Source organism: Ochotona princeps, chromosome 5 (assembly GCF_030435755.1).
Source record: "Ochotona princeps isolate mOchPri1 chromosome 5, mOchPri1.hap1, whole genome shotgun sequence".
NCBI lineage: Eukaryota > Metazoa > Chordata > Mammalia > Lagomorpha > Ochotonidae > Ochotona > Ochotona princeps.
In genome coordinates, this window is record NC_080836.1 from 77,592,002 (window position 1) to 77,717,366 (window position 125,365).

The 125,365-nt window shown below is 43.4% G+C and overlaps 2 protein-coding genes across 4 annotated transcripts; both read right to left on the bottom strand.

Annotated features, from left to right (window-relative positions):
• Nucleotides 1-11,027: 11,027 nt before the first annotated feature.
• On the bottom strand, nt 11,028-79,033 carry ICA1L (islet cell autoantigen 1 like). Of its 3 annotated transcripts, none has more exons than XM_058664869.1 (12): nt 79,002-79,033; nt 50,031-50,199; nt 47,472-47,544; nt 42,385-42,508; nt 41,059-41,257; nt 37,805-37,930; nt 35,881-35,979; nt 33,739-33,818; nt 30,260-30,303; nt 23,898-24,137; nt 21,591-21,680; nt 11,028-11,340 (listed from the first exon to the last, which is right to left on the bottom strand). In XM_058664869.1, exons 2-12 carry the CDS (start codon nt 50,190-50,192, stop codon nt 11,225-11,227), a joined length of 1,353 nt encoding a protein of 450 aa, XP_058520852.1. In that variant the 5' UTR covers nt 50,193-50,199; nt 79,002-79,033; the 3' UTR covers nt 11,028-11,224. The 3 variants fall into 3 exon arrangements, 2 of the variants coding, with proteins under 2 accessions (XP_058520852.1, XP_058520851.1); XM_058664868.1 differs by lacking the exon at nt 79,002-79,033 and adding an exon at nt 78,026-78,190 and having other exon boundaries at nt 50,031-50,213; XR_009245490.1 differs by lacking the exons at nt 11,028-11,340; nt 21,591-21,680; nt 23,898-24,137; nt 30,260-30,303; nt 79,002-79,033 and adding an exon at nt 78,026-78,191 and having other exon boundaries at nt 33,778-33,818; nt 37,760-37,930; nt 50,031-50,213.
• A 19,664-nt stretch (nt 79,034-98,697) lies between these two features.
• Nucleotides 98,698-125,055, bottom strand: WDR12 (WD repeat domain 12). Its single transcript, XM_058664870.1, has 13 exons — nt 124,979-125,055; nt 120,505-120,599; nt 115,528-115,622; nt 114,694-114,800; nt 113,556-113,671; nt 113,170-113,324; nt 110,743-110,788; nt 105,873-105,958; nt 103,560-103,700; nt 103,339-103,444; nt 103,044-103,176; nt 99,567-99,639; nt 98,698-98,784 (listed from the first exon to the last, which is right to left on the bottom strand). The coding sequence occupies exons 1-13, from the start codon at nt 125,017-125,019 to the stop codon at nt 98,707-98,709; spliced, it is 1,272 nt and encodes a 423-aa protein (XP_058520853.1). The 5' UTR covers nt 125,020-125,055; the 3' UTR covers nt 98,698-98,706.
• Nucleotides 125,056-125,365: the final 310 nt, after the last annotated feature.

Consider the following 125,365-nt stretch of genomic DNA (forward strand, 5'->3'; position numbering starts at 1 on the left):
TTGGATTTGTTCCTCTGAAAAGTGCCCACTTCTCTTCCCCATTTCTTGACTGATTTGTTTGTTTTGTTGTTATGGTTGTTCTGGAGTTCTTTGTATAATCTAAATTATAGAAATTAGCTTCTTGTCTCCCTTGTAGTGTGCAAAGATTTTCTCCCATTCTGTTGGTTGCTGTTTTGCTTTGTTGATTATTTCCTTTGCTGTGCAGAAGCTTCTTAGCCTAATGTAGTTCCGTTTGTATATTTCGGTCTTGATTTCCTATGCTTTTGATAGGAAGTCAGTGCCTACACCTATACCTTGCAGAGTATTTCCAGCTTTTTCTTCCAGAAATTTGATAGCTTCTTGGTGTAGGTTTAAATCTTTTATCCACTTAGATTTGATCTTTGTGCATAGTGAAAGGTGCGGGTCCTGCTTCTTATTTCTGCAGGCTGTTAATCAGTTGTCCCAACAGCATTTATTAAAGAGTCCTTCCTTTGTCCCTGGGTTGTTTTCTGTTTTCTTGTTGAAGATTAGATAGCTGTGCATGTGCGGGTTCCCTTCTGGTGTTTCTGTTCTACTCCATTGGTCTTCCTCTCTGTTTTTGTGCCGGTTTCAGGTTGATTTGATCACTACTGCCCTATAGTATGTCTGAAGGTCTGGGGTTGTGATTCCTCCCGCTATGTTCTTATTCTTCAGGATAGTTCTGGATATTGCTGGTTTTTTGTGTTTTCAGATGAACTTTTTTTTGGTCATTTTTTCCAGCTCTGTGAAGAATGTTCTTATTACTTTGATTGGAATCATGTTGAATGTAGTATATATTGCTTTTGGTAATATGGACATTTTGATTATATTGACTCTGTCCATGCAGGAGCATGATATGTTTTTCCACTTTTTGAGGTCGTCTTCTATTTCTTTTCTTTATGTTTTGTAGTTTTCCTCATAGAGATCTTTCACCTCTTTAGTTAGGTTTACTCCTAGGTATTTCATGTTCTTCTCTGTTACTTTGAAGAGTACCATGCTGGTTAGTTTTTTTTTTCGCCTTGGAATTGTTTGCATTTATTTTGTACCCTGCCAGTTTTTCCAAACGCTCGTGGAAGTTCCAACACTCTCTTCATTGAGATAGCTTGACTTCCTCGTTTCCAATTTGAATTCCTTTGATTTCTTTTTCTTGTCTAATAGCATTTGTGAGAACTTCCAGTAATATGTTAAGAAGTAGTGGCAATAGTGAACAAACTTGTCTGGTTCCAGATCTTAGTGGGAAGGCTTCCAGTCTTTCCCCATTCAATATAATGCTGGCATTATATTGCTTTGATTATCTTGTGGATTGTTCTTGCATGCCTACCTTAGAGTTTTTAGCATGAAGTGATGCTGGATTTTATCAAAAGCTTTTTCTGTATCTATCATATGATTCTTATTCCTCAGATTTTTTACATGATGTATCACATTTATCAATTTACAAATGTTAAGCCATCCCTGCATGCCAGGAATGAATCCCACCTAGTCCGGATGAATAATCTGTCTGATGTGTTTTTGTATTCTGTTGGCTAGTATTAGTATTTTGTTGAGGATCTTACCATCTATTCATCAGAGATATCAGTCCGTAGTTTACTTTCTCTGTTGATTCTCTAGCTGATTTGGTATCAAGGTGATGTTGGCCTCATAGAACAAGTTTGGAAGAATTGCCTCCCCTTCTATTGTGTTGAAGAGTTTATGCAGGATTGGGGTCAGCTCTGCTTGGAATACTTTGTAGAATTCTACCGTGAAACCATCTAGACTCAGGCTTTCTTTGTTGGGAGGGCTTTAATTACTGATTTGATTTCTGTCTCCATTATAGGTTTGTTTAGGTTTTCTGTTGTTTCATGGCTAACCTTTGGTAGATGGTGGGAGTCCTATCCATTTTGTGGAGGTCTTCCAATTTGTTGGCATATAGTTGTTTGCAGTAATTTCTAATTATTTTCTGCATGGCTGCAGCGTATGTTATGTTCCCTTTTTTAAATCTTTGATGCTATTGTTTTCTCTTGCTTTGGCGTGGGTCAGTTGGGCCAGTGGGTGTCTATTTTGTTTATTTTCTCAAAGAGCCAACTTTATGAATCATTGATTTTGTGTATTGTTCTTTTGATCTCTATTTGGTTTATTTCTTATTTTCATTATTTTTTTCTGTGTTTGGCCTTATTCTGCTGTTTTTTCTAGTTCCTTCAGGTGTGTACTTAGCTTGTTTATCTGGTGTCTTGTTTCTTGACGTGAGCACCAATTGCAATAGATTTACCTCCTAGTACTGCCTTGATGGTATCCACAAGTTTTGGTATGTTGTGTTTGAGTTTTCGTTGGTTTAATGAGTATTGTCTCATATTCAAATTGCACTTCTCTTTAGACATTTCTGGATTGAAAATACTTGTAAGTAGCATAAAGTTGAGTGAAATAGTCCATAGAAAATGAAATTTTTAAAATGTTTATTTTTGTGTAAAAAAAACAGACCCATATACAGTTTCTTCTTAGTATGTGTTTTCCTGTGAGCTTTCTGAAGACCCCTCCTATGTTATTTTTCAGAAATACATAGAAAAATCTTTTATGTTAAGCACCAAGCTTCTCGTCCCTTACTTCCTCTGTTATGGAAAATAACTGATCTTTGTGGTTGTGTGATAAATGCTAAGCAAACAGAATCCAAGCAGCACACTGAGCGATCTCTCTGTTTACAAGGAATATATAGTCCTTCACAGCTAGAGATGGTTTGGATGATGTCATCACTTCATTCTAATGTACATAAGAGAATTTTTTTTCTCTTGTTAATTCTTGCTTACAAGCCGTATTCTTCCTCTCTGACACTCAGTCGCTTAGGTGCAAGGCAGTTGTCCACATTGAGGGTTTCATTGGATCCACACCTCAGAGCTGGGTGTGGATCCCAAGGAAATCTGTTTTGTCATTACTTAGAAAGGGAGAGACATATCTGAAGAGATGTAGAAAAGTAACCCCAGTAATTTGGTCCTCAAACTACTTTGTTAAATTAAAAAAAAAATCTGAAGGAAAAGGTTAATGAGAGTTTAAAGATAACTTCTGTGTGTCTGCGTATGTAGATGTTTATGTATTTACAGTTTGACATACCATCAAGCACAGATTGCCACGTAAGATTTTCTCCCTTGCTGCTTCCTTCCTGTCGGGAGGAGCAAGGGAGCAAATACGTGAAATATTTGTGGTGTTCTCTTCATAGTACTTCCCTGCTAATGTATTTCGAATACCAGTTCTCCTTGCTAAGATGAGGAATGCTTTAAAAGATCTTTTTAAAAGTAATAGAACACGATATGATCATACCATTAGTCTTAGTATCTTCTTTATTATTAATTATTCATTTGGAAGTCAGAGTTACATAGGGAGAGGGAGAGACTCGTCCATCTGCTAGTTCACTCCTTAAATGGCCACAACAGCCCAGAATGGGTCAGTTCAAAGCCAGTAGCCTCAAATTTCACCTGGGTCTCTCACATGGGTACAGGGGCCTTTAGTACATTAGAGAGCTGGGCCAGAAGTGAGCCAGCCAGGACTTGAACTGGCACCTCTATGGGATGCTATTGTCACATTGCAGCCTTACCTGCTGCACCGCAGTGCTGCCTGCGCCTCCCTTCCCTCCCACCCCCCATTAAACTTTTGTTTGACAGGCTGAGGTTCAGAGAACAACACGAAGAGTGAGTTCCCATCCACTGGGTAACTTTCAAATGCTGGCCAGTGGCTGGGGTTTGGCCAGGCTGGAGCTGGAGCTGGCACACAGTCTGGATCTCTCCCATGGTAGCAAGAATGGAGTTATTTGAGTCATCAACACTGCCTCCTAGAATCTGCATTAGCAGGATGCTAGAATCAGGAGCCAGAGCTGGAAAGTTTGGCGCCCTGGTTTGGAATGCAAAGTGTTAACCAGTAAGCCAAATACCTGCCCTCTGCTTGTGTAATTTTGTTGTTTCAATATTTTTTCAAACAGTTAGGGTTTTGAATTAATTTGTTGCAACTACTTTCTCATAAAAATTAAGCAGAATAGAAATCATATTCATATATAAACAGATTATTTGTGTGATATCAAGTGTGCAGGTTTTAAGGTAAAAGTATTTCGAAGGACTATAACCAAATAATATGAGAAATTCTATGTTTAGGTTGGGCTGGTATCTTTTTCTTAAAGATGTACTTTACTTAAAGGGCATAGTTCAGAAAAGAGGGAGAGATACTCCATCTACTGATTTACTCCCCAAATAGTAGCAAAAGCCAGGCTTATACCAGCCAAAGCCAGAAGGGTCTCCCACATGGGTACAGGAACCCAAGCACTTGGGCCATCCTCTGCTGCTTTTTCCAGGCTCATTAGCAGGAGCTGGACGAGAAGTTAGGCAGCCAGGACTCCAAGCATTGCCCATATAGGAAGCAAGCATGTCTAATAGCAACTTAACCACGGTACCCCAAAACCAGCACCTGGTCTGATGCCTTTTTTTTAAAAGACTTATTTATTATTTTTTATTACAAAGTCAGATATACATAGAGGAGGAGAGACAGAGAGGAAGATCTTCCGTACGATGATTCACTCACCAAGTGAGCCGCAACGGCCAGTGCTGTGCCGATCCGAAGCCGGGAACCTGGAACTTCTTCTGGGTCTACCACACGGGTGCAGAGTTCCAAGGCTTTCTGCCGTCCTCAACTGCTTTCCCAGGCCACAGGCAGGGAGCTGGATGGGAAGTGGAGCTGCCGGGAATAGAACCGGTGCCCATATGGGATCCCAGTGTGTTCAAGGCGAGGACTTTAACCACGAGGCCACGCCGCTGGGCCCCTGGTCTGATATCTTAATACATAAATAAGACTAGAGTCTTTAAAGAGGGTAGTTTTGCTTCCCTTTAAGAAATATCTGCAGGAAAACCCGGAGAAGTACGTTTCTGGCATTGGAGCCTTTCTCAAACTGAGAATTTCTGCCCATATGTTCTGATTTTATACCCTCATTTGTGTTGTTCCTGCTAACGCGTTTTCTTTTATAGAACACCATCAGGGAAGCTCTAGTGGTTAAAATATAGATTGGAATATAGCAATTCATTTTTATCCCCATGTTTTTTAGATTACTAGGATGATTCAAAGGAGAAACAGTCTTGAGTTAGGGCCATAATTTAGGTGCTAGTTCTGGCTCTGCTGCTGAATGGTCGTGATACCTTGGGCAAAAAGTCGCCTGTTTGAACTTCAAGTTAACTGAATGTGATGAAGAAAGTGCTGATGATAATGCTGTTCTTGAAACGAGGCCACAAGCATGAAAAAAACATTTCTTCCGTTGTGTGTTACCAGGTAAGTTTATTCATTTTGTCAGAAAGCCAAGAGGTTTCAGTCGGGAAATGTGTTCCCATAGCATGTGTTCTGGCCTGTAATCAAGGAGTTAAGCTGAAAGCATAATGAAAACTGATTCTATTTACACAAATGTCAAGTGCTTCACATGTCACTATTTTTTTAATGTTTATTTCTTATTGGAAAGATTTACAGAGCGAGGCAGAGTGAATCGTCCATCTGCTAGTTCATTCTCCAGATGGCCACAGTGCCAGAGCTGAACCAATCTGGAAGCAGGAGCTTCTTCCAGGTCTCCTGTGTGTGTGTGTAGGGCCCAAGGACTTGAGCCATCCCCCACTGCTTCCCCAGCCAGTAAGCTGGATCAGAGTGGAGATCCAGGACTAGAACTGATGTTGATATGGAATGCTGGTGCTGTCAGTGGAGGATTAGCATGTTAAGCCACTGTGCAACCCCAACATGTCACTTTTTTTAAATTTTTATTGGAAAGGCAGATATACAGAGGAGGAGAGACAGAGAGGAAGATCTTCCATCTGATGGTTCACTCCCCAAGCGGCCGCAACGGCTGGAGCTGAGCCAGTCTGAAGCCAGGAGCCTGGAACTCCTCCAAGTCTCCCACATGGGTGCAGGGTTCCAAGGCTTTGGGCCGTCCTCAACTGCTTTCTCAGGCCACAGGCAGGAAGCTGGATGTGAAGCGGGGCTGCCAGGATTAGAACCAGCGGCCAAATGGGATCCCAGTGTGTGCAAGGTGAGGTCCTTAACCACTATGCTACTGCGCTGGGCCCCAACATGTCACTTTTATCCTTGTCTTTACAGTAAATCTAGAATCTAAGTCCTGCTGTTTTAAGATAACAAAATTGGAATTCTGTTGGGAAACATCAAAGTATGGGTTTGAACTACGTCTGACTAGAACTCACACATAACCACTAAGCCTTCCTGCTACTAATCCTGTTCCCATAACACTGCTGAAATGCAGCTGTCAGGGACTGGCATTGTGGCACAGGGATTTGAGTTGCCACTTGTGATGCTGGCATCCCATGTCAGAGTGCTCACTGAGTCTGGCTGCTCTGCTGCTGATTCGCTTCCTGGTGATGCGCCGACCTGGGAAGGGGACAGCACATGACCCAAATGCTTAGGTCCTGCTGCCACCCCGGTGGTAGATCTGGAAGAAAGATTTATTGCCAACTGTCCTCCCTACTCTGCTTTTCAAGTAACCATTTAAAAATTAGGCGTTAGTATAATTACAAATCGTGTCTTTCGGCCACTGTTGCCCTTCCCCTTCTTGGTTCCCTTCATTTCCACAAGGGCTGAAGTTTGGCTTAAAGGGACAGAAGACAGGGAGCTGGTCAGACACCATTCCTCATCAAGAATTCTTGTTTTTAATGTTGCTGTTGCAAAAATTTTAATTTAACTTAATTAAAAATTTAATCTTTAATTTAGCGGGCACATCTTTTAAGAGAAGCTACAGTTAACTTCTTTTGGTGGATTTTTGGGAAGTTTCCTGTTTATATACTTCTGTGAAAGAACAGAAATCTTGCATCTGTCAGCTCATTCCCCAAAAGCCTGCAACAGCCAGGGCTGTGCCAGGTCAAACCCGGGAGTCCAGGAGTCCATCTGGACATTCACATTGGTGACAGGCACCCAAGCAAGCCAGATTAGAAAGGGGAGCAGCCAGGATTCACAGTGGCACTGAGATGGGACACTGATGTCACTACAGTGGCTTGATCCTCTGAACCACAACACCCACTGCTGGATTTTCTTTATTCCCTCCGCACACCAATCCATGTATTGGAGACTTGAACACACGGTCATCTTCTGGTTCAATCCCTAAGTGGCTGCAAAAAACCAGGGCCGAGGTCACAACCTAAGGCAGGAGCTTCAGTGCCATTACCCCCTGGTTCTGCATCAGCCGGAATCTGGAGCCGGCAAACCCAGGAACCCCACTGTGCACCGTGCACATCTCCACCATTAGATGAAGCGCCCAGTCTCCTAGCTGAAATTCCAAGGGAACAACTTAAGGTAATGCTTAGAATTCTCAGTAACTTGGTATGTCCTTGTCAGTAAGAGGACAGTAAAAACTGCCTTGACCACAATCCACATGTGTACCTAAAGAACTATAAGAAATATATAATGTTAGCAGTTCCTGTATGTTAAGGCTGTGGATGATTTTTGCTCTAGAGACTTAACGTGGAGTTGGGGAAAAGACATGGTATTTTGTGGTATTTTTGAATGATGGTCAAGGACATGCAGCCACAAGAGGAGACTCAGAGGCACTGAGGGAAAACATTTATTACACATCCAGGTTCTGAAGAGACGAAAGTCACCGCATGCTAGGGGACAGGGAACAGGAGAGGATTCAGGGGAGAGACCTGAAGGGAGGCCCTGAGCTCAGCAGTGAGCAACATGGAGGAGAGAAGCACATAACGTGTGAGCGGAGTTCAAATGTGCAGTAAAACACTACAGCTCATGGCCGGGACTGTCTGGAGGGAGATTCATGGCCAGGGTCCCTCTGTCACACAGGCCAGGTGCTCACAGCCTTGGGAGTGGGGGGAGTTAGACAACAGAAAGTCTGAAAAGTAAAAGGTATAACACAAATGTAAACACATGCACCAGAATCTTAAAATGGATCAACCAGAACTTTACGTCCTTTTTTGCACTTTTTATACTTGCGCTTCAGCCAATGAGTGGCTTACTTACCCATGTCTTAACTTTAGATGCCAAATTTTTATTGAGCTCTTTAGAGTCTAACGTGATACATAGACGATGGAAGGCATTTTACATGGGATTGCTGGCTGTGACCCACGCTCACCAACTGCTCTTCTGCTGTGGGTTTTGTCTTATGCAAACAGCTGACTGCTGTGTATTTTCAATGAGAATCTTGGAGGATGACTGAAATCATTGTTTAGTATTTCTTCATTTCTAGAGTCCAGCCTTCTGTGGTTGCTTCATTGCACAGGGCAAAGCAGCTCAGTCCTGCCAGCGCTACAGGGCGAGGTGGGTGCTCCTCTTCCTGCTGCTTCCGGAAGATGCAGGTACGTTGATTACTGCTGCCTCAAAACTGTGGTAGCTAATCATTTGTATTAGTTACTGAGAACTATTTACACAGAACACACATGCGGTTATTTGCTGTGTTCTTACGCAGTCCCTTTCTGGGAGGGACAGGAGAACAAGTCAGTCTGAAGAGGACATCAAATGCCCGTTCTGTCTTCATCCTGAGGCATCGTCAGTCAGTCTACCTTCCTGCTACTGTGGCCCTAGGCAAAACACAGGTTTTTGAAAAGTAGAATAATAGATCTGTATTGAACACATTGGAAAGCAAATGTTATGCCCTCTTGCAATGTTTATTAAAAGACTCAAAAATAGAGCACATTGAAATTTCCTTTGGTCTAACACTGTAAGACCTCTACATTTCTAAATGATCTAAGAGGTAAATATCCACAGTTGAAACTCTTCCCAGTGTACAAATACTGAAATCAATTTTTTAGAAATAGTTTAATTGCAGAATGTAGCTCTGATATTAGATTTCAAAAGCCAGTGGTGCACTAATCTTATTCTGCCTTGGTATCCCTGCTATAAGTGGCAGTAGAAAAAGGCGAATTTTAGTTCTTCTGAGGTTTTACTAAGCCTCAGTGCATTCTTCATGAATATGAAGACAATGGTAGTTTTTGTTAAACAAGATGGAACACCTATGTACTTTGAAAGGGTTGTTCTTCCCTCTTCCTTGGTTCAGGACAGTTAATCTACTTCTGACTGAATGGATGATCTCGGTTGAGATGAATTGCAGCTGCTTGTGCCTTTTACATGCTAATTCTGTTCTTCCTCTTTACCCCTCCTGAATGTACGCTTAGCTTCCCGTGTTAGTAGCATGGGCCTAATAGAGAGGATTTTTTTCTGACCACTAAGCTGTCATTGAGCCTCAGATAACTCATTAATAGTGGGGGCAACCATTTATATTTTTAGTTATCAGTATGCTCTTCAGAAATGCTGTTAAACTTGAAGTTATAATTAGACTTGCTGAGGCAGTTAGAATCATTTCTCGGTTACATAGGTAACTACATATTCTGATGAAAGAGAAATGTTAAACTAAGAACTGGATACTCCCCTGTATGTTTCAATTTGGGTAGAACTCCTTCCCATTTGTCGTCCTGTATTCACATCCCTGGCTTGGAACCACCACTGTTGTTCTACCGCCAGGTCCTAGGGACTGCTTTACGTGCATGTGAGGGACACACAAATCTCTTTGCAGTGGTACTCTTTCCAATGCATTAATTCAAAGAAAAAACAGCCTATACTCAATATATAAAGGTAGCAAGCAATTCTGAAACACTTTAAATTAAACACTGGAGTCACTTGTGGTGGGAATTTCAGTCATGACCCATAATCATAATCTTTGATTGAATCTGGGCAGAACAATGGCAGGATTGCATTCTGGGAAACGTCATTAAATAGAAATGAAGATTTTTAAAATGCCTTCTGAGGGGATGATAGCAGTTCGTGAAAACAAAATTTAGAAACTGGAATACTGTAAGAATTAAGAAAAAGTTACTTTTTCTTGAGTCCATACTTCTGGCCTTCACATGAGGTCTTTCTAGCCTATGCAGGACTAGACAGGTTTAGACAGTTCTGAGAAAAATGACTTCTGAGTTTGTGGGCCAGATAATTGTGGATGGGAGATGGACTAGATTTTATCTACTCTGGTCCTTTTTAAAAAGTTTTCTATATGCAATGACTTGGATGTTCCAAGTGATTCTCTCCTAGAAGTTTGTAGAAGTAGGAACACAGGAAACTCCTGTGAACAATTGAGTTGACATGCCATCTTATCACAATAATGGACTGGATAACAAAAGTAAACTTAGAAAACTGGCTCAAACATCAAAGGTGGCTAAGGGCAGGGGGGAACGGGATGATGTCTGTGTGTTACTAACTCCAGTGAACAGCCTTCCCTATGGTCCTTTTTACCATCCTCAATCTTGAAAGGGTAACCAAATAGAGCCCCAGATGCTGTCCCTGAAGCACAGACAGTCCCACTGGTCGATCCAAGTACAGCTTTCTATCTCTACTGCCTAGTGTTCTGAGTACAGTCAACCCAAGGAATATGGAGTATGTATGTAGAACTCTTACCTTAGAAGGGTAAGTTGTTGGCAGCCATCATTCAAAGAGAAGCTGCTAGGTAATTTCAGGAATACTCTTGTCAGCCACTTCAGGAAGAACCCAAGTTGTGCATATGACTAGCAGTCTATGAAAGCCCAGGCGTGAGACAGTCGCACGTAACCTGAATATTACTGGGCATTCCTGTGGCTTATGAGAGCAAGATTTTTTCCCCTTCCATTTCTGCTGAGGCTAGGCTAGAAAATTATCCTGTCTCCCCATACAAATTTAATAATGGAATTGGGGAATGTCCCATGATTTTGCAAGAATGAGAGGTAACATTACAATTAGCCTCCAACTGGAGCAAACTACACAGTTCTTTGTGATTCATCATAGCACTTCGAGTGCTCAAATCTTAACTGTGCTTTGCTAGCTGTAGACAAGCTGGTCTGGTTCTAGTGCTATTTTCAACTACGAAAAATCCTCCCACCCTACTTATTCAAAAAGTAACCCCTAAACTGCATGCTATCATTTATCCACGTATAGAATTCTCACACTAGCAGGACATCCTAAACATAAACTTCAACTCCTTATTGACAGAATTATTCCTAGCTGTGATTTTCACAAACATTTATCTAGGTATTGCACTCAATAATGTCTGATATTTTCCACATATCAACACCTCAAATTTAGGCTATTAGAGAAGCACTTAAACTATTCAACGTGGTCCATACCATCTGTCTAAAGTTAGCTGGAAGGTGTCACATTTACAAACACACTGTGTGTGAGGGAAGTAACAATAGAAATTCCTTTCCACAAAGGCAGTAATGTTGCAAAATTGAATTCTCCAGCCATGGAAATGGCATAATTTCAGTCAAGCATTAAGGAGTTCGTCATCTGAGTGTCCAATAGCATCTGGGTTTGAAAGTGGATCCAAGTCGGCAAACAGACTGAACCAGGCTGACATGTCTTGGTTCCCGTTGTTTGAAGCTATTAGAAAACAACAGAACACAATAAGGAGTCATTTTTAAAATTAGTCATAATTTTGAAGTAGATGTTTTGAATAAAAAAGTAATAACTATTAGTTAACATTCTCTTCAGGATAAAACAATTCCCTTTAAGGATAATTTTGAAAAGCTAATGCACCTACCTTGTGTTTTTGTTACATACAGCTCTGAAAAAGGACCTGGGTTGAAAATGAAGATAGGTAATACAGTCGTCTTAGAAATGTGGGACTGGAGCTGTGGCATAGTAGTCAAAGCCATTGTCTGCAGCACCAGCATCCCATACAAGGATACTGGTTTGAGTTCCAGCTCCCTGCTAATGTGCTTGGGAAAGCAGCAGAGGATGGTCCAAGTGGTCAGATCTCTGCACCCTAGTGGGAGACCTGGAAGAAGCTCCTGGCTCCGGACTGTCCCAGCTCTGACCATTGCAGCCAAGTGGGAAATGAACCAGCGGATGGAAGATCTATCCTTGCCTCTCCGCAATTCTGCCTTTAAAATAAATCTTCAAAAAGAAAAATTAAGGCTTTCAACTAATGTTTAAAAATGAAAAATAACCTTTCTACCAAGTAAGAAATTACATTCCTACATGCAGTGGATAAAATCTGTATTTACTACAATCCCATTTCACTGTTAGTTTGGCTTTTCTCTCATCTTTCCCATATGCTTTTTGTGTTTTTGAACAGAAGTGACAAATCTTCCATCTGGTTTATTTCCCAAATGACTGCATCAGCCAGGACTATGCCATGTCAAAGTTAGGAGCCTGGAACTTGATCTGAGTCACCCACGTGGGTGACAGTGACTCAGGTATGTGCTTTAGCAGGAAACTGAAGTGGAGAAATCAGGACTTGAACAAGGCACCTTGGTGTGGGGTTTCTGTAATCCTGGGCAGCACCTTAACCACTGCACCAAACACCCAACTTCTATTAGCCAGATCCTTATCTCCCTTCTTACCCTTCCCTGGAGGTGGGAAACTTTCAGTAGCAATAGTCCATGTGTTGCTCTGTGACAAGACAAGGACATAGGCTCAGCAGCATCAGCTTGTGCTGTGGCACAGAGTAAGTCATCCCAGAGCCTGGGAAGGCCCCTGGGGGTCTGGGACTAAAACAAGACAACCTGAACTGGAGGGATGGACTTGCCAGGTGGAGCCGAAGGCAGGCCCACCCTGAAGAGTTCAACAACTCACGGTCTCAGAGAGCAAACTCCACTTCCCAGGCTTTCTTGGCTCCAGCCCTCAGCCAGACATCCCTCAACACCAAGGGGCAGGCTGAGGTTTGGGCTCAAGGACCAGGGCAAAGTGAAACGGCAGAGCTGGTGTCTAGTGTTGCTTGTGGGTGCCCGGAAATAGAGGAACCAAAACCCACAAGTTCTGGCCTTGGGTCCTGGGTGATACCAATGGGTGATCCTGGACAAGTCACTGAACGTCAGGGGCTCTTGTTTCCTTGCCTGTAAAGCAATGACCATGTGACTATTAAACCAGGATACCTGAGAATAAAAAGGGAAGTTTGAAGCCAGCTGCATAGAGGTGTCCAGTGTTCACCTCCTCCTCCACAGTGAAAAACACAAAGAACAAAAACAGCTGCATGTTGAGGCAAGTGCCCATGAGAGAACTGTGTAGCCAGCATAGTCCTATAGGACACAGACTGGGGGTGCCAACTCAGGAGCCTAGTGCACAGGCAACCATAACCCAGATCCACAGTGGGGGCATTAATTCCCCGGGGTGAAAATGAGGTCCCTGGAAGCCTATGGGCACAGCCACCTGGTACAGGCCGCAGAGCTGGAGCCTAGTGGGGAAGGCACCTGCAGAGTTTCCAGCAGACCCTAGGGCAGCCCAGCTTCCCATCAGCTTGGGCAGCCAGGATAAAGTGTACAACCATTGGAGAGTAGGGTGCCAAAGTGAATACAGTACTATACTTTGGTTTTCAAGGCCAAAAGACATCACTAAGCAAATCCTTATGGTCCATGCCCTCTGGCTTGTGCCTGTGGATGGAACATCTAGACTTGCTACAATGCCAGGCGGAAACTGGCTCATTGTACATATGGCCACCAGCACTGCCTGTTTGGTTACAGTGGCCTGAGGGTGCAAGTCCATGGCAGCAGCAGGGGGTCCACAGCAAACATGGGGGTCAGCCCTATTGCTTGCAGCCCTGAACTTGGCAGGCTGCATGTTTCCCACTGTTGACCTTTGTCAGATATGTAAGTTGCGAATATTTTCTCAGATCGAGGAAAAATGATTCTAAAGTTACATGGAAACATGAGACCCCATATAGCTGAAGCAATCTTAATAAATTCTGAGGCCAGATTTCAACACATACTACAGGGCTGTTATAATCGAAACAGTGTGGTAGTGGCACAAAAACAGGTGGGTTAAATGGACTAGAGTAGAAACTCCAGAGGGCCCCAGCATGACAAACTCAATTGGCTAATCCTCTCACTAGAAACACCAGGGTCCCATATGGCCTCCAATTTGTGCCCCAACTCTTCTACTTCCTATCCAGCTCCTTGTTTATGTACCTAGGAAAGCATTGGAGGATGGGCCAAAGCCTTGGGACTCTGCAACCACATGGGAGAGCTAGAACAAACTCTAGACTTGGGATCGGCTTAGCTGTGGCCATTGTGGCCTCTTGATGAGTAAACCAGCAGATAGGAGACCTTTCTGACTGCAAATCATCTCTGTAAATCTACCTTTCAATAAAACTAAATAAACCTTAAAAAATAGAAACTCTAGAAATTAATTCTCTCATCTACAACCAGCTAATCTTTGATAGATGAGCTACAGTCACACCCTGGAGAAAGGACAGTCCCTTCAACAAATAGTGTTGGGGAAATTGGATGTCTATATACACAGCATGAAACAAGACCCTACCCTTACTGCTTTTACAACAACCAACTCACAATAGAACAAGAATCTAAACCTGGGCCTCAGGGCTTGGATGGACAGACTTCCCAGCAGTGTGGTAGCTGCTGGGGACATCTGAGACCAGTCAGACTCCATGCTTCACGCCCTAGCCCCAGCCACTGCTGCCAAACGGTGGGTGCTTACCTGGGCCTGAGAGTTTTCTCCCTTCACAGCAAATACAATGAGGGGAACTCAGCAGCCGGAATCCCTGGTCCACCCACTGCCGCCATTTTGAGAGCCAGGTGAGTTTGTCCTCGGGGCTTGGATGTAGGACCTCCTGTCAGTGTGGCGGCTGAGGGGGCATGTGAGCAAGGTTGGACTCAATGCTTGTGGCCCTAGCCCCAGCCGCTGCTGCCAAGTGGTGGACAATTCAGCCCAGCACCAAGCAGCGCTGGGCTCCGCCAGCTGGCTACCCAGCAGCAAGCGCTAGGCTCTTGAGGGGGTAGAATTACTGCCTAGGGACATCCATGGATAAGGCCACTGTACATGGATGTCAGGAATGAATCCTGAGGGACTCCCAATGACAGGGCCACTGTACTTGCAGGTAAGTGGGAATGATACCTGGTGGTTTGGGAGGGAGAGACTGGAAGATCTGTATGGGTCAGACTGATACACCAGCCAACGTGGGAGTCCTGAGTAGGGCTTGTTAGCATGGAACATGCTGACCACCACACTGAACTCCCCTATGGGTCACAGCTCCTGCTGGTGAACATGTGGTCCAGCCCTTGGGGTCAGGCTAGCTGGCCAGGGTAGCTCCAACTGATGGCAAATGAGTGGGTTGGTTTTGGAAGGTGGCAGACCAGGCAGGGCCAAGCAAACTTTAGGTCACTGGCAAGTGCAGAAACCAAACTGAAGTGCAGGTCATGCTGGGCTTGACTGTCACACCTACTGGCTTGCATGAGCCAGGGATGAGCTAAGAGGATGCCCTGGCTGGGTTGTGAGTTCCACTGGTGAATGTGAAGGCCAGAATGTGGGGCTGCTGTCTGGTCTGGACATGGCTGCAGCATCCCTCAGCACAAATGTGAACTGGGTCTATGGTGCGTTGGGCTGAGCTAGACTCCAGCACCAACTTCTGATCCTGAGAATCAAGGTAGGTAAAAGACAGGCTAGGCTAGGTCTCGGCTTCTGCTGAGCCATTTGTGAGCAGTGTCTGGGTGTGGATCACGCTTGGCAGAGCTGTAACACCCAACAGTAAAAAGTGGAATGGGTGAAGGCCAATCAGGAAAGGCTACTGTTCCTGCTAGGAAAGGAAGTGGACTAAGTAGGGCTGGCCCATGAACCCACCAGTATGCACGAGATCTGGCATTGGGAGAGTTTTGATGGAGGAGCTTGGGAAACTCCCCTGTCAGGTCACAGTCCCTGCAGGTAAGTGAAAGAACCACGATTGGGAACCAGACCAGGCCAGGGAATGGTACCCACAAGCATGTATTTGGCACAGGCCGGAGGCCAACCAGGCTGGGCCAGTTCATATCACCCACTGGTGAATCCAAGCACCAGAATGGTGTGTGGGTCAGGACAGGTTGGGTCATAACAACCCAGGTCACATGAGGGCCAGGACTGGAGCTGGCTGGGCTAGGCTAGGCTGCAGCCCCCATCAGTATAAGCTGCAATTGAGGGTGGGCTGGGCTAGGCCCAGTTAGGACCGGCTACAGCACCCAAATGCTGAGGTGAGGCAGGCCATGCTAGGCTGGGCTGCAGCGCCCAACCGACACATGTGAGATCCGGGGGAGAGCAGGACTATGAGGAGAATTCCCTGATGGATTACTACTACTGGAAAGCATGAATTGGAATGGGGGCAAATCAGGCTGGGCAGGGCTACAATACCTGTTGTACTCATGTGAGCTGTATTAGGGAAAAGCTAAGTTGGGTTGACTGTTCCTTCTTGTGTATGCGTAAGTCAGAATGGGTGTGGGTTGGCTGGACTTTGCCGCAGCATCAGCTGGCAAATGCTGGCACAGGGGGTAAATTCTGTCAAACTGCAGAACCACCTGTAGAATACAAGATCTGGGAGTGAGCCCATTAAGGAAATAGTGGGCACCTCCCTCTTGGGTTGCCACTCTGATTGGTGAGCATGAGAACCAGGACTGGGGCAGGCATGGCTAGACAGAGTGATACCCACTGGCACGTGTGTGTGGGCTAGATAATGGGGTTGGTTGGGCTGTACTAGGCATCAGTGCCCACTGACATGAGAGCTGAATGGGATGTGGGGCAGACTGGACCATTCTGCTGTACATACTGGCAAGCACAGGAACCAGGGCAGGGGATGGGCCTGGTTGGGGTTATTGCAGGTCACTGACTAGGCAGCCACTCCCACTGGCGTATGTGAAGACCAAGTGTGTGGTGAGCAGGACTGGGCTGGGCTGCAACACCTATTGGTTGCAGAAAGGGTTGAAGGCAGAATTGACCCAGCAATTGCAACTACCAGCACGTGCATGAGCTGATTGGGGCAACAGACTGTGTCGAACCCTGTATTGCAAGGCACACACAAGAATCAGGTATGGGCCTCTCCCCAGCCCCCCTGCCCCAGCATGGTGGCCTAGCAGTAAACTCCTTGCCTTGCATGCACCGGGATCCCATATGGTGCCAGTTCTAGCTCCCTGCTTGAGGCCTGGTAGAGCAGTCAAGGATGGCCTAAAGCCTTGGGACCAGGCATCCACATGGGAGACCGAATAAACACTGGGTTCCTGGCTTCAGCTCAGCTCCAGCTGTTATGGTCACTTTGGGAGTGAATCAGACGGAAGATCTTCCTCTGTCTCTCCTCCTCCTCTGTATATTTGACTTTCCAATAAAAATCTTTTTAAAAAATCAGGTCTTGGATCACCTCAGATGAGATTTCTTTGGGGATCCCCCCAGCTTAATAGCTTGACTCAGAGCCCCAACCTTGGAGAGAACTGCAGATTCCATGGTCTGATCATGCAGTGCATGTGTCAGAGCTCGGCCTCCACAACAGCTTAGATGGAGCAGTGGACAACATACCCAGATGTAGAGGGAGGATATGGCAGTACACTGGAGTCTGCAAAGAACACCTAGTATCACAAGAGAAGACTGAACAAATTGATCAACTACCCCAGCCAAGTGTTGGCAGTGAATATCTGGGCAAATGGAGACTAAGTTGGACTATGTCAATCAGTGGATTGTGGGGAGATTTCATTGTGCTTGGAGTGGCGAGATCAGCAGTAAGTCAGAACTATCGAACTATTAAAACTTCTTGAGCAGGCCGCTCAGAGCATGTCCCACATCAGGACCCTGGGGTGGTGTCAGGTAGCTGGACCCAGGGTGCAGAGGCGTTTGGGAGGCTGGGTGTGGCTTTTCCCCTTTCTCCCTCTTCCCCCAGATACAGGAAGAAAACAAAGAATGTGGAAATACTGATCTCACCCACCTTCCTATAGTCCTTGACCCTTACCATCCTAATCAACTATATTAAAAATCACCAAAAAAACTGTTTTAAAATTAAAAAATGTATAAACCTATACTCCCAATACTATCAAGACAATGGTTTAGATAAGAACCCACAGGCAAAAAAAAGCACAAATCGTCAAATGGGATTACATCCAACTAAGAAGCTTCTGCACTGTGAAGGCTACAGTGAAGAGATAACTGACAGAATGAAAGAAAACAGCTTCAAAGTACACATCTGATTAAGTATTACTGTCCAGATTATAAGAAGCTCAAGAAATTCAACAACAAAACAATCCAGTTAAGAAATGGGCTGGGCCCAGCGCGACAGTGCAGTAGTTAAAGTCCTCGCCTTGTACACGCTGGGATCCCATATGGGCACCGGTTCTAATCCTGGAGGCCCTGCCTCCCATCCAGCTCCCTGCTTGTGGCCTGGGAAAGCGGTCGAGGACGGCCCAGAGCCTTGGGACCCTGCATCTGTGTGGGAGACCCGGAAGAAACTCCTGGCTCCTAGCTTCAGATCAGCTCAGCTCCGGCTGTTGCAGCCACTTGGAGAGTGAGCCATCGGACGGAAGATCTTCCTCTCTCTCTCTCTTCTTCTCTGTATATCCTCCTTTCCAATAAAAATAATAAATATTAAAAAAAAGAAATGGGCCAAGAATACCTACAGGCATTTCTCAAAATACGACATTTAAGTGGCCAGCAGACGTGAGAAAATGCTCAGGATGGATGCAAATAAAACCACAATGAAATTTCACTTCATTCCCAGTAGGATGGCTATCACCCAAAAATAAAACAATGTGAGGAACTAGGTACTCCAATCCACTGCTGAGGGGAATATAAACTAGTACATCCGTAAGGGAGGATAGTATGGGCTCAGAGACCTGGACATAGATCTACCATATGACTCAGTTATCTCACTCCTGGGAATTTACCCAGAGTAAATGAAGTCAATGTAAAAGTTATCTGTACCCCCATGCCTCTAGCAATGAAGTCACATTAGCTAATTATGGAATCGGCCCAGATGCCTACCAGCTGATGATTGGATAAGGAAGCTGGTATTTACATGATAGAATATTACTCAGCCACCAAAAAAAAAGAATAAAATTCTTCCTTTTACAACGAAATGGATACAAGTGGAGCCCATTGGGCTCCATGAGATAATCCAGACCCCAAAAGAAACTGTGTGATCTGATTCATGGTAGCTAATATATAGACTATAAACAAAAAGTTACCATATGGGCCCAGCGGCATGGCCTAGCGGCTAAAGTCCTCGCCTTGAAAGCCCCGGGATCCCATATGGGCGCCGGTTCTAATCCAGGCAGCTCCACTTCCCATCCAGCTCCCTGCTTGTGGCCTGGGGAAGCAGTCGAGGACGGCCCAAGGCTTTGGGACCCTGCACCCGCGTGGGAGACCTGGAAGAGGTTTCAGGTTCCCGGCATCGGATCGGCGCATACCGGCCCATTGTGGCTCACTTGGGGAGTGAAACATCGGATGGAAGATCTTCCTCTCTGTCTCTCCTCCTCTCTGTATATCCGGCTTTCCAATAACAATAAAATCTTTAAAAAAAAAAAAGTTACCATATGATCAAAATTGACAACTTATGATTTGGTTATTTATAACCCTTTTACATATTCCTGTGGAACAGTAGTTTTGGTGTCTTATTTGTAGAACTCTTAAGTAGTGAAGTTGTGTTTATAAAGTATCACAGGACTGGCACGGTGGCATGGCAAAGTAAGGTGCTGCCTGTAACACTGGCGACATGAGCCCCAAATTACATAAATGCTGGGGCCTTGCCACCCATATGGCAGACCCAGAGGAAGCTCCTGGCTCCTGGCTTCAGCTTGGTCCAGCCCTGGCTGTTGCAGTCATTTGTGGAGTGAACCAACTATATCTTCCTTTCTAACTCTGCCTCTCAAATAAATAAACCTTTTTAGAAAACAAACTTAATATAAAGCAAATAGATTTCATAGGTCAATTCTAGGAACATAACAATACTTTCCTTTTAAAATATATATTCACTTGAAGGCAGAGTTAGAGCAGCAGAGCATGCTTTCATTAGCTCATTCACTCCCCAAATGACTACAACAGCCAGGTTAAAGCCAGGGGCTTCATCTGTGTCTTGCCTGTGAGTGTTGTGGCCCAAATACCCACTGAGCCACAATACCAGCCTAGTAAATTTAAAGAATGTTTCATAGGGGGAGGGTTTGGGGAGGGGTGGGGGGAATCCCAGTACCTATAAAACTGTCACATAAGGTAATGTAATTAATTAAAAAAAAAAAGTTAAAGTAATCTACCTGCCACAGACTAGGCCAGCAGTTACAAAGGACTTTCAAACAGGTTGAAGAACCCTCAGATGAGTTGCTGTGGGAACTGCTTTCAAAACAAGAACCTTTCTTTGAATAGCAGCTCATTAAAAGTCGAGCTTTGTAATATATATAAAAAAGAATGTTTCATAAATGTGGTCTATGTATGGATAGCAAAAAGTGGTATCCCCATTCAGTGCAATATCATTCACTCTTAAGAAAAACCTGTCATACTCTATACGGTGGCCCTGGCGGACACTATGCCAGATGAAAGAAGCCACAGACAAAAAAGCAGATGCTGCATCCCTTCATTATTATGAGGCATCTAAAGTAATCAAGATCATGGGAAGGTAGAATAGTGGCTACATGGGCTGAGAGGAGGGGGTAAGAGGAAGTGGGTTAATGGGTACAGAAGTTCAGATTTACAAGATGAAAAGGTTCTGAAGATGTGTGTTGTAGCAGTGTGAACATACTAACCACTACTGAACGGTACACTTAAAATAGTAACCATCCTTAAGTGTCTGACTGTACTCTAACAGGTACACTACCCTGAAAAAACATCTTCCATCTCAAATGGTACCCATCACCAACGGACCTTAACACAAAATAACAAAGAAGATTGCAGCGTAGAATTTAGTATACTAAGACAAGCTCATAATTTCTATCCAGTGCTTTCCATGGTGAGAAATAGCCAGACATAACTTCTTTTTAATAGAGAGAAACCTTGTACCTGATGATTCAAGCAAGCAGCTGAGCCATCCTCTGGTGCTTTCACAAGTGTATTAGCTGGGAGCTAGGTCCTGGACTGGTACCCATAAGGAATGTTGGCACTGCAGGTGGTAGCTTTTACCCACTACATCACAGTTCTGGCACCTAGGTATTGTTTTAGTAAAAACCCATTTTTAAAATACTTCTGGACAATATAAGTGAACATTATAAAGTGATCCTCTTCTGAATTAACTTTAAATGACTTTTATAAAGAAATATGGGAGCTGGCATTGTGACATACTAGGTCAAGCCACCGCCTATGGTGCTGGCATCCCAGTTCAAGTCCCAGTTGCTCCACTTTATGATCTAGTTCCCTGTTAATGTACCTGGGAAATCAGAAGATGGCCCAAGTGCTTGAGCCCCTGAACCCACTTGGGAAGCCCAGAAGAAGCTCTCTACTGTTGGCCACATCCTGGCCCAGCCCTGGCAGTTAGGGCCATCTGGGAAGGGAACCAGTAGGTGGAAGATAGACCTTTTTTCCTCTCTCTCCCTCCTTTTCTCTAACTTTCAAATAAGTAAATATTAGAAGAACAAACATGGGGGCCAGTGCTGTGGTACAGCTAGTTAAGCCACAGCTTGCAATGCCAGAAACCCATATAGTATCATTCGCAATCCTGGCTGGTCTACTTCTGATCCAGCTCCCTAACATGCCTGTGAAAGCAGTGGAAGATGGCCCAAGTACCTGGGCCTCTACTACCCATGTGGGAGACCCAGATGGAATTCCAGACCTGACTTTGGCCTGGCCTAGCCCTGCTGTTGCAGACATTTGGATGCAGCAAATTGGAGATCTTTATTTCTTTCTCTGTTGCTCTGCCTTTCAAATAAATTCTTAGATATATACATACATATATGCAGTAAACAAATACTTACACTTTGTTGATTTCTTTGGACTCTGTGAAGGCACGGGCTGGTTATCCATGTGCAGAGGAGGAAGTTCTGATTCCCCTTGGGAGAGCCAGCCTTGGTGGAGGGAGGAAGATTATCCATTGTTAAGTAAGAAGCAGCACCAGGAAAACAAGAAAATGTAAAAATATCTAAGTCCTTTGGTCTCTGTGCCAAGTTGAGTCTCTATAGTATTCAGATATAAAACAATGTAAACTTGTCTCCATTTATGTATCTTATCCCAGCGAGAGATTAGACATACATTGGTGCAGTCCCGCCTTTGCTGCTAAGTTAGCTTCCTCCAACGTGAACCCTGAGAAAGCAGATGAGGGCTCAAGTATTTGGGTCACTGCCACCCATGTGGGAGACCTTGAATGAGTCTCAGGCATTTGGCTATGGCATGGCTCAGCCCTGGCTATTGCTGGCAACTGGGGATGAACCAGAAGACAGGTCTCTTCCTCCAAGTTTTGGCCTTTCAAACAAAATGAAACTTCAACCATCTTGGAAAACAAAACAATTACAAATGGAAACATAGAAGGAAACGGTCTAAAGCTGAGAATTAAAGTGTGGAGACCTGTAAGCATGTGCAATCCTAGATCTGGAAATTTATCTCAAGGAAATAATTCAACCAAGTAAAAACGCCAATGCATGATTACGATTAAAGCAGCATTTTCCAGGGCCCTGCTTGATGGTTCCGTGGCTAAACCCTGCCTTGTATGTGCCAGCATCCCATATGGACGCCAGTTCATGTCCCGCCTGCTCTACTTCCCTTCCAGCTCCCTGCTTGTGGCCTCGGAAAAGCAGTGGGGGAGAGCCCAAAGCCATGGGGCCCTACACCTGCATGGGATACCCAGAAGAAGCTCCTATCTTCTGGCTTCAGACTGGCTCAACTCTGGCTATTACAGCCACCTGGGGAGTCACTTAGAATGAGTTAGCAAATGGGAGATTTCTGTCTCTCCTCTCTGTAATCTGTCTTTCCAATAAAAATAATTTAAAAGCAGCTAACAATGAACAAATAGAAATAACAAAGAAGGAAGAGTTGGGTGTGCGCATGATGAAACAGCCAAACTCTCAAGGGCAGCTCACCTCCGCCCATATCCAGGACAAAAGAAGATGGTCCTACGGCAGGAGACGGGGCTCAGGTTGCAGTTTCTGCTGCTGGGCTGTCCGGCAGCCTTCAGCAAACCACTGCAACACTGCCTTGCAACCTGCCTCAGCAGTTAGCAAGAAATATCCTTCAGGCAGGGACCCAAGTGGTGACAGAATGCTCTCGATACTATACTGCCAAAAAGTAAGAAGAGCCCAGTGCTACTGGACATGTGGCAAATTAAGAAAAAAGTGGACAGTGAATCCATTTGTAAACCTTTTTAGCCATGGCATCATTGATATGCCATCTGAGAATAAATGTTTTCAGGGCCAGGGCTGTGGTTCAGCACACTAAGCCACTGTCTGCAACATCAGCATCCCATGTGGGCACCAGTTCAAGCTCCAGCTGCTCTGACTCAGTTGGCTTCTGACCCAGCTCATGCTAATGTCCTGAGGAAACAGCTGAAAGTGGCTCAAGCACTTGGATTCCTGTCCGTGGACGGGAGAGCTCTCTCTTCCTTCCTCCCTCCCTTTCTCTGTAACTCTGTCATATAATTTTTTTTTTAAAAAGTAAGTTTTCTAAAATTTCACTTATAGCACAACACTTGCATGATCCTAACTGGAGTACCTCTTTATTAAATAATACTGTCCATTATTTTAAATTGTCCAGCAAATCTGGCTGGTGGTTTAAGTGAGATCTTTGTACAGAGCTAGCCATGTGCCGCTGTGACGGAAGCCAAGCATGACCGCTGGCACGCTCACAGAAAAGGTCTGCAATCAACTCGGTATCTTGGTAAGCAAGGATGTGAGAGCCGAGAGACTCCCACCCCGGTGTCCTCCCACAGTCCTCGCCCACAGGCTTCCCTGGAGCCAGCCACGGCAGATGGTCTCTCCAACTCTGAACACACAGGAAGGGAACACAGATTCGCTTGCTCGAGGCAGGGTGATCAGGCGGGCGGACATGTTCTGCCCCTGACACTCGGGAGAAAAACATGGGTGTCGTGAGAGGTGGCAGCAGCAGGCAGCTCTTATTTCAGGCTGAGTCATTGCATTTGATTTTTTTCTCCCCGTCAATTGATGTAACAGCAATTTTATCTAGTAGTACTGAAGCTAAAATTGACCTTGTTGATCCCAGCACTAACAAGCACACATTTCTGCCCCACAAGGGTAAGTAACGCTCGTACATCCCAGTGTCTCATAGGTACTTACTGCTCAACGCCCCAGCAGCATGAAGGCCCAGGTCGAAGAGCTGTGAGGGAAGGAACTGCGCTGAGCGGGCAAGCGGCTCAGACCCCACAGAGGACTCCGGGGCGGCAAGAGAGGCAGCCTGGCACTCCGGGCCGAGTTCCCCCAGGCTCAGAGAACCAGGACTCGGGAGGCTGTTCAGAAAGGAGAATTCCTTCTCAAAATCTTCTCCTTCCATGGAATCCGTGGGTAAATCTTTTGCAGCTGTTGAGTAAAATTAAAACCAGAAAGGGTTTTTGATTTTTAAAGGAACAAGAGTAGAATGTAGGACAAATGTTTGTTTTTGTACTCTATTAACATACTTGTTAATGAACTGATTAGAAACTTATGTGCACATTATTGCTAGCTGGACAGGATTTAGGTCAAAATGGTGTATTTCACAGTGAAGATACAGTATTTGTGAAGATCTGCTTACAAAACAGTGAACAGAAATGACAGAGATGCCATATAACTCAGAAAAAAAAAGAGTCCAAGAGAAGCAAAGGTGTAAAAGATTTAAACAGCCTAAACAATAAGTAGCTATTTGGAACAGTCACAAAACCTGACAGCAGAAACCAAACCTTCTCAAGCATTCATTGAGAATTTACTAAAAATCAGCAATTCAAAGGCACCAAAAAATCTGAGTTCTTTAAATAGAATTATCAACATGACCCGATTACAGTGTAAGAAACTAGTAACAAGAATGAAGTAAAAATCTACAAAGGCTTTGTACTCAAATTCTTAGTGGAAAAGTGAACAGGTATTCTGAAATGTAATATTATGTTTCATATTGCCATTTCATATCATAATTCCTGGGATACTTAAATAGCAATGACTGGAGAGAAAAATATGATGCTAGAATGCCATCAACAATAAAAAGACATGGGCTTCTGGCAAGACAGGACAGGAAGCTCCATGAACCTGTACCCTTAAGTAACAGATGAAATTTACATTTTTTTAAAATTAATTACATTATATTATGTGACACAGTTTTATAGGTACTGGGATTCCCCCCACCCCTCTCCAAACACTACCCCCCATGGTGGATTCCTCCACCTTGTTGCATAACCACAGTTCAAGTTCAGTTGAGATTCTTTCATTGCAAGCATATACAAAGCATAGAGTCCAGCATCTTATTGTCCAGATAAGTTCAGCGGCTTCTTGGGGAGACCATCTCAGAGTATCATCCCGATCAATTAAAAGCCCCAACATAACAACAGCAACAATTTATAACGTTATGGAATTAATTGACATAGTATTGAGTAACCAATAATCCCAAAAGGTTAGATACCACATGTTTGCCTTAATTTAAGATCAAATAATGTCAATATGAAAAATAGTACCTGTAAAATGTAATATTATCTCAACCTCAAACAGCTTATCTCACATGCAATAAGATATTGTGAAGTAACCAATGAACCATCAATGTGAGTCAGACTGCTTATGATCTACATCAAAGAAATCTACATTTTAAAGTAAACATTTGAAATCTCTGGAAGTGGCCCCAGTGACATATAGTGTAAGAAGAAACATTTACCACAGAATCTACTGGAATTCGGTAGAAATGGTGAGAGTCTGTGATATTTGGACTGAACATCTCCTTTCATTCCCCGACTCCCCGAGCTGGGGCAGTCAGGGACAAGGGGCTCCCTCTCCAGTTTGCACGGAGCCCAGGAGCGGCTCCCCACCAGGGTCTCACATCCTTTCCCCAGCAACCCCAGTGACTGCAGTGAAAGAGGCTCTAAGAAGGGTTGAGCGCTACTCCTCAGGATACCTGCTCCCTGAGGCAGAGTGTCTCAGCCCAGCTTCCTGCTAATGCACCTGTGAGGCAGTAGGTGAGGACCATGACCCAAGTGCTTTGGGCCCTGACACCCATGCGGGAGAGCTGGACTGCATTCCTGGCTTCATGCCCAGCTCTAGCTGTTGTGAGCATATGGAGAGTGAAACAGCAAATGGGAGATTGAAATATTTATTCAATTTTTTGACACACAAAGTTTAAAAACAGACTTGGCCTAGCGGCCAAAGTCCCCACCTTGAATGCACCAGGATCCCATATGGGTGCCGGTTCTAATCCCGGAACAGCCCCACTTGCCATCCAGCTCCCTGCTTGTAGCCTGGGAAAGCAATTGAGGATGTCCCAAAGCCTTGAGACCCTGCACCTGTGTGGGAGTCCTGGGAAGAGGCTCCTGGCTTTGGATTGGCACAGCTCCGGCCATTGCAGTCACTTGAGGAATGAATCAGCAGACAGAAGAGCTTCCTCTGTTTCTCCTCCTCTCTGTATATCTTATTGCACCAAAAATAAATAAATCTTTAAAAAAGGAGAGACTCCCTGACCTCCCATCACCATGGGATGGAATGTGGGTATGGTAAACTGAGGATTCTAGGCCCCAATCATGTGACCCTGCCTGTAAAGTGTAGTTTCAAGGAAATGAGGCAAGAAGGCGTAAGTACACTGTCACCTGTCTTCATCGAGGACTCGGCTCCTGGGGCAAAAACACCACTCTTAGAAAAGCATGCCACTGCCTCTGCTCCCAGCTCACATCCTGATTCAGAGACTGCGGAGAACATCAGACCACAGACAAACAGCTCCTGATCTCCCCGGGGAAGTGACCTCAGTTGTAACTGCATGTGGAGAACCTCTAGCCTAAGGAATGGTGATGGCGGAGAGAGGGCGGGTGTTTGGCCTCGTGGTTAAGGTGCATGTTGGGATGCCAGCATTCTGAATTAGAACATTTAGTTAGTCCTGGCTGTAGCTCTCAGCTCTTTCATAGGTAAGACGATTAGAAAGCACTGGAGGAAATGTCAGCACAGCCCTTCTGCCCCGGGATGCCGCTGAAACTCCCCCCGCTGCCATAGATTACATGCCAAATAATGACTTACAGACTATTACAATATCACAATAGTAAAATTCCCACGACTCACACTCCCAATCCCATCACATACCTGAAGCCACAAAACTTCCAAGAATTCCTACAAAGGCCAGAAATGGAGTAGTCAGCAAATTCCTGTAAATCCCACTCCTTTTGTGGATAACTCCACCCAAAGCACCATGGAAACCAAAAAGCAGCCTCCAGACTCTGTCTCCTTTAGTCTAAGGTGTCAAAAGGAATTCATAGTACTGACAGAATGGTACAGCAGGCCCAACAAGGCTCTCATCTCCAGATTTGAGAAGTCATTTCATGGCCAGTGTTTCCTCAGGGGAATTCCACGACTGGAGCAGAAGTAACCTGCACAGAACCCTGGGCCAACTGGAGCCCACCTGACCTACATAAATTCCTTAAAGAGCACAGCCTCACTGACTCACCAGGAACCCGAGCACAAGCTGATCATACACCTCTCAGCCCCAGTTTTCAATCTGTAAGAATTTTGCAGGCATTTAACCACTCAAACTTAATTTTTTTTAAAATATCAGGTTGTGGTGAGAAACAGTGAGGACATTCGGAGTTCCATTGGATATGTAGGTTAAACTATAGGCCAGCTAGTTTGGAAGAACCTGGGGGGGCTGTGGGAATCCAGCTGTGGGTCAGAACAATGTTCAGTGACCTTAGGATCTGTTCCTCCAAAAGAGTAAAACGTGAATCGCTTAAGTCCCAGAAACAATCTATGCTCCAGGGCAATGTGGAAAACAAGAGATGGATCAGCCAGAACCGAGTGTAGCTTAATGCTGGGTGTGGTCAGGAAAGACCTGTCGGGCAACCCTGCTAAGGCCACTCCCCTCCCAGGGGGACCCTGTGCAGATCCAAGCCTGGCTCCTGTTAGGAGTCCCCCAGACCAGGAGAGAGGGGAGCAAGATGAAGAAAAGCCAGCTCACATGTATGAAGAGATAAGTAAACCTTGGAAATCAGCACTGCTCAGTGGTGGGACGACTAGTACTCAAGGTACCGAAACAGATTATCTAAAATGAGGCAGGGAAACAAATATACATAACCCATATACTACAAAGAGAGCAGGCCACAAGAAGTCTAGGTGAGAGGCCAGCTGCCATATGTATCAGTTGAAGGCCTCACAGCAACCCTCACGAGGACCAACGACAGGTGACCAGCAGGTGCTGCCTCTTCCACAGACAGAAGCCAAACCAACCCAGAAATAGCTATACTTCTTCCAGGTGAGTGTGCAAGGAAGAACTCTGGATCCCAGCAAGAGGGATGCAGGAACCTGCAGGACACAGAAACCTGGCATGATACAAAGAAAAGAACAGAGAGCCAAATGGCAAACTCAATTCCCAGCCCCATGACAAAGGAAAATCCGTAAGGCAAGAGCCAGGGCAAAGTGGGAAAGCCTCAGCGGAGGATGGCCCAAGTCCTTGGATCCCTTGCAACCCATGTGGGAGACCCTGAAGAACCTCCTGGATCCTGGCTCTGGCTTGGTTCTTCTCTGGCCATAATGGCCACCTGGGGAGTAAGCCACCAAATAGAAGACCTGTCTCTGTATCCTCTGCTCTATGTAACTCTTTCAAATAAAAATTTTTGCATTAAAAAAACAGTCCCCTCTCCTACACTGTCCCACCTTACATAACAACCACCTTAAAATGGATCATTGAGGAGATCCACATTGTGGTCCAGTGAGTTAAACTGCTGTGTCTGACACTGGCATCCAGTACAGGTACTGCTACATGTCCCTGGCTGCTCTACTTCTGTTTTCCTGCAAAGGCACCTGAAAAAGCAGAAGGCGGCCCAAGTATCTGGGCCTATGCAACACACATGGGAGGCCCAGACAGCATGCCAGATTCCTGGCTTCTGCCTGGCCCCAGCCCCAACATGGGGGCCCTTTGGAGGAAGATTCTCGCTCTCTGAATCTTGTCTGTTTCACACTTGCTCTGACTTTCAAAAATATACATAAGGAATGCTCCAGACATATTTATAAGCAATGATTTTACAGATAATTCTCCAAAAGAACAGAGAACAGAAACCAAAAAACAGATAAGGTTATGGAAAAAGTTTCTTCACAGCAAAAGAAACAATTAACAGTGAAAATACAAGCTACTGAATGGAAAAAAAAACTGTAAACTGTTTATTGGGTTCACATCAAGAATTATATAGAAACTCAAAAAACTTAGTAACAGCACATCAAATAATCTAATATGGGCAGATGATATGAATAAATAATTCTCTAAGGTAGAAATTCAAATGGTTGAAAAATTTATGGGAAGAAAGCTCAATATCATTAGCTTTCAGGGAGATGCAACTCAAAATCACATTAAAATATTTCATTCCTGTTAGAATGGCTAGTATTCTTATACACTGATGCTTAGAATATAAATGATGTTTCCTGAAAAAACCAAGAAAGACCTAACACATATGATTAATTATCTTACCTCAGGGTAGAATCCAAAGGGAAAAATAAGCGTATCAAGAGGTGCCTGCAATCCCTACATTATTCACAGGAGCTAAGATATGAAATTAACACAGCTCTCTATTGACAGATGGATAAGCTAAATGTGGTAGGTATGCACAGTGGAATATTATTCATCCATTACAAATGAAATCTTATTTGTAGTACAAACGGATAGAACTGGAAGACAATGTGTTAAATGAGTTGGGCACAGCAAGGCAAATGTTGCATGCTCTCTCCCACATGCAGAGGTTAAAGACTGTTGATCTGAGTAAGGACAGTGACCGGTGGAGCAGACACAACTAGCCTGAGCTCTGTGCTCTGTCACTGCCCTCTGTGTCACACAGCACTACACATAACTTATCAGCTAATAGAAGAAAGGACCTCGACATTTCCATACATAAGGCAATGATAAATCCAGGGAAACATTAACTACCCCTGACTGATGTAGACATGTTGGCTAATGCAAATGTTCTTTTAGTGAAACATGAAACTACTCTGTAAACATACATAGTTACTAAGTATGAATAAAAAAACTTTTTAAATGTTGAGATGAAAATGTTGACCAATCTTACTTTATCATTGTGTGAGGGGATTTCAAAAAGTTTGTGGAATATGCAACTAAAGAGTAAGTTCATTCTAGTGCACAGGTTTTGAGACCCAGGCATTGTTTTATATAATATACATTTCCATGAGCATTTTTTTCAGTGACTTATTTGAAAGTCAGAATGACTAAGAGATGGAGAGAAAAAAATTTCCAGTAAAGATAAACTTAAAAAAACAGCCAGATTCAGGCTCAGATTTTTCTGTGTTTTAGCCACAATGATTTAAAGACATGTAGACTGCATGTACAAGTATATTTGGCAAAATAAGAACACTAAATATAAGGAAAAAAATCAAAATAATCATGCTGTCAAGACTCCCAGGCCCTCTAATTGTTTTCTCTCACAAAGATAGCTCAACACCTATTAGTGTAACAGAAGCCCATAAAGTGATGAGTTGTTCTGCCATCTTACCTGGTTCATTCCCTAAGCTCACATCCTCATCTGACAATGCTAACCTGAAGGAGAAAACAGACAAAAAATAGATTTTTGGGGGTAAAAACATTTCAGATTCATCTTCCCTACAGTTTTTAAACTTTTTTAATCAAGAGACTTAAAAAAATAGTTGTCTGGTAGATCTCCTAAAGTCTAATACTATTTCTTAACCTTTGTCTCTAGTTCTTTACAGAATGCAAGAATCTTGCACCCATATTCTTCCAACAAGCACTTACTGGGCACCGACCTCATGCCATCAGTGCTGGTGTGCCCTGTGCTAAGCAGAGATTGGGCATTACTTAACCAAAATGCAGAATATCCCAAGATGTGAAACCGAGTGTTCACATGACAGGACAGTGGAAAGTTCCACACCACAAAATTTTGCTTCATGCACAGAATCATGCCCAACACTGTAAAAAGTTACCATCACAGTATGTATGTAAGGTGTAGATGAAAGTGGAGCCCTATCCCCAGGATATCTCATTTCAGATTTTGCATATTTATCTACAAAATCTCAAACCTTCTGGTCCCATGCACTCTGGGTAAAGGATGCTCAATACGCACTACATCTTAGGAAGCCTGTCAGTTATAGCAAATGAAGTTTTCTTTTTTCAGGAACCCATGAGAAGCAAGCAGAGGGAATGAGAGCTGCCCAAGAACTGGAGGCTACTTGGAAAAAGAAAAAAGTAATGTTTGGCAGGGGGTGGGAGTGTGGAGGAGTAGACACACCAGCCTAACAACATCCTCAAAACAATCCTAATTTTTAACATTTATGTAGTGATCCATTCAATATAACGATCAAAAAGTGAGACAAAGAAATCAAAGACAGGGGTGGTTGTTGCAGTGCTAAGGCGGCCACCACTAGGGTCATGCGCATCCCGTATCAGGAGTGCTGGGTTTGAGTCTGATGACTCCATGCTTCTGACCAAGCTTCCGCTAAGGCACCTGGGAGACAGCTGACGACAGCCAGGCACTTGGGTTGCTGCCACCCACATGGGAGTTGGAGTTCCTGGTTATGGCCCTACCTCGTCCCAACTGCTGTGAGCATTTAGGGAGTGGTTAAACCAGTAGGTGGGACATCTGTCTCTGTCACTTTGCCTTTCAAAAAGTAAATCTTTGTATTAAAAATATCTAATAAAGATCATGGGACATAACTGCACTATTACTGATGATTGTGAGAGACAAGGATCAAGGAGAAAGAGAGCACACTGCCAGCCAGCGGTCCAATCCCCAAATACTTGCAACATCTGGGGTTTGGCAGGGCTGAAGCCCAGAACACAATCACAGTGTCCCAAAGTCATCCCTGCTGCTTTCCAGGATCTGTATAGCAGGAAGCTCAAGTCAGGAGCTGGAACTGGGACACTGAACCCAAGTACTCCCAAGTGGGTGTTTAACTGGTATCTTAACTGCTAAACTAAATGCTGCTCTTAGAGGTTGTTTTGTATTGTAAAAAAATCATTAACTTATTTATCTGAAAGAATTATAGATACATAAAGGAGATAAACAGATCTTCCATCTGCTGTTAACCCTCCTTCCCACCCTGCCCCAGCCCCAAATGCCTGCAATAGCCAAAGCTGGGCCAGGCTGAAGCTAGGAGCTTAATCCAGGTCTCCCACTCGGGCCATCTTCTGCTGTTTTCCCAGGCACATTAGCAGGGAGCTGGATCAGAAGCGAAGTACCTGGGACATGAACCAGCACCCATAAGGATGATGGTAGGTGGCAGAATAACCTCTGCCATTGCTGGGTCCTTTATTGTTTTGTAAAGATTTACTGGGAATGACACTGATGACAGGTTAAACCACTACCTGTCACTCCAGCATCCTGTATAGCTGCTCCATTTTCAGTCCAGCTCCCTGCTCATGCACTTGGGAAAGCAGAAGATGGCCCAAGTGCTTGAGAACCGGGATGGAGTTCCAGGCTTCTGTTTTTGGCCTGACCATGCACCCACGTGGAAGACCGAGAAGCAGCTCCTGGTTTCTGGCTTTGGATCAGCTCATCCCTGGCTATTGCAGCCATTTGGGGAGCAAACCAGTGGATGGAAGACCTGTTTTCTCCGCTTTTTGCAAATCTACCTCTCAGATAAAAACAAATAAAATATTTTTCTTTTTTAAAAAAGGAAAGAAAAATAAAGCCACCTACGCTTGACTTTGTAATTTTGATTTGGAATGCCAGTGTCACAAGCCATGGGCAGCAGCTTACTCCACTGTGCCACAATGCCAATCCCTGGAGGTTGCTTTTAAATTTTGTAAAGCCACTTTAAAAACAGTGATTTTCTGTAAATAACACAAATAGATACTTATGAACTGGAATGAAATCTCCAATGATGGTATACATACATGCTTTTTTTTTTTAAAAGATTTATTTTATTTTTATTACAAAGTCAGATATACTGAGAGGAGGAGAGATAGAGAGGAAGTGGAGCTGCCGGGATTAGAACCAGCAGCCATATGGGATCAAGGCAAGGACCTTAGCCACTAGGCCACGCTGCCGAGCCCCATACATGCTTTTTAAAAATAAGTTGATGAGAAGACAAAGTGCTTGGCACTTTGTGTATTAACACACTTTGTGTATTAACACAAAGTAACTTTCACAATGATACAGATGCATAAGATTTGGAATAAAAATTTCATAAGAGTGAGCATGTAGAGGCTAGCACCATGGCACAGGCAGTTAAACCACCACTCGGGATGCTGGCATCCCATAGGAATGCTTGTTGGAGTCCCAGCTGCCCACTTCCGACCCAGTTTCTTTTAATCCCTGGGAGAGCAGCAGAAATGACTTGGGTTTAGAATTAATTTCTCTTCAACAATAAAGAGTGTCACTGTGTGGTCTCATTTTTTTGTGTTTGTTATTACACTTAGTCCAATCTGGATAAAATGAGAATTAAGTGGCAGCTCTGAGAGGAAACAAGGTAACAAAAGGAAGATAAATGATGTGCTAGGTTGGTGTGCAGTAATTTTGGCATTCCTTCATTATATGCATTTTTGTGGACCTGTTGAAGATCAGAGGCTGAGAAGACAGGACCAGAACTGGCACTGAATGGGTTCCAGCATTGCAGGCAGAAGCTTGCCTCACTTCACCAGAGAGCTGGCTCCTGAGACATCTTTGAGCTCCTTCACACCTGTCACATGGCCCTTTTCAGATAGGCCACCAGTCCCTCCTGTACTGTTTTGCAGGTGGGTGATACAAAGGTTTGTCTGTCCCTTTCTGGAAGTCACTAGTGGAGTTCGGGCTTGTAATAAAAGGCTTAAGCTCTACCATAATTACTAGTCTGATACACTGGTCACCTCTTTTGCCTGCCATGGAGAAAAATAAAGCTCCATAAGAAATGTCCAATGTTGTTTGGAACAATTACTTAGGTATTCAGTAACCCTTCAGAGAAGCAACAATTCCCTCGGCATGTATCCGTGAGGGTATCTCGGATCTCCTATAATTCCAGAGAACTTCTACCCACTTACTCGTGGAGGTTTTCGGTAAGAAAGCTGCCTCCCGTCTGTTCTTTGTGGTCTTCCATAAGCTTTCTTGGAATGTCTTGTTGCTATGGTTAAAAAAAATAAGTCAGCGATAAGTAGATATGAAGAATCAGTTTCTCTCTGCAGACAAAATGAAAACAGGAAAATGCAAAAATCCAGCTAAAGTAGAAGAGTTCTGAAGCACAGAGATGCAGGCAACGAGAGCTGATGTCATCTGACTGGAGCCGTATTTCCACATGTGTCTATCCTGGCTCCCCGTGGCAACTGCACACACGCAGTGCCATGGGCTCAACCACAGGTCTGCATCACTGCCTGCTGACAGGCCTAAAACTGAGCAAAACTTTGTTCCTAGCCTGCACTGCAATTTTGAAATATGAAGTAGCTTTTAAAAGTTCACAAAAAATGAGAATTATGAAACACTCAGATCTCCAAAACTTGTTCCAAAATAAACTTTTAATTCCATTTTCCCATACACTTAGATTTACAACTTCAATTTTGACCAGAAATTGGCTATAAGATTTGCCTAAATACACAGTGTTACTCAGTGGTACAAGTCACCGAAAAAGACCAGAACCACAACAATATGATTGAAACACACCTTTGGACTGGATGATGCCAACTCAGGCTGTGTCTGAAGGAACCATCAGAAGCCCCAGGAACGTATGGGTGTAGGTTATGAGCCCATCAGAGCCAGCAACTCCAGCTTTAGTGAACCCAGCAGCAATGCTTACAAGCCCTACTGAAAATAAAGCTGACCAGTGAGGCCCAAGGAGCCGACACCTGGCCAGGACTGCAGACGTTATTCTCATGGTGAGACTGTTGGATGAGTCACAGGTGATGGGGACAGGAAGACACACAGGTGTTCAAAGCATTATAATCCTAGCCACAGTGGCCCACTGACAGGTACCTGTTCCAGAAAGATGACCTGATGGCTCAGGTTCTTCAGCTGCAATGAGACCTATTTAACGACCATGACTGGCATGGTTTTGGTGCCTTGAACCACACCTGTGACATCGATATAAAAAAGAGGAAATTTTTCTTCTGAAATTGTCGAGCAGAAAATCTGGTCGGTTTCTGAAGACATGACCATTTTCAATCTCTTGTTCCTCTTAAATTCTTATCTATTTTGCGTTTTAAATTTTTCTTTTGGAGGCCTGGTGAAGTGACATAGCACGCTAATCCACTGCCTATGCACTGGCATTCCGTATGGGCAATAGTTTGTGTCCTGGCTGTTCCACTTCTTGCCCAGCTCTGTGCTGATGGCCTGGGAAAACAGCAGCGGGTGGCTCTGGTCCGTGGGACCCTGCATTCATGGGGGAGACTCAGAAGCAGCTCCTGACTTCAGAGTAGTCCACCTGCAAGCCATGGCAGCCATTTGGGGAGTGAACCAGCAGATGGAAGATCACTCTGTCGCTTCCTCTAACTCTTTCAAGTAAAATAAGTAAATGCTTAAACTATTTTTTAAGAGATACTGCTGATGAAAAAGCATCAAAAATGAGAAACACACACACAACCTTTCTTTCGTCTTTCCCCTTTTCCCCGTCTATCTCTGCTAATATCTTGAGCCTGCTAGCATGTGCTTTGGTGTTGTGAGCAGCATTCAGAATCAAGGGAGTGGGGCCCGGCGGCGTGGCCTAGCGGCTAAAGTCCTCACCTTGAACGCCCCGGGATCCCATATGGGCGCCGGTTCTAATCCCAGCAGCTCCACTTCTCATCCAGCTCCCTGCTTGTGGCCTGGGAAAGCAGTCGAGGACGGCCCAATGCATTGGGACACTGCACCCACGTGGGAGACCCGGAAGAGGTTCCAGGTTCCCGGCATTGGATTGGTGCGCACCGGCCCGTTGCAGCTCACTTGGGGAGTGAATCATCGGATGGAAGATCTTCCTCTCTGTCTCTCCTCCTCTCTGTATATCTGGCTGTAATAAAATGAATAAATCTTTAAAAAAAAAAAGAATCAAGGGAGTGCTGATCCTTGGCTGAAGGAGAGTGGGAAAGTATCTGGATACTTTGTAAATCTGAAATAAGATTAGCAAACAAAAAACCAAACAAACAAAAAAACTGGTTTCAGTGTTATCAGTCAAACGAAGTGTAACATGTCCATGCCTGAGCACATGGAAAGAACGGTACCTGGAGCGCCACCAACTCATATGGGTGGAGCACAGCGCACGTCCCGTGGATCTGGGCCATGACTCCAGCAGTTTTCTCCCAGAACCCCAGCAGCATCCTCTGCGGAGACAGAGAAGGTGAGGTTGTACTCCAGTGTCCTCCCTGGTTTCCATCGTCAATATTCTGTTTCCTCTTTAGGATAGCAGGTGAGCAGTTACCAAATAATAATGAACTAAATTCACTTTTTGGGGCACCAGAAATCACTGTAGGCACCATTTTCTCCCACCAAACCTGGCGTGTTTGTGTGGTTGTGTGCCTGCTGGTGTCCAGTGCTGGGATATGCACCTGCGTGGAAATCACCTCGAAGGTTTCACAGCAGCTCAGTGAGAGGACAAGAACAAAGAGGGCTTGCAACAGTAAGGGCCTGAGGGATGTCAAAGACCCATCTCTCCACAAACGAGACACAAGTGTCATCTTCATGGTGGTGGGCAAATGGATACTACTAGCTTTGGCTTTTGATATGGGGTTCAGACTTGTCCCAGAGATGTTCTCAAGTAGCTGGGAATCTCCTTGCTGCCTCAGAGATGGTTGTTCAGAGTGAGGGAGATGAGTGCAGAGAACAAAGAACTGATGAGCTGCTGCTGGGGCCCATGTCAGGCTGCACAGGCCTCTGAGGGCAGCCGCGGAGTCCTGCGTTCCTCAGCACTGCACTGCGTTGGCAGGTGTCCTAGAAGCAGCAGTCAACAGCCCATTCCCTTTAGCTTGTTTTTTCTTAAGTACACTAGTTTGGTCTGTTTTGTCACTTACGCATGTAAATATGAGTAACTGCAACTTATTAATATCCCATTTATGCATTCTGTGCTATTTGTGCATCATTTGGGGTAAGACAAGCACCAGTTGGACTTGAGATTCAAAGGTTTGGAGCAGCAACTCGACAGAACAAAAAGAACACATGACCAAAAATTAGAAAACAGTTCTTTATGCCCAATGTTGTCATTTCTGTTAATTCTTAAAGATTCCTGTTTCAGCTAAATATAAAAATGAAAATAGACACGAGACAGCTGAATAGTACCCTATAACCATTTTAAGGTGTATAGCAGACAGTTGTATATAAATTTAAAATGAAATGTCAATGAAGTAGTCACAGGATGTGGTTAAGAACTTGCATTTTCTAACATATTGGTCACTCAATAGCATGTTAATTAACTCGCTAACGTTGCAAATTGTTGTTGATTTTATGTGGTGACTTTTCATTGGATGGGATGATATTCTGCCAGCTCTACTTTCAGACCAGAGATGGCCTCCCCAAGAACCTGTTGAATTTATCTGGACATGAAGATGTTGGACTCTATGCATGGTACATGCTTGCAATGAAGGAACCATGACTGGATTTGAACTGTAATACTGCAACAATGTGGAGGAATCCATCATGGGGGGAGGGCATGGGGAGGGATTGGGGGAATCCCAGAGTCTATGAAACTGCGTCATAAAACGAAATCAAATGAAAAAAATAAATAAAATATTCAAAAGGAAAAAAAGATTCCTGTTTCTTCACCCATCAAATAGAAAAGTGTCCAATTTCTTAAGTCACAGCGTCTCTGTTTCCAATAAAACTGTCTAGATATTCAAACCCAGAAGTGGAGCAGCTCTGGGGGAACCAGGGCTGATGGGCCTTGAATTTGGCCTCCGTAGCACTTCCTTCTCCTGTCTCAGATGGTCCCCAGAGTTCACTCTCCAAGGACACCCAGAACAGTGTGACGCTCTGGAAGCAGGCCATCTCCAAGGTCTTTTCCAAGTTTGAAATACTGTAAGACTCTGCTATAACGTCAGAATCAGAACAGAGTCAGAGCAATGTGATCAATTTTGCACCCTTTAGACAACTTTTAAAACGAAATCTCACCACACGTCTTTACTGCAAGGCCATGCTGACCACGGAGGTGGGTACCTGGTAGGTAGTGAGCGAGTGAGATAACATGTTGCAGCGACTAGCTCCAAGTAAGTCCACCTTCTGACAAACATCCATCTTTAACTTATCAAAAGAAGCTTTGCTATTTCTCACTTGGATCTGGACCTGCAATCACAAAATGTTTATTATTACCAATAACACTGATGTAAATACAGCATATAGATTCATAATACTTTGACATGTAAAACATGAAGCTATACTTGAAACTATATTCCCTTTTCCTGTCTCATTAGTATTCATGATTGATAATGAAGACTTTTAAATAACTATAGGGGATTCTTTCCAGTAAATATCTAAGTTGAGAAATTAAGAGATGATAGAAAATACAGTTAAGCACGCCAAAATCCATTCCAAATACAGAAAAACATCTGAAATGACTTATGGATAATATTTAGCTAGGAATAGAATAAATGGAAATGAAACAAAACTACAAAGTTAAGAAGCATTAATATATTTATGCAGATATTTATACATTAAAGATTTGCATATTTCTTGGATATGGAGTTAATTATGTCAGAAGGCAGGGTGAATATTCAACTTTCAGAGGGAGGGAGGGGGTTGGAAAGTATCACTATGCTCTTAGAACTATGTGTGAAACACAGGATATCTGCTCCCTTGACATAAATAAAAAATTCACCCAGCAAATATCTAAGATATCTTATGTGCAAGATACTGTTCTAGGCATTGGGATATTGTGATAAATACAGGGTTTTGCCCCACCATCCTTGGCTAATGGGTCACAAGAATAAAGTGAAATGTATGATAATCTCAGGTTAGTAAGAGTACACAAATCAACAGAAATGGGAGGCCACTTATAATTAATCCCTGGAGTTTCACGCATGACGTTTGAAGTGGGACCGAAGGATGATGAGCAGGCCTTACTAGGACCCAGGGGGATGTGGCCTGGGCCCAGGGAGAAGGGCAAAGGTCCTGGCAGCAGGAAGGGAGTGAGGAGCCTGTGTGCATAACAGGAAAGAGGCAGGCTGAGCGCATCTGCCCCTAGCATAGGAAGCAAGCTCAAGATGGCCTGGGGGTGGACCAGCAGTCAGACCCCGCTGGGCTTCTCCAGAGGGACCCGGAGGGTGTAGAAGCTTTTCGCTTTACTCAGAATGAGAAGTTACATAACATGTAATTAGTCATTTTAAAGTGTGCAACTCAGTGGCATGTAGTACATTCATGCTATCATCCAACCATGATACTGGATTCTTTTTTCTAACATTTTTAAGCTGCCGATTCGAAGCTAGGATCCAGGAGCCTTTTCCATGTGGGTGCAAGGCTTTGGGTAATCCTCTACTACTTTCCCAGACCACAATCAGGGAGCTGGATGGGAAGTGGGACACCCGGAAAACAAACTAGCGTCCATTGGGGATGCTGGCGCAGACAAGGTGAGGATTTGGCCACTAGGCTACCGTACCAGGCCTCTAGTGGTCAGGGACTGTGAAGGGGATGGAACGTGAGGCTGCCGGGGCCTCATGTCCACCTGCCTCCCAGGACTGCAGGGAGTCACTTACAAGCAAGACCCAACAGCGGCATGGTGGAACAGCTCCAGCGCAGTAAGCAGCAGGACTTTTACTATGGGATCTCTCAATATTTTATTATTCATATGCTACATTTAGGGCATATAATTTATAATAAGCAATTTATTTGGCAAAATGGTATGTCCACACACAGTTGCTTACAAAATCTGTGGTCAAAGTATGTATTGTGGCAGGATGAAATCTTGGTAATCTTCATGTTTTCTTATAATTATCACTTTTACATGAATTTCTTTCCTTAAATTATGTATGGTTCCCTCAGAAATAAACAGTTTTCTTCCTGTAAGCAAATCCCCAAAGTACAAGTAAGCAATGGTTACATCTATTATGAAGGAGATTTAGACAATTTAAAAAGTTAACAAGGAACCAGATGTGTAGCCTAGTGGTTGAGGTGCCTGTGTCCCACAGTGGAGTGCCTTGGGTTTGATTCCTGCCAACAGACACTGGAGGCAGGCCCCTGGAAGCCCTAGCTCCAGGCTTCAGCTCTAAGCCAGACCTGACGTTGGAAGCATTTGGAGAGGAAGCAATCGATACTCGCTCTTTGAACCGCTCTGTTCACAGCCTTTCAAATTAGAAAAAAGGGGGGGGGGGCGGAGTGCAGACATTACAGCTCAGAGGGTTAAGCTGTTGTCTGGGATGTCCATTACAGAGCAACAGCTGGAGTCTGATGTAGCCTCCTAACACATCCTAGAAGGTGACACATGATGACTCAAGTATTTGGGGCCTGCCACCCACATGGGAGACCTGGATGGAGTGGATTCCTGGCTTTGGCCTCGCTGAGCCACAGCTCTCTTGCTCTTCTTTTCAAGCAGGTGAAAAATAAAAAAAGCTTGATACTGTAGAGATGCCAAGTAGTAAAAAAAAAAAAAAAAAAAGTAGAAAACCAGGCCCTGCGTGGTAGCCCAGTGGCTAAATCCTCACCTTGTACGCACCATAATCCTGGTAGCCCTGCTTCCCAACCAGCATCCTGCTTGTGGCCTGGGAAGGCAGTCAAAGATGGCCCAAAGCCTTGGGATCCTGCACCCACATGGAAGACCCAAAAGACTCCTGGCTTCAGATCAACTCAGGTCTAGCCATTGTAGCCAGTTAGGAAGTGAATCATTGGACGGAAGATCTTCCTCGGTCTCTCCTCTTTTTTGTATATCTGACTTTCCAATAAAATAAAATAAATGTTTAAAAAAAAAAAACTAGAGGGCCTGGTACAGCAGCCTAGCAGCTGGGGTCCTCGCTTTGTGTATGCAGGGCACCATTTCTGGTCCTGGCAGCACCACTTCTCACCCAGCTCCCTGCTTGTGGCCTGGGAAGGCAGTCAAAGATGACCTGAAGCCTTGGAATCCCGCACCCATGTGGGAGACCTGGGGGAGGCTCCTGGCTCCAGATTGGCTCAGCTCTGGCCATTGCGGTCACTTGGGGAGTGAATCATTGGACGGGGGATCTTTCTCCCTGTTTCTCCTCCTCTCTGTATATCTGACTTTGCAATAAAAATAAATAAATCTTTTAAAAGAAGTTATAATGAGTAACTTTATAAACAAAAACAAAGTAGAAAACCTTTTACACTTAAACCAAAATTTCCAAGCAACCTAGCATTTATAATCAAGCTTGTGTTTTATGAAAAATATTCTGCCATTTTATAATCTCAATCATTCTGCTTTGCTTCCATAGGTCATGCAAAGAAAGGAAAAGGATAGGTTTCCATACTTTCCGGAACTTTTCCATTTGCTTTGAGGTGTCCGGGTCCAGCTCTTGCGACACATCTTTCATCCACAGGAGGGCGCCCCTGTACTCAGTGCGTGCCTGCTCCATTCGGTTAATCGTCAGCAGGGTGTCAGACACTGCTCTTTGACTGAACGTGGCTACTTCTTGCTTCAGACGTGACAGGGGAGTACACAGCGCCAATCTAACAGCACAGAGGTCAGAATCAGAAAGCTGGGATCCCACAAGCAAAACCATGGTCTAAACCAATCATAAACCCTTTTTGCGATCTCATTTACAAACAGGAAATTAGGAAGATGCCTACTTAGAAAGCAGATAAGGATCTTAATAGTTAATTTCAACTTATTCATAAAGATGTTATCAGTACTTCCCTCTAACTTTAGGAAATCTGAACACTTTGGATGTTAACCAACGTTAACAGCCAGTCAGCCATTTCCAAGAATTCCGAGGCTAACAGATAACCTGCATTCATAATGCTCAGTTCACAGGGTTCCTTCCCATGCACAAACTGAGAAAACTTGGGTCCATAAGAGCCCATAAAATGCAAGAATAGTTCATGAGTATGACGTTCTCAGCAGATGTGGAGCAGAATAAAAACAATCCCTGAAGAAACAGATCAGTGCCTCTGCTCTGCTTTCTCCTGGAGGAGGAGGGCCTAGTCTGAGTCACTGTTCCTTCCGGCTTCAGCTGCACACCTGTGACACTGCACCACAGTCCCCCTTGGTTGGACATTGTCCCTGCAGCTCTGGTAAGGCCTCTTTTCATGTGTCGTCCACAAACATTTGCCCTATATCTGGCAATTTCAGTATCATTTGCAGTGGATATTCTACAAAAAATGAAACAATGTTGGATATGTAATTAAACAAAAATTTCCTTCAATGTACTCAGAATATCAAAAAGGAGAAAAACCTAGAAATTCACGTATATAAAGCCGTTAGTCTCTCTGTGACTGTTACATTAGATCACTTAAATACAAAGACTAGACTAGACGTTATTTCTGGAAATTAAGCAAATGACAGCAATGATTTTTAAAGGATTAAATACAAATAATTGGGTATCAAAACAACAACATAATGCAATATACAAGGTTACTTCAAAAAGTTCCTGGAAAATAGTTCAGCTTATTTTTGGTGTTAAAAAAAGACTCATACATTTCTTTTTTCTTATAATATACATTTTCCATGAAGTTTTTGAAGACATTTCATGTTTAACTCTTTATTATTGGAATGATCAGCGATCTTTCCAAATTAAGTTTGTAAGCCACCACCGCCCACACTGACACAGGTTTAAAGATGAGGAATCATGGTAAACCTCTGCTTGGCTGAGGAGCACAGTGCTTGGCCAGTGGCGTCCATCATTTTGCCAGCTTGAGTCGCATCCCGTTCTGCTTGAAACTTTAGAAAGACACCTAGCTCATTTTCTTCTTCTGATATAACTAGGAAGAAAAATTTCAGCGTAGTTAAGTATTTCATTTCATTACTTGTTTAAAACATACACACACAAAAATTCTCACAGCAGAAACTGGATGTTAAGAATTATTTGTAGGAGGAAAAGCAGAGATATTTTGTTGTTTAATTTTTGTTGATCTGAAAGAGGAAGAGAGCAAGAGAAGCCAGCAAGCTCTGCTGTGCCGCAGTAGCTGGGGCTGGGCCGGAGCTGGTGCGTGGAGCTGGGTACACAGCTCAGGTCCTCCACGTGAGCTGTGCAAACCCAAACACTTGAGCCATCACCTGCTGCTCCTAGGGTCTTACACAGCAGGGAAGTAGAGCTGGGAGCCAGGCACTGGGATGTGGGGCACAGGCCTCTGAGCAGTGGTCTTAACCGCTCAGTTAAACAAGTGCTCTGAGAGACGTTTTAAAAACGTCAACCCCAGGGGTCTATTCCCAAGAATTTTGATTGATAGCTCTGGGGACCTGGTTTTCACTCATACTCTACATGCTTTTGATGCAGTGAACCTATTTGAATATGCTTGGGGAAAATAAACCCTTAGTAACAACAAAAACCCTCCCAAACAAGACAGTCAAGGGTGGAGCATTTTCTTACACAGCAGCACTTCAGGGTTACTGGCCCTTACCTGGGCTTGTTTCCTATTTCAGGCTGCTCATCGCTCTTGACTCCTGTCCTGGCCTCCGCTCCCCATAGTCAGCCTCTACCAGACTTACAGTTCTGCTGCACAAACCCTGACGCTGCTCTCCAAGCACAGGCTGCAGAGTAGTGCAGTCCAGAACCATCCAACGCCAGCCCGTGACGATGCCAAGATCACCGCAGAGAGCCTCCCGTCAGGTTAACTGAGCAGTTTATGTCTACCATATCTAACTAAAAAGGGGCTCACATTTTTGCATGTTTTTAATTTTTATAAAAATTCATTTTTCACTGCATTCCATGAACATCTCAGTTTACAATAAATTGGAACTAAAAAAATAAAGAAACTGGTCTTTCATCCACAGAGTTTGGAAACCCAGCTCTTATGTTAGGTATCCCTCAAAGATTAACAAAGTGGGAAGCCCAAAGTATGTTCAAATTGTGACCATAAAGGGCACAAAATGACAACAAATGTGCCTGCTTTCACCCCAGAACACTGATGTATAGTGATATATTTCCTTTTGGATTAGAACTTAATAAAAATACACTTCAATGAAAACTACCAGGAAAAAAATAATCATTTTGTATGATTAGTCAGAAAACACTCTGACAACCAATAACTCAGTTATCAAGTAACAGCTGAACGAGGGTCACCGATTTATGTTGTAAGCCAATGCAGCAACTATGGAATTCAGTATGGAGAGTGCTAAGACAACTGAAAACTGATACACTGTAACCCAGCTATTACACTCCTGACAATATACCCAAAGGAAACAAAATCCACATAGGAGACAGTGCCCTGCAACCCTGTATTTATAACAGTACAATCCACAATAGCAAAGACAAAGAAACAACCCAGATGCCCTTCAAAGAAGGAATGGACAAAGAAACTGTGGTGCATCTACTCATGGAATACTACTCAATCATTAAAAAAACAAACTACCATTTGCAACAGAATGCTCCCAACTGGAGACCATTATGTTCAGAGAAAAAAACCAATCCCCAAAAGATAAATATCCTGTGTTCTGAAATAAGGCAACATTCATGCAAAATACAAGATATATAAATATGTATATACATATATTTCCATAAATGAGCTGTATAATGTCAACTATAATGTATAATGGAGACTAGCATACCAGGAAATGAAGATTTATTCAGAGATGCATACTGCAATATAAGGAAGATCCCCAATGAAACTGTTAAATATACCCTGACAATGGGATGCTAGATTTTCTACCACTACCAATACCTACAAGGCCATGATACAGTTAAATAGCAGAATGTTGGACTTGTGATTGCTGCTAAAGGACTACATTCTTGCAATAATAGGAGGGAAAAGAGGGAGGGAGAGGAGGGAAGGAGGAGAGGTGGAAGGGGAATCCCTATTCCTACAAAAACGTATCATGGAAAGTAATTTTTAAATTTTCAATAAATAAAAAGACAAGTAACATCTGAACATGAGTGCTCAAGAACCTTCGAAGAGAGAATGCAGGCAGATGAGGCTAAACCCCAGTGGCTTCTGTGTTGAGGACCTGTCTGCCACAAATCTAGATTTCCTACCCTACTGTTCGTCCCGCAGCCACATGATTACCCTAAACATCTGTCACCCTGCACACTCTGCATTGGGCTGATGTTATTCCCAATTTGAGATGAACAGTCTCCAAGAAGTCATCAAGAAATAACAGACCTCGGGCCCGGCGGCATGGCCTAGCAGCTAAAGTCCTTGCCTTGAACGCCCCGGGATCCCATATGGGTGCCGGTTCTAGTCCCAGAAGCTCCACTTCCCATCCAGCTCCCTGCTTGTGGCCTGGGAAAGCAGTCGAGCTTTGGGATCCTGCACCCTTGTGGAGACCTGGAGGAAGTTCCTGGCTCCTGGCTTTGGATCGGCACAGCACCAGCCCATTGCGGCTCACTTGGGGAGTGAATCATCGGACGGAAGATCTTCCTCTCTATCTCTCCTACTCTCTGTATATCTGACTTTGTAATAAAAATAAATAAATCTTTAAAAAAAAGAAATAACAGTCCTCAAGAGATCACAGATATATACAATCGAGAAGAGAAACATGGCGTTTTCCTTATCTATGCTTCTTTGCCTCACTAAACTGGCAATGGTCCTTGCTAATCTGACCCCAAAATTCCTGGGCTACTTTATCCATCTAGTTCCAATTATAAACTTGGCTGCCTACTCAGGCTGTTGTCATTCCTTAAACTAATTCCCTCAACCCCAGATCTGTTCTTTTCTCCCCATATTCAACTTCTAGAAATCATTTCGGCTATACTTCAGTTCTTATCTGTGGAGTTACCTTTTGATTACTCTATTTCCTATTTTCCACACCTAGGAATTCAGAATTACAACTTTATAATACTCTGAACTCCGTTACCTAACAGAAGCCTTTTAGAAGACTATAGGATAGAATCTAAAAATGAACTAAATTGGGCCTGGCACAGTAACCTAGTGGCTAAAGTCCTTGCCTTGCATGGACTTTATGGGCGCCAATTCAATCCCAGCTGTTCCACTTCCCTTCCAGCTCTCTGCTTGTGGTCTGGGAAAGTGGTGGAAGACAGCCCAAAGCCTTGGGACCCTGCACCCATGTGGGATTCCTGGAGGAAGCTCCTGACTCCTGGCTCCTGCAGGAAGCTCCTTCAGATCGGCTCAGCTCAGGCCATTGCGGCCACTTGGGAAATAAACCAGCAGATGGAAGTTTTCTGTCTCTCCTCTCTGTAAATCTGACTTTCCAAATGAAAATATGTCTTTAGAAATGAGTTAAATTATGAAATATGTTAATTTTTTCATAACATGTCTTTTCCATACGCTTTTTGAAGATCTGTACCAATTTTTATTTTGTTACAGCAAAGTTGTTGCTCAAACTATTTGTATTTCCTTGGGGAAAGCACATAACCCTGCACATGGCAGGTGCTCCAAAAAAGCACTTTGAGTCATCATGTCATACCAGATTTCTTTCTGTACTGGGACAATATACAAGCGTTGATTATAAAGTAATGAAATTAATTTGCAGAACTTCACAAGAAAATCATTTGTTCATTGAGCAAAGCTTTGCCGAGAACTGACTATATAACAGACATTGTTTCTAACTTTTGGAGACTCAAAAATAAACAGACAGAATCTTGTCCTTAAGGAGAGCATACTCTAGAAAAATAATATATACTGAATAGTATTAAGTTATAAGGGAGAGCGGTATTGCATTTCAGACAGAGTTCAGGCAAGGACTCATTCTTAAGATGACATTTGACCAACTACCTAAGCAAACCTCAGGAGCCTACTACGCAGACACCCCTACTGTGAAGACAGACCATGATGGCCGAAGCGTAAAAGGTTCATGAAATGCAGTCAGAAAGGTTACTAGTATCAGAGAAATTGCCTCTCCCAGCAGGACACGTTAAAGCTGAAAAAGAGATTCACAGATTGAGTTCCAACCTGGAGAAGTCAAGAAGGAAAAATCCAGCAAAGGAAGGATGCAAAGAGAAGGAAGAGATGAAGAAAACCAGGGAAATGTGATGCCTGCAAACCCAGTGAGGAAGATTCATCTAGAAGGCAGCAGTAACCAATTGTTCCTAAAAAACATGATGACCCAAATAAGGACGTGGCTGTAAACAAAGTGAAGTTGGACAGAGTAGTGGGCATGAGAACTTGACTAGATTGAAGGGAAAGGAAAGGAGACCCTATAAACCAGACAGGGCACAGCAGAGCTGAGCAATGGAGTGTCAAGCTCAGTGCAAACAGGGGTCGACAGTTTTCTGGTTGTGACAGCAAGTCCACCCAAGACTGGGCAACAAAATGAGTATGAACTGGGGCCCGGCAGCGTGGCCTAGCGGCTAAAGTCCTCGCCTTGAACGCCCTGGGATCCCATATGGGCACTGGTGCTAACCCCGGCAGCTCCACTTCCCATCCAGCTCCCTGCTTGTGGCCTGGGAAAGCAGTTGAGGACGGCCCAATGCATTGGGACCCTGCACCCTTGTGGGAGACCTGGAAGAGGTTCCTGGTTCCCGGCATCGGATCGGCACACACCGGCCATTGCGGCTCACTTGGGGAGTGAATCATCGGACGGAAGATCTTCCTCTCTGTCTCTCCTCCTCTCTGTATATCTGACTTTGTAATAAAAAATAAATCTTTAAAAAAAAATGAGTATGAACTGATGAAGGAAGAGAAAGATACTGGGGATTTCAACTAGAGTTTGCTACAAATACTCCTATTTTACCACAAAACCTACTTTAACTACTGTGCTTCAATTTAACTTTCATTTTCAAAAATTCATATCTCTTTGAAATGGTAATTATGATATCTGATTTCATACCATTGAGTCTTAGCTGATATTTCTCGACTATCTTCAGAAGTTCAGTGCATGTCTCTTGAATGGAGTGAAAAACCTTGAAATATAAATTGCATTAGGACAATTTAAAGAACCATAACAAATATAATTGTTACAAACACTTCAAAAGCAGAACCATTTCTTGGAAGTAGGTATTATGTCTATTTTATGAATATTATGTCTTTCTCCCTTGGCTGTGACTGTTCAGTTTTTGTTTTGTTTTTTTTTTTTTATAAAAAGCACATTTAGATTTCCCCTGCAAGGTTTGGAAAAGTGATAAACACAGGAGCAATAAAAAGCTGAACCTGGAGTTTATCTTACCCTCAGCTCCAAACGGTCTAAATGGCAAAAAGGTAAATCCAATATAGATTGTCAAATATTGCCAATCACACAGCAGTGGAAATAACCTTAAAGTGTTTGGTCTAAGCAAAATATTCAGTGAATTTGCTACAAAAAATAATGAATCACAACAAATACAATTACTTCTAGAGGATTTGACAGTTTCAATGAATTTTAATCCCCTGGTTACAACTATTACTATTTTCTAGCCAAAAAGCAAAAACGGTACACTTTCATTTTCAAGATGAAAATCTGAAAACTAGAGATGAGAAAAAATTATATACCTAACTCCACCTACATGTGTACACTCTGGCTTTCCCAGATAAACCAGCACACATGGGCTTTCGAGTACAGTCTCCTGTTCACCAAGTCCTATAATCAGAAGAATTTGACTGAGACTTAGTTCAAGTATGATATTAAGCCTCAGGCCATTAACTTTAGTTATCAAATAAGTTCCCCAAATCATCAAGAAATCTGAATATTCTATCTCTGCCAATTTCACTGTTACTTTGATGCTGATCAAACCTAAGGAATATTGCTATTATACCCTGAATTCTTGGTTAACAACCATCAGTTCCCAGGTGTGTCTGAATTGGATTATCTATATTTGTACATTTAAAAATCTATCTTAACATATACAAAGTTTAGAAAAGCATACCAAAAAGACAGTTCTGTTAGAATGAAGTGACTATGGCCGATTTTTCCCCCAATAGTACTTTATAAGACTTATCCATGGCTTTTCATTCTTGTAATGAAAATATTTACTGCTGTTTTAAAAAATGTACAAATGTGGAAATTCTTAGTTAATTCCAAAGATTTTATCCAGTTTACAGTTTACATTGATTGTAAAGTAAGTCACAGCATTGCCCAACAATGTAAAGAATACAAAAATACTGACTTATGTGGGAGCACATGTGGAAACAATGACATGTTCCATTAGCATTAAAAGATGCACTACTTACCATAATAAAATCCTTTAGTTTTCCACACATTATTGTATCATAGGAGAAATGCTTTTCAACACAAATAGTTAAAGCTGGTTACCTTGCTGTCCTTTTCCATATTTCTTATGATAATGCCTTAAGGTTACTCTTCACAGAGTGAAAGTACTTACATCAAGGCCTATTTAACTAGATATGTGTTTAGAATTCCAACCTCACAGCTATATTCTAAAAATTACAAAAGACTACGCATAAACATTTTTAAGAGTATTTTAAATTAGTATATATGCACATGGAATTAGTAAATTTACATTTGAAATTCCAGACTTTTTCATTAATTTACATGTCACTCCTCTAATTACCTAAATTATTCACAAGCATAAAACATTTCTAGGTTTCAAGTTGTTTTATGGTAGTCATTCCTTTTGTTTAAAATGAAAACCAAAGGCAAAAAAGGCATTATGAAACACTCCAATAACCTTATTACTCAATAACAGAAACAATAGGTCTTATTTTATCCTCAGTCATTATCTGATTTCAATTAGTTTATTCCAATGAGGTATAGGACTCCAACTTGCAGTATTAAAAAATAGCACAACATAATTTAAATGAGTATATTGTCACACTAACAATTAAGATTACAGTATATCTCCCACAGGATCCATACCTGGACATGGCTCTCTCATGTGCTGGTTAGACAGTATATCTGTCAGAGGAATTATCTAATTCATAATTTATATAATTTAGCTTATAATTCTTCAAATTCTCAACTTTTGAGATTTATGACTTTTTATCCAGGCGCTGTGATTAACAGTAAGATACAAACAAACACTGGGCCCGGCAGCGTGGCCTAGCGGCTAAAGTCCTTGCCTTGAACGCCCCGTGATCCCATATGGGCGCCGGTTCTAATCCCGGCAGCCCCACTTCCCATCCAGCTCCCTGCCTGTGGCCTGGGAAAGCAGTCGAGAATGGCCCAATGCTTTGGGACCCTGCACCCAAATGGGAGACCAGGAAGAGGTTCCCGATTCCCGGCTATTGCGGCTCACTTGGGGAGTGAATCATCGGACAGAAGATCTTCCTTTCTGTCTCTCCTCCTCTCTGTATATCTGACTTTGTCAAAATCAATAAATAAATCTTTAAAAAAAAAAAACAAAAAAACAAGCAAACACTGAGTTCTCAAATTTGCCTTTCTCTCTAAAGTTCTTCAGTGCAAATGCTTGTCATTGTCCCCTAAACAATAACTCATTAGGATCTTGAGACTTACCTCCAGTTTAGCATCCAAGTCAGCATCAGATGCCACCAAATGCTCGTCTTCTTTCTTGCCTGTTGCTTTGATAAAGACCTGTTTAGTTTTCCAGTATTTCTTTTGCATTCTGCTGACCACCGACTGATGATCTTCGGGTCTGGGTGGCCCAAAGGAATCCATGGAGTGACTAAAAGACAAAGGCTCGGGTTACACTTCTTAGAAAAACCTTTCATAATAAATATCTATAGGTGATCTATAGGTCATCAGCATTTAACTGAAAGGCTGAAAAAAGTCAAACTATGAATAACTAACTAAGTGTGCTGATGCTTACTTTAAATAATCCAAACTTCTAATTGTACATTTACAAAAAAACCCAGCAAAAATACTAATATTATGTAATTCCAGTCAGGTGACAAAGCTAATAAAACCATGCTTGGCAATTAAAAAAAGAATGATTTCCATCTTAAGATTTATTTGTTTTTACTGGAAAACTCGATTTACTGAGAGAAAGAGACAGAAAGATCCTCCCTCTGCTGGTTCACTCCCCAAATGGCCTCAACGACCAGAGCTGAGCCGATCCGAAGCCAGGAGCTTCTGCTGGGTCTCCCATGTGGGTGCAGGCTCCCAAGGCCTTGGGTCATCCTCCATTGCTTTCCCAGGGCATAAGCTGGGAGCTGCATGGGAAGTGGACCAACTGGGACACGAACTAGCACCTATATGGGATCCTGGCGCATGCAAAGTGAGGACTTTAGCCAATAGGCTAACGTACCAGACCTGAAATCATTCTATTTTATTTTCAGATGTTGCTTCTTTTGTTTGATTTTGTAGTAATACGACCAAATAAAGAAACATACACACATACTTCTACAAATTACAATGATACCCTTAGGAAAATGTTCATAGTTTTCATTGCTAAGCCAGATGAACACATACGTAAGGGATGCAAAAATTCAGATACAAACCCTTCCTCAAAAATCATTCTATGTAGGGTCAGCACTGTGGTACGATGGGCAAGTGGCTGCCTGCAACGCCAGCATCCCATACTGGCGACTGGTTTGTGTCCTGGGTGCTCTGTCTCTGACCCAGATCCTTCTTCATGATCTGGGAAAGGTAACAGAAGATAACCCACGTGTCTGGGCTCCAGCCACCCATGTCAAAGACCCAGATGGAGTTCTCGGCTTCTGACTTTGGTCTGGCCTAGCCTGGCTGTTTCAGCCATTTGGGAACTGAACCAGCAGATGTATTCTCTCTAACCCTGCCTTTCAATTAAATCAATCTTTTTCTGAAAAGCCGACATAATAACTAATATTAACCAAGATAACAGAATAAAAACAATTATTTAGTATAATAAATGGAACCTTCCTTTAAAATACAAAGAAACTCAAATCATAAAAACCAAAAAGTAAATACAACCACATGGTATTTGATATTTACCTAAAGAAACATGACTAAGAATAAAAAAGTATGTGTGTATATATATATATCAAATACAAATATGAATACTATTCTGATTCTTTCACATCAAAGTAGCTTTAAATAAAAAGCATAAAAGAGAATAAATATCAACTGTACAACAGTGGCCACCTTCCCAGATAGCCTCTGGATGCCCTCCTGTATTCCTGGGCAATATAATACAATTAGTGACCCTTTAATTATGGATTTGCTCATATACTACCTTGGATACTTTAGGTGGATGTGATTTGGAAAACAAATTATTCACTTGCTAGTCAGAGAAACAGAAACAGAATATTCATCAAGTAGCTCTCTGCCCAAATGCCTGCCGTTAATAGGCCTGGGCCAGGCTGATGCCCGGTGAGAGGAACTCCATCCTGAGTTCCTGTATGGGGGACAGGACGCGAGTACTTGAGCCATCCATCATCTGCTGCCTCCCACGGGGCACAGTAGCACCCTCAGGCACGTGGATATGGAAAGTGGTGGCTTAACTGCTGTGCCAAATGTCTGCCCCAAAGAAAACTGGAGCTTGATGTAAGTATGATATTGTTTTGACACTTAGATCGGAAGGAGAATCTGTCTCTTTACTATCCACTTTATGCTGGCTTTTGGTTGCTTTCAGCTTCTCCGAACTGCTTCCTTCCCCACCCCAATTTTATAATTGTGACTGGCTCGAAGGTCCATCCAACTGCACAACAAACTGATATTTTCTACTAAGTTTATTGCAAGGCTCAGGCCCACATCCAATTAGGAGAACAATCTGCTAACGGAGTATAATGATGGAACACTTTCTCCTTATCCAACTTCTACACTGACGTACACTTAAGTGACATACTTCTGGTTTCTCATCGTGTTTCCATGATCATGGCAGAGAGTAACTAGGAGATGAGATATTTGAAGGAATAAACATCAACGCTACCTTTCCTCTTGGAAAGCTATTGTGCCTGAAGAGAGCACTTGCGAACTGGTGTGCTGATAGAGCAGACCAAGCCTCTGCCTGCAGTAGAGGCATCCCATATGGGCACTGGTTTGTGTTCCAGCTGTTCCACTTCTAATCCATATCCCTGCTGATGGCCTGGGAGAGCAGCAGATGATGTTTCAAGTCCTTGGGCTGCTGCACCCACGTGGGAGACAACAGGAGGCAGGCTCCTGGCTCCCAGCTTAACTGGCTCAGCTCTGGTCAGCGCAGCAATTTGGGAAGGAACCAGTGGGTAGATCTCTGTGTGTGACTCTTCTCGGTATCTATGCCTTTCCCATGAAAACAAATCTATACATAAATTCTTGAGGAAGCATTAGCATGGGAGAATGCATACATTTACTGGCAAAGGGAGGAGTAGGTCTGCACAAGCCAAGAGTTGCATCCTTGTGAGCTTTTACATCAAGGACACTGCTGAACCTGCTTGCCATTGGACGAAGGCTGGGCAGGGAGCAATGTCTGACTGGATGGAAACCATCAGATAACAAAATCCAAGGCTCTTAGAACATGCAGAAATTTAGGACAGATATCTTGGGAGACAGGAAGCCAAACAGGAATTGATCCAAAAAATTCAGATAACGAAGCTCTCCCTGAAGACCTCAGCCAAATGAAACCAGTCCCGAGTTGAGGAAAGCCCATGAGAATGGGGAGAAGAGCTGTGCCCAGAGGGAATGATCACCTTGGCTGCTACCCTGAAGAGAGATAGCTGGGGGTAGGTATCAGCCAGGCTAACTGGCTTCCAAAAGAAAAATTCTTCAGAAAAGTGTAATAGAATCTAGGATTTTGGCCATTCTTATCTCTTTCCTTGTGTTACAGGAGAGCTTTCAACCATGGTCTTGTTATATGTAGTCATTATTTTGCCAAAGCACATTCCTCCTAATTTGTTGATAGGTTTCTTTTAATCCTCAAAGTGCTGAATCTTGCCAAATTTGAAAAGATATGTTTATTTTTATTGTAAAGGCAGATTTACATAGAAAAGGAGAAACAGAAAAATCTCCCATCTGCTGATTTAGTCCCGAAATGGCTGCAATAGCCAGAGCTAGGCGCTTCCTCTGGGTCTCCCACAGGATTACAGGGTCCCAAGGCCTGGACCATCTTCTTGCTCTCCCAGACCACAAGCAGGGAACTGGATGGAAGTGGAACAGCTGAGACACGTACCAGCTGAGAGGCCAGAGCTTGGAGGTTGAGGATTAGCCAATTGAACCAACATGCTGGCTCTGTCAAATGCCTTTTCAAAGGGAGAGACAGACATCTTCTGTCCCACTGACCCACTCCCCAGATGGCCACAATGGTCAGGGCTGGGCCAGACCACGTGAGACACCAGCAGCACCACCCACACGGGTGGCAGGGGACCAAGTAATGAAACCATCGCTTTCCCAGGCACATTAGCAGGGAGTTGGACAGGAAGTAGATTTGCAAGAATAAAAACAGGCCCTCCAAAACAGGATGTAGCATCAGGTGAGAGATTAACCTGCCTTTGTTGAAGCCCAGAACTTGATTGGCTGTATTTCCATATTTGTTTATCTCAAGATATGTATTTTTAATTTGCTTATTTTTTATGTGAAAGGCAGGATTATAGAAAGGAGAGACACAGACAAAGATCTTCCATCCTTTCTGGTTCATTCCCCACATGACTGCCATAGCCAGAAATGGATCAGACTGAAGCCAGGAGCCTGGAACTTCTTCCAGGCTTCCCACGTGGGTGCAGGAGTCCAAGGATTTGGGTCATCCTCTGCTGCTTTCTCAGGCCCGTTAGTAGGGAGCTAGATCAGACACAGAGCAGGTAGGACTTGAGTCGGTGCCCAGAGAGAATGCCAGTGCTGCAGGCAAAGGCTTAACATACTATGTCATGGCACCAACCCCTTGAGATACTTTTAGTTTTAATACAGCCTCTGATTGTTCAATTTCTACGTAATTTTGAATTGCTCAAAATTTCTTCCATTATTCATTTCCAGTTTCATATTATTCTGGTTCTGAAAGCACTTAAGATAACTTTAAAAAAAAGTTTAACGGGGCTAAAATTAAAGATTTATTTTTATTGCAAAGTCAGATATACAGAGAGGAGGAGAGAGAGGAAGATCTTCTGTCTGATGATTCAGTCCTCAAGAGGCTGCAATGACCAGAGCTGCACCGATCCAGAGCCTCCTCCAGGTCTCCCACACAGGTCCAAGGTCCCAAGGCTTTGGGCCGTTCTGGACTGCCCTCCCAGGCCACACACAGGAAGCTGGATGGGAAGCAGGGCAGCCCAGCTTAGAACCGGCAACCATATGAGATCCCGGAGTGTGCAAGGCAAGGACTTTAGCCACTAGGCTGCTGTACCAGGCCCACCTTGTTAAATTATTTAAAACTTGTTTTGTGGACTGTGCTCTATCCTGGAGAATATCTCATGTACTCTTCAGAAGAATCTGTATTTTGTTGTGTTGGATAACATGTTCTACGTATTTCAGGAAGGACAGCCACAAAGGAAGCCGGATTCCTGTAACAAATCCAACTCCTGACCCCACCCACCCTTCCAATGCGGATCCTGGAGGTCGCAGCAATGGCTTAACTAATCAGCTTCTTGCCACCCACATGAGATGTGCCCAAGTTCCTGACTCTCAACTGCAACGTCAGCCAGAGACCAATCGTGTATTTGGGGGTAAAGAGGAAGGATGTGTGTCTTAAACTGTTTCTAAAAATGCATAAAAATTGTGAAGGTCAGCATTGTGGCATAGTCGGTGAAAGCCATTGCCTGTAGTGCTGACTTGCTGAATGGGCACCTACTGAAGTTCTGGCTGCTTTGCATCCAATCCCACAACCTGCTAATACACCTGGGAAAGCAGCGAAAGAAGTTCCCAGTGCTTTGGCCCCTGCACTTATATGGGGGAACTGGATGAAGTTCCTACCTCCTGGCTTTGGCCTGGGCAAGCCCTGCCTATTGTGGCCATTTGGAGGGTGAACCAGCAGATGGAAGATCTCTCTTGTTCTCAATTTTTCCCTCTCCCTGTCTATAATTCTTTCAAATAAATCCTTCCAAATTAAAAATTATAGAGAATTATGTCATGCCTTTTGTAATATATGGATGGAACTGGAAGTCATTATGTTAAGTGAAATAAGGACTGAAAAACAAATATCACATGACCTGTCTCATGTGGAGCATAAAAAAGGTGATCTTGTTGAAATTAACATGCAATCATGTTTACTAGCGGGGGGGGGGAGCAAGTGAGACAAAGATGTGAAACAATGTGCACTAAGTTATAGTTGGTCAGGAGTAAGGAGTGTTAGGGTTCATTGCATAGGAAGATGACTATAGAAAAATGTTATTATATTACACATTGCTGGATTTAAAAGCAAAGCTGGAAGACCTTAAATGTTTTTAACCATAAGGAAATACCAAGTGTTTGAGAAGAGAGGTTTACCAGGCTGGCTATTACATAATATATCCAAGTAGAGAATTCACATGGGGAGTAAGTATAAAACCAGAGCGGACAAGGCGCTTCAATGGGTGAATTTTCTAGGTCAGTAGTAGTAGTAACCTCAGCACCCAGCAGACAAATGGCAGTGAGAAGTGAGTCAACTGTGTGATGGAATGGGGGAAAGTGATAAAGAACGATGACTCAAAGTCTATACACAACGTGACTGGACTCAGGCTCCTCTTGAATCTGTGCCACTCTGCAGTTGAAGAAATGGGAGCAGGAACGCTCTGGCCCTGGGCCAAGCCTTCACAGCAGAGGACTAGGCGTAAAACGTGATGTTTTGGGGGAGTTGGAGGAAGATGGCCGACCATAGAGAGCTGGTGTAGGGCAGTGTGGGGACAGAGGGGAACCGATCCAGCAGAGAAACAAACCAGGAGTCACAGAATTGAGGGGATAGGTGTAGGAAGGTCACTGGAGTTCGCTGAAGTAAGAAGATCTACACAGTGTGGAGAGACAACCATAAAAAGGAAAAAAGAGGAGACAGCACGCCGTGAGAATCTTGGTGAGTCGCAATCCCAGCCAGGGGGAAGGCGGCGGAATCGCAGCCGTTCCTGGGAGGACAAAGGTGGTTGGAAGGACAGGCGTCCACACCCACAGGGGCACAGACCACTGGAGTGCAGGAGACCCTAAAGGAGGCTACTGGATTGAACAAAGGGGGCATCATCCCACGAAGATAAGCAGGGGGGGTTGCCCAGAAACTTGCCTCCCAGCAGGTCAGCAACTTTGAGAGAGTGCAGAGGAGACTGTAGCTGCGCTCTGGGTTCGGGTTACAGTAATCCCCAACTCGGCTCTGAAAGGTTGACTAACTGCAAAAGTCTCCAGTGGAAACTGCTGCTGAGCTCAGCCTGAGCATTAGGAGCGGGGCAACACTCGGCATAGCCTCCCTGGACAGAGGTGCAGGCTGGTGGGAGCACAGCTGCATGACTCCCACGGCTTGGCTCCCAACGGCAGAACACCTTTGAGAAAGTGCAAAAAAAAAGAGAAAGGGAAGCCTTGTAAAGGGGGCAGGGCAGGACTGTGAACTTGAACAGATCCCCTGCTGTGCTCAGCTCAGCAGGAGACCCCGAAGCAAAGCCGGTTCTGCAGGACCGCAGGGCAAGTTCTCCCAGCGGACCTGTGGCCTGAGGTGGCGCAAAGGCCCCAGCTACACTCGGCTCCCGCCCCAGTCCAAGAGGCGGGACACGGCTCTGTAGACCTGTGGCCTGAGGTGGCGCAGAGGCCCCTACTACCCGCCCCAGCCCAAGGGGTGGGACCGGCTCTGTAGCCCTGTGGCCTGAGGTGGCGCAGAGGCCCCTACTACATGTGGCCAGGGCCCCAGCCCCCGCCTCGAGCCCAAGAGGCAAGAAGAGACTCTGTGGACCTGTGGCCTGAGGTGGCGCAGAGGCTCTGAGCCCAAGAGGCAAAACACAGCTCAGCAGAGTCAACGAACCCAGACGGAGGCGTGGAACAGTGTGGCTTCCAGTGAGGCAACGACTTTGAGTGGGAGCTGCAGGGGGAAGGCCTGGCACTAGGGCTGGGACATAGAGTCTCCTGACCCAGCTCGGGGCTGTGGTCCGCAAACTCCAAACAAGCAGCTGGAACCCCCTGCTGTGCTTAGCTATACTTAGGCCAACACTCCATACAGCAGTTGCTGGGTCACACTTCCTACAAGCTACAGCACCGGGGCAACGGCTCCGGACAAGCAAATCAGAGGCTAAAATCCCAAAATGGCAAGAAACACAATGAGGAGAAGTATCAGAAAAGGTAATGACTCAGAAGAAAGATCAAGCATTTCCCCCCAAAACAACCAAAAACTAATCTCAATACCTGAGATGCAAGATGATGACATAGAGGAATTACCAGAGAAGGAATTTAAGAAACTAGTGATGAGATTCATCAGAGACAGCGAGAAGCGCTGGGAAGAGTCCAAGGAATTAGAAAACCATGTCATTGCAAAAATAAATCAAGTCAAAAAGGGAATCCTCGATATAGAACACAAAATTGAAAGCCTAACCAACAGAATGAACACAGCAGAGGACAGAATATCAGAATTGGAAGACATTCAGAATGAAAGGCAGCAGTTCATCAAACAGTTGGAGACAAATCTGGAGAAAGCTAATAGGTCCATACAGGAAATGAAAGACAACCTCAAAAAATCAAATATTAGAATAATAGGCCTTCCAGAGGGAGTGAAAAAGGAGATAGGCTTGCAACGGGTATTCAATGAAATAATACAGGAGAACTTCCAGAACACTGGAAATATAAATCCAGCACAAATCCAGGAAGGTCAGAGAACCCCCAATAGAGTCGACTCAAAGCGATCCTCACCCAGACATGTGGTCCTCAAACTGCCTTCAAGCGAATACAAAGAAACAATTCTAAGACAAGAAAGAAAAAAGGACAAGATTACTTTCAGAGGAAGGCCAATCAGAATCACAGCAGATCTCTCAGAAGAAACACTCCAGGCAAGAAGAGAGTGGGGTAAAACCTTTCAAATCCTGAAACTAAACAACTGCCAACCGAGAATAATGTACCCGGCAAAACTCTCATTTGTATTTGAGAATGAAATTAAATATTTCAACAGCAAAGAGAAACTAGAAGAATACACTAGCACGAAACCGGCCCTAGACAACCTTCTCAGGAAGGTGCTAAACCCTGAGAGAAAAAATGAAAACCAAAATCAAAGATGGCAAATGGGAAGACCTCCCCACTAATATCCATAAGAGGACAGTCAACCAGGCACAGACGCTAATAGTCGCAAATACACACTTGCACACTTACACACTCATGGCAGCTCAAAATCAATTTCTCTCAATATTATCTCTAAACACAAATGGCCTAAACTCACCAGTCAAAAGACACAGATTAACAGAATGGATCCTGAAACAGAACCCATCAATCTGTTGCCTACAAGAGACACATCTAACCAGAAAAGCCTCTAAGAAACTGAAAGTAAAGGGATGGAAAAAGATATTTCATGATAATGGACGAGAAAAAAAGGCTGGGATAGCTATTCTAATTTCAGATGATATAGACTTCAAGCTGACAGACATCAAAAAAGACAGGAAAGGTCACTATATATTGGTGAGGGGACTGATACATCAGGAAGTAATCACCATTGTGAATATATATGCACCAAATTCCAACGCGCCTAGATACGTGAAGCAATTACTTACAGACTTAAGAGGAGACATTGATATGCACACAATAGTGGGTGACCTTAACACCCCGCTAATAACAGACAGATCAACAAAACAAAAACTCAAAGAAACAACAGAGCTCGTACAAACAATAGAACAACTGGACTTGGTAGACATTTATAGAACTTTTTACCCCAAGGCCACAGATTATACATTTTTTTCAGCAGTACATGGCACCTTCTCCAGGATTGACCACATGATAGGACACAAAGCAAACCTAAATAACTTCAAAAAGATAGGAATCATACCATGTACCCTCTCAGATCACCATGGAATGAAATTGGAAATCAGCGATTCAAAATGCCCCAGGAAATACAGAAACTCTTGGAGGCTAAACAATATGCTATTAAACGAACAACGGATCAGAGAAGAAATTAAAGATGAGATCAAAAAATTTATGGAAATCAGTGAAAACTCTGACACAACATTCCAAATCTTATGGGACATGGCCAAAGCAGTGCTGCGGGGTAAATTCATCGCAATTGGAGCCCATGTCAAGGCCCAAGAGAGGCGTCAAATACAGGAACTAAGCACACACCTCCAGGATTTGGAAAAACAGCAGAAGAGCCCCACATACAACAGGAAACAAGAAATAATCAAAACAAGGGAGGAAATTAATCAGATAGAAACAAAAAAAACTATACACAAAATCAATGAATCAAAAAGCTGGTTTTTTGAAAAGATAAACAAAATAGACACCCCACTGGCCCGACTGACAAAGAAAAAACAAGAGAAAGCAAGAATTAACAACTGAACTTGAGCTGTGGTTATGCAACAAGGTGGAGGAATCCACCATGGTGGGAGGGTTTGGGGAGGGGTGGGGAGAACCCAAGTATCTATGTAACTGTGTCACATAATACAATGTAATTACTGAAGTTTAAAAAAAAAATTTATCTGTAAAAATAAAAAATTTAGTAATTAAAAAAAATAATAAAAAAATAAAAAAAAAATTAAAAAAAAAAGAAAAAAAAAAGAATTAACAGCATCAAAGATGAAAAAGGCAACATAACAACAGACACTGCAACCATTAAGAACATAATCAGAAATTACTACAAAGCACTGTACTCCAACAAATCAGAAGACCACCAAGAAATGGAAAAGTTCTTAGACTTATACAACTTGCCAAAACTTAGCCCAGAGGCAACAAACAACCTGAACAAACCCATAACTGAAGCAGAGATTGAATCAGTGATTAAAGACCTCCCAACAAAGAAAAACCCAGGCCCAGACGGTTTCACTGCAGAATTCTACAAAACATTCCAAACAGAACTGACCCCAATCCTCTACAAAATCTTCAATACAATAGAAAAAGAGGCAACTCTTCCAAACTCATTCTATGAAGCCAGTATCACCTTAATCCCAAAACCCGACAGAGACCCAACTGAGAAGGAAAACTACAGACCTATTTCTCTGATGAACATCGACGCTAAGATTCTCAACAAAATCCTAGCCAATAGAATTCAAAAAATCATCCGACAGATCATTCATCCAGATCAAGTAGGATTCATCCCTGGAATGCAGGAATGGTTCAACATCCGGAAATCCATAAATGTGATACACCACATCCAAACATTGCAAAACAAGAACCACATGATAGTATCAATAGACGCAGAAAAAGCTTTCGAGAAAATCCAACACAATTTTCTGCTAAAAACCCTAACCAAGGTAGGAATAGATGGAAAAATCCACAACATAATCAAAGCAATATATGAAAAGCCCAACGCCAGCATCATACTGAATGGAGAAAAACTGGAACCTTTCCCACTGATATCTGGAACAAGACAAGGATGTCCGCTTTCTCCGCTGCTGTTCAACATAGTCCTCGAGGTACTTGCTAAGGCCATAAGACAAGAAAAAGAAATCAAAGGAATCCAAATGGGAAACGAAGAAGTCAAGCTTTCACTATACGCAGATGACATGATTCTCTATATACAAGACCCAAGAGACTCAATACAGAGACTGCTAGATCTTATACGAGAGTTTGGAAGAGTGTCAGGGTACAAAATTAATGAACAAAAATCAACAGCCATAGTGTATGCAAATAGCCCAAAGATGGAAAAAGACCTAACCAGCAAGATACCATTCAAAATAACTGAGAAAAGTATGAAGTATCTGGGAATAAACCTAACCAAAAATGTAGGAGACCTATTTGAAGAAAACTACAAACTGCTTAAAAAGGAAATTAAACAAGACCTCGAAAGATGGAGTAACATCCCATGCTCCTGGATAGGTAAAATCAGTATCATTAAAATGTCTATACTGCCAAAAGCAATATATACATTCAACGCAATCCCAATCAAATTGCCCAAAACATTCTTCACAGATCTGGAAACAATGATTCAAAGGTTCATCTGGAAACACAAAAAACCACGAATAGCTAGAACCATTCTCAAGAACAGGAAGTTAGCAGGGGGAATCACAGTCCCAGACCTCTGGACATACTATAGGGCAGTGGTTATCAAAACAGCCTGGTACTGGCAAAAAAATAGAGAAGCAGATCAATGGAGCAGAATAGAAACACCAGGTGGGAACCCACACAAATACAGCCAAATAATCTTTGACAAAAAGACAAACGACAATCCAGGCAAATGGGAAGGTCTGTTCAATAAATGCTGTTGGGACAACTGGTTGATAGCCTGCAGAAACAAAAAGATCCACATCTCTCACCATACACTAAGATCAGATCTAAATGGATAACAGATCTAAACCTACATCCAGAAACCTTCAAACTTTTGGAAGAAAATGTTGGAAACACACTGCAACACTTAGGGGTAGGCCCTCACTTCCTAAAAAAGACTCCAAAAGCAGTAGAAATCGAGACCAAAATAAACAATTGGGACTTCATCAAACTAAGAAGCTTCTGTACAGCTAGAGAAACAATCAACAAAGTAAAAAGGCAACCCACAGAATGGGAGAAGATCTTCGCACACGACATAGGTGATAGAGGGCTAATCTCCAGAATATACAAAGAGCTACAAAACAACCAAAATATCAAAACAAGCCACTCAAGAAATGGGCACGGGAAATGGGCAAACACCTCACAAAGGAACAAACCCAAATGGCAAATAAACATGAAAAAATGCTCAAGTTCCCTGGCAATAAGGGAAATCCAAATTAAAACATCAATGAGGTACCACCTAACGCCAGTAAGACTGGCCCACATGAATAAAAGCACCAACAACACTTGTTGGCGAGGTTGCAGGGAAAAGGGAACCCTACTCCACTGCTGGTGGGGCTGCAGGCTGGTACAGCCTCTATGGAAATCAGTATGGAGAACATTCAAACAACTCAAATTCAACATACCGTATGATCCGGCAATAGCACTCCTAGGAATATATCCAGAACACTTGTCTTATGAGAAACCAACATGCACTCCTATGTTCATAGCAGCACAATTGGTAATTGCAAAAACATGGAAGCAGCCAAAATGCCCATCAGCAGACGATTGGATAAGAAAGCTATGGTTCGGGCTTGGCGGCGTGGCCTAGTGGCTAAGGTCCTCGCCTTGATCCCATATGGTTGCTGGTTCTAATCCCGGCAGCTCCACTTCCTCTCTCTCTTCCTCTCAGTATATCTGACTTTGTAATAAAAATAAAAATAAATCTTTAAAAAAAAAAAAAAAAAAAAAAAAAAAGAAAGCTATGGTTCATCTACTCCATGGAATACTACTCAGCTATTAAAAAAAACAAAATGCAGTTCTTTGTGGCCAAATGGGCCAAACTGGAAACCATAATCCTAAGGGAAATGAGCCAATCCCAAAAGGTTAAATACCACATGTTTGCCTTAATTTAAGATGACACGATGTTATGTATAACATGTTATGTTAGGTTTGTTATATGTTGTGTATAAACTAAAATTGAAATGTCAATGAGATGGTCACAGAAGGTGGTTAAGAACTCGCATTTACTTTCACCATATTGGTTACTCATTGCTATGTCAATTCCATAATGATGTAAATTTTTGCTGATAGTATGTTGGAGCTTTTATTTGATTGGGATGATACTCTGCTGGCTCTGTCTTCAGACCAGACAGGGTATACCTAAGAAGCCATTGAACTTGACTGGACAATAAGATGATGGACTCTATGTTTGGTATATGCTTGCAATGGGGGAATCACAACTGAACTTGAACTGTGGTTATGCAACAAGGTGGAGGAATCCACCATGGTGGGAGGGTTTGGGGAGGGGTGGGGAGAATCCAAGTATCTATGAAACTGTGTTACATAATACAATGTAATCAATGAATTAAAAAAAAAACGTGATGTTTCGGTGAAAATCTACATCCTAAAGCACTAAATAGCAATCTCCTTGTTCATTGACATCAAGCATCTATTCTTACTCTGCCTATACAATAAGCAAACTTTAAAAACAAAGATATTTGCTGCAAAATGCATCATTATGAACTTGCAGGAAGCCAAGGACAGAAGGATCGTTAAGGTTCTAAGAGGAAAAGCAGATCAGACGCAAAGTTGCAGGATTCGGTAAGAGCTGATGTCTGCAAAGAAGCGATGTAAGCTGAAGGACCAGAACCCAAACTGGAAAAGTGGCAAAGGAAGGCTCAAGACCACAACCACAGAGCAGACAGCGCACATTCCAGAAGGGAGAGGAAGGACTCTGGAAACAAAGTCTCCAGGGAGAAAGGGGTAACTGATGATTCAGCACATCATTCACAGTCACAGGGCAAAAAGTGTTAGAATATCGGGGGGGGGGGCGGTTATGACAAATATTCAGAAAATTAGGTGATTATTTTTAAAGTCATTACTAACATGATAAAGAAAAGGAAACAATTCAAAAGAGAAGGCACAGTCACAGACCCTTAGTCAATGGGTTCCATATGTCACGGTTCATCCTCGTGAGAACATGACCTTGATTTAACAGCAATTCTAACTATGGGGAGAAGAGAAGGTGCAATTAAGAGCAACTAAGTCTTCAGGGAAAACAAGGATACAGGAGCTGAAAGTGTGTCAAAAAAGTAATAACTACCTGATTTAGGATTAGACAGGAAATAGCAGAGGAACCAGAAGCCGGGGTGCCCCTGGAGTCTGAAGGTGCGAGGTGCACTGTTATGCAGGATCCTTTAATGCCACTTGCCTTCTAAAAAGTCCCATGTGCACATACAATCTGAATGAGACAACAAATTTGGGGAAGCGAACCCGAACAAGCACCTTAGTCACTACAACTGAATGGTTAACACTGGCACCAGAACAGACAGATCAATGGAACAAATGGAAAAAAGCAAAAACTCCAGAAAGACCAAAAAAGAATTTACATATTTAATATGTGATCAATATAAATTTCCTGTGGCTCCCATAAAGATGACCACAAACTGGGGGGCTTCAAATAGCATGCCCTTTCTGTTGTAGTTCTGGGGGCTGCACTGCCCGAAGCCTCTCTTGAAGATGGTATTTCCCGGCTTCTTCAGCTCCCAGGAGTTGCTGTCATTGTCCCAATTCTGTCATTTCTGCCTGTCTTTATACTGCCCTGCCTTCTGTGAGCGTGTTGAATTTCTCTGTTTCTCTTAAAAAGTCACTTAAGATGACATTTAGGGGCCTCACAGATCATCTAGGAAAAATCTCCAGATTCTTACCTAAGAATCATATCTGCAAAAGCTGCCAAGTATAAAGGATGCCTGTCTCCAGCAAGGCAATGTTGAGGGACAGGGGAAGCTTGAAGAGGTCAAGACTGGAAACCAGCCCTGTGGCCACTGAGGTAAAGCAGTGCTGGCATCCCATATGGACACTGGTTTGAATCCTGGCTGCTCCACTTCTGATCCAGCTTCCTGTTATATGCTAACAATTGCTTGGACCCCTGCACCCATGAGGGAGACTGCTAAACATTTCCCAGCTCCTGATTCCTGGCTCCAGTTCATGCAGTCATTTGGGAAGTGAGCCAGCAGATGCAAGAACTTTGCCTTTCAAATAAATAAATCTTATAAAAAAAAAAAAGTGGAAGAGCAAGACAGCACAGAGTCCCACAGTTCCTCTTCCCACAGAAACATCCATCTGAACAGCCATTCATGTGCAAAGGCACCTTCCGAGAGCTAAGGAAATCTGATGACAGATCATCAGCATGTCAGCATAGCAAGAAAGGTGTATGGAAGAAAGCCTCCCCCTTCCCTAGCAGCACGGAGAGAGATGTCCTCTGAGGAGAGGAGGAGGAATTAAAGGTGGGTTTTAGCGTTGAACAATACTAGGCCTTGCCAGTACCAGGCAGGGTCTATGGACCAAAGGTCAGGACCTGGGTAAGCCTGGTGACTAAGACACTGCCTCCAGCACGCTTCCCTCAACTTCCAGCAGCAGAGTGCAGAGCAGGTCTCCACCTGCTGGGCACACAGCAGTAGAGCAAGAAGAGGACTTTGCTGTGGAATTCAGTGCCAGGCTGGTGAAACCCAACGTGAAGACCCCAGTGGCTTGTCCCTAGTCTACAGTCCCATGGTGGAGCCTCTGGACCCACACGCTACAGCCAGGCGGAGCCCTCATTGCTGGAGCCCAGCAGGATGGACTTTTTTCTAAGAGTTACTTATTTTTATTACAAAGTCAGATATACAGAGACGAGGAGAGAGAGAGGAATATCTTTCGTCCAATGATTCACTCCCCAAGTGACTGCAATGGTCGGTGTTGCGCCGATCCAAAGCCAGGAGTCAGGAACTTCCTCTAGGTCTCCCACACAGGTGCAAGGTCCCAAGGTTTTGGGCCGTGCTTGACTGCTTTCCCAGGCCACGAGCAGAGAAGTGGATGGGAAGCGGGGCTGCTGGCATTAGAACCAGCGCCCATATGGGAGACCAGCAAGTTCAAGGCAAGGATTTTAGCCCCTAGGCCATTGCACTGGGCCCCAGGATAACTTGTATGTGGCCAGCATCACCTGCAGCTAGCTGCGGCAGCCTGTGAAGCACAGCACAGCAACACGCAGGCCATCCTAGGCCTGTGCTGCACTGGTCTCTAAGAACTCTGAGCCAGGACTGCCACCTTATACCTCTCCTTCCTCCCCCTCTGCCAACACAACATGAAAAGTGAAGAGAGAGGGAGGTCCCACGTCATTGCTTAGGAACCTAGATTTGTCCCTTTCTGTGAGGGATTCTACCAGGCAAGCACTAAGCACAGGCAAATGACTGTGGGCGAGGTACCTGGGCCTGCATGGGCACCAGGTGCAGAGTTGCAGGGAGAGTGTATCCTCTTTATGCACTTTCTAGTCCATTCTGAACAATACAACACCTGTGGATTTGTAACCAACTTGAGCTTAAGCCGAATTCAAGTGTAAAAGTAACATGCAACTGCAGGCTTGTGCAACACCTGAACTTGGGGTTCTGTCTAGCCTGAAGCAGCAACAGTAATACCAGCCTTAGAGAAAAGGAGCATACTTAAAAACTTCCTGAAGGACAGGTGTAAACCAGATTACAATGGCTGGAATCACCATCTCATCCTCACTGTGCAGTTGTTAACTCCACGAAGGATCAACAACTTTCAGGAAGCCACCGCCTCGCCTAACGGACAAAATAAGGTGCCAGATTATCAAACACACAGCAGCAAATACATGCAAATTTTCAGAATTCCTTTTTTAGGAAAGCTCAGTGAGCCGCAAGAAATCACAGATGCAACTCATTACTTAGTGAGATGCTTAACAAGTCTGAAGTGATTTTTTAAAAATCCAACAGTCTAAGGGCATAGTGAGGCATGTTGAGCTGCCACCTGTGAGGACAGCATCCCACATTAGAGCGCTGGTTCGAGTCCCCAACTGCTCTAGTTGCACATTTAGAGTAATGTGTGTAGGAAAGCAGAGGAATGTAGCTAAAGTCCTGGGGCCTCTGCCACGCACACGGGAGACCTCAGTGGAGCGCCCAGCTCCTGATCTCTGCCTGATCAACCCTGGCCTTTTGGGAAACAAATACAACAGATGGGGAGATCATCTGTCTTTGCTCTCTGCCTTCCTCCACCCTTCCTGATCTGTAACTCTGCCTTTAAAATAAATGCATCTTTTTAAGGATTTATTTTTGGGTTCTCTCTCTCCCTCTTTCGAGAGGCACCCTACCTCCCGGCTTTCTCTCCAGAGGTGCTTTCCCCTTCCCTCCCCCTTCCCTGCTCACCTGGACTCTTTGCAAATAAACCTTTCTATCTGCAACAGGAAAAAAATGGTTTTTTTTAGCTTTTATTAGAAAGTAGGATTTATAGAAAGATCTTCCATCCACTGGTTCACTCCAAGTGCCGCAATAGCCAGAGCTGACCCAGTGCACAGCCAGGAGTCAGGAGCTTCTGGGTTTACCACACAAGTGCAGGGTTCCAAGGCTTTGGGCCATCCTTGGCTGCTTTCCCAGGCCACAGGCTGGATGGGAAGTGGAGCAGCTGGGACACAGACCGGCACCCATATGGGATCCTGGTGCATTCAATGCAAAGATTTAGCCACCAGACTATCACGCCAGGCCCTAAAATAAATGCATCTACTAAAAAATTCAAATAGAAGACCTCAAGCTGAAAAGCAATACAAGATTGAAAAATGTAACAGAAGGCACAGACAGCGAAACAAGTAGAATTAGTGAGTTTGAAGTCCAGCTTTTTGAAAATACATCACCAGAGGAGTAAAAGAACAAGGAGAAATGAAGTATTTACTGGGCCCAGTACCACAGCCTAGTGGCTAAAGTCCTCGCTTTGCACACACTGGGATCCCATACAGGCATCGGTTCTAATCCCGGAAGCCCTACTCCCCATCCAGCTCCCTGCTTGTGGCCTGGGAAAGGAGCAGAGGACGACCGAAAGCCTATGGACCCTGCACCCACATGGGAGACCCAGAAGAAGCTCCTGGCTCCTGGCTTCAGGTCAGTGCAGCACCGACCATTGCAATTACTTGGGGAGTGAATCACCACATGGAAGATCTGTCTTTGTCTCTCCTATCTGTACATTTGCCTTTCCAATAAAAATAAAAATAAATCTTTTTTTAAAGGAAATGTTTACTGATCTTATTAATCTGAAAGGTCTAAAGACAGGAGTGAGGGTGGGGACACAAAAGGGGCGGGGAAGGGAAAGAAGGACTTCTCACCTATGGAACAAATTTCCACAGGAGCCAGATCTGGGCCAGGCCAAAGCCATGAGCCTGGAACTCAGTTCAGGTCCCCATGTGGGTGGCAGATATTCAGTTAGTTGCACCATCATCCGCTGCCTTCCAGAATGTACATTACCAGGAAGCAGGGCCAGAAACAGCAGCCAGTGAGTCCAATATGGGATGCAAGCATTCCAAATGGCAGCTTAATGTGCCAGATGCCTGCCCCCAGAGTTGAAGAAATATTAAAGGAACTGTGTGACAGGGTTAAAAGGGCAACTAACTGAGATATTGGGGGTTCAAGAGATAGAATGATATTCAAAGAGACTTAAAGAAAACCTCAAACCTAGAAAAGGATACAAATATATAGACAAAGAAGATCAAAAATCAGCATTCAATTTGAACTCAACGAAGCCTGTTCCCAGCTATGTGACAGGCTCTCAGTGGTCAACATCAAATAGACAATTCTCAAATAAGTCAGAAAAGAAACAACATAGGCACGTTCTAATTCACCTGACAGACTTTCCTGCTGAATTCTTAGGAAGGTCAAGGTCAGGGGCAGGTGTGGTGGGGCAGAGGGTAGGGCTTGCATGAGCTATTCCAATGCCGACAGAAAAACAATGCCAACCAGGAACACTGTACTCAGCAAAGCCACCCCTTCAGTGTGCTGAGCAGGTAAAGACACTTCCACACACACAAAAGCTGAGGAAATGCATTGCTGCCTGATCAGCCCTTAAAGAACCGAGAGAGATAAGAAGAAAACATTACTTACAGGTACAGATAAATTTAAAGTGCTCTAATAGCATACAAATGGTATAGAACCACCTATGTTTGCACTATGCAGATCTGCAGGCAATGTAAATAGTGAAGTGGGACAACAAAAGTTTGAAATGTGGGAAGGAATGGAGTGCAAGTGTGTACTTTTGCTAGTAACTTTTCTTCGTTTATAGGTAGCCTTTATTTTGTCTTCTATGCTTTGGATACGGTCTGACTGACCACCAAGGCTGCTGATGTTGAAACTAGCACCGTTAGGGCCCGGTGGCGTGGCCTAGCAGCTGAAGTCCTCGCCTTGAACGCCCCGGGATCCCATATGGGCGCCGGTTCTAATCCCGGCAGCTCCACTTCCCATCCAGCTCCCTGCTTGTGGCCTGGGAAAGCAGTCGAGGACAACCCAATGCATTGGGACCCTGCACCCGTGTGGGAGACCTGGAAGAGGTTCCTGGTTCCCGGCTTCGGATTGGCACGCACCGGCCCATTGCGGCTCACTTGGGGAGTGAATCATCGGATGGAAGATCTTCCTCTCTTTCTCTCCTCCTCTCTGTGTATATCTGACTTTGTAATAAAAATAAATCTTAAAAAAAAAAAAAAAAAAGAAAGAAACTAGCACCGTTAAACATCAACAGAGTTAAAACCCTTCAAAGGTGGAGACTTTGGGACATGATTAAGTTAGAAAATGTTATTACCCTGGGGGCCTCATCACTATCTCCTGCTGGCTTCATAAAGAGGAGAGAAACCTTACACACACACACACACACTTTTCTGTCTGTCATGTGATGCTGTCTGTCATGTGACGCTGTGTCACTTTGTGATTCTGTCAGCAAGAAGACATCACCAAGGCTGGTGCTGTGACATAGCAAGCTAAGCCCCTGCCTGCAGAAAGAACTAAATGGATCTTTCCTCTATGAGCATGGGTTCAAGCCCCAGACGTTCTCCTGCTCCAGCTCCTTGCTGACGTGTCTGGAAGCACATAGCAGAAGATGGACTAAGTGCTTGAACTCCTACACCCACGCGGGACACCTGGGAGGAGCTCCTTCCTGGCTTTGGACCAGCCCAGCTCCTATTGTTGTGGTAATTTGGAGAGTGAACACACAGATGGACACTCTAATTTGGCTATTCAAATAAATTAACAAGACCTTCACAAGAGGCGGCCAATGAACCCTGCACCTTTAGAACCAGAGTCAAAAAAATTTTTTTAAAAGATTTACTTATTTTGATTGGAATAAATATGGAGAGAAGTAGAAAAAAATCTTTCACCCACAGGAACTTCCTCCAAGTCTCCCACACGGGTGCAGGGTCCAAAGGCTTTGGGCCGTCCTCAACTGCTTTCCCAGGCCACAAGGGAGCTGGATGGGAAGTGGGGCTGCCAGGAATAGAACCAGTGCCAATAGGATCCTGGTGCTTGCGAAGTAAGGACTTAGCCATTGAGCCACTGCATTGAACCCAAATCTCTTCTTTTTATAGTACTTGTGCCTCAATTATTTCATTATAGAAATAAAAGTAAACATAAAAATAAATATACTATCTTTATGATCAAGCTAAGTTGTCATGGTTTTAAAACAATTTATTATATTCAAACTATATTTTTGTAAACCTAATGAAAATGCAAGGTAAAAATCTATTATAGACACAAACTAATAAATATACTATTAAAATACAATTCCAGAGGAAATCACTTAACCACATAGGAATACTTTGAGAGGAAAGAAGAAAGGAACTGCACTCACTTAGAAAACAACTAAGAAAGTAGCAATACTGGGCCCAGTGCGGTAGCCTAGCAGCTAAAGTCCCTGCCTTGAACTGCCGGGATACTATATGGGTGCTGGTTCTAATCCTGGCAGCCCTGCTTCCCACCCAGCTTCCTGCTTGTGGCCTGGGAAAGCAGTCAGGGACAGTCGGAAGCCTTGGGATCCTGCACCTGTGTGGGAGACCTAGAAAAGGCTCTGGGCTCCTGGCTTTGGATTGGCGCAGCACCGACCATTGAAGTCGCTTGGGGAGTGAATCAATGGATGGAAGATCTTCCTATCTGCCTCTCTTCCTCTCTGTATATCTGGCTTCCAGTAAAAAAATAAATTAATTAAAAAAAAATTTAAAAAACTAAAAAAGACGTACAACTATACAAATAAAAAAGAATAGCAATACTCAGACTTTACCCATTGGGCTCAGCTCTCAGCTAATGGACTTAGGAAATTAGAGAAGATGGCTCAAATACTTGGCCCCGACCTCCATGTGGGAGACCCACAGAGTGCAGGGTGCTAGCTGTGGCCTGTTGCAGTGCTGACCATTGCTGCCATCTGGGGAGTGAACCAGTGCATGAAGATCTCTTGGTCTCATGTTCTAACTCGATCTTCAAATACTTCGTCTTTAGGAAGTCTCTTACCAAAGAAAATCCTATAATCTAGCTATCATTGATTTCCTTGAAACATCTAAGAAAACAAATACCAATTCTTTTGGAATACCCACATCCCATATCAGAATATGAGTTATTATCATATTATATAGGTGAACATTTTATAAATCTTGGGTCAGAAATTGTAGTTTTAATAATTGTTTTTATTTTAAAGGCAGAGTTGGAGAGAGAGAGAGGGAAATTTTTCATCATTTGATTCAGTCCCCAAATGGTTTTAGTAGGCAGAGCTGGGCTGGTTCAAAGCCAAGAGCTAGAAGCTTCTCCTGGTCTTCCCACATGGGTGCAGAAGCCTACCTACTTGGGATATCTTCCACTGCTTACACAGGCACATTAGCAGGGAGCTGGATTGGAAGTGGAGCAGACCAGGCTCAAACCTGTACCCATATAGGATGCCTGTGTCGCAGGCGAAGGCCTAACCTGCTACACCATGGTGCCAAGTCCCAGAAATTGTTTAAGCATGATATCCAGCATGGAAATCATGTAGGAAAGCTTACTTCTAAGCATCATAAAAACTTAAGCTTTTATATAACAAATGGGTTGAAAATAAATTGGGTAAAAATTCATGAAGAAAAGGCTAATATTTTTAATATTTTTAAGAATTTATGATTTTTCTATTGGAAAGTCAAACTTACAGAAAGGAAAGACAGAACGATCTTCCATCCACTCGTTCACTCCCCAAGTGGCCACAATGGCCAGAATTGAGCCAATCTAAAGCCAGGAGCTTCTTCTGAGTCTCCCACACAGGCTAAGGGTCCCAAGACTTTAGTTATTGATTTTTTAAATTGTAAGGTCCACATACAGAGAGAAAAGACAGAAGATCTCCCATTCTCTCCCAAGTGACTATAATGGCTGGAGCTGAGCCAATCCAAAGCCAGGAGCCAGGAGCTTCTTCCAGGTTTTCCATGCAGGTGCAGGATCCCAAGGCTTTGGGCCATCCTCCACTGCTCTCCCAGGCCACAAGCAGGGAGCTGGAAGGAAAGCGGAGTAGCCAGGATACTATCTGGTGCCCATATGCGATCCTGGTGAGCACGAGGCATGGACTTAAGCCAATAGGCTACCGCGCTGGGCCATAGTATTTCTAAAATAAAGAACTCTTATGACTCAAGGTGAATACAAATAAACTTGAAAATTGAAAAAATCAAAACAAAAAGGTAATCCATAAAACTTTCAATTTCTTAAAAAATATGAACACACTGGGCCTGGCACAATGGCAGTGTCTAAGTCCTCACTTCACATGTACCAGGATCTCATGTGGGTGCAAGTTTGTGTCCCAGCTGTTCTACTTTCCCCTCAGCTCCCTGCTAGTAGCCTGGGAGGGCAGTGGAGGATGGGCCAAAGCCTTGGGAACCTGCACCCACATGGGAGACCCAAGAGTCTCCTGGTTTCTGGCTTCGGATCAGCTCAACTTTGGCCATTGCAGCCACTGGAGGAGTGAACCAGCAGGTGGAAGATTTGTGTCTCTCCTTCTCTCTGTAAATCTGCCATTCCAATAAAACTAACTTTAAAAGCCTTTTTAAAAAAGGACACACGAAGAGGTCACTTGATCTCTTTCCCAACTAAAGAAGCACATCTAAAATAAAAAACATATACTCATCTATCAAATGAGCAATGACTGAAACAGCTCAGAAGGGTTAGGTGTTTGGCAGATTAAGTAATTGCTTGGGAAGCCCACACTACACACTGGAGTGCCTGGAGTACAGGCTAATGTGCTTCTAGTCCAACTGCCTGCAAATATATCCCCTCGGAGGCACTGGATGAGGTCTCCACTCTGGTTCCTGCCATTCACGTAGGAGACTCAGATGGAATTCCAGCCTCCGAACACAGACCAGCCCTTGGATACTGGGACATTTGAGAGTGAACCAGTGGCTGGAAGACTCAGCATCTGTCCCTGGAGGTATCACAATACTTGATTTCAAGGCAAACTACAAGCTACAGTAACCCAAACAGCATGATATTGGCATAAAAGACACACAAATGGAACAGAATAGATGCCAGAAATAATGACACTCATCTACAGTCAACAGCTTCTTGGCAAAGGCACCAAAAATATACAAAAGGGCAGTCTCTTCAGTAGAGAGTTTGAATCTAAACACCCCTCCCCTTTCTATCATTCAAAAATCAATTCAAAATGGATGAAACACTTAAACGGAAGGATGAAAACTATGAAACTATTGGAGAAAATGCCTCAGACATCAGTACAGCCTTTGGCAGAAGGTCAGGCAATGGAAGCAAAATGAGATACAAACTAAGTTCTGCACAGCAAAGAAAATACAGTGAAACACATGGAAGAGCTATCCGACAGAAAGAGAAGAAATATGTACATACATGGAGTACTTAAATAAACACAAACTATTTCTCAAAAGAAGTACAATGAGGCCTGGCATAACGGCTCACTAGCTAAATCCTGACCCAGCGAGCACCAGGATCCCAGGTGGGCACTGGTTCATGTCCCTGCTTCTGGCCTGGGAAAGCAGCAGGAATGGCCTGAAGCCTTGAGACCCTGCACCGGCATGGGAGACCCAGAAAAAGCTCCTGGCTTCGTGTCTCACCGTTGTGGCCATTAAGGGAATGAAACATTCGGGGATGATCTTTCTCTGTCTTTCCTTCTGTCAAATCTGATCTGCCTCTCCAATAAAAATAAATCATAAAAATAAACACAAATTGTCTACAAATGCAAGAAAAAGGCTCAATATCAACAAGCATCAGGGAAATGCATATCAATACCATTATATATCATTCTGCTCCAGGTAGGTTATCAAAAAGGCCAAGTACAAAATAAATGCTGGTAGGGGAAAAAAAAAAGGAACGCTTTACATACTAGTTTTGGAATGTAAATCAGTACCACCATTTTGAAGATCGGCATAATTCCACGTGAAATAAAAATGATGGGCCCGACGCAGTAGCCTAGTGGGTATAAGCCCTAGCTTTGCTTGCACTAGGATCCCATATGGGCTCAAGTTCTAATCATGACTGCTCCACTTCCATCCAGCTCTCTGCTTGTGGCTTGGAAAAGGAGTAGAGGATGGACAAAGCCTTGGGACCTTACACTTTCATGTGAGATCTGGAGGAAGCCCCTGGCTCCTGGCTCCAGACTGTCTCAGCTCTGGCCATTGCAGCCACTTGGGAAGTGAACCAGCAGATGGAAGATCTTCCCCACTGCCTCTCCTGCTAAGGATTTATTTTTATTGTAAAGGGAGATCCTCAGAAAGGAGACAGAGGAGACATGTTCCATGCATTGGTTTCACTCCCCAAATGGCCACAGTAGTTGGGGCTAGAGCAAGGCAAAGCCAGGAGCTTCTTCTGGGTCTCTCATGTGGGCACAGGAGCCCAAGCACTTGGGCCATCCGCCACTGCTTTCCCAACACATTAGCAGGAAACTGGATCAAAAGCAGAATAGTCAGGACATGCACTGAAGCCATATGGGATGCCAGCATTGCAGCTGGCAGCTTTACCTGGTACACCACAGTGCCAGCCCCCACAAGCAGTTTTAAAAATATATACATAGGGGTCAGCATGGTGGCACAGCGTACTAATCCTCCATTTTGTGGCACAAGCATCCTGTAATGGCACCAGTTCATGTCCAGCTGCTCCCCTTCTGATCCTGCTCTCTGCTTATGGGCTGGCTCAAATCCTTGAGCCCCACCACGCATGTGGGAGACCCAGAGGGAAGCTCCTGGCTTCCATCTTTGGATAAGTTCAGCTCTGCCTATTGCGGCCAGTTGGTGAGTAAACTAGCAGATGGAAGACCTTTCTCTGTAAAATCTGCCTTTAAACACAAAAATATCTTTTTAAAAAAATACTTGAAAATAAGGAGAAGAGGGAAAGGGGGAGTAGCTGGAAAAGGAAGAGGGCAGGGACAGCCTCCATCCACCCACCGGCTCATCCACGCCAGGGCTGAGGCAGGCAGAAGTCAGAAGCCTTCGGCGCCTCCCATGTGGACCATCCTCTGCAGCTTCACCACGCGCATGAGCAGGCATCTGGTTCTGAAGTGCAGCAGCCAGGATTTGCACTGGGGCCCTTGTGAAATTCAGGTGTCACAATGCTGGCTCCCACACAGTAATTATTTTTTCAAAGAATCAACTCAGTGATGATGATGATGATTATGGAGAGAGTATCTTTAGAGGTAGTAAAGTTCAAGATAGAGCAAACTGCTAGTTTCAGAACATTGTGACAACACTAAGGAGCACAGAATTGTACACTTTGAAATGGTTCATTATACATTAAGTGAATTCTCCCTCAAAAAAAAACTACTTCCATTAGAAGTTTGTAAGGGCAGACATGAAATCTCAGCTCGTAAATATCAAACTCTAACTATAACGGTTTAAATAATACAGACTGACACCATATTTTGCAAGGATGTGGGCAAGTGTAACTCTTGCATATTGCTGATAAAAAATGATAAAATAGGGCCCAGCACAGTAGCATCGTGGCCAAAGTCCTCACCTTGCATATGCCCAGATCCTATATGGGCGCCGGTTCCTATCCTAGCTGCTCCACTTCTCATCTAGCTCCCTGCTTGTGGCCTGGCAATGAAGTCGAGGACGGCCTAAAGCCTTGGGACCCTGCACCCATGTGGGAGACCCAGAAGAAGCTCTTGGCTTCAGATCAGCTTAGCTCCAGCCATTGCAGCCACTTGAGGAGTGAAGCAGCGGATGGAAGATCTTTCTCTGTGTCTCTCCTCTCTGTAAATGACTTTTCAATTAGTTAAAAAAAAAAAAACGATTAGGGAAAAAAACACTACTAAAAAAAGACAATATATTGGGCCCAGAATAGTAGCCTAATGGCTAAAGTCCTCGCCTTGCACGTGCTGGGATCCCATATAGGTGCCAGTTCCAGTCCAGGCAGCCCCACTTCCCATCTAGTTCCCTGCCTGTGGCCTGGAAAAGCAGCTGAGAACAGCCCAAAGCCTTGGGACCCTTGCACCTGCCTGGGAGACCTGGAAGAAGCTCATGGCTTCGGATCGGCTCAGTTCTGGCCATTGTGTCCACTTGCAGAATCAATCATCGGACCGAAGATCTTTCTCTGTCTCTCCTCCTCCATATATCTGCCTTTCCAATAAAAATAAATTAAAAAAATATATATAAAATAGTATAACCTTTTGGGGAAAAGTGCATAGTTTCTGGAAAAACTAAGCATGTTCTTACCCCATGACATGGAAAATCTATGAAGAAATTAAAGCTTTCCATGGGAAGAGGTTCTCATTTGTTAGTGAAATATAGTACAGTACATGTAGAAAACACATGGAAGATAATTTACAAAATGCCTATCAATGTATCTATTTAAGCATCAAAATAAAAATTGAAATAATCTGGGCCCAGCACGGTAGCCTAGCAGTTTAAGTCCTCGCATTGAACTGGCCAGGATCCCATATGGTTGCCAATTCTAATCCCAATGGCCCCACTTGCCATCCAGCTCCTTGCTAGTGGCCTGGGAAAGCAGTCGAGGACGGCCCAGAGCCTTGGGATCCTGCACCCGTGTGGGAGACCTGGAAGAAGCTCCTGGATCCTGGCTTCACATCGGCTCACTTCCAGCTGTTGCAGCCACTTGGAGAGTGAATCAAATGGAAGATCTTCCTCTGTCTCTCCTCCTCTCTGTATATCTGACTTCGCAATAAAAAGTCTTCTAAAAAATGAAATAATCTTCAGGAGAGGACTGGTAAAAAATTTAAAAATGAAATAATCTAAGTATGTTCATCAGTAGTCATAAATAAAAAGGTGGTGACAGAATGCCATGTAAAATAAAAATGAGTACACTGACAAAATTGTATCCAAATAAAATTTTAAAGTACTGAAATACAGTATATCCAACATTATATAATTAAAATTTCAAAGCACATGTCATGTTAATTAACACTCAAATTTTTAAAAAAAATACAAAAGACTTTCAAATACATAAAGAACTATGACGACATGTTCACCTTGGATGTTGTAGACAGTGATATCATTACTTTAATCTTTACTTTTTCTCATCTTGTCAATTAAGTGAACAAACGTTAACAACCTTAACAATGGCAAAATAGTAATGAGATCTATACAAGTGACTAACTTAAGTGTGAATACTGGATCCGAACAAAAGTCTGGAATTTGACTTCAGAAAAAAAAAGCTAAATTTAAGGGAGAAATGAAAGAACTAGGAAGAGGAAAATGCAGGTATTGATAGCCAAAGGCAGTTCACAGCAGGTGCAGAGACGCTGAAGAGTTGAAGAGTATTATACAACTCTTCTTCGTTGCTCACACATTGTGAAACAAAGTTTTAAAAGAGGCACAGCTAGGGAAAGAAGCAAAGCATTCAAGAGAACCAATTCACAACATGGGATGCGTCACAAAATGAAGCGGAAGTATTACCAGTGGAGTAGGACAGTTTATCATCCACTCCATGTCTAATGCTTAGAGGTCTGCTGCTAGTCCAGCTACTTGTATAAACTTGAACTGCTTTATGATAAACTCACACTTATTAAGATGTGCCATCCAACCTTTCCCACCCCTCTCCTGTGTTCCTTTTTGGACTGCTCGATGGCTGAGCACCCTTCTAGCTTGAAAACAATGATGTGCCTGGTAGTTGGAATGACCGGTAATGAAAACGATGCCTTCCCATGGCTATTTCAATAACTAAATGTACTATCACGTTACACTGAACACGGAGTTCAGAGACTGTAAGGCACATTAGGCACAGAAAACAAATAATAGGGTTAAAATTTTGATCATATAAAAAGCATATACATACGATTAGGAGATTTACTTTGGGCCAACAAATATATAATTAACTTCCACTTAAAGATGAGGCACCTGTGGCTACTCCATAAATATTGAAGTAATATCGCTTTCCAGTATGTTATCTGAGTCGGAACCAAATAAAATCAATATATAAGCAAAAAAAAAAAAAGTTATCTTCCCGGCCAGGTATTTCAGTGAACCATGCTTTCCAAAAGCTTTTGTGCGTCAAGATGAGCTATGAAACGAAACATATTTACTCCTCTCCAGCTGGCAAAGCTAGGCTTTTCACCTCGCAGTTGAGTGGCCAGGATGGATTCCCCTTGCTTCTCCATCCTTACTAAAGCATCGGGTATCTGACCAGTGACATCACCTGACCACCTGACCAGATGGTCAGTGTGGGGCTGGGTTCACCGGGCCAGGCTGGCAAGGTCTGTGGGCCGAACCCCTGGGCAGCGCGCGTATTCAGCATTTTGCCCTAACCGCACTGAACTCGTTTTTTGTTTTTACCAATATGTAGCCAATTAACATCGTCCTCATAATTAAAACATAAGGAAATAAAAATGAACACAACATGAAAAGGTGGTCTGACAAAAAACACCTGATCCTAACAGAATCGGTCTCCACCTGGGAGAGAAACCGCCCCACATGAGCCCCACGTCTCTGCACTGTCACTCAACCCGGGCGAGCATGGGTGAAGCCCCAGCCGACCCGAGAGGAACCAGCCACGCCAGAGCCCACAACTCCTCGCCGGTTCCGCCCGGAGGCGGGTAGAGCTGCCTGGGCCACCAAGCCCTCGCCCAAGGTGGAGGAAATAAAGAAGGCCGCAGGATCCCAGGTCCCTGAGGGAGCCAGCCAGGCCCGGGCAGACCCGCGTGCGCGCGCGGCCAGCGCCTCCAGAAGCGCCCCCACCTCCCGGCGTCGCCATGGGAACCCAGGCTTTGGCCTCCGGGCCGGACCGCCGCCCACCAGGGAGGAGCGGACGGCAGGCCGCAGACGCTCACCGCGACGCCGGAGCCGCGACGCGCCCGTCCTCCTCCGCCGCCTCCGGTGGCGCTCGGCCGCGCGGAGCTCCGTCCCGACACGCGTTCCGGCAGCGCCCGCTAGCCCCGCGACGCCGCCGGGCCGCTCCCGCAGCCCGCGCCCCTCCGCGCCAGGGCGCGTGGGGAGGTGTCGGGCTCTGCTGCGGTAGGCGCGAGATTTAAACCCTGCGGCCTGGTGCGCACGGGAGGCCCGTGCAAATGCTAGGCTAATTAGGCTAGCTAATGCTCTAGTCTAGCCCCACCTGGGGCCGGGATCCCCGCCGCACTCTCCTCTGCCTAAGGCCAGACCACGGTACAGAGCTGATGGTGAGCACTCCGAGGCAAGGGGTAGGTGGTGGGCTTCCTCTCAGAGCCTTTAGCCCGAGTCCCTCCCGGTTTCCTCCGAACCCCCTCGGCACCTGCCGAGCCCTGGGGGCGCCGCCCTGCCGTGCTCTCCGCACCTGAGCCTTTGGTCATTATTCACTACTGGGGCGCTCGCCAAGCGGGGAGTGTTCACGCGCAGAGTTTAACTCTGGGTTTGTCAAGCTTTAAGGAGACCAAGTTAGCAGTTCTTACCGACTTCACCTTCAGGGGCGCACCATGAGAGCCAGTCATTTCGTGATAAAGGGGTCCTCGAGAGTGAGAGGAAACTGCCACAAAGTGTCAGAACACGAATGAAAATGAGAATAAGGCAAAGGTGACGCTGTTGTCGGAGATATTAAATTCCAGGTGCCTTATTTCAAAAGATGACTCCACAGTTGACATCAGCTTTCCTAAAACTTTGTGAAAATGTCAGTTAATTTCAGCTGTGACACGTAAGCTGTAAGCAAAAACCTTTGGGTAGTAGCAATTCAGTCAATGGTACAAGAATTAAAGATGGGGGCAAAACTCTATAATATTAATTTTACAAAGTACTCACCTTAAAAACCCGAGGAAAGTCATTTTAGAATACAAAAAGGGGTAAGCTACTTATGCAACCAAAGGATGATCTAAGCTGAAAATATTAACAAATCTTTATATTCTTCAGTTGAGGTATTAGGGCTTGAAGGAAGTGATTACTTGAGAAAGTATACCCCAGATTTTTCTTTTTTAAAAAACTTTCCTCATTCTTTGAAAATCTAAACCCTTGGAAGGATAAGAATCAGCCTTTGGCAAACATGGATTACTGCTGTATCCCGTCAGGATTTTTCCTGATGCCACGAAATGTGGCCTCATTCCTGAGTCAACACTTGAGAGCAATCACCTGCTTGCCTGTCCACCATTAGATTGTTGAGCTGCTCCTCAAAGCTGCTCCCACCTGAGGCAATTCCAAAGCCGTATCACCCAGCCAGGTGCCAGCCAAGGTCCTGAACGTTTGTTCCACCTATGATTGGATTCAAATAAGTGTTGGATGATGACCACCGACTGCTCACCCACTGGTGGAATAATATCAGCAAGTTGTTCAAAAATGTAATAGAAGCTTTATTGAAAAATCCGCTCCTGGGCCCCCTTGACACAGAGGGGAAGGAAGAGGGAGGTGAAAAGGGCAGCTGAGATTCGTGTTGAGTTTTACACTCCTATAGACATGTGGGCTGGCAAAGGGGCTGTCTATGCCCTCAACTATATAAGTAATGTCCGTTCAGGTGTGCCATTGGTTGGCTGAATCCCACCAGGCCGGTGACAAAACTGGCTCCAGTGGCCCCTCCTGTTCCAGGCTGATGCCTGGGAGACATGCCAGGTCCGCAGCAGACCAGCCCCTCGTCTCCAGTGCCCTGGGCAGCCATCAATAAGCAGCCAGTTTGAAAGCCCTACAGTATGTACCTTGAGATACGTTTGGTAATGCAGGTTCCAAAAGAGTGAAGTCTAATTCAAAATTAATCCTAATCAGAAAGATCCTCCTGGGGACACAGGAGGAAGTCAGAATGGCCACTAGGGGAGAGGCCTGCAGGCTTTGTTCACTTAATAGGGAATTATTAGAGGGAAAAAAAATCCACAATGTTTCCAAACCATGGTAAAAATGTGGCATTTGCACATAATCAGTCTTTTCCCCCACTAGGATAACTTTCTTGGGGAGTCAATAAGAGACTCCTGCAGGTGGTGGAAGGTGTAGGAGTCCTACAGATGGTCCTCCTGTAAGGATCAGGTGACACTCAAGATAGCTGATAAACATGGAATGAATTATATTCTCTCAGCTGTTGGATTGATGAGATCTTCAAGTGGTTTGAACTAGCTGCTTAACAAATGTGGTTTCATGTACTTAAATTATAGGATTTCGTCAGATTTTTAAATGAAAATTTAATGCTTAAAATACTTCTAGATGGCAGGATTTAGTTTTATTCAGAAGCACACAAAGGAATAGAATTGAAGTCTCACTATCAACAGAGCACTTAGAATGAGTGGTGTTTTTCTGCAAACTGCAAAAGAATGCTAGATGAATTGGAAATGTGGGAGCTCTACAGTCATACCCAGGGCTGCATTTATCAAGAGTGGTGATCTTTCGTTTTTTGCATTAGGAGGCAAATATCTGGTTACTATCCCAGATCGATATTAGAAAATGTTTTAAAAGTTGCACCTTTTTGCAGCATTTTACTGAAGAACTGGCGATCTGTTACACCTGATGTCAGGGAGTTAGCTCTATTTCTTCAACATGTTCCACTTCATTTTTTTCTAGTTATTGTTATTTTGATGACTTTTACATAGTTGCTTAAGGTGATAAGGGTCAAGGTCTATAGGAAGGTGGTGATAGCACCATTTCCACATTCTCTTTTATTATTATTATTATTTATTTATTTATTATTAATTATTTTGCATTATGTGGCAGTTTCATAGGCTCTGGGGTTCCCCCCCACCCCTCCCCATACCCTTCCCCCACGGTGGACCCCCCCCCCACCCCGTTGCAGCTTTACAGTTCAACTTAGATCAAGATTCTTCCCTTGCAAACAGATGCTAGGCACATAGTCCGGCTGCTCATTGACATATTTTGGCAGCGAAAACCGGGCGAATGAAGACTCTATGATGGACAGTGTCAACCAGTGAACTCTACAACGACCTCATCAAAATGGGAGTGGCAAGACTGGTAGTAATTCATATCTAGAGAAACATTAAAACCACTTGAGGTGGATCGCAGCTAAATAGTCTACCCAAGAAGCTGTACATTCTATCCACATTCTCTTGTTTTTCCTTCCTGTATCTGGGGGAAAGCGGGAGACAAGGGGAGAAGCCACACCCAGCCTGCCAAATGCCTCAGCATCCTGGGATGGAGGACAGCCACCCTACTGTGGGACATGCTCTGAGAGCCCTGCTCATGGGGTTTTGATAGTTCAGTAGTTCCGAATTACTGCCAGTCTCGCCATTCCAAGCACAATGAATCCACTGGTTGACATGGCCCACCTTAGAGATACTCACTGCCAATGCTCGGTTGGAGTAGTTGATCAATTTGTTCTGTCGTCAGCCTTCTGTTGTGGTAACAGGTGTCCTCGGCAGACTCCATGCACTGCCATATCCTCTATGTGCACCTGGATATACTGTCCACTGCTCCATCTAAGCCACTGAGGCGGCTCAGCTCTGACACATCCACTCCAAGGTCAGACCATAGAACCTGCAATTCTCTCCATGGTTGGAGTTCTGAGTCCAGCAATTCAGTTGGGGGGATCCTCACAGAAATTTAGCATCTGAGGTGATCCCAGACCTGATTTTTTTCTTTTTTTTAGTATAAATTTTATTTTTTATATTTTTTATATAATTGGTTAGGATACAAAGGGTTAAGGGCTAGAGGAAAGTGGGTGAGACAATTGTTTTCACATTCTCCTCTTTTCTTACTGTATCTGGGGGAAGGAGAGAGATAAAGAAAGAAGCCACACCCAGCCTCCCAACCATCCCATGGTCCCCAAATTAGGGCATGCTCTGAGGGTCCTGCTCAAGTGGTTTTGACAGTTCAACAGTTCTGTATTGTTGCCCATCTTGCCATTCCAATCACGATGAAATCTCTCCAGATTCCTTGGCTGACAGTCCACCTTTGAGACTTCACCTGCCCAGGTATTCACTGGGGTAGTTGATTTGTTCTATCCTCCATCCTGTTATGGTACCAGGTGTCCTCTGTAGGCTCCAGTGTACTGTCATATCCTCCATGTTTCCACTGCTCTGGCTAAGCTACTGAGGCGGCCCAGTTCTGACACATGCATTCCACGGTCAGATCATGGAACCGGCAATTTCTCAATGGTTGGAGTTCTAAGTCCAATGATTCACTTGGAGGGATTCCCAAAGAAATTTCATCTGAGATGATTCCTGACTTGATTCTTGTGTGTGCATGCCAATACAGGGTCTGGGACAGTCTGTTGCCCAAATCAGCCTTCATATACATTGTTAGTTGCAATTGCTGGGTCAATTTGTCTCCAACCCTGTCTTCTATGCAAACTAATAGGTGTTGCAGTCCAACCCAATCCTGCCCACCAAACACTGGGCACCCACACAAACCAGTGGGAGTTGTAGCCTAGTAGGAGTGACCTGCAATAACACCCACTAGGCCCACCCCCTGCACTGGTTCATGTGCTTGCCAGAATGTACAGAATGGTCCAGTCTGTCCCACATCCCATTCAGCTCGAACGTGTAAATGGGCATTGAAGCCTAGTTCAACCCAACAGCTCCACTATCCAGCCCACACATGTGTCAGAGGGTATCACTATCTAGTCATATCTGTCCCATTCCTGGTTCTCATGGTTACCAGTCAGAATGGCAACCCAAGAGGGAGGTGCTCACTGTTTCCCTAATAGGCACACTTCCACTCCTGAATCTTGCACTCTCCGGGTGGTACTGCATTTGAGCTTGATAGAGTTTGCCCCCTGTGCCAGCATCTGCCAGCTGATGCTGCGGCAAAGCCCAATCAACCCACACCAACTCTGGCTTACGCATGCACCAGAAGAAACAGTCAACCCAGCTTGACTTGCAAAGACTTACATGCAAGCCAACAGGTGTTGTATCCCTGCCTGGTCTGGTCTGCCCCCATCCCAGCTCTCATGCTCACCAGTGGGAGTAGTGGTCCAGCAGGGGAGCTCCCTGCAAACCCCTGCCAGGTTTGCCTGCTCTCATGATTTGGTTGGGCACTGTAGTCCAGTCTGGTATGGCCTGCCTCACTTTAGCATTTGCCAGTGGGTGCTGTAGCCCGGCCCAGCCTGGCCCGGCCCCAGTTCCAGCTCACACTGGTGGCGAACACAGCCTAGCCAGCCCCCAGTCCTGGCCCTAATGTGAACTGACTGGTATTGCAGCCCTATCTGGCATGACCCACACACCTTTCTGGCTCTCAGATTTGCCAGTGGGTATGAACGGGCCTAGCCTGTCTTGCCTCCGACCTGTACCAAGGTAAGCTGCTGGTGGGTACCATTCCATGGCCTGGTTTGGGCAGCTCTCTATTGTGGTTTTTGTACTCACCTGCAGGGACTGTGTCCTGACAGAGGAGTTGCCCAGGCTCTTCCATCAGGACCTCTCCCAATACCAGATCTTACACCCATTGGTGGGTCCATGGGCCAGCTCTACTTAGTCCACCTCCTGTCCTAGCAGGAATAGTAGCCTTTCCTGACAGGCCTTCACCCATTCCACTTTTTACTGTTGGGTATTACAGCCCAGCCAAGCTTAGTCCACGCCCAGATACAGCTCACACATTGCTCAGTAGGGACAGAGACCTAGTTAACCTAGCCCATGCTACACCTACTGTGGTTCTCATGATCACCAGTTGGTGCTGGAGTCTAGCCCAGCCTGGCACACCCCAGACCCAGTCACACTTGTGCTGAGGGATGCTGCAGCCATGTCTGGACCACACTGCAGCCTGCACTCCAGCCCCACACTCACCAGTGGGACCCACAACCAAGCCAGGGTGTCTCCTTAGCTCCCCAACCAGGCCCTGATCCCAGCCAGATTATGAGTGTGCCAGTGGTTGCTCTGACCCAGCTTGGCACAGCCCCTCCCCAGTCTTGGAAGGTGTTCCACTTTGTAATCTGCAGGTGCTTAGCTAGGAAGTCAGGAGCATAATAGGTCAGCGGCAGTGAGGACAAAGGTGTGGACCAACTGTCTTCCTAGGTGCTAGTCCCAGCTGTTATTTTGAGGCAACCGAAACATGATTTTCCTGTATTCATTTTTTTTTTTAAGATTTTATTATTATTGGAAAGCCGGATATACAGAGAGAAGGAGAGACAGGGAGGAAGATCTTCCATCTGATGTTTCACTCCTCAAGTGAGCCGCAATGGGCCGGTGCGCGCCAATCCGATGCCGGGACCAGGAACCTCTTCCTGGTCTCCCACGCGGGTGCAGGGTCCCAAAGCTTTGGGCCGTCCTCGACTGCTTTCCCAGGCCACAAGCAGGGAGCTGGATGGGAAGGTGAGGACTTTAGCTGCTAGGCCACGCCGCCGGGCTGTATTCATTTTTGCTTACTAGAATTAGACAAAGATGAATTTTTAAAAATAGATGTGAGGGCCCGGCACAGTGGCCTAGCGGTTAAAATCCGCGCCTTGAACACGCCGGGATCCCATATGGGTGCCGGTTCTAATCCCGGCAGCTCCACTTCCCATCCAGCTCCCTGCTTGTGGCCTGGGAAAGCAGTCGAGGACGGCCCAAGACTTTGGGACCCTGTACCCGCGTAGGAGACCTGGAAGAGGTTCCTGGTTCCCAGCTTCGGATCAGCGCAACACTGGCCGTTGTGGTCATTTGGGGAGTGAATCATCAGACAGAAGATCTTCCTCTGTGTCTCTCCACCTCTCTGTATATCTGAATTTGTAATAAAAATAAATCTTAAAAAAAAAAACAAATGTGAAACAACCATTGAATTTCATAGAGTATTGATAAGTTCGAGGCATGTTATTAAGACACAGAATTGTTTGTCGGGCTGTATCTAACAAGTCATTTCTCTACAGCTTTTACTGCTTGGCAGCAGCAGTTCTCTTAGCATCATTATTAACTGGCTGAGTACCTTCACAGTGACTCTCTCACCTGCCTGGACTGTAGTTTCCTTTTACAACACAAATAAGTTTATATGAATGCATAACGTTCCTTTATGCTTAAACATAATTCCTTTATGAAACTAATAATTCTTTATAGTACAGACTTATGAATTATAATAACGATGTTAGTAGGTATTATAAGTAATTGTGGGGAGCCGTGCAGTTGGATCGGATGGATGGGTGTGTGATGAGCATCGCTCCTCGGTTAGCAAGGCTATGAGTTTCTAGCAGCGAGGCAAGGCCCAGCAGAATCTCTGGTCACCTGATTGCTGCCTCACCCCATTGTATGGACACTCAACCACCTCTCTGATGTTTCATAGAATTCTCCTGAGGGTGTTGTTGTTGCTTTTCTGCTAATGTGAAGTGATTCCTGTAACTGGTATGACACCTCAAATTGATCAATCATGTTATGATAAAAACATCTTTAGCGATGCAAGGCTATGACACACAGCTAAAAGTATACAATAGTACAATTGAGCCGACAATGTCTCCGAACATCCTGTTATGTGCCCACTTTTGTCATGGAGTTTGCCCTAGTATAAGTAATGTTTTCCTTAAGAAATGGCTTGATGATATCTTGGAACTGATGGCAAACATGGAGGCACAAATGGTTTGTTTACCATGTGCCTCAAACTATTACAGTGCATGATCTGATGCATTTTAGCTTCTCACCACAGAAAGCAAAAGTATATGGGGCATCTTCTAAAGGGAAACATATGTGAACCCCCTCAAAATGGCTTAAAATCTCAATTTTATACTGGCATTTATGTTTAGGGAAAGAAAACAGTTTATAAGATAAAAGGAAGTTTCTTGTAAAGGCCCTCTGTTTGCAGACTGACTGAGCTGCCTTGATCCCTTCCACTGCCCTTTAAGAAAAGAACAAAAAACAATTGAATCAGCACTAGGTGAAGGTGACTGTAATTAATGCATGATCTGATGTAGGAGGACATTGTGACCGTAGAAGGTCAGTGAGCACAGGATTACAGTTGGTTGGACCTTATTGGATATCATTTGCATAAGAACAGTTGAGTGGACAGTATGTATATGAGATCACCTGGTGGAATATACAAGACAAAAGAGTTCCAAACAAAAGCATTGATGGTTTTGTTGATGTGCTCAATACTTCCTCCCTAATCCTGTATGAACCTCAGTGTATAAAGTCTGATGCTACTAATAAACTACGGCTTTTGACCATCAGTCAGGGGTCCACGCGTGTTATTATCGGCTCCGTGCACCAAGTCCATCGCTGCGGGACAGCGACAACTGGCGCCTGAACGGGGACTTGAAAGAAGAAGAGAAAGTGCAGCGGAGACCCCCACAGAAAGTGGTGAGTGGGACAATGGGCCAGAACCAGTGTAGGGCACAGTCTTTTATCTCTCTTATGCAGAATTTTTTAGTGAAAAGTGGAACGAAGATAACTAGGCAGCAATTGCATTCTTATTTAGAGCTTGTTAGTGAATATAATCCTTGGTCTCCAGATGAATGGACACTAGAAACTGGACTTAAGAATTTTGCTCAGAAAAATGGTGAAAAGGCCGGAAGGATAGAAGATATTCAAGTTAGTTTTTGGATTATATCGGCTTTAATTAGAGCTATTATTATAATTTTAGAAGGGGAATCTGCAAGAAATTCCTCTAAGGGGAGACACCCCCAAAATGTAGCTAAAAAAGAAGTGTTTCATAGTACGAACAAGGAAGAAAGAGAAAGGGAATCCTTAAGAGGCCCACCTAACAGGAAAGGACGCTGTAATATGGCTAAAAAAGAAACGCCTCATAGTACAGATGAGGAGGACAGCAAAGAGGAGCCCGTGAGAGATTTCCCTAATGGGAGACGCCACCGTAATGTGGCTAGGAAAGAAATGGCTTATACTACAGATGAAGATGAGAAAGAATGTGTGAGAGACCCTCCCACGAGGAGATGCCACTGTAATGCAGCTAAAAGAGAAAGGCCTTATACTTCAGATGTGGAAATTAGGAAAAGAAAACTTGGAAGATGTAACCATAATGTGACTGAAAATGAAATCAGAACTAAGAAAAAGAAAATTTTCAGTGTTAAACCACAGGATTTTTCTAGTGAGGTAAATGAGGCTGGGATAAAGCAACAGTTAAATATCAGCCCATGCCGTCTTGCTCTTAAATCTGATCAAAAATGTTTCCAAATGACTGATGTTCCCCGGAGACCTCATGAACTCCGATTGCTTTTTCCAATCATACTTAGTCAAGAAAATAACCAACCTACCTATGAAAGCCTAGATGTTAATGCCATCATAGCTTTTAAAAAGGCTTGTGTGTCCTATGGACCTACTTCTTCTTATGTGTGGGAATATTTAAATGGCTGGAGCCAGGGAGCAAACTGGATTCCTTATGATTTTGAAGTAATAGCAAAAATAGGGTTTTCTCCTTCTCAATATTTACAATGGAAAATGTGGAGAAGCGATATGGCTAAAGAAAAACTGCGAACCTTAGGAGCATCAGGTCGGCAACTCCCTGGTGGAGGACAACTGACTTATGATATGTTGGTTGGAGATGGACAGTGGGTTACTACAGAGCAGCAGATACAGCTACCTCAAGCTGCGCTCATGCATATACGAGACGTAGCATTGTGGGCATGGGAGAAAATTGAGACTGGGTCTGAATTTGCAGGCAGTTATACAAAAGTCATTCAAGGAGCCAAAGAATCTTATGCTGATTTTGTAAGACGTTTGACAGACTCTATAGAAAAACAAGTTAAGGGAGAAGGCACTAGGAAATTGTTGTTAAAGCAACTGGCCTTTGATAATGCGAATGAGGACTGCCAGGCTGTTATTCGTCCTATAAAAGAAAGAGAGGATCTTCTGGGTTACCTGAAAGCCTGTCGCAACATAGGGACATTTAAGCACCGTGCCCGCCTAGCAGCACTTGAAACTTTTGCTATTCAAAAACAAATGAAGGCTAAATGTTTTAATTGTGGCAAGCCAGGACACCTTAGAAAAGATTGCCGAATGCTTCCTTCAACTCAAAAATACCCTGCGGATGCTTTTAACAGTCACTCCCCTGGAATATGTCCTAAGTGCCGAAGAGGCCAACACTGGAAAAAAGAATGTAAATCCAAATTTGACCGTGATGGCAGATGCCTGTGGCCAGAAGACTCTGGGAGGGGTCAGCCCCAGGTCCCAAACATTCACAGGTTTACAAAATGGGAATCTGCAGAGAAGCTACAAACTTAAAACTGCCACTGTCTCATTGCCCCACCTGTGCTCCTCACCCTGCAAGTATAAATCCTGGAGGCTGAAATTCCAATCAGTTGTGGTGTATGCATGTTATTCATATAGTGCTCTTTCCTATACAGCATTGCTTAATCATGTATACTAATTTTTAAGTACAAGTCTTTATATTAAGTTAATTTTTATGTTCACTGCCTCATTACGTTCTCATTGTTTAAAATTAACAAAAGCGATGTTCTTGCTTTAAGGAGTGTTTGGGTGATGTCATTATATCATTATAAAGTGAATGTTTGCTGTTTTGTTTGTTAATGTACCCGAGTTGTAACCGCATGTCTTTTGGAATATTTTATAATGCTGAGGAAGCTGGCCTTCAGTTTAGTGGCTAGCTTTCACAATAATCACCAATTTCAAGGTCTTTTGTTGTGGTAGATGTTTAGCAAACTGACTTCATCTGTATATCCATTGCAACTTTTGGGAGCTTGGAATTCAAAGAAGATACTAGGCTTTTGTAAATCCTGAGGGTTTTTTGGGGGGACATTTAATAAAAATGTGAAATTTTATCATAAATAATTTGGTATAAGTTAATGTGATATTCATTGTCTACAAAGTGTTTGCATGTATTAATTGCATGTATTAGTGTAATTCTTGTTTTTGGCTGGTTATCAAATCTCTCACTGCCTTTAATGTGTCAAGGTTTTGTATTTGTTTTAAAGATATTTGAGTGATGATCTCGCATCAATAACCAATTGTAATCTATCATATGTTATGCTAATGTCAACAACAAATCTTGTTTCAGATATTTTTAGCTATCCTTAAAAAAGCATTTAAGAATTCAAAGGTTTCAAATCCTAGGGATTCCCTTGGTATTCTTACGAGGCCTCAAGAATGCCAACGGATCTATCTCCCGTTTTGTGGAGACAGTTGACCAGGCTATTGGATTATACTAAGATTATTGCCAAATAACAAATGGAGTAAAATTTTATTGTGTCAAAACGTTGTATACATCCATGGAGTTGTGAAGGTTTAATTTTAGTTTGCGTTGCTAATTATGTATTCTTAGCATGGCTGTATTGCTGGGAAGACTGAAATTTGCAATTTTAGATTGATGGAGGGATTTCATAGCATGATCAATGTTTTTGTCTGAGTTTCTCAGTTCAAAACTATTGACTTAATGGTTTCACTTACTGGTTTTTGGTGAACACTACTACTAAGCTTGGTTGAGAATAATATTTTCAAGTCTCCAAAAGTGTGTGTGTGTGTCTGTGTGTGTGCGCGCATACATGTGTGTCTTAACATTTTGTCCTTTGTAAAAAGTTGTTTCAAATTGTTATCATGTGTTGCTGTTTGTTTATCAAGAGCAGGTTGCCTTGGGGCTGTGGCAACCTGCAGCCACGCCCAGAGCTTTCTGATAGGATTGTAAAATCACAAAGATGTTAAAGTTATGCTTTAAAAGCAAAGGGGGGAATATGCTACCCCTGCAAATGCATTAATTTGGTCTTACTCACCTTAAATTTTGTTCAGATTTTGTCTCCTGGTGAGCACCAGCTCTGCGTCACTAGAGGCTGCTTGCAGGCCCAACACAGATGCCTTTGGTTTGATGGAGGAACCCAGCCACTCACAAGTGGAGAGGTCCTGACCCCTTGCTAACTGTGGGAAGAGGGTTTGTTTGTGTTTTTCCAGAAACTGAGCTGCAGCCTGTGTGGGTGCCAGCTGGTAATGTAAAGCCCTGGACTCCATTCACCGGAGGAAGCGCCTGCAGTAAGACAAATTCGCGATTTCATTCTGAAAGATCCATCTCCATCAAGGAGACATTGGAGGAGGAGGAGGAGGCCAGACCCCTTCCAACACCGGGTGACGTGAGGGATCCTAAGAGATTGGTGCATCAAGCGCAACTGTCCTTGACATTATGATGCATTTGATAAACACTAATAATCCGTGGGAAAGGTTATGCTCTTGTCCCTAGAATTTCCTGATGGATCCTCAAAACTGGCTCATCTGACCTCGAAAGTGCTGCAACTCCCTTGAACTCAACGCTGCCCCTGGAGAAGATGGAACCCCCAGTGGAGCTGCCTCTAAGAACTGAAAAGCTAAATTTGTTTAATATTCCTCTGGTTCTACTACAGGTCAGGAGTGCAGAGAAATTCTCCACCTTCTTAGAATGTTTGAGGAAGACTTTAAGTGTAACTTGTTATTTATAGATTTTAATGACCTTAGACATTAGAAAAGCCATAGAAATTTGTGGTGGCATCCAAGGACGACTCTGACACCCTCTTAAAGGAGGTTGTGTGTATAGAGCAAGGGGGATCTCAGGGTGGAGCAGGAGGATAAGAGGAGCCCTCTATCCTAGTCCCGGAGACCCCCGGAGGCCTCCCATGTGCTTTCGCTGCAGAAGCAGTGGATATCTGCCTCATCAAGGACATCGAGAACCGTATCCCGACTGCCAAGGAGATCACAAGGAAGATGAGTGCCCTTGGAGGCCGAGAACTCTGAGGTCAGTCCTTTCCTATTGGATTTCTCACAAGGGATTGAAGCAGCCCAGTACCCTGCTCATAGGGTCTGGTGACCTGGGAACTTAAGCCAGGAGCCCCGGGAGGCACTCAGAGACAAAAGGATTGTAGGAGGAGCTTCCTCTAGTTCTTAACTAGTTCCAGCCTTGGCTCCCAGCCCTCTCTTACACCAACCATCAGGGTTGCTTGTGAGCCCCATGTAGAGTTAAATTCTTCCTCACTCACTAAGTTGTTGGGGATTTCCCTGCTCACCTGCCTAAGACTTTTCTATTCTTCAACTGTTAAATGCAAAGTTCTGTAAAAACAGTGCTTAATCACTACAAACTGCAAAGTTTAAATTGGGTTAAGAATCTCCCTGAAAAGCTTTTATCAATTTAAAACTGTTAATGCTAAACAAGATGTAACTGTAAAGAACTTTGATATTATGTTTGAACTCAGCTGCTATGTATGTCAATGTTGGTCTTTACACTGTTCCTGTGCCACTCTGATTTCGGTTAAACACAAAAGCATGTTACCTCGGCAGAAATTATATAATATGTAATATTGTTTCTCCCCATTTTTCTGCTCTTCCAAGAGCATGTTCCCCCTACATACATCTTTTAGGCCTAATTTTACAAAACACAGAAGGGGGATTTGTAGGAGGACATTGTGACCGTAGAAGGTCAGTGAGCACAGGATTACAGTTGGTTGGACCTTATTGGATATCATTTGCATAAGAACAGTTGAGTGGACAGTATGTATATGAGATCACCTGGTGGAATATACAAGACAAAAGAGTTCCAAACAAAAGCATTGATGGTTTTGTTGATGTGCTCAATACTTCCTCCCTAATCCTGTATGAACCTCAGTGTATAAAGTCTGATGCTACTAATAAACTACGGCTTTTGACCATCAGTCAGGGGTCCACGCGTGTTATTATCGGCTCCGTGCACCAAGTCCATCGCTGCGGGACAGCGACAATCTGATTATAAGATTTAGCAAAGAATCTGTTATATGCTTCTATAAAATCCTTTCATTTATGATCTTTTAATTCTGTACTCTTAATATTTTAAGCAATATTAGTTTGTGTTTAGTAAAAATTGATTTTGAGTATAAGTAAACTACTTGTCACTATGTAACTGCATGCGCTGCCAACCGTGGAGTTCCTGGCTTCAGCCAGGTGACTGCAGGTTTCAATGAGTGATGGTTTGCCGAAAATGTTTTCTTTAAAGTAAATAACATTTTTTAGGATTGTTTTTTGTATTTTCTTAACCATGATGTAAAAATGAAACAATTGGATATTGTGCAAAAGCTTATGATTTGTGTATAAATAAAGAAGGCAACTTTTCTGAGTTGTCCATTATGAGCATCAAGCCATAGTGGTCCGCGTCTTATCTCTTCTTCTTACCGTCTCGCCGATCCACGCATCCTTTGCAAGCTCGCAGTCAGCCGGAGCTGGTCTCCGGCAAGTAATTATTTAAAAACTGATTTATTTTTATTGGAAAGAGAGTTTTTACAGAGAGAAAGAGACACAAAGATCTTCCATCTGCTGAGTCATTTCCCTATTGGTCACAATGGGCGGAGCCGAGCTGATCCAAAGCCAGGAGCCAGGAGCTCTGGATCTCCCACTTGGGTGCAGGGTCCCAAGGCTTTGGGCCATCCTCCACTGCTTTCCCAGGTCACAAGCAGGGAGCTAGGTAGGGAGTGGAGCAGTCAGAACATGAACTGGCACCCACCTGAGATCCTGGCAGTGCTTGAACGGTGAGGATTAACTAATTGAGTCACTGTGCCAGCCCCGATAAGTAACATTTTTTTAATGGTTCATTTCCCAAATGTCTAATGTTCACAATAGCTGTGGCTATGCCAGGCTATTAAAAAAGCAGAAAAATAGCCAGAAATCAGCAATTTCAGCTGGGTCTCCCACGTAGATGCCAGGGTACCAAACACTTCAGCCACCATCATCTTTTAGGATGCACATTATTGGACTGGAAGCCGAATAGCCTAGACTCAAACAGGCACTCCTACATAACTCCACAGTGCCCACTCCCAGTATAAAGTATGAAACGACTTAAAGGATTCAGGATATACATTGGTTATATGTAAATATTATGATGGTGGTATAAGGGATTCAGCCTATGAAGATTTTGGTATTTGTGGGGTACCAGTGATGATTGTACTAGTTATATTTAAGAGGCAGGGGCCAGGCAGTACCCGGTACGGTAGCCTGGCAGCCAAAATCCTCACTTTGAAAGCACCAGGATCCCATATGGGTGCCAGTTCTAATCCCGGGAGTCCCATGTCACATCCATCTCCCTGTTGTGGCCTGGGAAGGCAGTTGAGGACAGCCCAAAAGCCTTGAAAGCCTGCACCCATGTGGGAGACCTGGAAGAGGCTCCTGGCTTCAATAGGTGCAGTTCTGGTCACTGCGGGAGTGAATAATTGGACCGAAGATCTTCCTGTCTCTCCTCCTCTCTGTATATCTAACTTTCCAATAAAAACACAATAAATCTTCAATGGGCCCGGCATGGAGGCCTAGTAGCTAAAGTCCTCACTTTGAATGTGCCAGAATCCCATACGGGTGCCGGTTCTAATCCCAGTGGCCCCACTTCCCATCCAGCTCCCTGCTGTGGCCTGGGAAAGCACTCGAGGATGGCCCAATGCCTTGGAACCCTGCAACCGTGTAGTAGACCCGGAAGAAGCTCCTGGCTCCTGGGTTCAGATTGGCACAGCACCGGCCATTGCAGTCAGTTGGGGAGTGAATCATCGGACGGAAGATCTTCCTCTGTCTCTCCACCTCTGTTTATCTGACTTTGCAATAAAAATAAAATAAAATAAATCTTTAAAAAAACAATTTCCTCATCCTTGGATTGGTAAGATTGACAGCATTTCAGAACTATAGAAACACCTGAGCAGAATCCTTGGTGCATGCTCCACATCAGGGACGCTGGGGTAACATCGAGTGGCCATTCCCCAGCCCTGGGTACTGAAGCAGCTGGGAGGCTGGGTGTGCATCTTCTCCACATCTTTCCTCTTCCCCCTGGTAGAGGAAGAAAAAGAAAATTGCAAACAATGGTCTTACCCATTTTCCCGTAATCTTTGACCCTTCACACCCTAATCGACTATGTAAAAGTCATCACAAATAAAAAATCTGAAAGTATATGAACAGGGCTCAGCAGCGTGGCCTAGTGGCTAAGGTCCTCGCCTTGATCCCATATGGCCGCTGGTTCTAATCCCCGCAGCTCCACTTCCTCTCTCTCTCTCCTCCTCTCAGTATATTTGACTTTGTAATAAAAATAAATCTTTAAAAAAAAAAAAAAAGTATATGAATAGCTTTCAGCATTTCTATCAGAAATCCCTAGATGGTATCTATTTTGTAGGGTTGTTTATTCAGTCAGGCAATTATGTATGTTTTAAAATCAATTTAAACTATTATTTGTACTTTGACTTCAGTAATTCTAAGAAGCATTCCATGTTATTATTATGCTTTGAGAATAGTTCCAAATTTATAATTCTAAATGCGAAGGAACCTGCAAAGAATATACAGGTCAAATACAGAAAAACTGTTTTTCTACCTTATATATAGAATGGAAATTTCCTGAATACTTATTTTCGTTTTATTAAAAAGCAGACAAAAATTTTTCTACCCGGTGTGCTTCCCAAATGCTTGCAATAATCAGGAAGCAGTCAGAATCTATAAGGTTCCCTTGAGTGGCAGGGATAGCAAGGATTGGAACAATAGCCTGCTGCCTTCTAGGGTGCCAACAGCAGAAAGCCAAAATCAGGAGCTGGAGTTAGAACATGAACTCATACACACCAGGAGGGAATAATGGCAGCTTAACTACTGTGCCAAACACCCATTCCAGGTGTCACTGCATTGAGATTTTCATGTTCTCTGATGATTATCTGTATGACTTAGAAGGAAGCATTAGGAGAAAAACAAAATTATACTGCATGAATGAAAATTATCACCACATCCTGCCTCTTAGTATTTCTAAACTCAGATTTCTGTGCTCTCTGAACAGCTGGTCTTCACCCTTCCCCCAGTGAGCTACCCGAATCTGGCTGGAATGTCTCCCTGGCAGCATGCCCTCCTAGACAGCATTGCTCCTCCCACCTAACTGCTCCCTTCTCTATGCTTCACTGAGGTCTTTTACACTTAGGACAAGGTTGTAGCTCAGGTTTTTGTTTGTTTTCTTAAGATTACTTACGTTTATTTGAAAGGCAAACTTAGGAGATACAAAAAGATCTTCTGTCTGCTGTTCAACTCCCCAAATGGCCACAACAAACAGAGGTGAGCTGATCCAATGCCAGGAGCCAGGAGCTTCTTTGGGTATCTCCTGTTGGTGCTGGGTCCCAAGGCTTTGGGCCATCTTCCACTTCTTTCCCAGGCCACAAGCAGGGAGCTGGATGGGAAGCGGGGCTGCTGAGATTAGAACCAGCACCTATATGGCATCCCGGCACATGCAAGGCAAGAACTTTAGCCACTAGGCTACTGCGCTGGGTCCCAGCAAACAACTTTCTTATAAGTATGTGGCAAGACATCATAAATAACCCTACGCTACCCAGCAGGCTTTGAAGAAAACACTATTGGGTAGCTTCTCCCAGCACATTTATTTCTCTTTAGTCTTAGAGGTACACAAGCAGGTAACGCATCCAAATTTAACTCCAACCTCTGGGGAAAAAAAAAATCAAGAAAAAGGAGGGGCAATATTCCAAGGACACTGAATCTTTTAAACTTTTGCTTTGAAAGGCAGAGAAAGGTCGCTCTGACTGGGTTGCAAATCCCCCTGCAGTATGTGAGGGCCAAGCATGTGCTGTACACAGCTGGGCTAGGTCACAGCACCCATTGGTTTGCTGAGGACGTAAGGCAGAACAAATTGATCAACTACCACAGTGAAACTTGGCAGCAAATTTCTGGGCCGATGGAGACTGAGGCAGACGAAGACAGCCAATCAACCTCAGAAAGATTTCCTCAACCGTGCAGTGGTGATACCAGCAGCATCTCACAACTTTTGAAAACGCATGAACAAAACCTCCAGAAAATGCTCCATAATAGGGAACTTGGGACGACATTGCGTGGCAGTTCCCCAATCCCTGGGGAAATGCAGCGATTGGGAAGCTGGGCATGGTTATTCCTCTTGTATTCCTCCCACCCCCACATATATACGGGAAGAAAAAAAAAAGGTGTAAACAGGACCCAATGCAGTAGCCTAGTGGCTAAAATCTTCACCTTGAACACGCTGGGATCCCATGGGTGCTGGTTCTAATCACAGTGGCCCCCATTTCCCACCCAGCTCCTTTGCTTGTGACCTGGGAAAGCAGTAAAGGATGGCCCAAAACCTTGGAACCCTGCAGAAGCGAGGGAGACCTAGAAGAAGCTCCTGGCTTCTGGCTTCGGATTGGCTCACTTTCTCCACTGTGGCTGCTTGGGGAGTGAATCATCAGATGGAAGATCTTCCTCTCTGTCTCTCCTCTTCTCTGTATATTTGACTTTCCAATTAAAAATAAATAAATCTTTATTAAAAAAAATGTGTAAACAAGGGTCTCACCTACTACCCCTAATCAACTATGTAATCCACCCTAATCACCTATGTAAACATTATCACTAATGAAGTGCTAAAAGGCAGAAAAAGAGACTCCATTTGCTAGTTCACACCTCCAAATGGCTGTGACCCCTGGGACTGAGTCAGGAGCTTGCAGCTCCTTTGGGGCTTTCAATATGGGTGACAGAAGCTCAAGGGGCTGGACCATCATCTGCTGCCCTCCAGCCACATTAGCAGGAGCTAGATGAGAAATGCAGTAACCATGAGGTCAACCTGTACTCCAGTATGGTATGCAAGCACAGCAGAGGGTGACTCACCTGCTGTGGCACAACACCCACTCCACTTTCAGGCTACTATTGGCCTCTCCTCTTCCTCCTGATCAGGAAGTAAGATCTATCAACCTGAATTACCCATGGAGACAAAACTGGCAGAGGCTGATCACACACTTGTCCAACAGACTTGGTCACTGATGTTACAAAGGTTGAATCGCAAGCGTACCTATCAGTTTTAGGAGCTGCTTCCTGTCTATTGTATCTGAAAAACAGTCTTTTAACCTTTACTTTAACCACTCAATGTAATGTGTACCATATTTTATAACTCCACGTTGAGTTAAAAAGGACAAAACAACTGCCTCAGAGAACACCCAGAATAGGACTATGAATTATTTTTATTTTTTTTAAAGACCTTTTAAAAACCAGACGTATGAATTGACATCAACCAGCATCAAATGAGAAAAGCAAGGACTTTGTGAATATTCTGGCTGTCTTTATTTCATTTTCTTTTTTAAACATTAAAATACACTTTAAGGAATGATGTGGTAGTTGGAGCCCTAGCTCTTAGGCTATCTGAATAGGGCTGGAGAGAACTGGGGTCCCTAAGGGATGTTGAAGGAAGTCACTCTGCCAGGCCTGGCGTGCCTCTGTATTTCCACAGTTGTAAGAACTAAACTCCTAACTGGTTCAAACCACTATGCATTTGGCTTTGAACTTCACCCAAACAAGACCAGATATGTATTACAGTTGGGGAGCAAATGGATCTACCATTAATAAAAGGCTGTTAAGACTGTAAATATGCCACTTGAGTGTCAATAAAATAAGGATGGAAGTCACATTTTAAAAATATGCTTATTTTAAAGCACATTTTAAAGCTAATGATAAAATTCTGAGGGATGTTTATATAACTAAAAGGGTTCATGTAAAGAACTTGATTTTCACATTTACATTTCAAAAGTAAACCTGAATTCAAACCAATCCTTTTAAGAGTTTAATTTCAATGATTTGTATAAGGTAGAGAATGAAGGCCACACTTTACATTTTATAAATATAAGCTATTATAAATACAAAATGAAAAAGACTGATATATTAGCTGTTGCTAAGGATGAAAACGTCGTATAAATGTTTACATACTATACGCATCTGCATCAATGTAATCTGACAATTCTCTACCAGTTTCATTTACAGACGGAAACTCTAAACAAGTCATCATTCATGGTCATGCTCCCACATGCGAAGTGGTAGGTGAATATCTGTAGGAATACAATTTATTGTCTGCTCCACCACTCAGAAGTAGCTGTATAAAAAAGAGAAAAAATACAAAAATATAAATAAACAAGATACATAACAGATAAATCTACTTAAATATGACAACTTTAGTTATAAAGGGAATTTATGGACAAGCAGGTAAAAGTTAAAAACCAGTACTTAAAATAGATCGATTAGATCAAGTACCACTGCTTAATATAATGACACAGCATAAAGCATTAAAATGATCATTTAAATTTGGTCTCACTACAATATACAGCTATACTTTCCATGAAGCATTTACTGAGATACATACTGAAAGTTTGAAAGACAGTTTAAGAAAATTAAGTTTGAAAATTAAGTTAATTAGTATGCTCTCAGGAGATAGCATACTAATTGCATTTTACAAATTATTCAAGCAGCCCTTCAACTTGTTTTTGGAAAGAATTATTAGGGAATGAGAGCTTAAATATATACATAAAAATAAATTTTAATGTTTTAAATACTTATTATAATCTACAATTCTTATGTAAAGATTTTCTATTTAGGAAATACTTCATTCAATTAAAGTCTACAGCAAGTAGTTCATGGAATCAAAATACTTCATAAAAATCCTGAGGAAAAAAATGGACTCAAAATTTCTAATTTTATTTCTAATTTTATTGCTCCTGATGCTAAAGGAAAAATGTATGTCTTCCCTGAATAAAATATGAGACCTTATGAATAACATCAAAGGAAATAGAACACAGAATTATAAAAACCAAATATATTGAAATTAATCTTATAAAGACAGTCTAATATATTTTCTCCCAAATAATAAAAAATTCTTACTCCTGTGTCTGTCCAGTCAACACTCAACACTTTGTCTTCATGAGCAGCCAGGTCATAAAGAGAAGCCTTACAACTGAAAGACAGAAACAATAGCCTGTCAACATGCTTTCACAGTACTGCAAAATGCATCTACAAATAACCATGCTGCTGTAACATCCTGGCCCCAATAATCAATTGAGATTCTAAGTATTTACTTGACTACCTCCTGGTTTTCCTGTAACATGAACATCCTGTATAGATTTACTGTAACAAATATATCCAAGAAAAGTGTTACTGAGCTATAAGTTTATTTTGTAACCAAACCTATTCTCAGTTTCTTGACTACCTTATTTTACCCCAAGGTCATGGGGCTTTTTTCTAGACATCTGTATTAGTAATTTGTAAATTTCTTTTTAAAAAAAGATTTACTTATTTTTATTGGGAAGGTATATTTACAGAGGAAGGAGAGACAGGAAGATCTTCCTGAAACGGTTCATTCCCCAGGTGCCCGCAACAGCCAGAACTGAACTGAACTGAAGCCAGCTCTTCCCAGCTCTCCTATGCGGTTGCCAGGTCTCCATATGAGCCCCTGATGCTTGTAAGCAGAGGAATACCAAATTGAGCCATTATGCTGGCCCTGGTAAACTTTTAACATCAGCCTAAACTTCCCTGAGCGTGGCAAGAGGGACCACAAAAAGTGACTGGAAATTTGAATTAAAAGACAATGTGAATTTTTCACTTGAAGCCCCACCCCGTATGCTTATGTGCAATTGCCTAAGAGCTGATATCATATGGGCACCTAAAATTTAAAACAATCAAAACAAAACTCTTTTTTTCTTTAAAAAAAGATTTTCTTATTATTGGAAAGCAGGATATACAGAGAGGAGGAGACAGAGAGGAAGATCTTCCATCCGATGTTTCACTCCCCAAGTGAGCCGCAACAGGCTGATGCTACGCCGATCCAAAGCCGGGAACCAGGAACCTCTTCCGGGTCTCCCACGCGGGTACAGGGTCCCAATGCATTGGGCCGTCCTCGACTGCTTTCCCAGGCCACAAGCAGGGAGCTGGATGGGAAGTGGAGCTGCCGGGATTAGAACCGGCGCCCATATGGGATCCCGGGGCGTTCAAGGTGAGGACTTTAGCCGCTAGGCCATGCCGCCGGGCCCCAAAACAAAACTCTTAATCTTTCCCTCACAAACCTATTTTACTGTTCAATTACAGTAAATGGCACTACTAATTACCCGACTGCTCAGGTACAACATGTGGGCACAATCCTTGATCTTTATCTCAGCATTCAATCTATAAACCAGAGCTGTCTTCAAAAATACATTCATAATGCAATTCTCTATCTTTTTAATGGTACCACCATAGTCCAAGCCATCATTATCTGTCTCGTGAATTAAAAGACTATGCTGGGCCAAGCACAGTTGCCCAGTGGCTAAAGTCCTGGCCTTGCATGCACCGTGATCCCACATGAACTGCCAGGATAAGAAATTTTTTTTAAAGATTTATTTAGTTTTATAGCAAAGGTGGATATATATACAGAGATGAGGAAAGACAGAGAGGAGTATCTTCTATGTGATGATTCACACCCTAGGTGACTGCAACGGGTAGAGCTGTGCCGAGCCAAAACCAGGAGCAAGGAGCTTCCTCTGTGTCTCCCACATGGGTGCAGGGTCCCAAGGCTTTGGGCCGTCCTCTAGGGCTCTCCCAGGCCACAAGCAGGGAGGTAAATTGGAAGCTAGGCGATACCGTGATTATAACCTGCGCCCATAGGGGACCCCAGCACATGTAAGGACGAAGATTTTAGCCGCTAGACTATGGGCCAGTCCCATCATGCCAGATTTTTATACCTTATCTCTTTCTCCTCTACCATGGTATGTGCATGGCTCATACTTTCACATTTTTAATTTGTTTTTTTAGATTTATTTATTTTTATTGGAAAGTCAGATCCACAGACAAAGAGGGACAGAGATAAAGATTTTCCAACCACTGGTTGATTCCCCAAGTGGCCACAAATGCTGGAGCTGAGTCAATCTGAAGTTAGGGGCTTTTTTCGCATCTTCCATGTAGGTGCAGAGTCCCGAGGCTTTATGGTCATCCTCAACTGCCCCCCGGGCCACCAGTAGGAAATTGGATGGGAAGTGGAGCAGCTAGGACACAAACCGGCACCCATATGGGATCCCAGCGCTTACAAGGTGAGGATTTAACCACATCGTGCTCTGCCCCTAATTCACTTCTTTACTATCATTTTCAAAGAGGTACTTTCCTCAAAGAAGTATCCCTTTACTATGCTTTACTTTCTTCATAACTAGTACTACTGCAATGGCAAAATATGTTAATTGCTATAGAAATTGTACAATTGAAATGCACATATTGAGACAGGTTTTTGATTTAGCAGCTAAGATGCCTGCATCCTGTGCTGCAGTACATAGGTTTGCTGCTTAGCGTCTAACTCCAACTTCCAGTTCATGTTGACCACGGCAGCACAAGTGATTGGGCCTGCACCTATATGGGAGACATGGATTGCACTCCCTGCTCTCAGCTTCCACCCAGTAGGGACCTACAAGCTGCAATGGGTGGAAGCCCCCACATACTCATTTTCCTCTCAAATGAATAAGTCGGTAGTATAAGGATGCTGGAAAACAAATTTAAGCTGAACATTACATAAATAAGAATGTGTTTAGTGCATTCCTGTTTTATATATATATGTAAATTTATGTACATTTTATTGGAGTATTAACATACATATTGTTCAAGCACTAGCCAGTAAGTCACTTTTATCTTTAAAAATATGGCTGTTGATTTAATATTCTACTTACATATTAGAAGATTTGTTTTGTCTTTAAAGAAATTACTTATATTTGAGTAAGAGACAGAAATAGAAGAAAGCTCCCATTTGCTGGTTCACTGAGGCTGGTCCAAGGTCCAAAGCCAGGAGCCAAGAACTCAACCTAGCTCCCACAAGGTAGTTGACATGAAACTACTTCAACCATCACTGCTGATCCCCAGGGTTGGCAGCAGTAAGCTGAAGCTGGGAACTGCAGAGAGGTATCAAACCCAAGCACTCTAACATGGGACGGAGGCATCCTGACCAAGTTCTTAGCCACCACCCTAAGCTCACTCCCAGAAGAATTTTCTGAATTCTATTTCTTCTGATGTTTCATAACAAAGTTGCAAAGATGAAATGAATAAGCTTATACATTGTTTTTGAGTTAAAGATGAAATAACATTATGGGAAAAATCAGTGGGGGGGGGGTTGGGAGTATAAGAAAATTCAAAATTTAAAATAATAAAAAAGATAAAGTAACATAAAACTAGATCCAGAATGCACAAAATAACATATAAACATGCATAAAAATTCCTTTGATCATGGCTTTTCTTTTCAATACTGGTATTTATTCCATCAGGTAGCATAGCCAAAGCATGTTTTTCACTTTTCTGACTTTATGTAAGAACAAATGGTACCTTTTCTTACTGATCATAAGTAGGATTTACCTTCTTATATCCCATAGCTTGACAATATTATCTAAAGAACCGGAAATCAGCTGCTGCTCGTGAGTGGGAGACCACTTTACTGATGTGACCCATCCAGTATGTGAAGTTAGGGACAGTGACACCAAAGAACCATCTGAACAAAAACAATACAAAAAAAAATAACAACCATTGAATTTTTAGAAAAGTAAGCAGAATCTCCCCCCAAATTTGTAGAAATGTATTTTACACATCTCTGGTGAGAAGAGAAATTCACATTCTTTACACCTGCCTTTCTCCAGTAGTTTCTATGACTCACCTTTAGTTCGGGGATCCCATAGTCTTATATGCCTATCTGTGCTTCCAGATGCTAAACGTTTACAAAGTGGAGAATAGGAAATACAGTTAAATACTTTATTTCCTGTCTGAAAAAGAAAAGAAAGCACATTTAATCATTGTGGGCTAAAAGTAAACACCTCAGAAGTTTACCATTTAAAAAGCCAAAGTTAATCACAGGATCACTGAATTTGTAAGTCTTACCAAAGTTGACTTAAGACTGCCAGACTCAACATCCCATACTCTAATTGTATGATCCCAAGAAGCACTGCAGATTTCTTCAGTATCTGACCACAGAACTGAGGATATTGCTTCTTTGTGGCCGGAGAGAGTCACTATGGGAGTCTAGAAACAAACAAAAAGATCCCCAAAGGAAGATGCATATTTATTTCAGAGTAACTCAGTTTATCAGTAGCTACTATTTTTGAAACCCATATGCCAGATATTTTGTGAAGTGTTTAAAACTTTCATATTCTCTTTATTTTTTCCTTAAACAATCCTCCAAACTTTTTATTTTATACATGTAGACATTCAAGATGACAAAGAACAAGAATCATTTGTTCAAGATCATAAAGTAGTAAACTCAAGTCTGAACCCAAAAGTTACAAACAGCAAGTGACAGAAGAAAAATCTTGCCTACGCTGGTTCACTCTCCAAATGGCCACAAAGGCTAGGGCTGGACCAGGACAAAGCAGAAGCTTCATCTAAGTCTACCACATGTATGGCAGGTGCTCAAATACTGGGGCCATCTTGTGTTTTTCCCAGGCATACAAGCAGGGAGCCAGATCACAAGTGGAGCAGCTGAGACATGGGATACTGGTGTAGCAGGTGGCATATTCACCTGTACACCACAATACCAGCCCTAAAGTCTGTCTTTCTACCTTTCTGCTGCTTTATCATTTGTTCTACCTTCCACTGTAGGCACTATTATTACTAACAATTCTGCCAGCTGACACATATCTGATGCTAGAGCGGTCCTAGAAGGCCCTAAATTGACCCAGTCTCTCCCCTCTATTCTTTTTTAAAGATTTATTTTTGTTCTGCCTTTCACATAAATAAAGAAAAGTTTAAAGAAAAAAACAACCTGGATGAAAAGTAGAACATCAGAACAGTGGAGGCCAGGAGGTGAGGTGAGGTGTTACAGAAATGCTGGTTAGAACATACAGTTATAAGATGAACAAATTCTGGGGATCTGATGTATATACAGCATATATATAGGATATAGTGATGAATGTTAAGTGAATGCTCATTGATTATAGTAACCACTACACAACATATAAACTTAACTGTTACATACCCTTACTATATTCAATCTGCTGCCTTCCCAGACCATTAACAAGGAGCTGGCTGGAATTTAAGCAGCTGGAGCTTGAATCAGCACATACATTAGATGCCAGCCTCACAGATGGCACCCTGACTTACTATGCCACAAAGCTAGCTCCAGTTACCTTTTAACAAATACATATGAATGAACTTTCTATCTTTATGGACCTCACAGATAAATTATAAAATCAATTGTTGGTTTCTAGTTGGTTAAGGAAATATAACTAGAATCCCTAATAACCTGTTCTCACTGTATGTATGAAATATATACTTTTTTTTTAAGATTTATTTATTTTTATTGCAAAGTCAGATATATAGAAAGGAGGAGAGACAGAGAGGAAGAATATCCGTCCAATGATTCACTCCCCAAGTGACCAAAATGACCGGTGCTGGCCCAATCCGAAGTCAGAAGCTCCTCCGGGTCTCCCACATGAGTGCGAGTGCAGGATCCCAATGCATTGGGCCGTCCTCGACTGCTTTCCCAGGCCACAAGCAGGGAGCTGGATGGGAAGTGGGGCTGCCAGGATTAGAACAAGCACCCATATGGGATTTTGGTGTGTTCAAGGCGAGGACTTTAGCCGATAGGCCATCGCACTGGGCCCAAAACATATACTATTAAACAAGTAATTGGATATTTCACTTAACTGTAGTGTAAACCAATGTTAAAAGATATAATATCCCGATATTCTACCGACTCTACCTTCAGACCAGAAATGGTCTCCCCAAGAAACTGTTCAATTCATCTGGACAATAAGTTGCTGGACTCTATGCTTGGTATATGATTGCAAAGAAAGAATCTTGATTAAATTTGAACTGTAATACTGCAACAAGGTGGAGGAATCCACCATAGGGGAAGGGCATGGGGAGGGGTGGGGGGACTCCCAGAGCCTATGAAACTGTCACATAATGCAAAATGATTAATAATAATAATAAAAAAGATATAATATCCTACTCCAGAATCCAATCTTAATTAATCACCCTACAAATCTACAAACTTGCCTCAATGCTGGAACATTTGAAGATTAAGATAAATGAACCATTAAGTCAGTGCTTAATAACAGAAATTTACAAATGAAAGGAAAGAAAACAGAATCATGGTAGAAGAAAGGTAACACAAAAGGGAAGATAGAGCAAAAAAGCCTGTAATTATCAATGTCGACCTAGGCCAAGTGACATCAGTTCTCAGATACTTACCCTTGTTAATCCCAACTGCTCTGTTTTCTGCTTTTTTCTTGGTCGATTAGTAGATTCCTCCACTTCATCTTCTTCATCTGTTGGGACTGTATCACAGAGATTTAGATTGGTATTTTAGAAACCCTGTAAATATTAATTGCAAAAAACCTGAAACAATTCTTTATATTTCTGGGTATACGATTTCTCCATGTGATCTCAACTAATTAGGGAATGGATATTCCTAACAGTTCTGATGAATAGAAAGCTGTATTATATAAGACAAATAACTGAACTACCAAGTTTCAAAAATGAGAGAGCACAAATAAAGTACATTTAAAACTAAAACCTGGTGGGTTAGGCACGCGGAACGGAACTCTGCTTCATCAGCCCATCAACATGTATGAGGGCTGAATGGAATGTGGGACAGAGGGACCAGTCTGCTGCACATACTGGCAAGCACGAGCACCAGCGCAGGAGCGGGCCTGGGGGGAGGGGGGTTTGTGGGTCACTCCGACTAGACTGCAGCTCCCACTGATAAAACTGAAGGCCGAGCATGGGGTGGGAAGGATTGGGCTGGACTCCAGCACCCATTGGGCTTTTTTTTTTTAAAGATTTATCTATTTTTATTACAAAGCCAGATATACAGAGAGGAGGAGAGACAGAAAGGAAGATCTTCCGTCCGATGATTCACTCTCCAAGTGAGCCGCAACGGGCCAGTGCGCGCCGATCCGATGCCGGAAACCAGGAACCTCTTCCGGGTCTCCCACACGGCTGCAGTGTCCCAATGCATTGGGCTGTCCTCAACTGCTTGCCTAGGCCACAAGCAGGGAGCTGGATGGGAAGTGGAGCTGCCAGGATTAGAACCGGCGCCCATATGGGATCCTGGGGCATTCAAGGCGAGGACTCTAGCCGCTAGGCCACGCCGCCGGGCCCACCCATTGGGTTTTGTAAAACACATGGCTGGAGACAGAACTGACCCAGCAATTGCAACTACCAGTATGTGTAGGCTGATTTGGGTGACAGACTGTGCTGTACCCTGCAGTGGCAAACATACACAAGAATCAGATCTGGGATGGCCTCAGATGAGGTTTCTTGGGTGATTCCCTACCAACTGAACCACTGGACTCAGAACCCTAACCATGGAGAGAAATGCAGATTCCAGGGGCTGACTGTGGGAGTGGATATGTCAGAGCTGAGCCTCCTCAGTGGCTTAGATGAAGCAGTGGACACCATATCCAAATGTACACGGAGGATATGGCAATACATTGGCGTCTCCAGAGGACACCAGGTACCATGGCAGAGGACAGAAGACAGAACAAATTGATCAACTATCCCAGCCAAGCACTGGCAGTGAAGATATGGGCAGACGGAGACACCAAGGTGGACTATAGCAACCAGTGGATTCAGGAGAAAGTTCACTGTGATTGTAGTGGCAGGATTACCAGCAATTCAGGACTGCTGAACTATCAAAACCTCTTGAGAAATCATGGCAATGTAAATTTCTATTTTTCTTCCCGTTGTTGCTTTTGTATTGTGGCTTTTCGTTTAAGAGGAATGTGTGGTGACTGTGTAATGGAGACTATCACGTCCAGAGGTGAGGATGCAGTGCAGTGTGCATCGCTACTTCCAGGTCAAAGATGGACTACAAATGAAACTATTAGCTGTATTTTGACAACAGGAAGCTGGACTCTCTGCCACTGCCCATGCCTGCAGTGATGAACATGTGACTGTTTATGAAGAGCTATGCTATAGTAATAATACAGGAGAATTCAGTTGGGGGGGAAGGGGGAAGGGAATTTGGGGAGGGGGCAGGGGAAATCCCAGGGCCTATGGAACTGTATCATAGAATGATGACAATAATTTAAATAATTTAAAAAGAAGTTAAATTAAATTTTTGAAATTAATTAATTAATTAATTAAAAAAAAACTAAAACCCAGGACTGGTATTGTGGTATGGTAAGTTAAACTGTGATGCCAGCATCTCATATGGATATTGGTTCAAGTAACTGCTACTCTACTTCTGATCCAGCTCCCTGCTAACACATCTGGAAAAGCAGCAGCAGGTGTCCCAAGTGCTTGGGCTTCTACATCCACATGGCAGACCCAGAATGAGCTCTTGATTCCTGACTGTTGTGATCATTTGGTAAGTAAACCAGTGCCTCACTCTCTCCTTCCTCTCTGTAATGCCACCTTTCCAACAAACAAACAAATCATTTAAAGAAAAAAAAAAGCTAATGTGAAATCTTGCTGTTTTTATTACTATGAGTATTTATCATCACCATGAAAACTGTTTACTGTTAGGAGAGTTGTTGGGAGCACTGCACGAGTGCCCTGCCCTAAAATAATGACTGGTTCAAGGCCAGAAGGCAGCAGGAAGACAGGAGGTCACAGGTGAGGCAGATCTGCCTCCTTTCCAGGGCCTGGCCAGTCAGGTAGCACCCAGTGGACCCACGGGAATGCAAGTGATGGGAGTGAGAGCTGAAATTGCTATGGCAATAAGTATAGTTATTGTTATTTTATAGGCTAGCCTGATTTTGCAATATTTTGGAGCATAGAAAATGTAGCTGTTTTAGCCGCTTTTATAATTTTTAGCTAGAGGAATTAAGGATGCTTTTATTAAAGAAAAATGTTTTTGATTATTGTTTTATTTATGGGGTTGTAGAGGGATTTAATATTTGTAATTTTTGTTTTTAGATTTATATTTTTTCCCTTGTAAACTATTTTCCCATTGAATAATGAGCAAATTGTGGAAATAGAAATGTGGTAGGAATGTACTACTGATTAGCAGGTAATCGCATGTGCCTTGGCCTTGGAGTCCTGGCTGCCGCTCCATGGCTACTGTTGAAGAATGAATAATGGCTTGCTTTGAAGAATATGAATACAGTGTTTTAAAGAATTATCTGTGGGGACACCTGCTTAGCCTTGAAGTGCGGACAGAGTGACCGAATGTCTGTACATGCCCCCTTAGTCATGAAGTAAAAAAATAGAACAATTAGTTGCTTGTGCAGAAGCTTGTGAGGTTTTGAGTAAATAAAAAGGACAGTTTTTTCTTGGGCTGTTGTGAAAACGCACCAAGTGTCAGTGTCTGTGTCTTTCTTTATCGCCGACTCCAAGCACCCTTCCCAAGCTCCGAACTCTCGGCTGGAGCTGGACTCCGGCAGAGAGTTATGACCCAACTACATTTATATTATGAAGGAAAGTATGATAAACACATCCTAAAGGAGATACATGGGCCTAGCGCAGTATCCTAGTGGCCAAAGTCCTTGCCTTGCATCTGCCAGGATCCCATATGGGTGCCTGTTCGCGTCCCAGCTACTCTACTTCCTATCCAGCTAGCTCCCTGCTTGTGGCCTGGGAAAACAGTTGAGGACCATCCAAAGCCTTGGGACCCTGCATTCACCTGGGAGACCTGGAAGAAGCTCCTGATTGGCTCAGTACCAGCCACTGCAGCCACTTGGAGAGCGAATTGGCAGACGGAAGATCTTTCTGTTTCTCCTCCTCTCTATACATCTGACTTTTCAATAAAAATAAATAAATCTCAAAAAAAAAAAAAGGGACACGTTTTAGCCATGTTTATCCTTCTTGACTTTTCCACTTTTCTAATAAAGAAATAAGTCATACTTATTTTGGCTAGGTGGCATTTTCACGTTCAAAACTGCAGAGTTTAACATTTTATAATTATGATGAATATTAATCTGCTTTCCATACTAGATTATAAACCCCTCAAGTGTAGGTTATATCTCATTTACTCAGCATGGTAAAAAAAAAATGACCACACAAAATGAAATATTTCTAAACCACTTTTAACTCCAAATCGTCTGCTTTAATCATCCTGTAAACCCTATTAATAAACAGATTATATATTTCCAGAAATTCATCATTGAGTAAAAATGGCTAAGCCTGGGTCTGCCTCCAGTCTATCCTGTGATCCTCTGGGGCATTATCCTGTATTCTAATGGTTTGCTCAACATTAACAGAGCTGTCCTGGTCTCTTCACTATGCAGCAAAGGTTCCCAATACTAGGTTTTAAAGTTCACTTAAGTGAGTATGTTTTCCCTCTTTTTTCTCCCCATCTGTCTAGCTTCTACTATCACAACTTACAGTTCTTCCTACTCTTCCTCCTCAATTTAACCATTCCTTTAAATCTATTTTCAAAGTAAGATTATGAATTGAGCCAAAACTACATTTTTTCTATGTAATCCAATTTAAATAAATTCCTTTAACAGTAAAAGAACTCAAAAGTAAATTTTAAACATGACTTTCAAAAAATATGAATCAGAATGACTCAAAAGGTTTCACCCCCCCCCCCCCTCCTTTTTATTTTGAGGTTCCTGAATATGGAAACTCAGAATTTATATGACTTTGGTCCCACTGCATCAAACATGTTGTTGATACTGGCAGCAGTGCAGTGGCACTGTACATTAATGGAACACTACAGCAGCACAAAGAAATACATTCATTTATCACCATACTGTGCTGTTTTATGTGTATCCTAAAACTCTCGGGTTCAATTTTTTTAAATGGAAAACAAAACAAAACAATACCAAAAAACCCCAAAAACTATTTACTTATTTGAAAGTCAGAGCTGCAGAAGAGACACACAAAGAGACGGTGATCTTCTGTCCTCTAGTTCACACGGCTGCAACCACTAGGCTATTAGCAGGGAGCTGGCCAATAAAAGATCAGCCAGGACAAGAACTGGTACCCATATGGAATGATGGCATCCACAGGTGGAAGCTTTAACCACTTTGCCACAACATCTGTTTTTATTGTAAAATGTAGTTTAAAAAAAAAAAAACCAAAAAACACTTTCATTGAAACTTTAAACACTTTCACTGAAATTTCATTTTTCATTGAAAAATCTTTAAGTCAAAGTAAAGAGCTTATTTACCTGTCGACCAGATCTTTAGCATCTTATCCCAGGAACCACTGCAAAACTAAACAGATACATATGAAGGGAAAAGGCATACAAAATGTAATATCACATCTCATTTTTTTTCTATTTAAAAAATCTTTACTAAGTTTGCTTAATCTCTGTAGTGCATAGGCCCTGCAAGCCTTCACTACTGTAGCATCACCTGCCTCGCTTCCTCATCTCCTGGAAGTTGTACACTCAGTCTGCATGGCAATCAAGGGGGCTGCCATTCCTGTGGCTCTGTGCCCAGGCCAGTTATAGGAAGGACAAATTACCTACACTGCACCAGTAGGTCTCTTTCTCATTCAAAACTTTTTTAAAGAAAGTTTTAATTCATTTGAGACAGAGAGAGAGACATTGAGGGCTTTCATCATTAGGTTCACTTTCACAATACCTATAATGACCAACGCTGAAATTCGAAGCAAAGAACAGGATCCAGGTCCTCCAATACCAGTGGGAGGAACCCAATTACCTGAGCCACCTCCACTACATGAAGTCAGGAGCTAGAGCCAAGCATGAAACTCAAGTCGAGGCATCCTGACTAATGTCATAACTGCCCCTTCCGAATTCTAAAAACCAGAAAGCTGAAATTAGTCTTTTTCTATGTATACTTTAGGTTGTAAAATCTGAGTAACATTAAAGGCCAAGTTTATGGCCATGAGGAAAAGCCAGCGTGGGTAAGAGTAAGGGCAACCTGGGGTACCAAACAGTAAACACTGCGCAGGACACTTTGGAGGCTCCACCCATTGGTTTCTGAGACCCAAATACATCATCATCCCCCTACTGTGATTTGGCCATATGTGTCTCGCTTGGATCTCACAATCTGATAAATTTTCTTTTAAGCTTAAACAAGTTCACAGTGCGTTTCTTTTGTGCTTTACAGACAAAGGATAGGGTTTTAACCTGAAACGTGAACCTTTTTGGCTCAGAATGAAAAAATCAGAAATCTTACTTTTGAATGCATCAACTATCCTTTAACAGCAAAGAAATACTGAAGAAACACTCTCAAGTACAGAATGCTTCAACACGGATTAGGGAACTTCCAAAATGTTAAGTGGGCTTGTGAGCCCTCCTAAGTCACTAAACTATTGCCCTCAAGGCTTTGTTTTGTTATTGTTTTTACCTGAAAGGCAGAGTGACTGGTGGGTGGGGGATGCCACATCTGACTGACTCACCAAACACACCCAACAGTTGATGCTGTGCCAGACCAGAGCCAGGAGCTCGGAATTCTATCCAGGGCTCCCACATGGGTGGCAGAAACCCAAGCACTTGGGCCACAGTCTGTTGCCTCTCAAGCACATAAGCAGAAAGCTATACAGAAGCAGAGGTGGCACTGATGCCAGGTACTCGAGCTGGATACAGATACCCAAAACAGCAGCCCATTGGCTAGCCCGGCCCCAAGTTGATTTTCTTTTAATTTAATTTTTTTATCATAAAGAATAGAAGCAGGTGGATCCAGCATAGTACCCTAGCAGCTAAAATCTTCGCCTTGCACACACCAGGATCCCATATGGGTGCTGGTTCTAATCCCAGTGGCCCTGCCTCCCACCCAGCTTCCTGCTTGTGGCCTAGGAAGGCAGTCAAGGGCGGTCCAAAACCTTAAGACCCTGCACCTGCATGGGAGAACTGGAAGAGGCTCTGGGCTCTTGGTTTCAGACCAGTGCAGCTCTAGCTATTGTAGCCGCTTGGGGAGTGAATCAACAGCAGACAAAAAAAATCTTCCCCCTCTCTCCCTCCTCTTAGTAAACCTGACTTTCCAACAAAAAAAAAAAAAAAAAAAAAAAAAAGAATAAAGACAGGTATTGTGATGCAGCATGTTGTACCCCTGCTTGAGATGTTTACATCTCCTGTGGAAGTGCCAGTTCCAGTCCCTGCTTCTGATCCAGTTTCCTGCTATTGCACCTGGGAAGCACTGGTTGCTGGCTCAGTCATCTGAGTTTCTGCAACCCAAAGGGAGACATGGCTGTTGTAGGTATTTTGGGAATGAACCAGTGGCTAGAAGATCACTCTCCTATCTCTACATTTTAAATAAGTAAAATTTTAGCAAAGGAGATTATCACTGAGAGTGAAACAAACTATATTAACACCAACCCACAGATGTTCAAGTGATGAAAGCATTTAGAGTAGTTTATTCGTTAAAAATATGGCAAATACAATGATTGGATGTTAAGGAGACTGCTTGTTTACTTAATTTCTTAAAACTTTCCCAGTTTATATAAGGTTCTAAGCCAGAAAGCACAGATTAAGGAAGTATACCTGTAATGTTATGAGCATTTACTTTCAATTTGAAATCAGTCACCAATTGTCATGAGAGCAGTCCAAGCACAATGAATAAATGTAGGGAACAGGTTAGTAAGAAGCGCAGAATCTAATTTAACACAGAACTAACAATACACTACTCACTTTAGTGCCTGAGCTGTCCACAGCGATGGACTCCACACTTCCAGCGTGACCCCTGCAGCAGTGCAGGGCTTTCACTTTGTTTCTCTCCACATTCCACTCCCATAGGAGAATGGTCTGATCCATAGAAGCACTCAGTAATAAGCATGACAAACCATCTGCACAGGGGAAAACATAAGAAACAAATCAGTGTAAAATTTTACATATCATGTTCTGAAAGCTAAGAGTTAAATTTTTTTTCTATAATTCTTCTCTTCTTGAACACTGTATTTTTGAAAGAATTTGAGATAGAAGAAATTTTCTACCCACTTATTCTTTCCATGAGCCAAAGTGGCTGATTTGCAAATACCTATCCAGGATTCCTCTCGGTTTAAGTAAAGAGTCCTCACCTTTTTTCACCCAGGCCGCATCTTTTACAACATCAGTATGTCCTGCAATTGTCATGATTGACTTTCCTTCCAAGGACCAAATTCGTGAAGTCTTATCGTAAGAACCAGTCAAGATCCTATGATGAGGAAAAAAAAAATCTATGAATTTTTGAAAATCAGGGTCAGCACTGTTATGTAACAGCTTGATCTGTGTGTGGCTTATAATACCAGCATCCCATATGGGTACCAGTTTGAGTCTCAGCTGCTCCACTTCACATCAGCTCCCAGCTATGTGACTTGGAAAGCAGCAATGATGGCCCAAGTTCTTGGGCTCCTGCACCCACTTAGGAAACGTGGATGAAGTTCCTAGTTCTTCACTTTTGGTCTGACCTAGCTCTAACCATTGTAGGAGTGAATCAGGACATGGCAGATCTCTCTTTCTCAACGACAAAACTAACCTTGAAGATTATACTTTAAAACTTTTCTTCAAGATTCATTTACTTACTTAAAACACAGTTGTATACAGAGAGACAGGGAGAGGGGGGAGAGAGAGAGAAAGAGAGAGAGAGAGAGAGAGAGAGAGAGAGAGAGAGAGAATGAATCTTCCATCTACTGGATCACTCCCCCAAATGGCTGCAAACAGCCAGCTGGGACATTTAGGTCTCCCACTCACTGGCACAGGAACCCAAGGTTTGAAATCATCTGTGGTGCTGTACCAGGTGCATTGGCTGGGAGTTGGATCAACAGTGGAACAGCCAGGACTTGGACAAAAACCCATATGGGATGCCGACATTGTACCTGGCAGCTTAACTCACTCTGACACAATGCTGGCCCCTAAATTCTTCATAAAAGCTTTTTCCTTCAATTATATATTTGGTCTTTAAAAGAATATAATCAACCAAAATAAATTTCCTGAGACATCTGACTTATTCAGAGACAAATGCTACAACATCTACAGAGAGAAAAAAAATAATCAAGTAATAGATACCTGTTTCTTCTTCAGCACACTGAATGCAAAGGCCTTTCTATGTGTCACAGTCACCAATACAAGTACCAAAAAACTACTTTTACATAGATCAAAGAATCAGAGAAAATATTTACAGAGTGGTTTAAAAAGACCGAAGGAGCCATGTAAGGACACAGAAGATATAATTAATACCATTCCTCTGCTCCTTGCACTGAACTGATCCAGTCATCGTGGAACATGCACTGCTCTGGCTGAGGTGCAGTGTACTTCTCAACATACTCCAGCTCCACGACTTCTTCCTAGTCACAGAAAAACCCAGAAACCAAGCAAGTAGAGCATCATAAAAGGAAAGGATTCTCTAATTATCTTCTTCATAGCCAAAAATCTTAGTACCACTCAAAAAGTTAGGAAACTTATTTGGCCTAATGATATCCTGAGGGTAACACTAAGAAATATTAATGATACTAGACAACTTATGCTAAAAGAGCAAGGGAGTTAAAAGAAAACTTTAAATTCATAAAAGCATAGTGCTTAATGAGTTGGCTCTTTTGTTTAGGATAACGAAAACACTTCTGGCAAGGGATAATGGTAATTGTATACGATACAGTGAATATAAAGCAAATTAATTATATACTTAAAAATGGTAAAACAATGCAGATATTATAACTTTTAAAGTATACAAAGTAATAAAATTATGTTAATTGTAAAAAAATTATACTAAGAAGATTCTGAAAATCAGAAGGGGGAGTTATAAACCAACTTAATCCAGTTTTTACATGAACACAATTGTTTTATATATACAATTATTTTATATATATATCAGTGTTTATTCATCTGCATTTTCTTGAACACAATTACAAAAAGTATAAAGGCTTAACATACTAAAACTAAAGTTCAAATGTCTACGGAAAGACAATAATCAAAAGTCTCACAAGTACTACGCAGATTTAGATTGATTCTAAAAGTTTACCTACAGTATCTGATAATGTTTTAAGTAAAAATGTAATAGGTAAGTTTTGAACTTACCGATGAGATATTCTCCAATTCCATGTGTTTGACCAAAGGCATTCGCAGAAACTGGCCCTTGATAAGGAAATCAAACTCCACATGTTTGTGGAACTCTAAACAAAATAAATAATAAAACTATTATCACTCTCAAATGTACTAAAAGCAGTATACGGCAATCTCTACGACAGACACCTGCTACCATCCCAGTGTCTCCAAAACTTCACTTGTCACACAGTCAAATATCCCAATATACAACATAATTTTTAAGAACAGAAATACTTGGTTCTCTTGGGAAATACTTACTCTAAAAACATTTTTATTTTACGAAAAATCTCGTAATACAAGAAGTAACAAATCTCACTTCAGTATCTGCCCACAGGTAATCACCTATATTGCCCTACTTCATTCCCCCCACCTTTTTAAAACAAACCTCAAAAATGAGATCACTTATTTATTTATTCAAGAGGCAGACAGAGTTGTCTATCTGTTAGTTCATTCCCCACAGGCTCACAATAGCTGGGACTATACTAGGTTATAGCCAAGCACCCAGAACTCAATCCAGGCCTCCAGCGTGGGAGACAGGGACCCAATTAATTGAACCTTCACATGTTGCCTCCCAGGAAATGCTTTAGCAGGAAGCTGGAGGTAAAAACCTGGAGTCAGAACTCAACTTCAGGTACTTGTGGGCATCACAGGCAGCACTAAACATTGGCTGGGTTGTGATTCCCATTGGTGACTGCAAAGGCCAGAGCAGGGGTTGCTGTCTAGTCTGGACATGGCTACAGCATCCCTTGGCACAAGTGTGTATTGGGTCAGGGGTGCGCCAGACTGGGCTAAACTTTAGCACCAACTGGTGACTGTGAGAACCTGGGTAGGGTTGGGTTAGGTCTCTGCCCCTGCTGAGGCATGTGTGAACTGTGTCTGGGTGTGGACCAGGCTTGGCTGGGCTGTAACATCTAACAGTAAAAATTGGAATGGGTTGTAGGACAGTAGGTGGATTAAGTAGGGCTGGCCCATGAACCCACCAGTGTGCGCGAGATCTAGCACTGGGAGAGGTTCTGATAGAGGAGTCCCTGCACTCCCTGCAGTTGAGTGCAAGAACCACACAGAGAGCAGCCCAAAACAGGTCACGGAATGGTACCCTCTGGCATACATTTGGCTCAGGTAGGGGGCAAAACAGGCTGGGCCAGTCCATATCACCCAGATATGAATCCGAGTGCCAGAACGGAGTGTGACTCAGGCCAGGCTGGGTTGCATAACCCAGTTCACATGAGGGCCAGGACTGGGGATGGCTGAGCTAAGTTAGGCTGTAGCCCACACCACAGTGAGCTGGAACTGGGGCCGGGCCGGGCCTGGCCAGGCTACAGCACACACTGGCAAATGCTAAGGTAAGGCGGGCCATGAGAGACTGGGCTGCAGCACCCAACCAGCACATGTGAGATCAAGGGAGGAGGGAGCAAAGCCAGTAGGGGGACTATGAGGAGTTCCCCTGCTGGACCACCACTCCCACTTGAAAGCATGAGTTGGGATGGAGGCAGACCAGGCTGGGTTGACTGTTCCTTCTGGTGCACGCATAAGTCAGATTGGGTATGGGGTGGTTGGGCTTGGCCACAGCATCAGCTGGCAGATACTGGCATGGGGGTGGGGGACAAATTCTGTCAAGGTAAACTGCAGAACCACCTGTAAAGTGCATAATCCAGGAGTGGGAGTGAGCCTCATAGGGAAACACTGGGCACCTCCCTCTTGGATTACCACTCCGACTGGTAAGCATAAGAACCAGCACTTGAGGAGGCATGGGTAGACAGAGAGACACCCACCAGCAAGTTTGTGGGCTGGATGGGGGGTTGGTTGGGTTGAACTAGGCTTCAGTGCCCACTAACATGTATGAGAACTGAATGGGATGTGGGACAGACTGGACCAATCCACTGTACATAGCAGCAAGCACAGGAACCAGTGCAGGGAATGGGCCTGATGTGAGTTATTATGGGTTGCTCCGACTAGGTGGCCACTCCCACTGGTATACATGAAGGCCGAGTGTTTGGTGGGCAGGATTGGGCTAGACTGCAACACCCATTGGTTTGAGCAGAAGACAGGGTTGGAGACAACTGACTCAGCAGTAGCAACCACCAGCGTGTGCATAAGCTGACTGGGGGCGACAGACTGTTTCGGACCCTGTATTGCCAGACACACATGAGAGTCAGGTCTGAGATCACCTCAGCTGAAATTTTTTTGGGGATTTCCCCAAATGAATCACTGGACTCAACCCCAACCATGGAGAGAATTGGAGGTCCCATGGTCTGATCATGCAGTGCGTCAGAGCTCAGCCTCATCGATGGCTTAGATGGAGCAGTAGAAGGCATATCTAGGTGTACACGGCAGTGCATTGGAGACTGTAGAGGACACCTGGCACCACAACAGAAGGCTGAGGACTGAACAAATTGATCAACTACCCCAGCCAAGTGTTGGCAGTGAGTATCTGGGCAAATGGAGACTCTAAGGTGGACTATGTCAACCACTGGACTGTGGAGAGATTTCATTGTGCTTGGGAATGGCGAGACTGGCAGTAATTCAGAACTGTTGAACTATCAAAACCTCATGAGTTGGGCCCGGCGGCGTGGCCTAGTGGCTGAGGTCCTCGCCTTGAACATGCCGGGATCCCGTATGGGCGCCGGTTCTAATCCCGGCAGCTCCACTTCCCATCCAGCTCCCTGCTTGTGGCCTGGGAAAGCAGTCGAGGACAGCCCAGAGCACTGGGACCCTGCACCCATGTGGGAGACCTGGAAGAGGTTCCAGGTTCCCGGCTTCGGATCGGCGCAGCACCGGCCCGTTGCGGCTCACTTGGGGAGTGAGTCATCGGACGGAGGATCTTCCTCTCTATCTCTCCTCCTCTCTGTATATCTGACTTTGTAATAAAAATAAATAAATCTTTAAAAAAAAAAAAACAAAAAAAACCTCATGAGCAGGACCCTCAGAGCATGCCCCACATTGGAACCCTGGGGTGGTGTCAGGTAGTTGGACCCAGGGTGCAGAGGCGTTTGGGAGGCTGGGTCTGGCTTCTCCCTTTGTCCATCTTCCCCTAGATACAGGAAGGAAAAAAAGAGAATGTGGAAATACTGATCTCACTCACCTTCCAGTAGCCTTTGGCCCTTATCACCCTAATCAACTATGTAAAAACCATCAAAAAATAAAAATCAAAAAATTCATTTACTCTTTAAGAACATTAATATGCATATCTAAAATGACTTTTTAAAAGTCATGTTAAATTCTAAATTTATTTCCATTTTATGTGAAGAGGGAAGAGTGAGTGAGAGAAAAGAGAATGAGAGAGTTTGGGGTCTCTCCCTCTGCACTGCAGGTTCATTTCCCAAATGCCTGTAACATCTGGGATTCTCAGCCAAGGCTGGGAGTTGGGAACTCTAACCGGGTCTCCCCCATGGGCAGAAGGAACCTGATTATATGAGCTGTCACCTGTTTCCTCCAAAGATGTGCAACAGTGGAAAGCTGGAGTTGGGAGAACGGGGACACAGGTGTCCCAAAGGGCAGCTTAACCATTAGGCCAAATGACTGCTCTTAGTCCTCCTTCTGTCAATTAGCTGGTCAATGTTTAGCTGTTCTGTAGTGGGTTGTTTAAGTCAGTATACAAAATCCATACATTTTATTTGATTACATGTACCTCCGCTTCCCACTTGCCATTTATTTCTTAAGCAAATGATCACCCATCTTACGACACAAAGGATTTCCTACATTCTGTTTTTGATTGATCACATCTCCAATGTGTCAACATATCTCCCTATACCCCTTACCTAAATGCTTTATTAAAGTTGAGGTCTGAATTGCAGGTGAGACGGGGCAAGAATATTCAGACAGAAATGTTTCAAATGGCATCATGACAACCTCTACTAATATATGATTATGTTTTTACTTAAGATGTTAAGACCTGGGCTCAGATGGTACCAGCTTTATCCCATCCATTATAATGTTCCTTGTCAGCCATTTACATAATTAAGAGCTTTAAGCAACTATTAATGAAATAATCTAATTTTATCACCTTCTCCATTTATTAGCTGCTATCCTAAAAGAATTACTCATCAACTATGTAATTTAGTTTTTAAAAATCAGAACTCCAAGACATCTGCATTGTAAACTCAATAATGATGATTCGGTTACTTAATTTATACAAAAATACTTTTAAAATATGCATCTATTTGAGTCACAACACATACTAGAGGTGTTAAATCTACCGCAAAAATAATTTTTATTCTACTTGACTTTTTCAACAAGTAAAATATATAGATTTGAAATTTATAAAGATAATTATGATTATGTACCAAGATGAAAGCGAAGACAAACACCAGTAAGCACTGCTATGGGAACATCTGTCAATCAAGACCACAGCTTACTAACACTTGATCCCCCAAGGCGGCTCAAAACCACAACCTCCAACTTTAACAAAGAGATGCGGTTACTTGAGATGAATAATAAAATATACTTGCTTCTAAACAGTGATTTCACTGACAAAATTCAACTTTTTATGTTTAAATCCTCTCTATTTTATGAGGTCCTTCATTTTATTTTTCTAACACTTATTTATTTGAAAGGGGATAGAGAGAGAAAGGCATTCTCTATCTCTTGCTGCTTCACTCCCTAAATGTCAGAACACCCGGGGCTGGGAGCCAGGAACTCTACCAGGCCTCTCAGGCGAGTGGCAGGAACTCAAGGATTTACCTGCACACAACTATTATACTGAAATCTTGATTCATAAATAAAAAACACCTAATTTCCATAATGCCTCAAAAGCAGATTAAACAGAAATTATTTCCTGAAAGCTTTCCAATTTACTACCCAGCAGTGTTGCATTTTATCATTCATAAATATAATTAACAAAATTCATACAGTAAAAATACAAAAAATGAAATTAAAATTCAATCTATTTTAAGATAGCTAGTAGTACTGTGCTTTCTCCTAACTCATTAGAGCATGTAAAAATAAACTCACCATTTTTGCCCTCCAACAACTTATTGATAATGTTACTGAGGTCAGCAATTTCAGAGGCAGCAGGTATTGAGAAGGGAACATCATCTACCGCATATCTGTAAATAGGAAATGATATATCAAAATCGAGTCTACATTCATTTAATTTAATAAACACTGGTTACTAACTGCATGCCAGATATTGCCACATGGTTTAACAAAAATGAATTAAGACAAAGTCTCTATGAAGAAGCTATGTATGGGATATGTATATAAAACAAAGAAGATAAGGGAACAGCATCTGAAAGGATGCTATACTAGAAAAGGGAGATTTTTGCCAGGTGAGGAAGGAGTGGACAGGCAGAAGGGGAGAAAGGCAAGGAGAATGGCAGAAAAATAGCTAGAAATTGTTAAACAGGTTACTGAGTCTGTACCAGAAAGCTATGATTCTGCTCCAGGCAATTCCTACAGGTAAGTATTAAGAGACTTATATCTTTTGTTGTTGCTGTTGTTGTTTCGTTATTCTTTGTCATTATTGGTTTTAAAGATTTAAATTAAAGACAGAAATTAGGATTTCATCTGCTGGTTCACTCTCCAGATGGTTCCAATGGTCAGGAGCTTCTTCCAGGCCTCGCACAGGGTCAGAGGGGCCCAAGCACTCGGGCCATGTGCTGCTGCTTTTTCCAGGCCATTAGTAGAGAGCTAATCAGAGTGTAACAGCCAGGACACACACCAGCACCCATGTGGGACCTGGCAACACGGGTGGCAGCTTTACCAGCTAGGGGACAGTGCTGTTTTATTTGAAGCTGTTTATCCCTCAAGGTATTGAGGAACCTTTTTAGCAGTGCAAATTAGGAATAACATCACCGGAATTCTGTTTAGTTCGATCTGGCTGTGCAATGGAGACTGCATTTGAGGGACACATGAAAGGAGGCCAGTAAGGAGACTCTTAGAAGCAAGAACGTGAGAGATTACAGATCACATTTCTGATAAGGGACTTAGGCCAAATTACATGACAACCACAACTCGATATATTTTTAAAAATCACATTTAAAAAATGGGTGAAGAATCTCAATGTATGGTTCTCCAGAGAAAACAGAAATAGTGAACAGCCACACTGAAAGATGTTCATCATCAAATATCAGGAAAACGCATATCAAATCACAATGCAGGATCATGTCAGACCCACTATAACAGCTATAATGAAGACAGCTAACAGCAAAGTGGTAGATATGGAAAAAATGTGGACCTCATACACTGCCACTGGTAAGAGAAAATGACTCAGTTGAACTGGAAAACAGTCTGGCAGTTCCTCAAGAAGCTAAATGTGGAATTATTCTGTCTTAAGAACCACTTCTATAATATATTCATATGGTATGGTGATATGAAAAACATGTACACAGAAAGATTTATATATAAATGTTCACATAACCACCATACTAAAAATGTAGATACAACCCAAGTGTTACCCAACTGATGAATAGTGGACCATGTTATATCCATATCAATTATTATTCTGCCATTAAAAGGAATAAAGTACTAACATACAAAATGGATAAAAATGGCAATTTAAGTGAGAGAAGCCAGGCAGCCAGGAAATACCAGAAATTATATTTCTATTTACATAAAAAGTTGAGAATTAATCACCTTTTTTCTGTAAAGATTTATTTTATTGGGCCCGGCGGCATGGCCTAGTGGCTAAAGTCCTCGCCTTGAACATGCCGGGATCCCATATGGGCGCCGGTTCTAATCCTAGCAGCTCCACTTCCCATCCAGCTCCCTGCTTGTGGCCTGGGCAAGCAGTTGAGGACGGCCCAATGCTTTGGGACCCTGCGCCCACGTGGGAGACCTGGAAGAGGTTCCTGGTTCCCGGCTTTGGATCGGCACAGCACCGGCCGTTGCGGTCACTTGGGCAGTGAATCATTGGACGGAAGATCTTCCTCTCTGTCTCTCCTCCTCTCTCTGTATATCTGACTTTGTAATGAAAATAAATAAATCTTAAAAAAAAATTTATTTTATTTATTGCAAAGTCAGATATACACAGAGGAGGAAAGACAGAGAGGAAGATCTCCTGTCCGATAATGATTCACTCCCCAAGTGACTGCTAGGGCCAGTGCTGCCCCAATCCGAAGCCAGGAGCCAGCAGACAGCAGCCTCTTCCAGATCTCCCATGCACATGCAGAGTCCCAAGGCATTGGGCCATCCTCGACTTCTTTCCCAGTCTACAAGCAGAGAGCTGGGTGGGAAGCGGGGCCATAGGGATTAGAACCAGCGAGCATCTGGGATCCCAGCACATACAGGGCAAGGACTTTAGCCACTAGGCTATTGCAAATAGCCCAAGAACTGATAATCGTACTTAGGGCTAAGGGTTTTAAAGGTAATAAAAATGTTCTGAATTGACTGTGGTGATGTCTGTAGAACTGCAAATGTTGGGCCTCAAGGTACATTGTAAATAAGCAGTTCTGCTCCCCAAAAGGCAAAACCAAACCAAAACCAAACCTTGTAATATTAAAAGCTTTACTTCTTTTTACTTAGTGTTTTGGCCAGTAAGATAAACTGGGGGATAGCAAACTTTTCCCACATTCACAGCAAATGTTCATTATAAGCACACTCAAATATGTACAACATGGTTTGTGCCTCATTCAACTGGCGAAACCTACTACTTTGAAGGAAAACACAAAAATGTTTCAAGAGCTTCAATTTCTATGTTTTGTTACTTTCTAGAAAATTTAAATACACATTCATACCCATTCATGCAAGAGGGCACTTCAAAAGGCTCTTAACAAATGGAACTGAGGCCTTGTGGCTAAATCCTTACCTTGCCTGTACTGGGATCCCCACAGTGGTGCTATTTTGTGTACTGGCTGCTCCACTTCCCATCCAGCTCCCTGCTTGTGGCCTGGGAAAGCAGTCGAGGACAACTCAAAAGTCTTGGGACCCTGCACCCACGTGGGAGATAGGAACAAGCTCCTGGCCTGGGATAGGCTCAGCTCCAGCCATTGTGGTCTCTAGAGGAATGAACCAACAGATGGAAGTTTTTTCTCTCTGTCTCTCCTCCTCTCTGTAAATCTGACCTTCCAATAAAAATAAATAAATTAAAAAAAAAAAAAAAAACTGAAACATTAGCTTATTTTGCTGGGAAAAAAACTCATGTGTATTTTTTCCATAATACGTTTTTAAAAGACTTACTTGTTTTTATTAGAGACGCAGAGAGACAGAGAGAAGACAGAAAAATCTTTCCCAAATGGTTCACTCCCCAAATGTCTACAACAGCCGGAGCTGAGCTGATCCGAACCAAGAGCCAGGAACTTCCTCTGGGTCTCCTATGTAGGTGCAGGGTCCCAAGGCTTTGGACCATCCTCGACTGCTTTCCCAGGCCATGAACAGAGAGCTGGCTGGGAAGCGGAGCTGCCGGTTTTAGAACCGGCGCCCCTATGGCATCCTGGAGCATGCAAGGTGAGGACTTTAGCCACTAGGCTACTGAACCAGGCCCACTGTCTATTATTTCTTTCAACAGCATGTGTTACAAGCATAATCAGTGAGTAGTAAAGAATTAGTAGGCAAGTACATACATTCATGTCCACTGGTAACATATTTTATACCTATAAGAGGACTGTATATGATTTGCCAAGTCTATTCACAAAACTACAAACACAAAATAAAAGCCATTATCATAACTGAGGTGTGATTTCTTTTTCTGCTTCAGAGCTGACAATTACAATCATCAACACCGGAAAACCTTAACAACACTGTTGCCATTCTCAATTGGAGAGCTTAACACAACGCCTGACGTCTTGATGGAAGAAATCAGCTGAACACAAGAAAACCAGTACAATATGCATGCAAAAACACCTATATATAAGGTTTCAAATGAGTGCTACAGACTCAAGGACCACTGGGAAAATGTTTACACGATTTGTATCAATAGCCAAGCTTTGTGTGTTTCTACATGAATCAATACGACTTAGTTACACAAAAATGTTACATAATGTATTTAGGCAGGTGAGATTATTAGATCCTTAACAGACTTAACTGGGCACTCGCCCACCAAAAAAGGCTTTTGCCAACCCCCCTCACTGACAGTTCCCCTTTCCAGCGCGACTGCAAGGGCATCTTTCATCTCCTACTTTAAAAGAAAGCGAAAATGGCACGTTTTGAAACTGACAGGCTACTGCCCACGAGCCGCTACCCACAGGGCCCCATCGCACACGTGGTACCACGGGCGTCGCTGGTGCGTCACTCAAAATACATCAATTAATGATAAATAAATAAAGGCCACCGTGAAGCCCTCCTCTCTCCCCACGAGGTCAAGCCATGTGGAGCCCGCGAAACCCGCCGCAGAGGAGGGGGCCCCGGCAAGGTAACGCAGGCTCCCCGCGGGGAGGAACAAGGTCCGAGAGAGGAGTCCGGTCCCAAGGAGGAGGCGGAGAAGGAACAGCAGAGTCCTCCCCACACACGACGCCGGAGCGCAGAGGAGGGCAGACGCGCGCCTACTTACTTCTTATTTTCGGTGTAGAAGCGCGTCTGCAGCTGCGCCATGGCGGGCGGGCGGGACACGTGCCGAGGACCACCTAGAGTCGGGAGCTCGCGTTGTTGGAGAAGACTGGCGGCCCGATCTCCTCAGACACCACGAGGCTGCTCTTCCGCAGACGCCCAGCCCACACACATCGACGACCGATCCCGAGATTCCGGAATCATCGATCAGCAAAACAGAGCGTGTCGCCTCTTTCTTTTTAGGCTTTATCCGCAGACATTTAGGCATGTGATAGATTAGATACAGAAAAGCCCATCTCACATCTCCTGAAAACGATTTTTTTTTTTCTTTTAAGAAATCGTCCTTGGACCAGGTACTTCAAACGCAGCGTCTAGCTTCCACAATCCCCAG

Excerpts from the sequence above, each read along its gene's own strand:
- ICA1L (XM_058664869.1), bottom strand. The coding sequence starts at position 50,192 with ATGGATTCCTTTGGGCCACCCAGACCCGAAGATCATCAGTCGGTGGTC. Across the intron at positions 21,681-23,897 it reads TGCTGCTGGGGCGTTGAGCA|GCTGGCTCTCCCAAGGGGAA; the intron begins GTAAGTACCTAT and ends CCCTCCACCAAG. Across the intron at positions 11,341-21,590 it reads TCCAAAGAAATCAACAAAGT|CTTCAAACAACGGGAACCAA; the intron begins GTAAGTATTTGT and ends GTTTTCTAATAG.
- WDR12 (XM_058664870.1), bottom strand. The coding sequence starts at position 125,019 with ATGGCGCAGCTGCAGACGCGCTTCTACACCGAAAATAAGAA. Across the intron at positions 120,600-124,978 it reads TTCTACACCGAAAATAAGAA|ATATGCGGTAGATGATGTTC; the intron begins GTAAGTAGGCGC and ends TCCTATTTACAG. Across the intron at positions 115,623-120,504 it reads GTTGTTGGAGGGCAAAAATG|AGTTCCACAAACATGTGGAG; the intron begins GTGAGTTTATTT and ends TATTTTGTTTAG.